This window comes from Phallusia mammillata, chromosome 2, assembly GCF_965637545.1.
Source record: "Phallusia mammillata chromosome 2, kaPhaMamm4.hap1.1, whole genome shotgun sequence".
Taxonomy (NCBI): Eukaryota; Metazoa; Chordata; class Ascidiacea; order Phlebobranchia; family Ascidiidae; genus Phallusia; species Phallusia mammillata.
Window position 1 is genome coordinate 28,485,836 of NC_137253.1, and position 127,660 is coordinate 28,613,495.

Below are 127,660 nucleotides of genomic sequence, written 5' to 3' on the forward strand. Positions count from 1 at the left end.
CAAAGAAAAATTGACGTAGATACCGATAGAAATAACCAATAGGGTTAGGTCTTCACGTGCTTGTTGCCCAAAAATTAGCATTTAATAATACGCCTGTATAGTACCCAAGACCTGTTGAATTTTAAAATGAGTGTGCCGTGATCGCTGAAAACTTGCGTGCTTTCAGTTATAATTTGTGTTTATCTTTACTTTCCAAAAATAGTAACAACCCACCGACGGTTTAAAAGGCCTGCAAACTATTTTTGTATCAACCATTGTAGCGTTATTGAAGTTATAAATGCTTCGTGGATGATTTTGTTAATCACCCTCGAATTTGGCTTAAAAAATCGTGTGTCAATAAAATACAGTATGGAAACGAATCTTTGTTGGTTTACTGTTCTAAAAGTGTTTTTTTTTTACATTTTGCGTGATTAGTGAAAAAAAACAGGTTGTTGTTTGATTCGCGCCTTTTTGCGTACCATTCGCAAATTTTAACATAAAATTAAGTATTTCAGCGTTGTACAGGCGCTCGTGATAGGGACCTTGTCGGTTTTATTGTGCTAAAATATTACTGTTGTTTCCTTGGTGGGTTTCAAGTTTCGACTGACATAAAAACGAGGTGCCGATCACTTTCTGTGACCTTTAACATGTATAGCGTGACAAAGCTGAAACGAACAGGAGAATGAGAAACAAAACGGTTCCGTCTTTTTGTTTAAGTGTGATCTATTGTGTGCATTTTAAATATGTGTGGGAGGTGAAGCACTGACGTCAACTTCATTTGTGTTGTTGTAAGGGGCCCATATTTGGTAAAACTATGCTATGGTGTTCGTTTAGTGTGCGTTGCCCTAAACGGATTGGTAACATAATGATGTAACCTCTTTCGTTGTGTATTCTGTGTCAACATCGACTTATTTACTAGCATAACTTGCTCCGAATAGTAATGATAATTGTTAAATTGATAAAATTTGGTTACACGGACATGTTTAATTGCTTAATTAAAATGAATACATAGACTTGTTTTTTGAAACATCACGCACAACAACCTTTATCAAACTGATGTAACATGGCGGAATTAGCCATGATTGGCCCGAAATCTGAAAATGAGCAGTGACAACTGTACTGTATAGCATTATGAAGTGTACGGGAACTGAAACGTACACAAAGGGAAACAGAATCGCCTGGATTGCGGTCGGTTTGACGCAAAACCCAAAGGAATAAAAGGAAATTAGAAGCCTTTGCACAGGCCACAGAATCAAATCTAACGCCCGAAGGTCTTCGTTTCATTTGGTTCAATTAAGGTGAAGAAGGCATGATATTTTGATAGGTTCATGATAGGTTTACTATTAAAACGGGGGTAGCCCTGCTGGGCGTAAACAGTTTTTAAAATTCTTTTAAAACACACATTTGCAATTAAACACAATCTTGTTTTAGTCCGAGTAATGTCGCGAACGGTAACAGTCACAGTAGACAAAGTGTGTAACATCCAACACTTAATTTTAACGCATGTAGCGTATCAGACGTTCTATATTTTAATTTCGGGCGCGTCGGTATCAATTCTACAACATTTTTGTGTTATATGTACTACACGGTTACGTGAAAGGGGATTCTGCATGTATCGAAATGTACCCGAGCGACAATGTCATCTGTTTGTCCCTTATCCAAGCCTGCACTTCCCACTCAGCGTTGTACATGCGCTCGCAATAGGTAACCTTGTCGATGTTATTCCTTCGCGGATTTCAAGTGTCGACTAACTTACAACATAGGGTGCCGATCACGTTCTAGTTTGTCATCTGAAATGCAACAGGATATATACATCTACACACAATTATAATGCAAATGTTCATCTTTCCTTCTATTCGAGATATGAAAGTAATTTTTAAATTTCCTAATATGTGGAAACTGTTAACAGCTTTTTTATGTCACAAAATTTATTGTTAGGAGTCGATTTTCTCTGTTGCCGTGTTTGTCCGTTATTTGTTCAGCTGTTCGTTGCCACGCACTTTGCGCTGTCAATGGTTATTTGCGCACTCGATCTCGTGTTGTATAATGTTTTTGTTGGCAAAACGAAGTGCCGATCACTTTCTATTTTGTCATCTGAAACTTAGCAACGGGACAAATACATATCATAATCTGTTTAATGCTGCTTTGTCTGTCTTGTAATGTGATATAAGTTTTTGTTGAAAAGATTATGGCAACAATTGTGATGTAGTCAGCCATGTTAACACAAAGGACGAGAACAAAGATTATATCGTTGGCACATCGTTTTGAAAAACATAATTTAGATCTTGCCTGTGGTTTTAGATCTTGCCAAGTGTTTTAACTTTAACAAATTTGTGGGTATACCGAGCTGTATCATCGAAAAAGATTGGAACAAAGTGAAATTTGTTAAATTATGTGTCAACATGACATAGTTACGAATAGAAAAACATGGCTGGTATGTACAGAAATGTAGTTTGCTTAATTTTTTTGTCTTTTTGTTGACCCAATGGCAGTCGCACAAAGAAATACTCCAACTCCAACTGCACCTCCAGTAACTCCAGCCAAAACTACCAATGCCACCATCGTAGCAAGACCAACGCCACCACCGCCGCCGCCGCCATTGTTGTAGTTCATATTTTGAATGTAAATCCTGTTGTCAGCCATTGTCACAGTGTTTCTTCTGGTAAAAAGAAACGAAACCAAATCAATGCATTTTCCGCCAACATTTAGGACCTCACCAGCCTAAGAAACAAACTTATCTTGTCAAATGTAGTGCTGATGAGATCACAATTTCATTTTTTCGTTATTTTTTTAGAACATGGTTCTTTACATACAATAAACAAACGGCTTAATTAAAGCATACTAACATACAAAGTTTCCTGAAAAATATGTGATGAAAACTTTGAGCTGCTACTTGTATAGCACACAATCAAATGTTAATTAATACATAGTTTCATTTTATTGCCTAGAATGCGTTGCTGGCAAACTGGGGTTTTAATGGAGTTTTAATATGAGTACAATTGTCCTGACACCAATAGTTAATCGTTAATGTCATTAGTTCTGCTTATTAAACAATATTGTTTCTTCCTGTTTGCAAATTTTATTAGTATGAATGGAGGAGTTGGTGTGTAAACGTATATTTGAAAAAGAAAAAAAGACTGATAATGGAAGTGAATCCTTATTGGTCAGAGATGCGCAACAATTTAAACAAATTCTTCTACCCCGTGGCAGATCGCAACGATAAATTACCTTCTTTATCAACTAAGTTACTACAGTATATTTACCTGCAAAAACATGCTTTATACTCCCCGGTTGAAAACCATTTTTTAAAAGCTATCAAATGTTAGGTGAGATGGTTTACCCTAGTCCCCAACAGCTGTTTGTGCAGAAACGAAATTCAAAAATTGCAAATTGTAAGATATGTTCGTGTGACTGGTCGTGTAATAAAAAGGTCGTCTGTCGCAATTGCTTCTCTTGGTTAACGTAAAAAAAGTTACGAAATCTGTGAAGATGTTTTTAATCCGGCAAGTTAATTTGAGAACAGACACGTATGTACGTAGAAAATAACGTGTGACATATTGAACGGTTCTGTATCGTTAATTCAACAGTGTTTCGTTTGGGTTTTCTCGCATACATTACTTTTGCTTTTCTTTTTTAAGACTGTTTTGGTGGTGTTGTACGTTTTGACGTGATACATTGCATAAACACAGTCGAACATACTACATGTAAGTACAATTTTGCATTTTTGTGTGTAATATTTTATTTTGTAAATACTGTATTTGCAAGCATGGTTTATAATCAAAGCTTTGATACATGTGATTTTAAAGCGTAGAACAAAACATTGTAAACATGGTATAATATTCCTTTTCCTCACCAACAACAGGAGGGTATATGCAATGTCAGTACCACGAGATGTGACACAAAAAACACATTTTTTGTTAAGTTGTTGTTTCTGTATCTAAAGTCTTTCGAGTTCGATGTTTTTTCTTTGACGGACGAGAGGCCAATTTATCACGGCATAACAAGCATTTGATTAAGTGTTAAGTCACGCACAATTTTGTGCTTCCAAAGTTGAAATTACTGTGAACATGGTGGACCCATGTTTAGTATTTACAAATACAAAGCCTCCAAACTTGTAATGTTGGGAGAACGGTCCGTGTAAACCTAAGCAGTAGCGTGGCTTGTGAGCGTTTAGTCAAATAAGATTGTCCACAAGCTTGTGTTTTTTGGCGAAATATTTTACTAAGAATTGTAATATTTACCAATTTTAAAAATTTTACGTATCCGACTACGAAAAATCGGAATATTAAAATAAACGGCCGCAATGGCACTAACGAAAGTTGTAATCGTACAAAATGAAATAATTTAGTTGTTTATTTTAAACAATCTAAATTTACTTTAACTGCTCATTGACTGCTTAGCGAATCCCATGTTGCGAGGCTTTTACAATCCCCTGACTACTACGAACCACACACGGCGAATACATTCAGAACTCTTTAATTGTTGTTTTAGGTGGGGGGACATGAAATTTTATTCGAGTATGTTTTGTACCTGCGACGAAACCAAACAGCGTTTCCTTTTTAAAAGCTGTCTCTCATACATTGCTCAAGCTTTTAAATTTTATACACTGGATTGGTTGGGTTGTACGCTATGACATGCACAAACACTAAAACAATATGTCATCAAATAAGAAAACTGACACTGAGTTGAAAATTGAGCACCAGTCAAAATAAAAACTTTGATTACATGCGAAAAAATAACAACAAAATTTTAAAGTGGGCTACATTTAATACAATAAATGCTCCTCTATAGTGTATTTACACTTATAAAATGCTTAAAAATATTTAAGCACACAGCACCATTGATTTAAGCAAGCTTTCGGCAGTTCCGTTTTACACTATGCGTTTGTGAAGCTATTGTAAAGCTGGACATAGAAATTCAACACAATTAAACAGTACTAATTGCAACTAAAACATGTCACTGAATTGTGCAATCGTCACGCCTTATTTTCGTACTAAATTCTAACATTGGTTTTTGTCTTCTCTTGATTTCTGCACTCTCGATTTGAAGTTGTTCTCGTCGATGAAGTAACTCGAATTGCTTTTCCTGTGCTGCAGAATGGTCTTGTCTTCTTCTTTCTTCCAAGACTAACTCAGCTTGTTTTATCTCGAATTGTTGTTTTTGCTTCCGTTCCTTGGCTTCCAGCTGATATTTATTTATTTTTAATTTGTTCAATTCCGCCTCTTGTTGTGTTTTTTCTCGCTCCATCATGTAACCAAGGATCATTTTTGCAACTAAATAAATGACCACGGCAGCAAGACACATAAACAAAGCATAGTTACTAATCCCAAGAAATAATGATCCAAATGTAGCAACAAAGGCGTCGCCCATTTGCATGTTGCTTTTCTCCTACTGCCCTTTTGCTTAGATTGTAGCAACAAGAATCGGCAAAGTTTTAACAATATAGTTTTCAGTTTCAGTAGTATTTACAATAAGATGTCTAAGCATTTTCTGCGAAAAGTCAACAGTCACGTGAAGCGGTTTTACACCATGTACCAACAACTGTGTTGTGTTGTATTACAGTTCACATGTAAGCAAACCCAAGTCAGCTTCAATACGACGAGTCATGCGAAACCAAGGTTAAACCTTATGTTGGCCGTTATTGCATTTTTTGCATTTAAAATAGAGGAGACACATTTTTCTGCTCGGCAGTTGAATTAGGACCATAGTGTTCTGTGGTTTAACATTGTTGAGTAAACAACACGCGAAGTGTATGTAAAAAAGGATTCTTGGAAGATTTTTATTTCCATTTCATACCGAGTGTGTGTTTGCGCTCACATTAACATCAAAATCAAGTGGCTGATGTTCAAGCGAGCAGTTTTTCATCATTTTATTAAAATCGTATTACCTACAGTTTCAGTCCGAATACATGGGCAATTTAGATCGTTTAGTCAAGTTCAGTAATGGCAACAACTGTGTTGCAAGTTATGACTAAAGAGAGTGTATAAACATAGTACAACATACTACATTTGAGGAAAATTTTGTATATTTATGTGTAATATCTTATTTGTGTAAATCACGGTTTTTGCAAATGCGGTTGACATTCAATGCCTGATTACATGTGAATCAAAGCGCAGAACAAAACATAGCAATCAAGCTAGTTTTATATATTGATTGGAGTCATGACATTTTGTTAGTCTGTTGTGACTAGAAACACGTAATTTTGCAGTTTGGTGTACCAAACCTTAAATTTGTACATTCCATCCTTAATTGGTACAACGTGTTACTTTAATGAACACGATATGTGGAAAGATTGTCATCTTTGTGGAATCGCTCTGAACCGACTATATCTGTTTGCAAATGTCTGAAATGTTATTTTGCCAGGTACAAGGTCAGTGTTGCACTTGTTTTCTTCTGGGAGCAGTCTGTATAATAAACTTAAGGTTTGCAGAGATGGTTAAATTCCACGTGAACATGTATTGTGTGCAAGTCGCTTTGTGTATGATTTTCCATTGTGTATGTCGTCTTGATTTTCAAGCTGTCAATCAAACTTTCGGGCCTAAACGGGCTTCACAAAAACAACTCCGTTTCAAGGTAACTTGACATCAGCTGGCAACCTTTGTGTATTTGGTTTGAATTATGACAATAGGACTCCTCTGATAAATGGAGCCATAGCAACGTACAACCAAATATAATCAGTTTTACCGTGCTGTACCAAACTTTGTTATAACTTAACACTTAGATGGCTTTGTTTAAGTTTGTTCATTTTCTCTGTTTCTTGTAAAGTAAAGGCTTAGTTCGTTACTAAATCAGCTTATATATCTGGTTAAAAAACGAGGTTTTAACTTCAAGTTGAAAAGAAACTTTACAAAAACTGGCAACCTGATAAACGACATATTGATAGGGATGGTTTAGTAATATGGCTTGTGCATGTCATCTAAGTCCAATTAAATTTCCCCTATGTTATGGTAAAACTTCATGCTTGAGTAACAACACGTGCAAGTACTAAACCACAAACAAATGTAACTAACAATCTGTGTCGCAAAATTTCTGTAAACAAGTAAGGTACTTCATTTTTGGTATTTATTCGACTCTTAAAAACAGGTGAAGCTAGCGATTGATTGAAATTGTGTTAAACTTGTAATCACATCACTGCATCTTGCATTTTGTTTTTCACAACCAATCAGCGTATTTCGACATTATTAGGAAGTCTTATTAGGTTTCTTGTGTATTTGTTTTGAACGGTGGGCGACAGAAAACGGGTAATGAATGAAATCACAGCAAACCACAGGCAAAGTATAAACATTTAGGCGTCGTCGCAACCGAAACAACACGTCTTTTAAATGAGCAACTTTGTATCACATTAGCGTTTCTTTTCACAGCAAAGTTTTCGCAAACATTTAAATTCAAATAAATATTACAATAGATTAAAAGCGACAACATGTTTGACATTTAAAATTTATTTATTTAAACTAGCCTACTTGCTTTCTTGCCTGCTAAAGCATTTTACACTACATGTTTATTTTTAAAGTGCTGTGCGTCCCTTAAAATACTAAGTTCATTCCTTTATCTCACAAACAACAGAAGGGTGGATGTTATATCAGTGGCTCCAGATGGGGTTCGTTTCTTGTTGTGTTCGATAAGCTGATCCCAAGCTAAAACACATTTTGTTAAGTTTTGTTTCGGTGTTTCGAGTGAAATGATTTGCTTAAAAAGCCGAGAGGCTAATTTATTACAGCAATCCAAACAGCTGATTACATCTGATAATAAAATTACTGTGGACCGTTGTTCAGTATTTACCATCTAGAAACGACCACAGATATGTCATAATAATAGTAATCTCTTGTAACGTTAGATGGTCTGTCCCTCAATGCCTTATATGTAACCCTGTAGCTCAGCGCGTGTAAACCTAAGCAGTATCGCCATCTTCTGGGCGCTTTGTAAAATAAGATGGTCCACAAGATTGTGTTTTTAGCGAATAGTTTACTATTTTAAACAAATGATACCAAAGGGGGCAAATAAATAAAACAGTTTGAAAATCATATTAAAGCTTCAGATATTCTTACCTGCAAAATCGCCACATCTGTTTCTCAACGAATAATGTGTCTGAACTCCTCCAACACAATGCATTGATGGATCAGATCCGTCTTTAACTCTAAAGTAAAACATGATTTTTATTTCTGGGAAATTCATTTAGCAGTTTTTAATGCAGATCAAATTGTTTGTAGCATAGGCACAGTATCAATAAACATCTTTGAATTGCAATCTGGTTAGATTAGATTCTTTGCTGTAAATTGATCAAGCCTAAATGCACTAAAATGCCCCTCGAAAGTGAAGCTAAAAGATCTCAGTCGTTCAACTCATTTTACTCAAAACCTTTTAGAGACTAAAAATTTCACCCAAACCCTTTAAGTGATATATTTAGATTCTTTATGACAAAACCATACAGAAGACAATCAGATTTTAACGCTATATATGTCATTTTAACATAATTAATGGACTTTGGGTTACTAAGCTCCCTTACCACACAGAACAGTAACTTTAGTAATGATGGCCTATCTGTTTTTTATAACCGTGCAAAGGTGTGGGACACGAAGTCTACACTTACTTGATGCCAGGACAAAGAGCAAACGGATAACCGAGAGAGTCGTATTTGCGAAGCTCGATAAAGCCCGGTGTAACATTTCTGATGGAGTCCGACATTTCGCCTTTGATGAACTTGGCTGGGGAAGATATACTCGGAAACTTAGACAAGTCGTGAGTCTGGTAATTCCCTGCAAAATGTATCAATCTTGTTAGAACGGGTGTCTAAAATATTTGTAGAGAGAGAAAAAACAAACAGAGAGAGAGAAAGAAAATAAAGTGTGGACTAAGATAGTTGCAGGGCCCTCACATCGTAAAAAACAGCTTGATCATTTTTACAGAAAAATACCTCCCATAAAGAAAACTACAACAAAAAAGAGCAACTGATGAAGCAGTAATTTTCCACAAAGAAAACTTTTTCTTACCGAAACATCCAACCAACTTGGCTAGCATGCTTCGTAACGTGCTGGATGTAGGATTACCACTGCTGCTCCTACAGGCAAACGACAATGAATATGTGCAAAAACGTTTTAGAAATTAAACAGGCAATTTTATTGCAAGAAGAAAAACAAAACTGTTAGTTTGTCCCCCAGGCACATTCAGTCTCTTACTTGGGAAATTCGGTGTAACCGACCATAAACCTTTGCATCTCGCTGGTAAGGTTCAAATATGAGACGAAGGGTTGGGTGTTGTTAAATCGATTCAATGGTGTCCTTGTATCCCACAACTAAAAACAATACCACGAATAGTAGCTTTGAATTCATAGAAGTATTTTTCATCAACAAAAGCACATCGAGATTTGTCAAAATATATTAATTTTTTTACACAGCAATAAAGAAAGAATCCTGCCTCAACCATCTATGACATAAATATGCAAAACCGGGAACGTATTTCAAAGTTATTCAAATACTTTAAGCTTGTAAAGCAACTTTAAGATTTATTTCGATGTTTTTTTCCATTGTTGAAATTGTTGTAACCTTGTTCAAGTGTAAAACTTTACTATGCAATGCAAACCGAAGTGCAAAATACAGACTCCTTTTCTGTGCCGTATTGTTTGGCGGTTTTGAGCAAACACGTTTTGTGATGGTTTCCAGAAACGAAATTGGCTCGTATAAATCTTGAAGTATTTTGTCTGCATTTACTTAACAAACTCGTTCTAACCTTTGAGCTTCCAACGACGAACACCAGACTGCAGTTTGTCGTGCAAGTGTATTGATATTGCATTGAAAAATCGCTATTTGAGAAGTAATATGGATACTTGCTTCTGGACGTTGATGCTGATGTGCGAGTCGTCTGTTTGAAAAGATTAAGTTTTCATGAAATTAAATTTCAGCCTTTGGTGTTAGAAAATTAAATTACGTGATTTAAAAATTGAAAATTAATAATTTTTGGAAACTAACAAGCCCCCAATTATCTTTGACCAATTGAGCGAACAAATTAAATGTTCTTTTTCCAGATAAATGTTAATAATAGCGTTTTTTAACTTGAACTGCTGTAAGAAGATATTCCTACCATATATAGCCCAAATGTTACGTAAAATAGACATTTTCCTCACACAAAACGTAGACAAGCTTTCAAATGTAGATAAATTGTATCCATCAAGTTAATTTGTAATTCATTCTAATTGTTTAGGGATTTTACAATGACTGAACAGCATGTGACATTTGATACACAGCCAAACGATTTTTTTGCGTCCTTCGAATCGCGTCGCGGTGTGACGTTAATCGACGTCATAATGATCACGAGTTTCTACGCCCGAAAACGGCTAGTCTGAATTCGTCGGTTTGTTTTCAGACCATTGTTATAGACCCTTGGTTTCTGGGATAGTAGTTCATCACAAACTTTTCCAGACTGATTAATTATCGCCAAAGGAGTCCATGTCATGTTACATGACAACTCTTTTTTAGGTGGAGCTAAATATAGCGTTTAAAGACAAATGTTTGGGAATTTTTTGATGACTATTCGTTTCCGTTCGAAAAAAACTTGATTTTAAAATTAAAATAGCCGGATATGTTTGGTGATTATTGCCTTATGTGCTTTGACGTCATGTCTTAATGGTTAATTATTTTCCATTAAGTGGCATCACTTTACTGACATCATACTAGAAAAAAAAATCTTTGTGTCACTGTTTCTGTGCGTAAAGTGTTGTATTTTTATCGAATCGTGGACTTTTTTACCTGGAATGACTCTAATAAAGCATTTACTTGGGACCTTACAGCTGCACGTTTAGAGGCAAAATTTGTTTTGATTTTTTGCTACCTACCTTAAACAGAATACTTTTGATAGATTTGTCTTCATTTCCGACCCAAGCCAAGATTGTTCGAGGTCCTGAATCACTCACTGATACATTGATTTGACTTGATACACTGTAACACATAGACAGAGAGATAAGAATGTATCAATCCTAATCGTTATTGCAATTTTAAAGCATTGCTCAACTGCAGGTTATGTTCATTATATTGTGCGACTATTGATCAAACCATCTGCCACGGTTAGTTAATCTAGAGTTTGGAAATGTTTACTTTTTAAAACGATAGAAACGCCTAAGTTCCACAAACAAATTGCCTTGGTGAGATTAAGGGTTTCATGTTGTCAGGCATACTACATTTTACTCATATATTTACGTTATGGTCCGCAATATTGTGTTTAATATTTTACTAATGCATACTTGACATATTTTCCACCTTCGATCTTCACAAACTCTCCCCCATTGACATTGATGAAGAACTGCAAAAGCGGGTATCAATTGACTATTACAGTTTGTGTATTACATAATAACGAATCAGTTAATCGCAATAACATCTCACATAATAACCGGGCAATTACCGGTTTACGCTTGTTAAGGCGGCTTTAGAAGGTCAACATTATGTTTTATATAACTTGAATATTGATTTGTAGCAATTTGACCTGCAATTGTAGCTCGAAAGCTTACGACATAAAACTTTATTTTCGGGTTTATAGAATGCTATGAGGGCACAATTTTTGTTGTTTAAATTTGTCTGTATGTCCGTTATTATTACTTACCTCTTCTTCTGTGGGTCGTTGCAAGTTTGGTTCAGATGTTGTTGTCAAAGGAATATCAGTGGGTCCAGGGCGCCGGATTGGTGGCCTCGGTCTTGATGGTCGTGGTCTTGATGTTGATGATCGATTGTAAAAAGCCCAGTTGGTTTTGAAGCAGGGCAGAAATTGACCTTGGATACCTGGAATAGTAAACCAATGTCATGTTGTGCAAAACAAATACTTTTGTGTATGACAGAAGTTAGAGAAACTAATAATGTTTCTCAATTTGGAGGTCACAAAGATAATGTCTTTAAGAGGAGTTTTTGGATTTTGTTGACGTGAACAAAAAGTGTGATACTTGACATGATTCGAAAATAGCCACGAGTTTAACGGTTATCCGAAATATATGAAAGCTGACTGTCACATTGACATTTGATTTCAACTACTACATATATGCATGAAATAGTTTTGAATACATGGTCACCGTTTTGGAATCGCAAGCAATAAAGTTGATCTAAAGGAAACGTTATTTACCGTTGGGTAGCAATCGTTTCAGGGGAGCATAGTTGGAGTAAAGACTTTGCAAGGTTGACCCATACTTCGCGAGAAAGTTGCTGTCCGTGTAATACTTGAAAAAAGCAGAGTCGCCGATTGTTGATAGCATTGCATCGTTCGGGACATGCCAGATCATCATGTTTGAACCCTGCGTGTAGATAATGGCGTTAAAATATATACAAAGCAGCAGCTTAGTAAAGTTAGAAATCCCACAGGCCTTCTAAGTGGTAAATTCCATATACCACAAAGTCGGTGCTATAACTAAGCATTTCTTAAGATTAGGCCTTTGGTGGAGTTTAAGAGACCTACATCCAGAACAAAGGTTTTTTATCACAAGCTTTTCACTAAACAGTTAAAATATTTGATGATTTGACAAAGCAAATAAAACTTGACTTGATTGACTTGACCATTTATATAAAAAAGTGAAATTTCTCTAATGAAGACTTAAATTTATTCCATGTTTAAAACCAGCATTGAGTGCAAGGAAGGTGCTTACCGGAACAGAGTAGTAGGCTTTGCTTTTGTAATCTGCGCTCGTAGCCGCACTGGGTTCGCCGAACGTCACTAGGTTCTTCCAATGTTGAAAACCTTCAGAAGAATAACTTCCCGAGTTAACTGGGTCCGTTCTTTGCGATCCGTAGTAGTAGTGGCAGTAAACACAAGGCACTGGGAGCAAATGATCCTACGTTGAGACTTGGTCAATCTCTCACTAAATGCCTTGCACGCATGAACCAGTGGAAGGGTAAACTATGTAGCGCCAAGCTGTTTTTTTTTGTAAATTTTAACCTACATTTATGCGATATTGTTTTGTTTGTTGTACAAGTGTCGCAATTAATTTTAGTTGAGATGTATTCTTTTGGGCAAGTTCCAATCAATCAATTGAGTATGATGATGTCTTTGAGGCTTTACAAATAAGTGCCTTTTAAATGTTTTAACCACCAGAATAGGGTCATTGTAAGCGTGTTACAACGTTTTTCACCAACACCACCAACATAAAATTTAAAAGTTGATTTTATATCACAGGGCCGTCAACTCTATGACTTTTTCACGACCGATATGACTTTACTCGTCTTACTCCGAAAATAGTCGCAACAATCAGCTTTCAATCTGATCATTGTCATGTGCTGTTTCCGGTGCCCTTCGTTGACACTTTAGCAAAGACGCCAAAGGCAAGAAAAATCTTTGGAACCAGGTCGTGGTTTACGTCTTAAATGTTAAATGCAAATGTCTAAACTAGCCGCAAATTAATATTTTTGTCTGCATATCATGGAAATATAAACCGTGGCTAACCAACAACAAATAAAACGTCCAATGTGCTACAACTTGAATTTGAAAATCACCCAAGGGTTACTTTATTCACTTCTTCGTGACAAGGAAAGGCATTTAAGTTCAAATAAAGGCTAAAGTTGTTTGCTTCTAAAAATATCTTTCCTCTTGACACTGACCGTTTGACGAACTCCTGGACGAGGAAGACCACATGTCTCCAGATCCACATCTATGTGTTATGTCATCTTCGTGTATGGACGAAATCATGGTCCATCCTCCCCCAGCTGCTGTCATTTCACAATAAACCTGTCAACAAAGAGAAACAATGTTCTGCATTTTCAGAGTTTAAAGAGGAATATTTAAGCTGAAGCAACTACATTAGTTACTGTGTTCAAATTTTCCTGTTACCGCAGCTTACACTGTGCTTTCAAATTGGGTTTACATTTAAATGATAATATGAAAAAGTATTTTTGCGCGGTATTTAACATGTAAGCTTTGTCGTTTTACCATCAATCACTTGAGTTTGTGTCCCAGTGTTAATTTCGAGTTCAGAGGGGAATATTTAGGCTAAAGCAACTTCATACTTTTCAGTTTGTCCAAATTGCTTGTGAAAAAAGGAAACCAATTAACAATGCAATTGCATTAACCACCAGACCAACATGACATATTATTACAGTTTAAATGATGCTGTGAATTTACCCTTTGTAACATTGAAGTCGGTTTGTTACCTGAAAAGGCTTCATGGTCTTGTCGGGCTGTATTGTGACGATTCCTGAACTAGTAATGCCTTGTTTCAAGGCGTCAGCACAAGATTTTGGGTAATTTTCACTCATTCCCCCAGTTTGTGAAGACGAACCACCGGTACTCATGGTTTGTTGCATATTCTGGGACTTTAAATCACATTTGTTATACACATGAACAACAATATTTGGATTTATTTTACAAAAATGCTTAAAACCTCAATGATATAATCTTTTGAAGCTCATTGATTATATGTTATTGAAACGGAAGGTGTAATGGAATTTTAATGCCACTAAAGGTCATGTACCCTAAATATTTACCGAAGCTATGCCGAAAGCCAGGACCAGCACAATGAGGACAAACACAAGTCCGATAAACAACCATTCTTTGAGAGTGCAGGGAGTTCCACCACACTTCTGCTGTGGTCGTTTCATTTCTAATCATGAACGAAACATGAAAGGTTAATTCCAATCTAAATAATTCAACAAAGTCTACTCTTGGTAAATTTGACGTAACTTTAGTATTAATACTGGCACGTTTAAGTTTTGCTCGAAATTACTTGCATATCAACACAATTTTAACATTTGTGCCTACATGTTTGCAAATTTAAAAACTTGCCGCGATTTAATAAACCTTTAATTGTGTAAACATAATTATTAGTAAAACTCGCAAAAAGAGCGTTCGGGACTAATGAAAACTATTAATTTCAAAACAAAAGATCACAAGTTCTTGCATTCTAACCGAAGATAAATGGTTAACTTTCTCTTTAACTCGGTATTTTTAGAAGTACGTTTATATTTATGCTAAAACTATCTTAGATATAAGTTTAAAAAATTAAAAAAAATAAGTTTCCAGTGGTAAAAAAGCCTCAAGTAAAAACCTAACATTTGGTACTCTTGCATAAAGAGTTTATACAAACGAAAAAATGATTCCGGAGTCAAAAACGCAAACCTGTTTGTGGACGTTCGGTGTTTGTTGGTGCGACGTCTTCATCAAGGGTTTTGTATTTCATGGATGAGGGGGTCAAATCGTAATCTCCTGACGAGAAGCCGTTTGAAGTCATTGCGTCCGTTGCTTATAACGTCAACCACTCTCTCGTCGACTAAATCAGAAATAAGCGACAAACATCCAACAGTCGTGCAGAAATACGACGCCTTATGATGTATTTCCGCCAGAAGCGCGAACGCAGCAAATCGTGATGTTTTGTGATGTATTTTCGTGAGCCTTCAAACTCAAAAGAAACTGACGCGCTTTGTCGGCGCTCTAAAAAACTCCCGATTCTTGTTTTAATGACCGCAGTCTGCAGCAATTGTAAACTCCCCTGCGAGGCTGGAACGAATTTTACGACCGTTAGAAAAAGTGCCTTTGAACACGATTTTCAGACAACAACACCACACATGGTTTTCAGCTTATGCTCCGTTTTTTTACTGAAAAAGGTTTACCAACGTATCACTACGTTTCAAACCTCGTCCAAAAATAACGTTGCTTTAATTGATTAAAATTATTCCCATCCATCAAATAGAAAAGAACATTTGAATTAAACATGAAAGCAAATGTTATCATAGAGACAGTTGTGTTTTTACACGGACAGACGCTTTTGTTTGTCCAACTTTTTCTAGTTAAAACGATGTCATCTGCAGACAGCCGTACATGTGGAAATGACGTCAATGGGTAATTAATCATGCCGCGCGTATGATTGCGTAACGCGAAATTTGACAAACAGGGAATATAAAATTAGCAGACCCTTTTTTCCAACGTATTTAGCCACTATGCTCAGTTTCCTACAACAAAGGTTTTTACACCACATCGAAACATTGTTTTAGTGCTTCTTCCGTAGGTTTATTAGTGACACAGTTGAATCAATTTTATGTCCATTTTCAACACCAGTATACTTTTAAAACGAAACAGTTTAGCCATTATTGTAAAGGATTTGCGTTTTTGCCGAATAAGCAAGGGTACAAATAAGTTTATGTTTTTTCATTCAACGTCACTGTACTAGATTAAAGTCCCTTACCTCCTGTTAATGCCTTTACGCTTTTTTTATTGTTTGATGCAAATTTATACAGATTGAGTCCCCTTTCCTAAATCCCGTTGTTCAACCGCAAAAATGTTGCGCCAGTTTAAATTCAATAAAGCTTACAAGCTGAATGTTGTGCGGAAATGCATTTTTTCTTCTCATTTCAATTTAAAACATCATTAGTCCCCGTTTAAAGTCACACCAAGGTTTAGGTGCCAAATGGCCTGGTGTTTTACACTTAAATGGGAAGATAAAAAGCATTTCCGCACAATGTTCAGCTAGTAAGCTTCATTGTTTTGCTTTTGAAATCATTAATTTCTGGGCACAAGATTCTGGTTCTTTTTGGAACCTTCTTTTCATACATGTTGACGGCACAACAAGATACCGATCTCTAGCGCTACCATCAATTAGTGGTTCAGTTGTGATTGTAACTAACAAATACCCCAATGATATTTAAGGGGTTAAAAGTTGTACAGTAAACCATGTGTTTGTTTTGTTTTATTCAGGTATGTTCTTATGTCTATATATGGAGTTAAAGGGTGAACAAGAAGTGCCCTTTCCTGCAAGTTAAATGCAAATCAGGTAAGACAATTCAATAGCAAATAAACTAAAACCGAAAACGCGACTTGGTGATGTCACAATGCCCGGATGCCAAAATGTTACAAATCGTGCTTGTTACTCGAAGGTTTGTGCACAGATGTGACCAAATATGATGCACGTGCAAAGTTGTGGCGTAAAATATGAAGTGCTTGCAATGCTATTTTTTGTCATAATTTCCGTATCTGTGCTGGGGTGAACAAGCTGGTTGTAAAAAGCAAGTTCTGTTATTCTTACTGCATTTGCGCTTTCCGAAAATCATTTTATCATTGTGCTTCAGATTTTGAAAGTAGTACGGTTTTTGTATTGATTTTCAAAATCGTGTGTTTTAAAAATGCCTGCTTATAACCCAGTAACAGATGAAGTATCTGTTGAACCTGTCAGGGCTGTCGAAAATCATCCGAAAGGTTGGTAGCTAAATAATTAGAAACCATTTTCCTTTGAAAAGATTTAAAATTATTTTCAGATTCAAAGTTTCAGAGGAAATGGTGGACTATCAACATTCCCGTCATAGTGATTATTCTTCTTGTCGGTTTGGCAGCTATTACTCTGGCTTTTGGAATATCCATAGTAAGTCAAAAACGTTTTAATTTCATACAATTGCTTGACAGCTCGAAGTTATTCCAGCATGCGTTTGGGATCATTAACAAAATTCTTAGAGAAGAGTCGACTGTTCCAATTGTGTTTGTGTGTGCAGATTTCCAAGAACCCGACAAGCGACACGAAGAGTGCCGCTTTTGCTTCGGCTCCATCAGCACAGGACAGAGGTAAAATGTGTAAACTACCGTACTGTTATAACAGTAAATAACACCAAATGTTCAAACATTACAGTGTACCCTGAGTCTTGTATGGACGCTTTAAAGAAGGGACATACGATGTCCGGAATAGTTATGCTCCAACCATCCCCAACTATAGACCCGTTTGAGGTAAAAAAAATTGGTTTGTATACATTGATACAAAGCACAAAGTGATCCGATCACTAATCACTCGTACCTGGGTCAAACCCGACGCAGAACAATTTCTTGGCGTATATTGGAATGCTTGGGAGACGGACTCGAAGCGTTGGTGTTCTATGTATTTTCTTATCAAGCTCTTTTTAGACCTACTGCGACATGAATTCAGTAGGAGGAGGTTGGACGCTGATTGCATCTATCCATGAAGATGACATTAATGCTGATTGTAACCACAATGACATGTGGTCTTCCCCATCTGGTTACAGTTCACCATCAGGTTAGTTTGCATAACGTTTCAACGTTGCGTGGTTTTAAAATCTGCCCGAAATCCAGAAATGGCATATTTCGCGTTTTTTACATGTTTGCAAAAAATGGTTGTGTAACTCTAGTGCAGAAACTAGCCGCAAAAAATATTTGAAATATATTTTTCCCGCAATTCTAAAAAATGCGTATTTTGTTGTTCCAACAGATTTACACTATGCGAACTGGCTAAATATGAAAACTTTTGGAGATGTAAATGCTGCCACAAATGAAGATTTTAAATGCTCAGCCTACTATAGTGTTAAGGTAAATCTGATTTTTATGTAGGTTTTAATACAATATTTGCTTTGGTTAAACAAACTTTACATTTACAACCGTTTTGGCTTAAGCTTGTGGTGTTAGATAGTCAGAAAGTAGTGTATTTAAACCTTTAAAAGAAAATATATATTTTGTGTTTGGTTGTTATTTTGGGAACTATCTTCTGACATATAAAATAACACTTGGGCCAGAGGGTTTTTTAACGTAATATAATGAACCTAATCAGTTAATCAATATACCTTTTGTACACTGTTTAGTAAAAATCGAGGATTTATTCCTTTGTTAATATACATCAATGTCGTAAAAGAAGACCCTCTGATAAACCCAGTTTTTCTTCTAGGCGTCGGACGTGATGATTTGGCATGTTCCAAACAACATAAGGTTGTCGCACATAAACAAGGAGGCATTTTTTAAGTATTACACAGATTCGCATTTTCTTACCAACTACGGATCAAACCTGCAAGCATTGTACACTCAACATGCGCCGTTGAAAATGGCCTACCCCAAACGTAAGGCGATGTAAAGCAGATACACATAAGATGAAGGACGTATCCTATGAAATCGCTTTCAAAAGTTTATTAAATCTTGTTTCAATAAAACTGAAATTCTTTAACATCTTAAAGGGTTGTGTAGTAACTAAATTAATCTGGAACATTCTAAACATTAAGTATTGCTTGATGCCAGGGTATTTTCAATCTACTTCATTGTAACATATTGCGGTTGGTCATATTAGTACTTCTGACATATCAATACAATTATTCTTCGATTATATGGTCTTGTTGGAACCACTCTTTTAATTCAAATAAAAAATACGTATAATTAAAAATCGAAAGTGTTTTGGTTAAACAATTCTATTACATTTAACGTCGCTTTCAAAATATCAAAACGTAAGATATAAGATAGTTTTGTCCCAATTAATTAAAAAAAATTACATGTTTTATACCTTGTAAGTTTTTAGCTTATTTTCATCTTATAAAACTGATCCTAAGGCAACTCAATAACCTAATTGCGATTTTAAAAATAACGATTTTCGAATAATCAAAGCAACTCTGTAATATTGCCGTATCAGAAGACACAACTAGGAAAATCAGTATTAAAAAAATTGAAAATATATAGTAAAATAAGAAGGAAATCGCACAACGTGAGATGTTTTTATGAACTTACAACCAAATTTGGAAAAAAAATCATCTTGTTTTAGACATGTCCCACGAGTTGAATCAATGTGTGGTAAATACCAACTGGACATATCCGAACTATCCTTCTTACTGTAGCGTATGTTTGTCACCTCCGAATCCAACACCAAATAACCTTGTTTGGACTGACGAGGTAAGTCAACTATTGCTTGCCAGACACGTAGTTTCGTTTTCGATTGGTTTTCCTTATTAGTGTCATGACACCAGTGTGGGGAAAAGGGGTTTTAGTAACCGCTCTAAATAAAGTTAAAACAATGACTACGCGTTTTTAATATAAATGTAGTTAAACAGTTTTAAGTTTTAATAAAAAACAAATTGCCTGCGATGTAGAATAAAACGTATTCATTTTTATAAACAGACGTTTCGACAAAAACACGTGTCACGTCAGTGAAAATATAATGTATTAGCGGAAACAATTGTTGTTTTGTCTAACTTGTTTGTGTCGAATCGTCTGTTTAATAAAATGAATACGTTTTATTCTACATCACTGGCAATTTGGTTATTATTAAAGCTACTATTTCAGCCCGGGTCTTGTGTATCTAAGTATTAAGTTTATTTGACAAAGATAAAACTCATCATAAAACTTAGGTGTTTATTCAAGTAAATGATGACAGCATGATCGCACTTACAAAAAGAACACCAAATAAGTAAGTGTATTTAAAATATATAACTTGGTCAAAAAATACCATTTGCGTATTTTCCTGTTTAATGTGCAGACTATATGAACAAGTTGAAATTGTAACATATCAAGAATCTCTTCCATTTACCACACTGGCTTTCATCGACAACACCGACAAATCCATCGAAAAGTTTACAATGAGGGTTAGTTGCTTATCCTCCGCATGCACACCGGTTATAGTCAGTGGATTTCTTGCTTACGTTTCTTTCAAGAAAAACTTATCATCAATATAATTTAAAACAATTTGCATTCGACCTGTTACTGTTTTTTTAATGAGTGATTAAAGTGTGTGATTGTTAATAGGTTACCCACCTTCATAGCTTATGTTTGTGTAGTGAAAAACATAATTTAGTTAATGCCTCTGAAAGTCTTTGAAATTTGAATGTAGGACAGCTATCAATAACTATTGTGTTAAATCACGATTTTTTTCATATTTTCGCATGTGTGATTTGTGAATAATCAATCAGTTACGCAGAATAAAAAGTAAGAAATCATATTTTTTAGATTTTGCGGAACGATTCCATCGTCGCGACTAACTCTCGTATGGGTATCAATTCCTACGGTGGTTTTGATTTTCGCTTCAAATACATGTGTGACAAAACTGTGTGCAGAATCCTGTTTTTCGTCACCAGTCCCCAGGTAAGGTTGAATACGTATGCATCATCCCTTGTTGTCTTATGTGTCAACCTAAGTCCAATTAAATGTCCTTACTCTATGTCTTTATCGCTTAAACCACAGCAATCTTATACTCGAAAGCCAAAGTAAGCAACCGGATTTTTTAACACCCACTTAATCATGTTCGTGTTTAGATAAATAATTCAAAAAAATACCCTTTACTAATAACTTAAAACGAGAAGTGCCAAAAAAATCGCAGAAGGCGAAGTTCTTCTCTATCTCTCTTTTTATTTTACGGCGATATTTTTCATGTGTACCGATGTTTCATTATTCTTTTCATTAAACCCTATTTTCTGCAGGAGTGGAATTCACTGGCCCCTGCATACAATTTGGACGGATTGACGAGCGGGGTATACAATTTAACCTTAACGGCAAACATAAGACAAGTTTTGATTGGATATCTGGTTATTAGACAGTGAGTATCATGAACGCATCCGCATGTCATTGTTGAAAACTTGTTTAGTTACTTCATTTATATTGCAGTCATTTGGCCGATTAGAATAAATTGTTGCAATTAAAAGTGGAATACAGGGCTTGTTTAATTCAGTGTTCACGATACAAAAACCAAATCGTCAAACTTAGCCTAGTTATGGATAAGCTGTCGATGTTAGACGCGACATACGAGTCATTTCAGATAACGTGCGGAAAACCACAGATGACACGTTTCGGTGCACATGTAAGAACACCACAATTAAAACTCCACAGAACCTCTTCCAGAAGCGGGCTTGTGTTATAATGACCAATGTAGCACCTTATGGAGAGAAACTTCATCAGCCTTTCGCTCCAAAGAACGAAGAACTGTAGGGGTTTCATTGGCCAAAAGTTAATTTACCTCAGAAATGTGTCACGAGATAGGTGTTTAAAAAGAAAGACATAGTGGTGGTTTCGGGGCGGAGCAAGCATGTCATTTCAAATCATTACAGTTCCATAATGGAAGCGTGTTCCAGGGGCGCATTGTACGAGTTAAGCAGCGCTCCGAGCAAATTTGAAGCACGCAAGATTACCACAGCACATTGCTCCTTTAGCCAATTGACAATCAGTCGTGTCTTTATTGGTTAAAACACAAATCAAATATCCTAAAGGAATGTGCAGAGACTGTACTGCACACAACAAATCAAATATCCTAAAGGAATGTGCAGAGACTGTACTGCAAACAATTGAAGCAAGCGTTGTGCGAGCGTTTTGTACCGAACTGTTAAAGGTCAATCAAGTAGAAGGCAGGAGTCGCGTTGCACGTTTTCTGCCGGGAAACAGCCAATGATTAAAGTCGACGTTGTGTGATTGCTTGCTACGTACTCGATGCAGAAACCGTTTTAAGTGACTTAACAGTATTGTTGTCGCTTGTTCCAGTGTGCAAAGCCGACTTGGAAGAACTTGGTTCCATCAATAGTTTTAAAAAATAATTTAAACAGAGCTCTGACTTAAGGCAAAACACCTCGCTATGTCGTTTAATACGTGGAAAGCTATACAAAAATTGACGGTTTGACTAGCCTCGTTTGAAAGCCTTTTATCACCAGTAAAACGGTTGATGCTTCATTGAGCAGAAGCGGCAAAGTCAATTAAGAGAGAGAGAAAAAAGATAGTTGGAGGGAGAGAGAGAGACAATGAGCAACAGAAACCATTGGGCAATGTCTTGAAAAGGAAATAGCAAATGCAGGTACACAAGAGAATTGACCAGCGCTTTATGCAACCAAAGTGTAAAAAGAAAGCAACAATCCCCAAACAAAGAAAATCAAACGTTGAAAAAGCAATTAAACTTTTTAAATTACTGAAGACAGTTTGGTCTACAATATGTTTACAAAACAAAAATAATTTTTTTAACCAATGAAATGTGTTTTTTTCATCAATAAACAAAACAATAAATCAAGGACTTTTTACACGCAGAGCGTTCACGTCAACATATGAGAGTGCTTTAGACTCGGTGTTTCAAACAGTCATGTCCTGCTTTGGTAAGAACATCTTCATGAAACATATTTAAAGTACTTTGACTTTGCTAATTCACTTTCCTTTATTTTTGCAGGAACTAAAGTAAAGCTTGAATTGTCACATTTTCCTGCAATAACCACACCTGCCACGTTTCTAAAGGGCGGCATGACTGGTTTTACCCAAGGTGTAACCCCAGGTCATGTACAGTTTAGACAATACGACGCCCTTGGTTATCCATACGCCCTTTGCCCTGGAATCAGGTTTGGTTTTTGTTGGTGTGTATAGTATACAGTTTATAACAAGCTGACATGTGAAGCATACGAGGCAGGTAACGGTGTTTGTAATTCAACTTTCGGCGGATTATCTGCTGAGCCTGCGTATCTCAGTTGAAAGAGCACGAGTCCTGGAAAGACTCCTGTCGTGGGTTTGAATCCCACCGCTTCTCATATTTTTTTTAGCCTTCGCCTTGCCATATGGTGGTAAACGGTTGGTGACCAGCTGATTCGGTATGGCGCCTTTTAAGTATTCGAATACCCCTTATCTACAATGACAGACAGAATTGATGGCTCTTTTACGTATTCCATGACGTACTTAAAATGTTTTCAGAAATATGCTTTACCACAGAATTTACCTACTTTTTTTCACCGCGGGCCGGATAATGAAGCGCGAGGGCCGCATAGTTTTCAAACGACATTGTTAGATTGTATTGTGTTTCTCATTAACTTTCGTACCACGTCTTAAGGTGACAAAAGAAGGCCATAGTTCGCGCACTATGAAACTGTAGGTTTTGTCTGTGATATAACAAACTATCTTTGGATCCTTTCCGTGAGTTGTAATCCTAATAGACTACGAAAAATTAACCTTACATGTCGTTGCAGAAAAATTTTTGTTATGACAAGTTTAATGTTTAAATGTTGCAATAAAGTTATCAATACGATTTAAAAAAACAAAAAATACGGTCGGGTTCGAATAAAATAACCTCTCGGGCCAGACCCAGACCATAGTTTAGTGACTCTTGTTTACCACATATTAAACGTATTTTTGTACAAACAGGCTCGAACAGTCCTTATTTTGCCACAATATTTTGTAATTTTATCCTTTTACTTTGGTGCCTTCTACCCCCAGGAGGTTATCGTACCCCTGGATGAATTATTGTGTTCTCAAATAGATTATTAGGTCTTTAAGCTATTTGATCCTATATCTCGGGTTAGGTAACCGATGTGCAGCGTCAATTTCCATGCTAAACTATTCTTTCAAATATTTTTTAGAGTGACCAATGCATCTAAAACTGAGCACCATTGTGTCGGTAGAGCCCAAGCCGACTTTAACACAAAGCACAAATGTGGAGACTTTGCAGGTAAAACTGATATATTCTGCATAAATACATGTATGCTTTCACAGTATTATTGTATAGCTTGGGATAATCTCGCCGAGCACTTGGTAAAACGTCCCTCGTCGATCAGTTACAGGATCACCAACGACTTGACTTCAACCTTGCTTATCTTTGTCAGATAAATCTATAGACCTGATTAGAGGGTAATTCTCTAAAGCATGTATGTAAATACCATTTTATATGTTTTATAATTATATTGTCATTTTATATTAGTCCACTATAACCGCATATCTCTATGGTAATAATCGAACACATTTTTGACATTACATATCAATGTTTCGGTAATTCTCCGCCGATACGGCCAACCATTTCGTAAATCGATTAAAAGTATCTAATAAGCATTTCTCTGTCATTCAAATATACTTGCAAGAAAAGATGGACCTTCATCTTTTTTATCATCACTTATGATCTGTAATTTCAAGTCAACTTTTTGCAAAAACCTACTTAACGATACATTTATTTTTAGTTGTGCAAAAATACACAAATATTCACACGTTAAGACCTTTTAAGAAAGATCAGTGTTTTTATCTTCTTCTGAATAAAAGAAAACCGTGAAGACGTAACTTTAGCGCCATCGAGCAGTAGGATTTAATTTGCAAACATGACGTCCCTCATACAATAACAGTAGTTCCCTCAAGTCTTTGCTCGTGCCAAATCAACTTTATAATAGTAATAGAAAACAAAAATAAACAAATAAGGTTTTAAGCAGAATCTACTGTATACCCGCAAATTAAACTCTACGCCAGTAGCTTGCAACATACGGTCCGCGGGCCAGATCACGGCCCGCGTAAGCTATTTACGTGGCCCGTGCTGATTTTTTTCCATTAGTCCATTTCTTTATCCTTTACTGGTAACTTGTAGGATGCTGTTAATTGTGCTGCATCCTTTTAACATTGTATTACAATGTAAAGTTCACCTAAAGGTCTGTGTAGAAACTTGGGGTTATTTTTTTTCTTTACGGACCCCTAGAACCGACCCACTGACCCTTGAATCGCAGGTTGAAAATCACTGCAATAAATGATGTTTTTCATCAAAATGTTTGGCCCCCAGCAGCATCATCATAAATGTAAATTGTGATCCATTGCGATAAACAGTTACACGCCCCTACTCTGCGCAGTCAAACACTGTGTCCTGTGAAAAACAAACTTACGCTTGTAACAATATTTTCTTCATTGTACTCTTAACATGATACACGACCGAAAACTGCACGCATAAAGAAGGTTCGCACAGAGTACTTAATTACTGCGAGCACGTTGTACACATGACGTGTCATAAAGAAGCGTATCTCTGGCGCCACCATTTGTTATTGCTTAATAGCAAACTATACTTTGTGGTTTACGCGAATTTTTATCGTTCTAGGTAACTTTGGTGTATCACTGCGACGAAGAAACAGCTTCACTCAATAAGATTTAAATGCAAATCGTCAACACGCTAAAAATTTCAACAACTCATATTTGTAAGCAAATTTATTAAACAAAGCAGATCAATAAAATCAAGGTACATTACAAGCAAATTCATAAGATCTACTTATGACTACAACCATACAACCTATTGTGTTTGTTCTCGCTATTTCCAAACAGCGAAGTCACGCGATCATTAGTAAAAAATCAAGAACCGCAACGCGACTTTGTGACGTCACAACATCCGGATGCGAAAACGTATCAAATCGTGCTCTTTTTTTTTTCAAAGTTGTGACGAAAGCTTGATGGGTTTCACTGCAGCACGTACAGAGCGAAGTGGTGGAATTTTTTTCAATCAGTTTTTGTTTCAGTAAAGTGATGCAACGTCAAAGGCTGTGGTGCAATGTTAGGAAAGCAGTTGTTTTGAGCACAAAATATTTCCTGCGGTGAAATAGACAGGCCAGATTTGATGCAGAAGTTTTTGGTCCAAGCGAATCAAAAGATTTGGTTCTAGAGAATCAATGCACAGGTTATACAAAAAGAGAAAAAAAAATGTTTTAAAAAAGGGTATTTTAAGACGCAGGTCAAAAAGACTAACATAGTTTGTTTTGTGTTGACCAACGGTTTGTGCAATTTTGTACCTAAAAGTTTTCAACAAAAAAAATGATTTTTTTTTTACTTTAAAAGGTTGGCTAATAAGATTGCCTTGACAAGATAGACACTAACAAATACAGTTAAGCACTGTAGTCAAAATCGGGAGTGTAACCCGTTTCAGGAAATTTATAAAACGATTTTAGAGCGTTTATGGTTCCAGCAGATATTAGATTTTTGTCTTGAATTGCAAAAGTTAGTGAGAAAAAATGCCTTCGTACAATTTGGCGACTGACGAAGTATCTGTTGAACCAGCCGGAACATACAGAAATCTAAAAGAAACAGATGACCACAGATTTCACACAGGTAGGTAAATCTTTTAACTTTATTTGCTTTGTTTAAACACAACATATTTCAGAACCAAAGCCAAAAAGAGGAGGATGGAGTTATAACATTGCCATCATAGTGATTATCCTTCTAATCGGTTTGATAGCTATCACTCTGGCTTTTGGAATATCCATAGTAAGTATACAAGGCTTTTTCAAAGAATACTATTGAAATTAACTTACCATAAAATTACCCCACCAGTATGTTGAGCCGCTGGTTATCAAATTTTTGTATTTGTAGACTTCCAGAGATGCTACAAACAACCAGAAAAGCGCCGCAGTTGTATCGGCTCCAGCTGCACAAACAAATGGTAATTATGGCTATTATTGGAACATGTGACTAGGACATTTTTTATCTGGTTACTTGAGATTGTTGTTAACCGAACCCACTTGGCAAAACTGTTTCTAACTCTAAAGTTTTTGCAAATGATTTTAATGATCAATCCAGGATAATTACCATTAATAGAGTAATATGACATTTTGCACCTATCATTTATTTCGCTACATTAGGTCATAGATTCTAGTTTTAAAGAAAAGGTACATAAAGCTTATCTAGTTGTTCCTAATGGGCGTAAAATTCATAAAAAGTTTATGAACCAGTTTTATAGTAGATTTAAACTTCATTGGTTCTAGTATGAAGTAATAGATATTTTTTTCAAATTTATACATTTTGTAATCGATATCTGTCAGCAGTGCCGAGAACTTGAACAGACTTGCTATAAAACCAAAAATTGCACGTTCTGACATAGTGTATGATAATACTTTTTTTAGATTATTCGTATCTCAATATAACGTTGTACCCTGTTTCTTGTTTGGATGCTTTCAACAAGGGCCATACCATGTCAGGACTTGTTACGCTTCAACCTTCCTTCATGACAAATCCGTTTGAGGTAAAAATTTAAATTTAAGGAGACCTTTCAAAAAGTAGCTTACTCATTTATTTGTTGATGACAACTTAAAAAGCGTACCGAAAGTCGGAAATGATAAGAAGTCTGACTAACATATTTGAAGTTACAAAACGCCCACTGCAACAATAACTGTGGGACGAGTATATGTTGTAATATTTAAAGAATGGTTACAACATCTGAATATTTTGAACTGTAAGTGTGAAACTGCGCTACTTTCACATCAAAGTTTTCAGTGGGAATTTTCCGAACTTCTCGCTGCAGGGGAGGCAGAATCCTACTAATTTCCCTCCCTTCTCACTTGGTTTCTTTATTATAAGATCGGCGCTTTGTGTTTTTTTTTCAAGTCACGTCTGGTATGACGTATTGTTTCGGTTCTCGACGTAGATTTTTTCAGTGAGCACAATAATTTGTTTCCGTTGCTCCATGCACTCTTCTTTTGTCTAATATTGACAGATAAACGCAAAACACACACTTTGCAAATATGAAAGAGAATGCACCAATAAAACGAACGTAATAAAATGCATTTACTATATGCGCAAGCCAAACTTAACCACATTTTTATATTAAACAAAAATTCACAAATAAAGTCTTTAAACTTATTTCCACAAAAGCTGATGATTCTACCTTGCTTATTTTTACAATTTCAACAATAATGTCAATCACACAACTTTATTTAAAATCAGACTTTTAGGTAGATAGCATTCTGTTTTGCCTTTTTCCTAACCACACAATAGAACGATGCTACCGTAAAGCCTAAAAAAATGTTCCCTAAGACTTTGATTTCTGCCTTTTTAGACTTACTGTGACATGAATTCAGCTGGAGGGGGTTGGACTCTGATAGCATCTATTCATGAAGATGACATTGATAGTGATTGTAACCTCAACGACATGTGGTCAGCCACTTCCGTTTACGGCTCTTCAAGTAAATATTGAAGCATGTTTTCACTTGTTGTGACATAACAAAATTTAATAATTTAAGGGTAATAAGCTTTGTTTGTCATACGTTAACTTTAGGTCTAACCCAAAAATTGCATTACTTTTCCTAACAGGTTTAAACTACGCAAACTGGCTCAATATGAAAACATTTGGAGATGTGAATGCTGCCACAAGTGAGGATTTCAAATGCCCAGCTTACTACAGTGTAAAAGTAAGTGCAACTGTTTTTGCACATTTATGAAACATTATTCTGTCTTTTATTAAACCAACACCTGAAACAATCACCTGTCTTAATCACCTGAAATAGCAAATATTTGTATTGTTAATTTTATTGGACAGAAAATGTTTTTTAATATCTCGTTCGAAGGTTTTTTGGGCAAAACAACTATTCAATTTAGTAATACATCATTGAGGGCAATTTGCGGCGTAAAATGTGCGAAACAAAGGCAAAAAATCGGATTCATATTGATGATATAGGTCCTTTTCACAATTACACCACTAATGTACATGTTCACTAGTTTAAATAAGACGGCTCATACAATCTGCTGGCAATGTTTTTACTTCCAGGCGTCAGACATGATGATTTGGCATGTTCCAAATAACGTAAGATTGTCGGAAATTGACAAGGAGGCATTTTTCAAGTATTACACAGACTCGCATTTTCTTACCAACTACGGATCAAACCTGCAAGCATTGTACACTCAACATGTGCCATTCCAAAAAGCTTACCCTAAAGGTACAAATCAAAAAGATACAAACCAGAATACCAATGATACAAAAAAACTGCTTTGAACAACTGCAGTGCCACAGTTTGACGATTTTAAAGAAAATATCGTAATGCACCAAGACAGAGTAATGGAAAATGTTTGATACCCAAACTCGCAAAACGTTAAATATTAAAACATCTGTTGCTGTCAGACCTAATGTTTAGGAAAATATACTAACTCAAGAACTCACAGACAGGTCTTCTAATTTTCAAAAGGTGGCGCAACGGAGCATAAGCTTTTACTATTGCAATATTGCACAGCAATTTCAGCAAGTTTTTGCCATAAGTCGGCAATTATTGAAATAGTTAAAGCATATGCTCCGTTGCGCCACCTTTTGGAAATTAGCAGGCCTGTATGTGAGTTCTTGTGTTAGTAGCTCTACCTTATGTGTAAACGAGCATTGCTCTTCCAACAGTTTTATAATAAACAGGCAACGTTTAGACTTCCCATACAAGACACCTTCATCAGGATTATAGCTTATCATCTCGTGGAGTACGGTAGACATAGCAAAAATACGTCGAAACGTCGGTTGTTTACAATTAAACTGCTGGAAGAGTAATATTTGTTTTTAAATACCCCTTATTTGTGTTTACTGTAACGCACACTCAAAGCATGCCACAGCGCTACTAACAAGATGGTAACTTTAACATTGTGTTAACTGGCAAATTTCGTAAAGAGTGTTAAGGGATCACATTTGACATTTATTAATAAATACCATAGCCGATGTTAATGCAAACTTAGAAGCCACCAATTTTGCTTGGGTAATGAATTGGTACCAAAACCTCCTGTGTTTTTTTAGACATGACTGGTGACCTGAATCAATGCATTGTAACTACAAACTGGACTTACATAGACCGAAACTATTACTGGAGTAGTTATTCGTCATCACCAGTGACAACACCAGATGATCTTTACTGGGCGGACAAGGTAAATCCCAAAGTAGATCTTGTGTACAAAAAGCGCACTTTAACACAGTATTAGCGTTAGACTTTGAGCTGTGCAACTCACAGCAATAATCTCAGCCCTGAAATATAACTTTCAAATAACGTCTCCAACCACTAAAAAGTTTTTAACTTTTGGCAAATAATATTTCAACAAAAAATAAAACTTGTTATGAAAGTATGTTTTGCATATGACTTTTGATTATTTATTTTTCTTAGTGTCGCATATTCCATTTTTTATCATGACACTCAAGGGGGGTTATAAATTTTATCTGGCAATGCAAACTGACATTTCTTTGTGTCTCAATTTTGATTATTTGTAATGACACTCAAAGGTTTTGTACAGTTTATCTGACAATGCGTATTGACATATTATACTTTTTAGGTTTCTATTCAAGTAGATGACGAAAGCATGATTGCACTAACAAATAGAACACCAAACAAGTAAGTGTATCTAGTATGGCTGACAAAAAAAACTATTTTTTCTCATATAACTTCCAGCTAAAAGTAACAATGACTTTAATGTATTTTACTTTTTATTTTGCAGACCTCATGATCAAGTTCAAGTAGTAACAAATTATGAATCTCTTCCTTTCACGGCTTTGGCTTTTATCGATAACACCGATAAATCTATAAACACGTTTACTATGAGAGTAAGTAACTGGTTTCTAATTTACTGTCACTAACAAGGAATTGTTATGACAACAAAATAAATTTTTGTACGTTTCTTTTGCAAAATAAACAAGTATGAGCACCAAAGTAATCGGTCTTTTGTTCGCAACATACATAGAAAATGAACGTTTTTAATAATAAGACACTGTGTATTTGCAGGTCGAAAGAAATGATTCTCTCTATACATATGATTCCTATATGAGTTACAATTCTTACTCTGGATTTGTATTTCGATTCAAATATTCTTGCAGCGATTATTTGTGCAACATTATTTTTTACGCAACCAGCACCCAGGTAAGGTCGTACACCAAAATACGTTATTGTTATGATAGTAAAAGGCTAGTTGGTTTTTGGCCTATGTCATGTTAATTTCTATATGGTTTTCAGCATTGCAATCTTATTCATTTGCCTTTTTAACAGTTTGAAATTTATGACTTTCTGACAAAACTTCTTGTTGGTTGTAGAACTGGAATTCACTGAGTCCAACATATAATTTTGAAGGATCCAGTAATGGAGTTTTTCACTTGAATTTCACTGGAAATATGAGACAATTTTTGGTGGGCTACATGGTTATTAGAAGGTGAGCAGATGGTATTTGATGTCATCTTCGTAGCGTTGCTTCCAGAAACGTCCAGTTAGCGGCCGTTACAACCTTAGGATTAACGACTCAGCCTATACTGGTAAATTAGTTATGATGCTTAAAGGTTATAATACAAACAGTAAATTAACTTGCTGAGGAGAGTTATTTGCAAACTTGGTCTTTTTTCTCAATGGCTAGCCTACAAAAGACTTTGAATGTGACTTATAAAGCAATACCCAAAACAAACCATTAAAAGAAACATTGAAAACAAAATCTTGTAACGTTGCCTTATTTGGGTTTATAAATTGTAAATACAACATTGTCATAATTCAACCGTTTTACGTTTGATTGAAAGTAAACGTTACTTGTTTTAAACAAATGGCAGACTCTACGTCACAACGTATGAAAATGCTTTGGAATCGGTTCTGGATGATGTCATGGCATGCTTTGGTAAGAATTTATACAACAGTTTTAGTTTAGCTTACTTTCCTCAATCAGTTTAAATTTCAAAATTGGTTGTTTGTGATTACAGGCACCCAAGTGAAGATTGAGTTGTCCCATTTTCCTGCCATAACCACACCAACGAAGTTTCTAAAGGGTGACATGTCTGGTTTTACTCAAGGTGTCACACCAGGTCATATACAATTCAGACAATACGACACCCTTGGCTTTCCGTATGCCCTTTGTCCAGGAATAAGGTTTAAACTATTGCTTATTGTTAGTTTTATCAAAGGATTGAATCGTAAACAACTGCTTAACTATTTACTAAACATAGTTTTGTTGATTTGTCATTGGTTTCTGTTTTAACTTCCTGTGGTGAGAAAATTAAAATTAAAATTAGGTGTTGAATCTAGATTTACTGATAACTGGTTCTTATAAACCTATACCGCTCTTGAGTAACATTCTTGAGTATTAAATGTTTTTTACAAGCAGTTTGTACAATCTAAGGCTCTTTTGTTTGTTGACAGAAGTTTGTAATTTTAGTTGTGTCCTTAATTTTAGTTTTGTTAATATTTTTGATTTTTAGAGTGAACAATGCATCTACAACAGAGCACCATTGTGTCGGTAGCGCTCAAACAGACTATAGTACGCGGAAAAAGTGTGGGGACTTTGCAGGTAAAAAAAACTTCTTTTTTCACAAAACCATACATTTATAGCGTAAGCTTATTTGTAATCCAATTTGTCACTCAGCTTGGGACAAACTCGCTGAACATCTGGTAAAACGCCCAGCATCAGCCAAACACACAGTTACCAATGATTTGTCATCAACCTTGCTGGTCTTTGTAAGATAAATTTATGGAGTCAATGGAGAATTTGATTTAAGAATCTACATAGTTTCCACAATGGTCGATATGATGTTCCTTTGACCCCTTTTATATATGTTCAACGATCCTCTACATTTCTAACCAACAGTATCTCGTAAACAAAAGTACATTTAATTCAATGTTTCCTTGTATTAACGCATCTCCTTTGGTATCACCCTTCTGTTTTTCTTGTCTATTATATCATAAGCATTTTTTACATAACAGTCATCACCACAATATGTTATTTTTACATCCTTTACTCAAAAACCTGTATTATTATCCAAAACTAGTTATATATAGCTAGTTTATGTACAAGGTTTTCGTGGTGTATCCTTACATGTCTGTCAAAATTCTGCTTTGTGGCATACACATTCTGTACTAAACAAACTGCATTTTATCTTGTACAGCAAAGATAAAATAAAACTGACCAGCAGAAGTTGTTTCTATGATTTTTCATTTCTGGGCAATTAAACTTAAAAACCTATACTTGATTTTGATTTAATTTGTGACTGACCACAAGTCACTAAAAACGCAAACAGAGGAAATCAGCATAGAGTGAAAACACATACAAAAAATAGGGATAATCACGTAACACAATAAAAATGAAAGTAAAATATAAATTTAAAACACAAAGTTGTTTTGTGCATTTTTAATCGATCACAAAAAAGTAGAAACATCTGCAATCTTGTGCAAAATCAAAGTTTCCATAACCCATGGAACCAAAAATCAAAAGACCGAGCTTATTAAGCAATAAAGATAACCCGTGCGACAAAAACTCTTTTTAATGGGTAACTTCACTCGTTTTGCTCCTATTCGAAGACTTGCCAGTCGAATTTGCAGAGTTTTCTTGGCTTTGATATCCTTAACGTCGCTAATATCACGTGCTGTGACTTGAATTGTTCATCAACTTAGCGTCCATCAATTTCCTGTCTCTACGCGGAGACGCATATATTCGTTGCCTTTGACTTCAGCCACTATTAGTCACGTTAACGACTTTCCAATTAAAAATCCAAGTAGGACAATCATTAAAGAAGCGTCCAGAGAAAGCCTTGTAGCGCCACCACGAAACGAATTATGTTTGCCTTTATTGCCACCAGGTAGCGTGCTGGCTCCAGGAGGGCCTGCTGTCGTCGGGTCTAAAAACAAAACAAAATTTGTTGGTTAGTTTTTACTGCAACCTAAAAAAATAAATGGGACGTATATAAGTTTGTTCACTGTTTTTGGGGGACGTCTATGTAACATGGTTTTATAATTTAGGGTAAGTAGGATGGGGTGTTGGGTAATAGAGATTTTTGTTAAAGGAAAACAACATTAGGATTAGTAAATTGGAAGTTTACCTGCACTATGTAGTTGCAGGGTCAGTTTGGTAGTTTTCTGACTAGTGGCTGTAATAGGTATGCTGCTTACCTCGGCTATAAAAACATATTTGTATCTTAACTTGTTGTCTTTTGCATAGGCGTTCCCCACTTACTAAATTTATGACGCCAAATTTATGACATTGATGAGGCCAAATTTATGACATTGAAATTTTGGAATAAATATTAACGTGTTTGTTTATAAAGTTGTGACACGGCAAAGTGTTTAAATGCTTAAGTAGTGAGTCGGTTACTATCTAAAATTATTTCGATTGAAAATGCAATTGAAACAAAACGATAATTGTGTCAGCTGCGCACTTTAGCGTTTACCTGGATAGGCGTCCACAAAGATAGAAGGACAGCGTTTCTCTCCAGCGCTGTTAAAAGCTGAGCATGTGTAGGTCCCTTCATCAGCATGCATAAATTTCTGCAAAAAAACACCAATATTTTTTTGATTTGGCTTATGTGTACTAAACCCTATGGGATAAAGTTGTGTACGAAATATGTTACATTAACTAGCCAATATCAAAACTTAATAACTTTGACTCTACTTTTAATGTTACTACGGTTGTATTATAGCTCCAATACGATAAATTTATGTTTAAGCAGCGATAGAAAACCCCTTACCTTGAAGAAAATTGTTCCCGTTGTTTCATTGAAGGTGAAACTTGTCGTTTTGAATCTCGATGGCACTGGCAATTTTTTCGAGTCTTTATACCACGCGTATTTCGGGGTTGGAACACCTGATAATGTCAAGGTGTAGATTTTGGAAAATAAGCTAATATGTGGATAATAGATATGAAATCCAAAAAACGCTTAAATTAAAATTCCAATCATGTCCTTGTACTTCTGCCCGCTCATTGTTTGCATACAGAAAAATACAGAAAAAAAGAACTACAATGAACCTTAAGTTTATTAATTAAAGTCATAAACGTCTTTACGATTCTGAGATACGTCTATATTTCGCCTTTCAGCTTTCTGTATTTGTAAGCAAGCACAGCACATCGCATCGATTAAACTGAACCCATGAAACATCGAATTGTGAAAAATACATAAAAAAGTTAAAATCGTAAGGACGAATGACAATGTTTTTCATAAAGTTATATCAAACAGCCAATAGGATGTATTCGCTATATACAAGCTCTCCTTAACATGCCCGTTCAGTGAAAACTCTTACCTCCTTGCGAGTTGCATGTAAATCTAGCAGACTGTCCAACCTTTACACGAATGCTGGAAAAGCGGCAAGTCGGTTTAGCTGGCATCACTGTATAACACAAGTTTAAATTACCAAATGTCTACGGGACTGGAAGTAGGCTACACCCTTCGGATAAAAACGTTACCTGTAACGGAAATTGTGTAGACGCCTTGACCGTGGCTTGGTACCTCATGTGGTGAACTGACTTCGCAGGTGTAAATACCTGCGTGCAACACAACATGTTAATTTATGTGTTTTGATACGTATTATAGGACCGTAAAGATACAAGCTACTTTAGGTCAAAATAAATGTAACTCTACCCGTTTGCGGCAAGTGTCTATGTTATTGAATGATTAAGAGTCTAAACAAAAACAAACAGTTGGAAAGTTTTTCTATCACTTTGCTAAAGCAAGTTTTGCTGCAATGTGGGAACAACGTGACTCGAAAACGTTTTACTGTTACGCGGGGGCGTGCTGGGCGCACATTACTCTTCTGCGGGGTCAGTCGTTCGTGTTTTGCATCATAACATATGATGGTTTGTTGCGTAACCTTCTATGAAACAAATTTGCCTGTTGTCTCCAACCATCAAAAACATGTTAGTGATTTATGCGTTTACGTTACCCCATATTGGGTGCGATAACCGAATAGCCACCAAACCGAACAACGAGTTCTTATTAAGATAGTTGCAAATATTGCGGAATATCCATCTTAAGTTTATAAGTTACTCATTCGCTTATTTTTTGTATTCGTTTACCAAGTTGCCAAATGCAATCAAACGGCAGCACCAGTAAATCTGCAGCGAGTATTATATCCACCATATGTGCCAGTCCATTTGCTTTTTTTAATGTCCATCGTTCGTACTATTTCCTGTTTGGTGAACATGTTAGGGTAATTACTAATTACACTATGATTTCTTCACTCGAGCGTAAAAGTAAACTCAATTTAAATAAGAAACAGACTAACCGCCCTTTTCAAGGCAATAAAACGCAAACTTGCAGTGGGACTGTTACTAAAATCTTACCTGCGTGATTTCTTGTTACGTTAAGAATTCGTAGGTTTGCACCAGCTTCAGTGAGAGCAAACTGGTCCGTAAAACGATCCAGAACTTTCTTCCACACGATGAAGGTAATGTTTTTGGGCTGGTGAATTGGATTGTATTTCCAAGTGATTCTGCAAATACAAAAACAATTGAAGTTTGATGGTTGGTTGTACGGGTAAAACATTGATTAGTTGTTGTTTATGCGGGCACTCTGTAATGACATTGGTGATTTCATGTAGGATTTTCGTAGAATGACTGAGGCGATTAGGTAAGCAATGCGTGCAAAAAAGTAAACATTTGCGGCTAATATTATGGTACTTGCCCACATAAATCACATATATTATTTGGTATATTATTTTAAATGTGCACGCAAGTAAGGGATGCTTCGTGGGTACATTTAACTTTTTGAACAGGCCAACAATCGGTGACGTCAGTAAAGGTGGTGAACTATAGTTTATAAGCGTCACGTTTTTATCACATGACCAGCCACTGTTCATCCCGTCAAAGGAGACAACAGCAGCAGGCGAAATCAAAACATGTACGCGCGTATAAAATTAACAACAGGATGATGGCTAATAACGTCAATGATCGGTAGTTCCCCTTAAAAGTGCACCGTCATTTTTCTAGATATTTCCGCTATTGTCGAGCAATTTCGTGTAACGGTTCGGTCGAAACGATTGTATACAACCGAGGTAAATTTAAATATGTTTTTAGCGGTTTAGATTTTATTGATATACTATTAGGGTTTAAAATTAACCTTCAATTTGCATTAAATGATTTAACACAAAATTACTTAATGTCCTGTTTTTTGGGTCTGGCATTTTTTTTTTTTTTGATTTTACAAATAAAAGTTAGGAAGAAAACCTTTCCACTTAAATACAGAACAGTCTTTGCAAAACATATTTTAAAAACGTATGTGATTATGAAACGTGTCAAACCTTTTTTCTGCTGTTGGTTTGCTCGTTGTGTAATGACATCGCAGAACCGGGCTGGTGCCTTTCACTATTTCCTTTGCGTAGTTGCTTCGTCCGCCTTCTATTGTGACTCTTAAAGTTCGGCCACCTTCAACTGAAAAAAAAACAGACGTGAAAAAACTTAATTGCCGAAAACGATGTTTAACATAAAAAAGTGTTGAAACTAGCTAGAGTTGTAAGTCGGACTGGGATTTTTGCTCGGGTTCGATTTCGGTTTTTGGTTCGTTTTCGGGGTCGGGTTCAGGTTCGGGATTAAGTTTAAATAAAACGGGCTTGATTCAGGCCTGGCATTCCATTCAACCTTATTTGTGACGCTATTTCCAACTTTCGTGTTCGAGCCTCAATTCGGTCCCGGTTAGAACTCTAACGAGCAAATTGGTTCGTGATTTGGGGCAAACTCACCTGCATGTATAACATTGTTTTCCTGGGGTGGTTGACTGGTGGACGTGGTTGGTCGAATGGTTGTTGCGGTGTTTGATGTTCCTGATGAATCTGTAGTGTTTACTGTCAAACAAACATGAACATTTTATGTCGTGTGTTTTTAACATACTGCATATATTTTTGTACAGTTCTTTTTTTTGAAAAATATTAGCCAATGCAGAAATCGGTTAATTACCTGCGTTAGTCTGGTTCTTCTCATATGCAACTAGCAATGCCTCCTCGTTGTTTTTGGTGGGACGTGTTTGGACTGAAAACGCAATTGCAACTTTAAATCATCAGCTAACAAAAGCTAACAACCACTAACGCTTCAAATTACTAATTCCAATAACCCAATGCAGTGTTCTTATCAATCTATAAGCGGAGATCAAATCCTTTGTACGAAGTCTTACCTGTTATAGATGTTTGTGTGCTCGCTGTGGTGGTACTTTCCTGTATTGTATTAGGTTCGTTTGCTTCTGAAAGTATAAAAACAGTTTAATGCACGCCATTGCACAAATTAATACTTTGTAGCTTACATACATGCTTGCATATTTACAATCTGTAACACTATTAAAACTGAAGAAGTAACGATTTCCAACACAAAAAAGCGGAATCTGGTCAATGGTGAATAATTGTCGTTGTGCAACACTAGTGTACACGTTTGAAATTTTCCTAAAATGCCTGAAATTGGATCTAATTATAACTTATTTAGTACTCACCAGAATATGCCTCAACGTGAAAAGAGGCACAACTTTCTTCGCCGGCCCGATTAAAAGCGGAGCATGAGTAATTCCCAGCATCACGTTCACTAAACTTCTGTAAAAAAACGAAAATTTTCCGATACTGTGTTTATAGCAAAAAACGAGTTTTACCACAAGCTGTGTTGTAATAACTAGAGAAAAGGTATTTTACTTGTTCTGTTTAAATTTATTTCTTGGAATTAAGTCACATGCACAACTTAACGTGAATCACTGCCCACCAAGGGTACGGTTTTTCTATTTTTAGAGCTAAAATACTCGTTGAATATGAAGACATGTTACAACCATAATGAAATTAATATGTAGTACCAACCGAGAATAATAACGTTCCAGTCGTTTCGTCGTAAGTGTAACTCATGCCGGCAAATCTGCGGTCTGCAGATCTGTCTTGCGGAAGGCGTACTGAATCTTTGTACCACGCGTACTTGGGTTGTGGTATTCCTGAAAGAATCAAACCTGTTTATAACCGTTTCAGCATGTTTTTGAGAAAATGTCTGTCACAAACAACCTGTTTTTGAACGTTTAACACCCGTGATGTAGCTTATGGCATTAGTATACTTAGTAAATTTCATATCTGATTTATGCGACAAAGCATGTTTTCAACGTACAGTTGCCGACAGTGCAATGAGGTATATTTAACATTACTTCGAGTTCAAGAGACCAGTGAAAGAACACATTGCTGCACAGCGAAATACAAAACTATTACCATCATCAGAGGTGCAATTAAATCTTGCTGTCTCCCCAACTTTTACTCGATGACTTGAGAACTGGCAAACCGGTTTTTCGGGCTTCACTGCAATAAAGACGTATATGTTAATTTAAGCTCATTGAAACATAAAATTTGTGTGCATACCTAGCTACATACCTGCTACAGTGAGTTCGTATGATCCTTTTCCGTGACTGGGTACCTCGTTTGGTGCGCTAACTTCACAGGTGTATGTACCTAAAAAGAAACATATAGTTAATCTATGCATTTCAGTCGTTAATTAGTTTAGGTGCGACCCTATTACATCTGCCGTGACATGCGCTTCCCTCTCAATAAATCTTAGATACTTTTTTACGTTAAATAGGTGTAGGGTAACCCCTACATTACGACACAGCTTTTTTAATAAAAGTAATTCAGTACCATTATGGTTTCAAGATGTTTTAGCAATAGCTATCATTGAAAATTTTATCTGTAACATACTTACATAGTAATAACAAAGCTAAATTGTAAGCGTGTCCATGTCACGTTTAAAAATGCAAACCACGGGAAAGAGTTTATTTCTGTGAACCGACGGGGAAAACGTTTTACTACTAAACATGAGCAGTAGTCTTCTAAAATGGAACTGTCCAAACTTAAATGAAGCGTCCACGCCCCCTTTTCAGATCGAAAGAAGCTGACTTTTAAGTATAGATCATCGTGCTCAACATCATATTTGTTTACGAGTGTGATGGCACGTTACGTCAGCCTGCCAGGCTTAACCAGCTTTTGCAATTGCTTGACTATGGAGGCAATAATTAACGTTCCACAAGCGTTAATTAATAGCCTTTTGGCCGAAAGGCATATGGTCGTTATTCAAGAGGGTACAAGTGATTTCTATGGGCTAAATGTCTCAGCAGTCTTGTTCATGTCATGTCACATAAGGAAATGAAACCCCAAAATAGCAGATGCCAAGACTTTGTAACGCCATCCTCTGCTAAATTTACATACAGATAATTTCACTAAAAAAATTTGCTGCCTTAACAGATCAACTAGGGAAAGTATCCAAAGAATAATCCCTATTCTAATTCTGGAAATATATGCAAAAAATCATCTCAATACACTGTCAAGTATGTTAGATATAGTTTCGGAGTTTCTATATAGGTTCTGGCGAAATGTACCATTGGTCTCACGGCACCCTAGAGCGACCGATATTATGTTACAAAAGCGTTTATTTATCCTTCTTACCAGCTTGTGTCCTTGAAATATTAAAAATCTTCAGATGTGCTTGGTATCCAGTTAGCGTATATTTGTCGTCGTTTAAAACTTTTTCATAAACAAGAAACGAAATATTTTTAGGTTGTGAAGAGGGGTTGTACTTCCATATGATTCTGTCGACAAATATAAAAATGCAGTGTACGACTACTATATAAGCTATTGCTGCCAGGCATAATATCAAGTTTGTAGAGCTCTTCTGGCAAATGTAATTTTATTCTGACGTTTCGACGTCCTATACAGGTCGTCTTCATCAGGGTAAATAACACCTGATGTAGACCACCTGTGTAGGACGTCGAAACGTCGGAATAAAATTGCATTTGCCAGAAGAGCTCTACAAACTTGCTACGTCCACTATGTTGACGTTTGGACTACATATCTAAACGATTATTAATTAAGCTTTTTTAAAGCCATAATCACAAATGTTGAGTCACAATGTTTACCTCCAAGGTGGTAAGCTTCTGTCAAAAACTACCACAATGAGCTTGGGAAGGAAATATCAATCAATACAGTAACTCGAGTTTAATAGTCGATGGGGAAAATTGGTGGTTTCCCTAATTACAGGACTTTAGATCCAATTGAGTAATAACCTTTTGTCAGTCAAAATAAAAAAATCGTGCCATCTACTAAACTCGGTCGTAAAGGAGGTGTCACTGCGGTTTACAATATATGCAAATATTTCGGTTTATAAATTACAACGTACAACAGGCATTTAGGACAACCTTTTAGCCCTAAGATCAGTCCCAACCTGTGTAGGTTATAGGGCATTCGTGACTTGCAAACAAACAGCTAGAAACTACTGTTAAAACTAATAGAAAGTATATGTTTTTGTCTATCCAGCCATAAAATCCACCAGCTCACACAGTACTCTGTTTTTGTGACAAGATTGTGTTTTGTTTCGGGCAATTGACTTGTAACGAAACTTGAAATTCTGCTTGTTGTACTGTTTTTGTGAAAGTCTTTTATGATACTTGTTTGTTTGTTAGTTTAATATAACAGTGGAACAGCGAAACCCAAAACCAACTTTTACCGATCTGCTTGACAGTTTACCACTTTAAAATTAAAACGCCATAAAAAACGAACATTACCTTTTAATTCCGGAAGGATTGTCAAGTTTGTAGTTGCAAGTTAATACAGGACTCGTACCCTCCACTACTTCTTTGGCATGCGCAGTCCGTCCGCCCTCAATGCTCACAGTCAAAGGTTTGCCGAATTCAACTGTAAAAAACGCACTCTATACTATTTTACCATTTTGAAGTAGGTTTTTATTACATTTGCTAGCCAACGTTTTAAAAACAAAATACCGCAACCAAATGTTTTGGCTTATGTGATGTCAAACCTATCACTTTACTTTTGCTATTTTAGGACTCTAACAAACTTATTTATTTTATAAATATTGTCCATTACACGATAGCATGCAACACTTACCAAACAGAAATAAATAGAAAACAAAAAGACAAAAACGTTGGTTCAGATGCATATAATCCATTTTACACGTGCACGATGTTTGCAAGATTTTAAAATACCCATTTATTTACGCTGAAAAAAAATATTCGGTTAAAACATCTGCTCATATGTTTAGTCTGCCTACGAAACCATTGCAGTAACGACTGTGAAACTAAAACATGTCCTAATCCTAATAAAAACTATGAATATATAAGTTCAAAAGGAGAATTTATCTGATGAATTAAAAATATACCGACTACAATGAGTAAGCAATGCATACACGGTTCATCATATAACAGGGCGTCAACGCCAAAACTAAACTGTTTGGTCACGAGTAAAACTCCCTTCCTTATATATATGCGGTTGAACGATGACGTAGGATAATTTGAGTTGGTCTAAATTGAAGCAACACTTACGTCAGCTAACACGCATGTTGTGGCTGATAGTTTATGAGTTTCTCGAATCTCATGAAATAACATCATTCTGTCTAGTCCAGTTACGCTTAAACAAACTTCCAAGAATAACATTTATAAAAAATAACAACACTGCGTTTACAATATAAATAAGTTAACAAATGTGTGTCATTATAATAGGAGCCAAGTAAAAATAAACTAAACTGCCTAAAATTTTTTGGTATCCATACCAGCATTACAAAATAAAAGAAGACAAAATGACGCTGTTCTTTCCAAATACAAATATGCCCATTTTACCAGTCCAACTTTCGCTAAAAACACTGCCTTTTTCAGCCTAAATCACTTCCACAAAACCACGTATTCAGCCGACTTTTGTTCTCATGCTCAGCAGACCTGTTGCCGTCAACAACAACTGCGTTTCCTCACTAAATCCGACAATTATAGACTACAGACATCGACAGGACATTGTCTTGACCTGCGAGGCGTGAGATTACCTCGTTATGCTCATCAAGTGGATCTGTAAACCTCCGCACGAACCGCGAAAAAGTGTCACAACCTCTTCGTTTTCGATCGCCAACGCAGCTGAATCATATCAGGATTATGTATTTTACTTGTGCTGGAAGATTTGCGCCTGGGGCAGTGAGTTCTAAAGACAGTGACCCGCGAAAAAAACACTGACCGATCATGCTCCCTCGTGCATGTGATGACGTAAAGATGTGATGTCACACTTGCGTAACGTCGCTGCCATGTTAGGTTTAAATGTAAAAGCACGATAGCAGTAGTTCCCTGCGGAACGTTGTGAATCAAAACACGTTTTCGGTCGGAAGCTTCTAGTCTTAAAGTTATGCTAATGGGTGTTTAACTGTGTACTGTGGAATACGAAATAAAAAGTTGAACGATTACTTATGCTACCATTAAGGAAAACGTATATATAAATCCACAATAGAACTTACGCAAACAATCTGTTTACTATTTGTGTACCTTAAACACAAATTCTTAAAAACTTCAGCTGCACCAAAACTATTCAATGTAAACAAATATTCAAAAACTACAGCCCTGTAGTTTTGAATAGTTTCTTTTTTTAGGCTTGGACTTTATTTTACTTTCAACCCTCTCAAACATACTCGGTCTTGGACCACTTTTATCAGTTGGCAGGTCAATTGAAACAACACGACAAAAAGCAACAAAATTATGACTTGCGAACTGGTTTGGCCTGATCCTACAGCATTGCTTCGCTGGTTGGTGACAACATATTTATTTCCGTCTATGTGTCAATGCAATATGATTTACAGTATACACGCCTACGGTTTGGGAGACATTATCACCTCATTGAGTGCATTAAACTATTTAAAATAACTGTGTATATGTGGGGGAAAGTTCCTTGAATTTGTGCCTTATAACGGGTTATAAACCAATTTCTTTTGAATTTTGCATCGTTTCGATTGTTCTGTTTATACAGCTTTGTAATACACACCACAACACAAGTTAATCTGTTGCGCATACACAACGCAAATAAGCATACGAACACACCCATATTTAAAAGCTAAAAACCACCTAATTGTTGCCTGACACAGTCTTAGCCAGTGCAGCGACCGCCAAATGTACCACAGCCTTCACGACGCCTTGTGTATCTTTCTAGAACCGAAAATCGGACGTGCTTTGTATTAGGCCTTTTCAGACTGCCAACTCATTTTTCTGCGTGTCCCCCTAGGCAAATCGATTGTAGAGTCGACTGTTTGTTGTGGCCAAACACGATTATAGACTTACCGCTGTGTTATCATTTAACCTACTGAACTATTATCAAGTGCAATGTAGATTAGACGAAAATACATAATTAAAGTGTTGGCTGTCCTTCAAATTATGACTTACAGAATATTTTTAAAGAACCTGTTTAGCCTAACCTCAAGAATAACGCCAGACATTGATGATCTCAACCTGCCCCCGAGGTGTTGTAATTTTCCTTGCTGTTCAACACGTTACAGGCTTAGGTACATCATGTTTTAAAAAATCAAAAAATGGGGCATTTTCAATTTCTGGTTGAAGTTTTGTTGTTTGCGCACATTACATATAGCTTTCTTCATCTGGTGATAATTACAGCGAAATACAATTGTTCTTTTAAAATCATTTAACATTAGTTTAGTAATACAACGTAATCGATAAAGATTCTAAAGATCCCTTTTATTATTTTTGTCTAAAAACATCCGAAACATCGTAAAGAGGCAAATACATCGATTAGATTATCTAATCCTTCCGGAAATCTTACAGACTCAGACGCCCATACACTGTCACGTGATGGGACACTTCACGCCTGAATGCCCATATACGTGTGACAGAAATACGAGATTGCAAACAGTCATGAGCTTTGCTAAATGCACAAGATGCAGTATAAATGCATTTTGGGTAATTTAAAAATAAACAAATTTGAATTAATTTAAATATACAATGCACTGCCCTGATGCAAACACGAAATGAACAAAGATGTTATCAGTTAAATTTTGACCTGCAGTGGTTGATAATTATTCTATGATTCAAGTGTTGTTAAAAGCATGAATTGGAATACAACACACAGCTGCCCAAATCATATTCTGTCGTTACATAATGATAGAACCAGTGCTACGCCTTTTCTCCTTTTTTGTGCGTTCAATGCTGACGTTTTCCGTTTTTAATTTGCGTTAGATTCACTGCATTTCACAATAGGTTTCGGTTTTTGACAAACAATTCAACAACGGCAGCAACAACTTTCGACCGTCAGAACATAAACTCAACCAGCCTGGCCTCATATAAACCTTTTTCACATCGATAAAACAACAAATGAACTTTGCAGTCTTGCGATTGTTCACGCTAGACAAGTAGGCTTGGGGCAAAACATGATGTTTTTGCCGCTGCGGTGAGAAACTCAGTGTTTCATCGCAAGTTCATAATCTCATGGCTGGTAACGAAAAATTGAATCAGTGCTGTGAATTCCGATGTTGTTAAAGTTTTGTTGGAAAAAAGTTTATAGCCACGTAGGCTACACAAGACATACGGACCTATTAGCCTACTTTATGCTAAATCATGCGACGTCGAAACATAAACACGGAAATAGTGAGTTGCGTACGTTGTATGCTATAATGTAAATTTAAATGCGATTGATTCCTAGTATCAGTAAAATGATGTTGATTTGACATGCTTTTGTTGTCAAGCTATTTAATAGCGAAACAATTGGTTCTGTGTAATGAGCACCATTTTCACTGTCAATTTTTTTGATCAATACAAGTTCGTTTTTTATGTGACTTTTGTGCAAAAAGTTTGCCGACTACTGCTCCTAATAAACAGCAGATTACTGACGACACCTAGCGTAAATTTGTGAAAAGTAAAATCTGTAAGTGCGCGAAATCATGTTTCAAACTTTAAAAATAATATAGCTGTTTTGGAATATTCCACTAATAGTACGTTGTGGTATATCAATCTAAAACGAGAGCCAACTTTAAAAAAATATGTTCAATTATCTCTGTTTCCCTTTCAAATATGTTAACTGCCCACAATTTTGAAACTACTAATGTAGAGCATTTGGGATTTGAGAAACTGGAAAAAGTCACAGAGAGTATATTGGCATTTCAGTATTGTTTCATTTAAGTTGCTTCACATCTCAAATTTGTAGCAGTTAGTTTGACTTTGCCAATGAACCATGTCCATGTTGATGTGTGCAATTGCCAACGGGCTTGTTTAGTTTAGTTTATCCTCAGAGGCCAGGCATATGCTGGATTTACATTTTACTCAGGAGGTAGATGACTTTAATTTAACCCATCAGTTTCCTGTGGATTGGTGCAATGGTACTCAAGTTTCTTGATCAAGGCAAGATTAGAGCTGACAACCATGTGAACATGAATCTGCAAATCACTCTTTGCGCCAGACCATCTTGGCCAAATGTCTCTTCAATGGGATTTTGATGGCTGTAAGTGTGGTCCATTAAATATTTAAAGATATAAACAGTATGCCCAATGTTGTTTGTATGTCAGACAAAAAAAATGGCCTATTTATTTTGGTACACTTGGCCTTTCATCAACGTCATGACAGAGAATTGGTGAGGTAAAACACATACCAATTGTATTGGTAGTAGCTTTTTGATTGTGAAACATTGTCTGGGGTTAAATGTATGCAATGTATTTTTCGGAACTTGCAATGGAACATGGTAAAAGAGGCCTATTAAAAAGGTATGTTGTGTTTTGGTTTATCTCTAATTGATAGTTTTATCATTTACCTTGTTGTTATTATTTTTAGTTTTTTGACACATGACATTTTTTATGGACACTGAGTAATGTATACTATACAATCCTTAAATTACTTTTAACTCTTTGTTTGAGGAATCATCTGACTGCATTACCTGGTTTTGTGTCGTACATTGCAAGTCTTGTTTTATCTTAATGGCTTTATTTTACTATGTGATATCAAATCACATTTTACTAAACCTGTTAAATTTTACAATGTCACAGTTTTTACAATAACACATGACCAATTAAGCTTCCTTGACATGAGCTATTGTTTTGTTGGTCATAAATATAGAAGATGATTGGTTTTCAACAAGTGCATTAAAAGTTTGATGTACAACAACGAACAATCTCATTATCTCAGTACCATCTCATTTGCAACAGCACCCAGGCTAAATTGGCAAGTATTTTCTTTATTTTATGAATTGAATATGTTGTAGCTCCAGTTTGATCCAATTCGGAATTTTCCCCAATTAGCCGGATTTTGATCAACATTGAAATTTAGCTCAAAAATCAAAATGACGTTGTCATCTACTGACAAATGGCTAATTGCTCCCTGGTTTTTACTTCTACATAGGTATGTATAATTGTATTACTCCAAAATAATCCTTTGCAATCTGGCATGGTAATAAGTTATTAGTGTGTATTTTTTTAAATATCTTGGACAATTTATGTTGTTAAAATGTTCATTTCCAACCACATCTGTTTTACACTTCTGTAGAGTGTTATTAGTATGTTTAAATTGTTCAATATATAAGTGTTTTTGATATAAATTGGTTAACACAGTATTTTCATTTAAAGAGTATATATTTATCCGTTTTGTGATGGTAAAAATATCTACCCACAAAAAATAGATTTCGAAATATAGCAATGGCTATTTTGATGTATTTTATGAACATTGTGATTTGCAACCATACATATGTTGTCCTTAAATTAATAAGTACTTTTGTTCTGTTGTGTGTTTTGTAAACAAATAAGTGGTAAATATGATATACATGTTTTTTTTAAATGTGACTGTGAATTTAATGACTCTATTGTAGACTGTATTTGTTGGTGTGGCATATGATACATGACTATACATCTCATATTTTCAACAAGAGGCATTACCCTTCGAGACATTAGTTACGAATCATTTCTTGAGGCAATAAAAGTAACATTATTTGCTGATTGCTGAAACAACATTGGAAGTTTGATTGGGCAAAGAGATTGTTGTCACCAATCACTATGACAACCATACCTATCTCTTGTTATGTTGTCAACTTTTCAAATTGCAAAAATACCAAATCAGCTTTGGCTGTAGAGTTGGCCTTGTCAGCTTGATGTGGAAAACATTTTGATTCAGTTTCTTGGCATTTCTACAAAGAATGGCTTGAATATTACATTTTTAACCAGGTATGTTATTTCCCTTGTGGTTTTGCAATTTTATAATTGTGGGTAAGTCAACTATAACTATGTCGACAAATCAAGAGCTTGTTTTATTCAATTTTGAAATTTTTTAGCTGTACATATTGGTTGGTGTATTAATGACATTGCAAAAGATATTTTTTGTATCAAGGTAAGATGAAGTGTGCCACTTGACCTCATGTCAAAATGAAATTTGCAAGTTGTAATGTGAGATGGCTGACCTACCTTTTAGTGGTTATGCAGATACGTAAATGGTCCATGGAATCGTACACTGTGTTTATTACGGCGAAAAGTCAATGAAGAAAATGTTTTTCGAATAAAGTGTGACGCCAGGACGATCAGTTACCACCAGGGCTGCCAATGAGAATTTCAACAAAACCCAAGACTCACAGCAAAATAACCCAAGAAATTACATGAAAACCCAAGATTGCAAAATGTGGTTAGAAATGCAATTAATTAGGAAATTTTCTCGGTTCATTGACAAATGTTTGACAATTTACAGTCCGGAAATGCAACTTTACAAACTGGTAGGCAATGGTCAATGCAAGCAAAGGGAATATTATGTTCAATAAAATATGCAGCAATCGCCAGTTCACTCTAGCTGTTTGATGATCATCGTCTGTTATCTTTTTTATAAAATTAGTAATGTCTACAGTATATTTAGAAGCATTAAAACTTCTTTGATGGTTAGCAGTTTTTATGTTTAACGAGCATTGATTTATTTGCATTTTTAAGTGTAACGATTGCTTTTCCTGTATACTTATCTAGAAAGAATAAAGGTCTAGAAAAGAGAGAAAATAAAAGTGAGGCCTAAACAGTGCAGCTACCCGAAACACTTTTTTGTTAATATAGTTCTTATATTTATTTCATCAATAAGACTCAAAACCCAAGAATTGCTATAATTTTCAAAATAAAACCCAAGACGTCAAGTAAAAACCCAAGCTTTGGCAGCCCTGGTTACCACCAGTCAGCGTGCACGGTCTTTGTTTGTGTATTATAAGTTGACGGTAGTAGGTTAGTCAAAGTATTTGGGGAAACAAATGCAAATAAGGATATTTTGGAACGTATGAAAATGTCTATGCGAGCCTCGGGAAATCAGGTGAAAATTATGGAAAGTAAGTAACAATACTAAAATAAATAGAATAATGAACTTTATTTATTAGACGGAAAAAATATCTGGTTCTCAATGCATATCTGAGCCAGAGTTGTACGGAGTCTGTTTTTTTTTTCAGAATCCGGGTCCGAAAAAATTTACTCCTGCTCCTGATTACTAGCGCAAAATCAGGCTCCAACTCCTGATAATAATCCGTTGTAACAAACAATCGTTGCTTTAACGAAGCAATAACGAAAGCAAATTGAACTTCGGCCCTTGCTCCGACAGTTCTGATAAAACGTAAACTACGGCACATATTGGTAAAATCCGAATCCGGTACTCCCGGCTCGTGCACACCTCTGCTCCGAGCTGACTTAAAAAAATAACTCGTTCTCTATGGACCATCATATTATATGTGCTATAAAGACAATACTAGTTGGTGACGCAGATCTTAGATCAAGTTTTACAAGCAAAGTTTCGTGGTTTGCGCTCGATCACCAAAGAAGGGCGACTTTCATAACAATTAGCCTACTTCCTCTTTTAACGCTTCACCGTCCCATTTCGGGTCCTTTTTCATAAGGAGGCAAATCTTTTTCGATTCCCCTTTTTCGTAACATTTCTCTCACTTTCTTGATCGCCTTTTTGACAGCTAACTTAAATTCGGGTGGAAAAAAGTCAGAAGAATGTTTTCGTGGTGGGCGCCTCGCAAGACCAGACATCTCTTGACTCAAGCAAGCAAGTCTCTCCTCAAGGTCACTCGGGTGGAGTGCAGGGTTTGGAAGGAACTCCACCATCTTCCTCACACTTGAGATCGGATCAGCCACTATGTCTTCGTAGTACATGACTAATACTGGTCTCTTCTGGGATAAAACTTTTTCATGGAATCTTATCCAATAGTCAACTTTTGTTTTCGTCGATAGTTTGATTTCTACCATAAAAATGCAGTGAAAATTAAAGAGGTGGTGGATTTACACAACGCCCTATATATCTCTTTTTTTTACTGGCTGAAAAAAACACGTTAGTAACAGATATAAGGTGTTCCAAAAACAGTATTGTTCAGTTAATCCTAGGTTTGATCTAATTTATTAAAAGCTAACTACGGCTTGTTCGAGAGGACTAAAAAATATACATCCAGTAAAGTAAATTTTTGAAGCCTTTAGTGTAGCTTACACAGAAACGAGTCCGTGACTTTAAGTCATATGATATCAATTCTATTGTACAAAAGTGGTTATAAAACTGATTATAAAACTGATATTATTTACAATACATTGCAACACGAAAAACACAGATTGATTTAGGTGTACTGAAAGCTTCAGTTTACTAAGTATAAAAGTGGTGTTTAGCTTAGTAAAATGCAGTGGTGGGATTCAGCCGGTTCTATAGAACCGTCTCACGAAATGTCATGAGATTAGCGAACCGGTTAGCATTACTGGTTACTGTCAATGGATTTTTTGTAACAGAACCGGCTAAAAAATATGACTTTTGTGATGGAACCGACTGACAAAAAAAATTGAATCCCACCACTGGTAAAATGCAATAGTATGCTACAATCTGCTTTTAACGCCGGTTATCTTCCCCAAAGGTAAGGGTTTTGTCCATTCAGATATGGTTGAAATACTTTTGCCGGAAGTAATAAAAAGTTTAAAGCTCTTCGGCAACCAAATCGACAAAAAATCTCGGTACGTGTATTAAGCCTATGTCATTCACGCTAAGATATTATCGACCGAGTTTAACGAATGTACCACAATGAGAGTCAAAAAGGACATATAACTTTTGCCTACTTTGCTTTAAAACATCATCAGGTGCAGAGTTTACATGCATTTTTGAAAAGTTAGTTTTTGAAGAGACCATCAGGTTCAGCCATGCTACAATGCACTTGTAAGGATTTCTGATTATTAAAATAAACGCTGCAGAGTAATTTGGCACTGGTTTGTTGTGCAAATGCTCTTTAATAATGTTCGTCCTGTTTTCTTCTACTTCAATTTCTTCTCCCAAGTATCCTGAATAAAAATGAAACATATTATGAAAAGATCTGGCCACTTGTGGTGAAGGTTTTTAAAAGGTTGCTGTGGTCTGTAACTGGCGTCGTCGTTTCATTGTTTTAAGATATATTGTCGATATACTGTTTTGAGATATACAGTATAAAAACTGGAAACATGGGGGCTACATTAGGGTTTAGTAAACACTTTGCAAAAGAATAAAATCTTTTGTCTTGAAGAACCGAATTTGCCGTTTGATCCAGTGGTCGGCAACCGCCGGTACCGGTCCGCAACAAGTTACAGGGCCGTATAATTTTTCACGCTTAGTGCTTTAAAACTTTTTGCCCATAAACTAATTTATGCGTTTTTAATGCTTAATATTTGTCGTTTTTAGAAGGCCGGTCTGCAATAAAATTTCAGTTTCAAAAACGGTCTGCAGTCGAAAAAAGGGTGCCGACCCCTGTTTTAAACGAAATCATAATTTAAAACCCGAATGTTATTACAAAGCGTGACTTGTCGCCTTTCAAGAGACACATTGTTACCTTTAATTGATGAAGTCAGAAATGAACCAACCCTGTGTTTTAAGTAAACAAAAGTCCGAACCAGAACCAAAAAGCCCGGACCCCGCCGACCCTAAACTCGATATGACTCAAATAGTCACTGTACCTATTTCACTGAGACTTCGGTCGGTCTGAACACTTCCAGTGTAATAACCAGTGGCTTTCTCCAGCAAATACCGAGTCCAGGTGTTTCCTGATCCCGGATATGTGGTCAGGAAAGTCCTTTTGTACATTCCTGGTGGGAGAAGACGGACGTTGCCACATCTTCTGTCCTCCACAAACGTCCGGAATACTTCAATGGTGTCCGAGGTGTTGCAAGAATCGACTTTTCGTGTTAAGTCAATGCTGGAGAAAATTGCACAATTCAGGATTTTAAAAATTCTAACAAGCATTTGTTACAAGAAATAGACATGCTTTTATCACCAATTCTGTGATTTGTCTGTTTCTTGTTAAAAAAGCTATAATTCTTGATTACAGTGGTGCCGTAAGAGTATGAGATTTTAAAGTTTTATTAACACTTTTACAGTCCGCGCTTCGGCAGTTGTGCACGTAACGCTTTTAATTGAAATGTTTGTAATAAGTACTATAACCTTTTGCCTGCTCTGCCGCACCAGCAATTCTTTCTGTCATACAATGCGAGCGGATGTTCTTCGCTTTGACAAACAGTCAAACAATTATGAGATGATGTTATACTGTGGTGATTACTGGAAAGCAATATCTTAGGAGTTTTAATGCATCCAATGTATCGAGAAGCCGCCTGGTCCGCAGTATAAGACCCTGCTGAAAGCAAGTTAGTTAATCTCGATGTTTATTTCCGCATGTGCTGGGGATTGGTTTAGACTTTCTGATTATCGGTATTGGATCTTGCAAAACACACACATATAACAAATTGGGAACTTGAAACTAAACCGATTGCAAACAAAAGCTAATCCACCTTTAATACATTCTCCTTTAAGAAAATAAACTTCAACACTCTTTTCTCCTCCACAAGTCCCGGGATCTTCTTCTATAATACTCCCTCCGCCACAAACGATGTTGCATTGGTCAGACGAATTTCTGATATCGGCCACCGCTTGAAATTGTTTTGCACAAAAGCATGTGATGTCTTTTACAGCCGCGAAATTAAAATCCCTGAACATAACTGACAGCTTTCAACAATGTATTTTGAATTCTGATATTGTGCAAACCTATGTTTGGAGTTTTGGAGGAGGTGTTTAAGCAAAAATTTGTCAAACAATTTCGAGCAGCAAATTTATTTTCATTTGTTCAATATCCAAATGGTAGATTTATGTCTAAATTATGCCCAGAAGTTTGGTCATCAGTAACCTTTGGATTAATTTTGCGCACTTTGTGTTTTGGTTAATTACGCAAATTTTGCTCTAAAATAGTTCATGGAAATGGATCCTTGTCTTTTGATTGCACAATGCGGCAACGTTTGTGCTGGCAAGAGCCAGTTTGATGCTTTACTTTTATCTCTTGGAGACCTTGTATCCAGTCTATGCGACAAATTGTAAATAGCTCTAATCACAATAGACTAATGAAACGGTTAAGGCTTCTTACCTTTTGAATTAATTTTTCATTTTTTTGCCGTTTAAAATGACTGACAGAAGTAAAAAAAAAAAAACAATTGTCGTTACTTTACAGTAAAACCCACCGCCTTTTGTTACAAAATGTTATTCGAGAAATATTCCTGATCACACAGATACTATACTTTACAGATATGTTAAAACAACTCTCATTTCAAAAATGTATCTCAAATCCCCTGCCTGGTGATGCTGTCCTATGGGTGTACACAAGAAACACAGTGCTGGATTAACCATTAGGCAAAGTAGGCACGTGCCTACAGGCCAGTCAAGAGTACAGGCCACTTTATCTTTGTGACGATGATTTGGCAACACTGATAATTCTAATTTTTTAGATGGCAATCCCGATTTTCGGGCCACTTATAAAATGTGCCTACAGGCCAGCAGACCCTTAACCTGGCACTGGAGAAACACTTGTTTAGCGAGGGGGCGTGGTCAACAAAAGTTTGTCACTTACTTTGTTTCACAGTACGAAACGCACCATCCAGTCGTCATGAATTTGTATTTTATAGACGTAGCTGATTGATCAATTTCCTTTATTCGGTAGTAGCATCCGATATAAGACGCTGGGTAGTAAACCAAGATTAGAGGCTAAGTTCCGAAATATTTAAGGTTCGTACATGTAAAGCTTACCTTCGCAAACGACTTTAATTTCGTTTTTCAACACAAATGGTAACGTAAATTGTGTCTCAGTTGTCACCCTGGTACAAAAAAGATGAAGAAACGTCAGCAAAAGTGGTTTGAACTTATATGTATAGCTAACTAGATTAAATTTAAAGTACAGTACATCTACAGAACACTTCAAAAGACAAGATGACAGTAGTATTGTGTAGCAGGTGCGTCGGTCATTACACAGTCCAATTAGGGGAACAATGGGTTATGTTTCGTAGTTATGTAGTCCCATGCTTTCTTATGTTCGAGGTACTGCTGGTATTTCTGTTACTGCGACTCATGTGACTTTACGTTTGTTGAAAATCGCTGCTGTTAATCTGTCACACATTTAAAACAATGCACAGTTGTTTTATAACAATGAATTTGATCAGCTATTTGCCAATCGAACAGGATGTATATGTCAGTCAATTTGGTGATTGTCGTGTCAAAGCTATGAAATACTACATTAAACACCAAATCGGGCCTAATGCTATCTACCCCTGTCTGGCGATCTTACATACTCTTGTTAAATGCTTCTTTATTTAAAGTCAAGGCTTAAAGTTTCCTAAAGGCTTAATAAAACAACTTGTTCACTATATTTTTCCACTGCAGAAAAACGAACCAGTCTGTCGTCAGAAAAATATTTACGTTGCACTAATACAAAAAGAGGCGTGCTCCGGTGGTCTTAAACTAGTTTACATGCATCAACATCAGTAACATTTCAAAGCATTAAATAAGACAGGTTCTTCAGACTCGGTTTAAATTTACAAATTTGTTTTTGACATTTGACAAGCCACCGTTTTTCAGAGAACTATAACGTCAGGCTACCGACATACTGTGCTGATGGTTTACATGTTTACCTACAGCACAAACTCAAGACATATATATATATATATATATATATATATATGAGAAATGTCATTCAAAGCACTTTTTAGATTCATCCGCAGAAGTTGATCCCATAACCACGGTTGAGTATATGGTGTCATAAGTTTGTTTGTGAATGAAAAGCATTGTCAGAGCAACCAGGAAAAACCTTTTTCCTCATGGTATTACAAGCAACGCTCCTACACCCTCTGTTTTCTGATGCAGACTGACAAACACACAATAGTCAAGATTGATCTGGTTGTGACACAACACGCAAGTAGGACAGACTGACAAGAGATCGTGTTACACATTTATTACGTAACGTATACTCTGTTGCGCCCCCAGTGTTCTTTTTGTAAGCGGCGATACTCGACGTGGCAGATGTATGTATATAGTCGTGGTTGGTGCTTATGGAAACAGATGTGGTTTACCTGTTGAATTTTATATGCCGCTTTGCTACAACTGACAACTACTGGTCTACATCGAAAGTTGGAGCATTAATGCGAGCCAGTGCGCGTAAACGAAGCAATACTACAATTGCATTATAATCAAGTGGTATAAAGTTGTAGCGATTTATACTTCTGTGTTGCCTGTATGGACGTTAGCACAAAATGGCAAGGGACACATCGAAAAAATGCACTCTACTGACTATATGGATTCAAAACATTATTCAAAGGGTTGCCTCCATGAAAGTTTTCTGTCTGCGCCCAAGATTGCCCCCTAACTTAAATTCCGAAAAAAAAACACTTTTTACTTCCAAAGCAGGTTATCGAAATTTATTACAGTATCAGGCTGGTAAGATAATTTTACAACATGCTTTTACATGCAAACTTGTATGTTTAAAAACTTAAAACATCGAGCCAATGAATGATAAGCTGGAGACATTGCGCACTGTTTTAACATGTAAGGTTTCATCAGTGCCGCTGGTGACAAGAGATCGGCCGTATTGGCTGATGTAGCAGTTTGTTGGGAGTAATAGGGTAAAAACCCATGCCTCACAACAGGGTCAAAACCCGTGCCACACCTGGTTTTTACCCTATTACCTCCAACAGACCGGAATGCCGTTGGATGGCTACATCATTTAATAGGGCCGATCTCTCGTCACCAGCTGCGCTGATGCGACTTTATATGTTGAAACAGTGTGCACTGTCTGCAGCTTATCATTTATTGGTTCGATGCTTTTCCATTGATACTGTAACACTGAACCGACTTTTGTTCCCAAGCGGCCATTGTGAGCAAGTTTCCTTTGTGGTGTATGCCCAGTTGAGGCATCTTTTTGGGTTGACCAACGAAGTCAGGCAAGATGTGTTCATGTTCGTATTCAACGTTTACCATTCCATTTCGGGTCCTCTTTCATAAGGCGGCAAATCTTTCTCAATTCCCCTTTTTCGTAACATTTCTCTCACTTTCTCGATCGCCTTATTTACATCTAATCTAACTTTGGGTGGAAAAAAGTAGGAGTGTTTTCGTGGTGGTCGCCTCGCAAGGCCCGTGATCTCTTGACTTAAACAAGCGAGTCTCTCCTCAAGGTCACTCGGGTGGAGTGCAGGGTTGGGAAGGAACTCGACCATCTTCCTTACACTTGAGATCGGATCAGCCACTATGTCTTCGTAGTACATCACTAATACTGGTCTCTTCTGGGATAAAATTTTCTCGTGAAGTTTCGCCCATGACAAAACCTCCTCTTTCATTGTTTGGTTGATTTCTGCCACAAACAAAACAAAAGTGGAAAAATCAAAAAACGACGTCGATCAATTGTAATCACAGAGTTGTAAGTGGGTAAAAGAACTTGGCCAATAATCCTAAAGTACAAGGCCAAAACCCGACCTGAACGCGCAATCTTATTGAAAACAGGATTGAATTATCCCTGATAGTTAGAATTGACCTGGTGCAACTACGACAAAAATATAACCAAGCGTAAGGTTAGACTCGAATGAAGCCAATTTGCTCAAGCTTAAGCCCGGTCCGACTTACAGTTCTGATATACGAACATGTATTTATTGCTAGTGTCAATTTTACGAGTGAAACTATCTGCAAACTTTTTTTTATTTTGTGATCATTATGTGCCATGAAAGGTGTTTTGCAGTGTTTTAAACGACCTTTTGAGATCGGTTTATTGCATGACTAATCCATACGTGTGCCTAAATCAGTAGGATATAAACACGTGCGCAATGGTAACAAAATGAACTCATCATTCTGGCATGCGCAATACACATACAATACAAAGAAATGGTAGAATTGCATGCATAAATTTTACCAAGCTATAAAAGAGCATTTAAAAATCAATATAAATATTGCGTACTTTGCTGTATCACTTCGTCTGGTGCAGACTTGACATGGCTCCCAGACTTTAAGGCCCAGTTGAAAAATGAAATGATGCATTTGTAGGGATTTCTGATGACCAAAATGAACGCTGCAGAGAAATCTGAAATCGGCTTGTTGTTCACAAAATGATCTTTGATAATGTCCGTCCTTTTTTCTTTCACTTCAATACTTTCTCCCAGGTAACCTAAATAATAGAAAAGCGACGGCCATCCTGAAACTATTCAAACCGGTAAATACAGCCTGGCCCGAGAAAGTACTTTTTTTGCAGGTAAATAAAGATTGATTTAGGTCCAAAAGCTTAACATTTTAGCTTAAAATTCGGCACAAATGTGGCTGAGTGTAAAGTCAGACCCGAACCAATCCCGTTCAAATTGAACAAAAATCCGAATTTGAAACGATACGTCCGGACCCTTCCGACCTTCAACTCTGACTCAAAGGTCACTGTACCTATTTCACTGAGGCTTCGGTCGTTGTAAACACTTCCAGTGTAATAACCAGTGGCTTTCTCCAGCAAATACCGAGTCCAGGTGTTTCCTGATCCCGGATATGTAGCCAATAAAGTCCTGTTGTACATTCCTGGTGGAAGAAGACGGACGTTGCCACATCTTATGTCCTCCACAAACGTCCGGAATACTTGTGTCCGAAGTGTTGTAACGGTGTCCGAAGTGTTGCAAGAATCGACTTTTCGTGTTAAGTCAATGCTTAAAAAATTTTCGTTGAAAATCATTTGACCAATAATAGTTATACATCAAATTTTCAAACACTCAAAGTGTACATAATGATATGCATTCGTACTGTTATGTTAATCATCAATGAATCGTAAGTTTGAAAAGAACTTCTCAGATTTGACTATGAGATAGGTTTGAACAGATGGGTTGTTTCTATCACATCAGTCAACCAATTGTATAAAGGAAAATTCAATATATATATCGATGGAAATTTTGTTACCAACATTTATAAAAGTAATTGGGTTTTGTCGCATGAGTTACAAAATTAGGGTTACAAAACAAAATTATTTTATCTTTGAAAGCGACCATGGGTCAAGAAAAAGAAACCTAATGAATAACACTACCTGTTGCGTGCTCTTCCGCACCAGCAATTCTTTCTGTCATAAAATGCGAGCGGATGTTCTTCACTTTGACAAACGGTCATGCAATTATGTGATGAGGTCACAATGTGGAGATTACTCGAAGGTAATGTTTTTGGCTTTTTGATGCAACCAGCGTATCGCGAAGCTGCATGGTCCGCAGTAAACGACCCTGTTAAAAGCAATGGTAATGTAAGCGAAAGCGGCGTACCGGTAAAAGTTTTACCGCTAATAATTGTAGCATATGTATGCAACATCCTAAATCTATCCTAAAATTAACAAATAATTCTCTTAATAGTCTCTACAATATTTTCTCTTATTATATTTCTATGTCTATCTTACAGTTGGCTATGTTATAGTTAAAGGCTAAAAGTATGCGAAATTTTTGACAAATACTTTGATCCGGCAAGATAACCTTTATAATATATCACTGGCCATAAAAGCATCAAGGATTTTTGAAATGTTGGCAAAGCATGACAAACCTTTAACACAATCTCCTTTAAGAAAATACACTTCAACACTTTTTGCTCCTCCACAAGTCATTGGAACGCCATTTTTGTCATCACTTCCTCCACCACAAGTAATGTTGCACTGATCAGAGGAAGTTCTAATATCGGCTAAATACTGAAAATGTTTTGCACACAAGCATTGAATGTCCTGCACAGCTGCAAATTTAAATTCTCTGAAATAAATTGGACAGTAATTAATAAAAAATTGATTCTCTGATTGCAGTTGTAAATTTTGCAAAACTATTGTGGATTTAAAATAGTTGCATTTAGAAACCAAATCGATTCCATTGGTTTGGTATGGTTTCAATTTAAAAGAGCTGTTTATGTGAAAAGAGTAAGGCAAGCTTGGCTAATTATATAATACCCCAGACCCAGAAACAATCATTACATAAACAAACTGACAGCCTAACATTCAGATATAATGTTCAAAATATGTGTCAACATTTAAGGACGAAGTTTTGTAACCTTAAAAACAATTCCTTATACCGAACTTTTGATCTATTGGACGTAGAAGTGATATTGTCAATAGTTTCTATTTTGTAAAACATTAGCTCGCTTTTCCCATTTCTTTCACTATGATATCTTTTTACGGCCTTGAAAGTTGTTTGTTTTTCCTGGCTTACCACACTGCAAACTTGCAGGTTATATCGACAGGATTGATGTGTGTACTCAAGAGCATCGATAACAGGTTGTAGGCAGACTTGTTTGTACTTGGACTTAATTATACTTGCTTAGTGACCCAGACCGCCGCTTACTACATTGTTTCGAAGCAACCAAATCCAGCAATCTTTTTAGGCTTTGACCCCATAAAGCGTAAGACTTGATCCGTTAAAAAGAGGCATTTAGCAAATAAAAACATATTAAAACATGCAAAATGTGGAACCTATAACTTATAAGGTTTATGAAAAGAGGTTGCTTATTGCGTTAAATATTAACATTTTGCTTACTGTGTTCCACAATACGAAATGCACCACTCATGGGTCATAAACTTGTATTTTGCAACCTGAATTTCTTTGCCAATTTTCTTTAATCCATAGTAACATCCAACATAAGATGCTAAAACAGACGTTTCAGGATTAGCACATCTGTCCAGCGTGATTGAAATCAAACCATTGCCGCACTTTCACAAACGACTGTAATTCGTTCCTTGAACCGGGGTATTAACGTCGATTGGATCCCAATTATCTTTCTAGAAAGTTAAAACAAATGTATCAAACACAACCAGTAAAGAATAAGCCCTGTATATTCAACCAACGTTAGTTTTTTGACCTTATCCACACGCAGTTACTCATTAACTATCATACTGCGTTGTACAACAAAATGATTTTGGAAAGAAATATTGCATGACTGTTTACATAAAACTACTCATTCAACAATCAAGAAAATCTGTCACGTAGGCCAGTGGTTCTCAAACTGTGCGTCGCGACGCCCTGGTGCGTCGTTTCAATTTTCGAAGGGCGTCGCAAAAAAGTTTTGTTTCGTGGCTTTTTGTTGTTGTATCAATAAACCCAACTTTAATAATAAGTTTCCTCATTAACTTTTATTTGCTGGTGCGTCGCAAGTTCAGAAAAACTTGTCCAGGGGCGTCGCAACAAAAAAAGTTTGAGAACCACTGACGTAGGCTATACCAAGCTAATCAGATATGCTTTGCAACCTTTTCTTATTTAAACCACACCTACGTTATTTTCAAAACTTAACAATAAACTAAAACGTAAGTAACAACATTAGGCCGCTATAAATTTTGTGGGGTTTTTAGATTATTTTGGACAAGACATTTGTTCATGTTTTAACGTTTGTCATGTTTTTACAGTCGTTATCCAAACATAAGAGCCACAACTTATAATTACCATCTATGCTTCTAGGATACTTGGACGTTTGGTGTACTGAATAAGAGAAATCATTTGAGTTGAGATAAGAGTTTATTTCGCCTGGAGAACATAGCGACACCATAGCACTAAAACAATAACCAAGCCGGAAAAAGCTGCCCTAAGTAAAACGTTATTGAACTCATTTGGTGGATAATGCTTGAACGCGCAGCAGCTACACCGTACAAACACATTGTGCTGCAAGGCTACCTAAAATGACACAAACTTACTGATATACTGCAAAAAATGGCTACATACAACAAACGACATACCTTTTAGATTCCACTTGAGAAGGTGCACCCCAAATGACAGTTTGCGATTCGTGATGATAACTTACATTGTAGAACAAGAACGTACCCACAGCAACCAAAACAACCCCTGCCAAAACCTTCCATTTGCTCAACAACAAAGACTGTGCTGAAGTCATTGTCTTAGAAACTAAACTAAACCGCAGCTCTGCCGGAGGCACCTATACTTAAGCGTACAGCTAAATGCTTTAACAGGTCAAGAGTGCTCAAAAGCGCCCTCTTTCGGGAATGTTTTTGTTCGGATATTTGTTTGTTTTGGGGAAGTCCAGATCCATTGAAGGTGTTTGTACACCATACAAATAAATTACTACTTGCAGACTACAATTACCTATGTGTTACCTGTTTAACGATACATACTAATGGCTTTTTAATTTGAAAAGTGCAGCTATTTAAGCGATGGCAGCTAAGACTTACACACGTTGTGTAGCAAAACATCGTACTTGAATAATATACCCAAATTTGTAACTTTGTATGCCTTGAGACATGAACAACTATTTATGTCACAAGAACCCTCGCAGTTTGGCGCCAGTAAGCTTGATTGAAAAAAGTAAATTTGACCATAAAGATTTGATGCTAACACTAAAGGTCAAAACTTTGAACTGTATTAGCTGTTGGGACAATATCTGATGGTGTCGGATATGTAATTCAAACAGTTCAGTGAACAAAGTTGCAACCAGCAAGTAATTTTACCAGTCAGGGTTGATTGCATTTTCACAAGGTGGTCATTTCTTGGTTATGATATTTTTCCGTAAGATTGTTTTTCACTTTTCCCACTGCTTTGTTGACTGATTCTCCGTTAAAGGTTCGCCCTTTTAGTTCGGCCCGTCTTGCGTAAGGCGGCAAATCTTATTTGATTTTCTCTTTTCGTCACATCTCTCTCACTTTCTCGACCGCCTTATTGACCTCTAACCTACTTTAGGGTTGAACAAAAATGGCGGTTTATTTTCGTGGCTTTCGCCTAGACCAGGCGTGTCCAACACGTGGCACGCGTGCCAAAAGTGGCACGCAGAGCATTTAAAAATGGCACGCAAGCTTTTGCACATTCAGATAGTAAACATTTGTCACTCAATTAAATTTGTTTCTATTGATTCTTCTTGGCCTTTATTCCAACCTCTGTAAAGATTACCAGTGGTAAAGTTACACAACCCACTAATTAAATTGTTCGTTTTTGACAAAATTTAAAGCCTCCTTAGTCCTTACCATAGGCGTAGAGCTTCAAAAAATGCCAGGGGTGCGACTTTTGATCAATAGCACCGATATCTAAAAGCGGCTATAAACCCCTTGCATTGTTTAATGTTGGCCCATGAAATTTATTAACAAAAAAATTATAATTATTTTTATTTCAGAAAGTTATTGCGCCACATAATACTAAAACGGTAGTGAACGTGCCATGTTTATGTCGCAATAAAATGCCGGTTTATTTCGAAACGATTGTAATTGTTGCGTTTCAACCGATGTCTGTTCAACTAATTACGTGACTACAAACGCATTTGTGTTTAGTTGGAAAAACATTTCAAACCGACGTAACTTGAACAAAGATAAGTTTTTGACGCACACAAAGTACTCCAGTGCCCCATTTTTTTCTAACCGTTAAGTAGGGTTCTACATACTGGCCAAATATTCGGATTGAGCCCGTGCCGTTAAGACGTTTAAGACATGGTTTGGAAAAAGTAAAAGGCTGGCACGCGAGTATATTTTGAAACCAAAATTGGCACGGCGGTGTGTTCGAGTTGGACACCCCTGGCCTAGACCTAGTCATACAACGTTTGTGAGCAAGTTTAAAAAGGGCAGTCAACATGTTTGGTGTTTACCAAGCGACATCCTATTGATATAATCATTTACCTCACACAACCTGCCAAGTCGTAACGTACGTATATATAAATGCGCTCGGTTAAACCTGCATATGAATTGTTGCCTGTATGGACGCTAGCACGAAATGGGAAGTTGGGCCACGTCTGAAAATTGCAATATATCGACTATAAGCGGTTGAAAAATTCTTCAAATTCTTTCCCCGTAACTTTAGTTTAGAAATAACTTTTTGCTTCCAAAAGCAGTTTATAAAAATTCCTCCGGCATTTGCCTATAAAAGATTTTCATTTGGTTAGATATGAGAACATAAATAAGGAAGGATGTGTAAGAAATAAACATTTTGTAGAATCGATTTTTCTATCACAGTATCAGAGTGGTAAGATAATTCTACAACATACTGGTGTATGCCCAGTTGTGGCATCGCAGGTAGGAAATGGGATTTTACTTTTCTCCTAACAAACGAGTGCCGTTGCATGGCTACATCAGGCAATACGTCCGATCTCTCGTCACCAGCACTGATGAGAGCTTATAGGTCGTCAAAGTGTGCACTGTCTTTACATTATCATTTTACAACGCATATTGTAGATTTAGCGTTCAGGTTTGACCAACAAAGTCAGTCAAGATGTGTACATTTCGTGTACACTATACAGCATTTACCATTTCATTTCGGGTCCTCTTTCATAAGGCGGCAAATCTTTCTCAATTCCCCTATTTCGTAACATTTCTCTCACTTTCTCGATCGCCTTATTTACATTTAACCGAACTTTGGGTGGAAAAAAGTAGGAGTGTTTTCGTGGTGGTCGCCTCGCAAGGCCCGTGTTCTCTTGACTCAAACAAGCAAGTCTCTCCTCAAGGTCACTCGGGTGGAGTGCAGGGTTGGGAAGGAACTCCACCATCTTCCTTACACTTGAGATCGGATCAGCCACTATGTCTTCGTAGTACATGACTAATACTGGTCTCTTCTAAGATAAAATTTTCTCGTGAAGTTTCGCCCATGACAAAACCTTCGCTTTCATTGTTTGGTTGATTTCTGCCACAAACAAAACAAAAGTTGAAAAATCAAAAACAACGTCGATCAATTGTAACCACAGAGTTGTAAGTGGGTAAAAGAACTTGGCCAATAATCCCAAAGTACAAGGCCAAAACCCGACCTGAACACGCAATCTTATTGAAATCAGGATTGAATTATCCCTGATAGTTAGAATTGACCTGGTGCAACTACGACGAAAATATAACCAAGTGTAAGGTTAGACTCGAATGAAGCCAATTTGCTCAAGCTTAAGCCCGGTCCGACTTACAGTTCGGATATACGAACATGTATTTATTGCTAGTGTCAATTTTACGAGTGAAACTATCTGCAAACTTTTTTTATTTTGTGATCATTATGTGCCATGAAAGGTGTTTTGCAGTGTTTTAAACGATCTTTTGAGATCGGTTTATTGCATGACTTATCCATACGTGTGCTTAAATCAGTAGGATACAAACACGTGCGCAATGGTAACAAAATGAACTCATCTTTCTGGCATGCGCAATACGCATACAATACAAAGGAATGGTAGAATTGCTTGCATAAATTTTACCAAGCTGTAAAAGAGGATTCAAAAATCAGTTAAAATATTGCGTACTTTGCTGTATCACTTCGTCTGGTGCAGACTTGACATGGCTCCCAGACTTTAAGGTCCAGTTGAAAAATGAAATAATGCATTTGTAGGGATTTCTGATGACCAAAATGAACGCTGCAGAGAAATCTGAAATCGGCTTGTTGTTCACAAAATGACCTTTGATAATGTCCGTCCTGTTCTCTTTTACTTTAATACTTTCTCCCAGGTAACCTAAATAATAAAAAAGCGACGACCATCCTGAAACTATTCAAACCGGTAAATACAGCCTGGCCCGAGAAAGTTCTTTTTTTGCAGGTAAATAAAGATTGATTTAGGTGCAAAAATTAGATATTTTAGCTTAAAATTCGGCACAAATGTGGCTGAGTGTAAAGTCAGACCCGAACCAATCCCGTTCAAATTGAACAAAAATCCGAATTTGAAACGAAACGTACGGACCCTTCCGACCTTCAACTCTGACTCAAAGGTCACTGTACCTATTCCACTGAGGCTTCGGTCGTTGTAAACACTTCCAGTGTAATAACCAGTGGCTTTCTCCAGCAAATACCGAGTCCAGGTGTTTCCTGATCCCGGATATGTAGTCAGTAAAGTCCCGTTGTACATTCCTGCTGGGAGAAGACGAACGTTGCCACATCTTCTGTCTTCCACAAACATCTGGAATACTCCAACGGTGTCTACATTTTTTGTGTTAAGTCAATGCTGGAAAAACACTTGATTACAATGGTGCCGTAAGAGTATGAGATTTCGAAAGTTTTGAAACCTTTACAACCCGCTTTAGCTGTTGGATGCCCAAACAGTCAAACAATTATGAGATGATGTTATAATGTGGTGATTACTGGAAGGCAATATCTTAGGAGTTTTAATGCATCCAATGTATCGAGAAGCCGCCTGGTCCGCAGTAAAAGACCCTGCTGAAAGCAAGTTAGTTAACCTCGATGTTTATTTCTGCATGTGCTGGGGATTGGTTTAGAGTCTAAAGTTCCCAACCTTTTTGTGGTCGAGTACCACTTGAAGGCAACGCATTGTTGCCGCGTACCACTTGTTTTTAGAAACGTATTTTCGAGAAGATAACTTTTTTATTTCCCGAATCGACTAATGCAAATGTAACGAAGAAGTAAAAATGAAGAAAAGATAAATTTAATGAGCAATCTGTATTTGTTTGCCTTCTACAAGTCGATCGATGCGGGGCACAACTTTGCTTACTGCACATAGGAAATCATGGCCGGGGGAAGTAAGGCGGTTACGACTCTTTGGCTTGATATTCATCATTAAAGAGAATCCCTACCCAAGATTTTCGCCGCTGGCATAATTAGAGACTCAGCAATTGTATGCGCCTTCATGTTTTGGGCAACCAGGAGGGAAACTTCAAATGAAGCTTTTACATTCCCAGAGCTGGTAGACGGCGCCTGTTTTATCAATGCGTTGTTGTTTAGCTTTTTCTCCAAGGCGCTGAAAGTAGCTAAGATCTTGGTCCTTTTTTGTAGGATGGTTTGTTTCAAGATGCCGCTTGAGCAGACTTGGTTTCATGGCACTATTCGAGAGCGTCTTCATGCAAACCACGCACTGCGGGAGAACCTCGCCTCTGTGTCCAATTTCTACGAATCCATATTTTAGATAACCTGTGTCATACTTTCGCTTCGACATTTTTCGAAATCAAATTGGTAAAACGTTTGTAACGCACTTTCTGCAGTAGACTCTCAAAGCACACTAATTCAACTACAGGCGCATTATCTCTACGCTTGTTATTGTTACAACGAAATAATTAGAACAAAGACATATTATTTTCTAACAATGCCTGCCTTACTGGTGGCACCTTAAATGGGTTAGTTCAGTGGTTCCCAAACTATGCGCCGCGGCACACTTGTGCCGCGAGATGTCATTAGGTGTGCCGCCAAAAATGTTGAAATTAAAATCAATCAAGTAGAGCAGTAGTACCTGGTGCTTAGACCACTAGGCCAACATGCACCACGTCTATGAGATGTTCAACTAGGCTATTTAACTATGAGAGTGCGCCAAATAATTTTTGTTTTTTCTAAAATGCGCCTTAAAAGAAAAAAGTTTGGGAACCACTGGGTTAGTTGGAGCAAACATAGACGTAACCCGTTGGATTCAGTAACAGACATTTTGTTATCACTTGTGATTTGTGTGCAAAAATACGGAAATCGCAAAAAAACAAAAGGTGTTCGCGTACCACCTGGAGTGCCGTCGCGTACCACTAGTGGTACACGTACCACCGGTTGGGAAACCCTGGTTTAGACTTTTTGATTATCGGTATTGGATCTTGCAAACAAGTTGGGAACTTAATACCAGGGAGTCGAACCGCTTGTCATATGGGTTCAGGTTCGGTTCGGGTTCACTTGGTTTTGTTTTTAAGGGTTCGAATTCGGTTCAGGTTTTAAAATATATATATTTTCGGGTTCGTGTTTTGTTCCGGTTTGGACAAATTATCCGGTCCGAACCGGTTTGCGGTTTCTAAACCGGTTTAAATTTTTATTCGTTTTAATTTAATTCTACCCATCATCTACCTGGCCTTATCAAACTCCAAAAGAATTTTGCCCGTGCACTGTTAGTTTTGACACGCCCTATAGTGTTATGTCGCGTATTCTTTAGTGCGCTGTTTGGAAAAAATCACAAAATATAAAACAGACTGCATTTTTTACTGGTTCGGTTCCGGTTCGGGTCCAACGCCAAACAAAATATGGGGTTCAACTCCGGTTTGGGTTTTTAGAAAATCGTAATTAGCGGTTCGGGTTCGGTTCGGGTTTAATGAAATTAACCGCTCAAACCGGTTCGCGGGTTCGGGTTCAGTTCCGGTTCGACTCCCTTCTTTAAACTAAACCGATTGCAAACAAAAGCTAATCCACCTTTAATACATTCTCCTTTAAGAAAATAAACTTCAACACTCTTTTCTCCTCCACAAGTCCCGGGATCTTCTTCTATAATACTCCCTCCGCCGCAAACTATGTTGCATTGGTCAGACGAATTTCTGATATCGGCCACAGCTTGAAATTGTTTTGCACAAACGCATGTGATGTCTTTTACAGCCGCGTAATTAAAATCCCTGAACATAACTGACAGCTTTCAACAATGTATTTTGAATTCTGATATTGTGCAAACCTATGTTGAAATACAGTGCTGGATTAACCATTAGGCAAAGTAGGCACGTGCGTACAGGCCAGTCAAAAATCCAGGTCACTTTATCTTTGTGACGATGGTTTGGCAGCACTGATAAATCTAATTTTTTAGTTGGCAACCCTGATTTTCGGGCCACTTATAAAATGTGCCTCCAGGCCAGCAGACCCTTAATCCAGCACTGACTATATACATACATCTGCCACGTCGAGTATCGCCGCTTACAAAATGAACACTGGGGGCGCAACAGAGTATACGTTACGTAATAAATGTGTAACACGATCTCTTGTCAGTCTGTCCTACTTGCGTGTTGTGTCACAACCAGATCAATCTTGACTACTGTGTGTTTGTCAGTCTGCATCAGAAAACAGAGGGTATAGGAGCGTTGCTTGTAATACCATGAGGGAAAAGTTAGTATGTTTTTTTCTGGTTGCTCTGACAATGTTTTTCATTCACAAACAAACTTATGACACCATATACTCAACCGTGGTTATGGGATCAACTTCTGCGGATGAATCTAAAAGGTGCTTTGAATGACATTTCTCTCGAAAGATATATATACATATGTCTTGAGTTTCGGCTGTAGTTAAACATGTAAACCATCAGCACAGTATGTCGGTAGCCTGACGTTACAGTTCTCTGGATAATGGTGGCTTGTCAAATGTCAAAAACAATTTGTAAATTCAAACCGAGTCTGAAGAACCTGTCTTATTTAATGCTTTGAAATGTTGTTGATGTTGTTGCATGCAAACTAGTTTAAGACCACCGGAGCACGCCTCTTTTTGTATTAGTGCAACGTAAATATTTTTCTGACGACAGACTGGTTCGTTTTTCTGCAGTGGAAAAATATAGTGAACAAGTTGTTTTATTAAGCCTTTAGGAAACTTTAAGCCTTGACTTTAACTAAAGAAGCATCTAACAAGAGTATGTAAGATCAACAGGGGTAGATAGCATTTAGGCACAATTTGGTGTTTAATGTAGTATTTCACAGCTTTAACACGACTGACATATACATCCTGTTCGATTGGCAAATAGCCCATTCATCGTTATGAAACAATGCGCATTGTTTTAAATGTGTGACAGAATAAAAGCAGCGATTTTCAACAAACGTAAAGTCACATGAGTCGCAGTAACAGCAATATCAGCAGTACCTCGAACATACTAAAGCATGGGACTACATAACTACGAAATATAACCTATTGTTCCCCTAATTGGACTGCATAATGACCTGCGCACCTGCTACACAATACTACTGTCATCTTGTCTTTTGAAGTGCTCTGTGGATGTATTGTACTTTAAATTTAATCTAGTTAGCTATACATATAAGTTCAAAGCACTTTTACTGACGTTTCTTTATCTTTTTTGTACCAGGGTGACAACTGAGACACAATTTACGTTACCATTTGTGTTCAAAAACGAAATTAAAGTTGTTTGCGAAGGTAAGCTTTACATGTACGAACCTTAAATAATTCGAAACTTAGCCTCTAATCTTGGTTTATTACCCAGCGTCTTATATCGGATGCTACTACCGAATAAAGAAAATAGATCAATCAGTTACGTCTGTAAAATACAAATCCATGACGACTGGATGGTGCGTTTCGTACTGTGAAACAAAGTAAGTGACAAATTTTTGTTGACCACGCCCCCTCGTAAAACAAGTGTTTCTCCAGTGCCGGAATAAGGGCCTGCTGGCCTGTAGGCACATTTTATAAGTGGCCCGAAAATCAGGGTTGCCAACTAAAAAATTAGAATTATCAGTGTTGCCAAATCATCGTCACAAAGATAAAGTGGCCTGGATTTTTAACTGGCCTGTAGACACGTCTAATGGTTGATCCAGCACTGTGTTTCTTGTGTACACCCATGGGACAGCATCACCAGGCAGGGGGTTCGAGATACATTTTTGAAATGAGAGTTGTTTTGACATATTTTTAAAGTATAGTTTCAGTGTAATCAGGAATATTTCTCGAATAACATTTTTTGCAGCAAAAGGCTTTGAGTTTTACTATAAGTTACGACAATTGTTTGTTTTTTTATTTCTGTCAGTCTTTTTAGACAACGGCTGTGAAAAAATTTTAATTCAAAAGGTAAGATGCCTTAGCCATTTCATTAGTCTATTGTGTTTAGAGCTATTTACAATATGACGCATAGACTGGATACAAGGTCTCCAAGAGATAAAAGTAAAGCATTAAACTGGCTCTTGCCAGCACAAACGTTGCCGCATTGTGCAATCAAAAGACAAGGATCCATTTCCATGAACTATTTTAGAGCAAAATTTGCTTAATTAACCAAATCACAAAGTGAGCAAAATTAATCCAAAGGTTACTGATGACCAAACTTCTGGGTATAATTTAGACATAAATCTACTATTTGGATATTGAACAAATGAAAATAAATTTGCTGCTCGAAATTGTTTGACAAATTTTTGCTTAAACACCTCCTCCAAAACTCCAAACATAGGTTTGCACAATATCAGAATTCAAAATACATTGTTGAAAGCTGTCAGTTATGTTCAGGGATTTTAATTTCGCGGCTGTAAAAGACATCACATGCTTTTGTGCAAAACAATTTCAAGCTGTGGCCGATATCAGAAATTCGTCTGACCAATGCAACATCGTTTGTGGCGGAGGGAGTATTATAGAAGAAGATCCCGGGACTTGTGGAGGAGAAAAGAGTGTTGAAGTTTATTTTCTTAAAGGAGAATGTATTAAAGGTGGATTAGCTTTTGTTTGCAATCTGTTTAGTTTCAAGTTCCCAATTTGTTATATGTGTGTGTTTTGCAAGATCCAATACCGATAATCAAAAATTGTAAACTATTCCCCAGCACAAGCAGAAATAAACATCGAGATTAACTAACCTGCTTTCACCAGGGTCTTTTACTGCGGACCAGGCGGCTTCTCGATATATTGGATGCATTAAAACTCCTAAGATATTGCTTTCCAGTAATCATCACATTGTGACCTCATCACATAATTGCATGACCGTTTGTCAAAGCGAAGAACATCCGCTCGCATTTTATGACAGAAAGAATTGCTGGTGCGGAAGAGCAGGCAAAAGGTTGTGTTATTCATTAGGTTTTCTTTTTCTTGACCCATGGTCGCTTTCAAAGGTAAATTAATTTTGTTTTGTAACCCCAATTTTGTAACTCATGCGACAAAACCCAATTGCTTTTATAAATGTCGGTAACAAACTTTCCGTCGATATATATTGAATTTTCCTTTGTACAATTGGTTGACTGATGTAATAGAAACAACCCATCTGTTCAAAACTATCTCATAGTCAAATCTGAGAAGTTCTTTTTAAACTTATGATTCATTGATGATTAACATAACAGTACAAATGCATATCATTATGTACACTTTAAGTGTTTGAAAATTTGATGTATAAGTATTATTGGTCAAATGATTTTCAACGAAAATTTTTTAAGCATTGACTTAACACGAAAAGTCGGTTCTTGCAACACTACGGACACCGTTAAAGTATTCCGGACGTTTGTGGAAGACATAAGATGTGGCAACGTCCGTCTTCTTCCACCAGGAATGTACAACAGGACTTTACTGACTACATATCCGGGATCAGGAAACACCTGGACTCGGTATTTGCTGGAGAAAGCCACTGGTTATTACACTGGAAGTGTTTACAACGACCGAAGCCTCAGTGGAATAGGTACAGTGACCTTTGAGTCAGAGTTGAAGGTCGGAAGGGTCCGTACGTTTCGTTTCAAATTCGGATTTTTGTTCAATTTGAACGGGATTGGTTCGGGTCTGACTTTACACTCAGCCACATTTGTGCCGAATTTTAAGCTAAAATATCTAACTTTTGCACCTAAATCAATCTTAATTTACCTGCAAAAAAAGAACTTTCTCGGGCCAGGCTGTATTTACCGGTTTGAATAGTTTCAGGATGGTCGTCGCTTTTTTATTATTTAGGTTACCTGGGAGAAAGTATTAAAGTAAAAGAGAACAGGACGGACATTATCAAAGATCATTTTCTGAACAACAAGCCGATTTCAGATTTCTCTGCAGCGATTATTTTGGTCATCAGAAATCCCTACAAATGCATCATTTCATTATTCAACTTGGCCTTAAAGTCTGGGAGCCATGTCAAGTCTGCACCAGACGAAGTGATACAGCAAAGTACGCAATATTTATATTGATTTTTGATCCTCTTTTATAGCCTGGGAAAATGTATGGATGCAGTTCTACCATTCCTTTATATTGTATGCGTATTGCGCATGCCAGAATGATGAGTTGATTTTGTTACAATTGCGCACATGTTTATATCCTACTGATTTAAGCACACGTAGGGATAAGTTATGCAACAAACCGATCTCAAAAGGATAGGCCGAAACCGAGCAGGTGTAATCAAAGTTTGTTTGGTGCCAATATATACAAACTCGTTTAAAACACTGCAAAACCCCTTTCATGGCACATAATGATCACAAAATAAAAATAAATGCGGATAGTTTCACTCGTAAAATTGACATTAGCAATAAATACATGAGGTACCTGCAGGTAACAAGCCCCCTTAAAAAACTATTGCGCATAACTAAAAAAACATTCAATAGTTTCCGCCCAAATTTGGCATGGTGGTTGTAGCGGTCAATTGTAATCATCCATCAGACTTTGAAGGCGTTTGCAAGATTAGTTTTTGAATGATGACAGTTTAAAAAAATTAAAAACTTGGGCCTTAATACATACCTATGCTGTTAATTAGGCCCAACATTTTTATGTATTTTTTTAAGGTCGAGATATCAATCAGACTACTTTATACTTTGCGTAGGTCCAAAACAAGTTTAACCAAGCAACGTTATTAACTTTAAGACATATAACTGTTAATCTGAAGGTACTAACAACAACGAATAAACAACCACTTGACAGTTGATCGCCAATAAAGCGAAATGAAAGATCTCACTCCAAAAACTTTAAAAAATACTTATTATTTGAACTTTCATCTCTAATAAAGCAAATAAGCAATTTTTTGCGTACCAGTCGCCTTTGCTATAAAAAACAATATCGAAAATGACAAAAATTTGTTGGGCCTTATTGCCAGCAATGGCTGACAAACGAAACCCTAATAAAATTCATTTGAGGTAATTCTTTTTTTCAGATGGGATAACGCTCCAATTGAGCTAAAATGACCCGTTTCTGATATATCCTAATAAGATTTTATTTCGACAACAAAACCTTTTTATTATTGTAACAAAATTTTTTAAACAAAGAAAAAAAACTGTAAAAAAACACTTTTGAATTTGGGTTGGTCGTAGAAACTAATACACAGAACTTACAGGTCCAAAACTTTCCAAATCATTGTAAGTTTGAATAAATCTAAAAATTATATCGAAACGGAAACATTTTTACATGTATACCAAAAAATATGAGTAGTGGGCCTTATTACCTTCCGGGCCTATATACCTTCAGGTACCTTGTTCGTATATCAGAACTGTAAGTCGGACCGGGCTTAAGCTTGAGCAAATTGGCTTCATTCGAGTCTAACATTACACTTGGTTATATTTTTGTCGTAGTTGCACCTGGTTAATTCTAACTATTAGGGATAATTCAATCCTAATTTTAATAAGATTGCGTGTTCAGGTTGGGTTTTGGCCTTGTACTTTAGGATTATTGGCTCAATTCTTTTACCCACTTACAACTCTGTGGTTACAAATGGCCGACGTTGTTTTTGATTTTTCCACTTTTGTTTTGTTTGTGGCAGAAATCAACCAAACAATGAAAAAGAAGGTTGTGTCATGGGCGAAACTTCACGAGAAAATTTTATCTCAGAAGAGACCAGTATTAGTCATGTACTACGAAGACATAGTGGCTGATCCGATCTCAAGTGTGAGGAAGATGGTGGAGTTCCTTCCCAACCCTGCACTCCACCCGAGTGACCTTGAGGAGAGACTCGCTTGCTTGAGTCAAGAGATCACGGGCCTTGCGAGGCGACCACCACGAAAACACTCCTACTTTTTTCCACCCAAAGTTAGATTAGATGTAAATAAGGCGGTCGAGAAAGTGAGAGAAATGTTACGAAAAAGGGGAATCGAAAAAGATTTGCCTCCTTATGAAAGAGGACCCGAAATGGAATGGTAAACATTGAATACGAACATGTACACATCTTGCCTGACTTCGTTGGTCAAACCTAAACGATGCCTCAACTGGGCATACACCACAGAGGAAACTTGCTCACAATGGCCGCTCGGGAACAAAAGTCGGTTCAGTGTTACAGTATCAATGGAAAATCATCGAACCAATAAATGATAAGCTGCAGACAGTGCACACTGTTTTAACATACAACGTCTCATCAGCGCAGCTGGTGACAAGAGATCGGCCCTATTAAATGAGTCCTGTCTTATTTAATGCTTTGAAATATTGTTGATGTAGATGCATGTAAACTAGTTTAAGACCATCGGAGCATGCCTTTTTGTATTAGTGCAACGTAAATATTTTGCTGACGACAGACTGGTTCCTTTTTCTGCAGTGGAAAAATGTAGTGAACAAGTTGTTTTATTAAGCCTTTAGGAAACTTTAAGCCTTGCCTTTAAATAAAGAAGCATTTAACAAGACTATGTAAGATCGCCAGACAGGGGTAGATAGCATTAGGCACGATTTGGTGTTTAATGTAGTATTTCACTGCTTGAACACGGCAATCACCAAATTGACTGACATATACATCCTGTTCGATTGGCAAATAGCCCATTCAACGTTATGAAACAATGCGCATTGTTTCAAATGTGTGACAGCTTAACAGCAGTTTTCAACAAACGTAAAGTCACGTGAGTCGCAGTAACATCAATATCAGCAGTACCTCGAACATACTAAAGCATGGGACTACATAACTACGAAATATAACCTATTGTTCCCCTAATTGGACTGTATAATGACCTGCGCACCTGCTACATAATCCTACTGTCATCTTGTCTTTTGAAGTGTTCTGTAAATGTATTGCACTTTAAATGTATTCTAGTTAGCTATTCATATAAGTTCAAACCACTTTTACTGACGTTTCTTTATCTTTTTGTACCAGGGTAACAACTGAGACACAATTTACGTTTGAAAACGAAATTAAAGTCGTTTGCGAAGGTAAGCTTTACATGTACGAACCTTAAATAATTCGAAACTTAGCCTCTAATCTTGGTTTATTACCCAGCGTCTTATATCGGATGCTACTACCGAATAAAGGAAATTGATCAATCAGTTACGTCTGTAAAATACAAATCCATGACGACTGGATGGTACGTTTCGTACTGTGAAACAAAGTAAGTGACAAACTTTTGTTGACCACGTCCCCTCGCTATACAAGTGTTTCTCCAGTGCCGGATTAAGGGTCTGCTGGCCTGTAGGCACATTTTATAAGTGGCCCGAAAATCAGGATTGCCAACTAAAAAATTAGAATTATCAGTGTTGCCAAATCATCGTCACAAAGATAAAGTGGCCTGGATTTTTGACTGGCGTGTAGGCACGTGCCTACTTTGCCTAATGGTTAATCCAGCACTGTATATAGTCGTGGTTTGTGCTTATGGAAACAGATGTGTTTTACCTGTCGAATTTTATATGCCGCTTTTTATACTTTGAATAAATAGTGCTACAACTGACAACTACAGGTCTACATCGAAAATTGAAGCATTACTGCGAGCCAGCGCGCGTAAACGAAGCAATACTACAATGGGGCAGTTAATGGTCGAAATTTCCGCATGGTGTCGCCACGCAACAGTGATAGTTGTCATAACGGCACAAACGCGCGCAAATTTAGAAGCCTAAATTTCGCATTACTTCATCAACACAACTCCACTCCGTCATATTTTTACCATAAAACACTGTTATTTGCCAACATAAATCAATTAAAAATGGATTATTCTAAATAGACAACATACAGATTAAAATCTGAGTTAAATAAAAGATGTGCCAAAACAACTGGCAAGAAAGGGGGGTTTAATTTTATAATGCGTTGTTTTTCTGTGTTGTTTTTGCAGTTTCTTCTTGTTGATGGTTGCTACATGCAAACATCTAGCAGCCATAGCTCTTATGGTTTCCAAATTTCACATCACAGAAGAGCTACCAGGTAAGAAAAGTTGTACAGATCAGCTTCAAACGTTATACCACCCTGCGAAACATTTGAAAAGTAATTACTCACTTTATTTATTACATGTACTGTATAGTGGTGACTTGTAAACCTTGTTTTCTGCAAATTAAAACATTGAATGAAACACAACTGAACAAAGTAAGTGCAAGGAATGTTACCCAATGAAAGTTTCGCTTAACAGCACCAAATTAGGGATATTATTTTGGCAACTGAAAGAAGAAATATGCAAAACTATGTGACTCTATTAAGTTTGCACTGTCCATAGAAGCAATATGTCATGGCAAAATGTATGAAAAAAGGGCACTTACCGTACTTTGTTGTAAGAAATGTAAGAAACTTTGATGTAAGAGACAACCCACAAAAAAGTATTTACAGACCAAGTTTTTTGGTAATCATAATTACTGTCAAAAATACACACACCTAAGTAAAATAAAAACATGGATGTTTTAATGCAACAGCCAGATAGTCCTGTAGACAACCCACAAACAAAACACATTGTCCTGGACAAAACTGCCATAACCTAACTGACATACACAAAAAAATAACACTTATCTCTAACAACACATTTGTCCACATAAAACAAACAAAAATAAGTTTATTTGACAGGCGCAGCATAATGAGGCATGGATTGCTTTAATATCTTGTATATTTTAGCTATATATTATTTTATATTTAATGTCCTCTGACTCTCTCAACATGGATCCTTTCTGATGCAGTATGCCTATCCTTTAGTTACTACTGAAATATTTTCAAGCTGGCTTTTTCCTTTTACTATTGTAAGGGATGTTAACAAATACAGAAATCTTGCACTTTGATTCCTCTATCTGCCATAATGCCGTCTTTGGGTTAAGAAAACTCTGAGGCATTTAGTATAGTACAGAATCTTCTATTACTTGCAAATCCTTCATGAAATTTACTTAGAAAAGTGACTAGCCCTTTTTATAAAATTCCAACCAGAATCTTTATGGTTTAGTTACATGTTGAAAATGTGGAATTTTGAGCTTTAACATTTGTTTTTGTTTTTTAATTTTTGTGGCATCCAAAATAACTCTGGTAGCAGGAAACGGCTGTTTAAATTTGGCGATCATTGATTGATCAACAACTTCTCGTGCTGGCCATGTATTAATTTTTTTCATCTGATAGAATAGATAAATTATCGGTTTTCACCGGTCACGTCTAAAACTGCGGGCCCACTTGGAGCACTTGGCCCGCCCCATGCAATTGAAAAACTGCGGCCCCGCTTCTGGCAAGTAAAACTGCGGGCCCACTATATATCCATTGCTTGGCCCGTCTCTCGCAAGTAAAAACTCCGGACCCATTATATCCATTGCTTGCCGTTCAGATCTTGTCGAAATCAAAATTTAATGACATGTGACAGGCGTGCCCTCGACGTTATCAAGCTGGCCTGCAGTATTTTTACTTGCATGAGATGTGCCAAGTGCTGGGACTAGCGGGCCAAGTGGGCCAAGTGGGCCAAGTGGGCCCGCAGTTTTAGACGTGACCCGGTTTTCACAACTTTTCAGTTTAAGGGTCATCACGCTTGATAGCCACCTTCCTTTTCTCATACAGTTGACTATTAAGTGGAAATTTATGGCCACCTTTACTTTCCAGGCAATTTGGCACACAACAGTATTGTGACATTGTATCAGCAATATGATTAATTTCTTAAACTTTTCTTTCAAACGTTCGACTTCATCAGACAACAGTAGCCCCGCAATACAAATCCGCTGCTGACAATAACCGTTGCGTGGCGACATCGTGTGGTCATTTAATATTTTAATTAACTGCCCCATTGCATTAGTCAAGTGGTATAAAGAAAATCGTTGTAGCGATTTATACTTCTGTGTTGCCTGTATTGATGTTAGCACGAAATGACATGGGTCACATCGAAAAAATGCACTCCTCTGACTATATGGGTTAAAAACATTATTCAAAGGGTTGCTTCCATGAAAGTTTTCTGTCTGCGCCCAAGATTGCCCCCTAATTTAAGTTCCGTAAAAAAACTTTTTGCTTCCAAAGCAGGTTATCGAAATTTTCCAAGAATTTATGATTTTTGACTATAAAAGGTTTTCAATGGGATACGAGAACACAAATAAGCAAGGGCGTGTACAAATTAAGCATTTTAAAGCAACGAAGTTTTTCTATTACAGTATCAGGATGGTAACATAATATTACAACATGCTTTCACATACAAACTTGTATGTTTAAAAACGTAAAACATCGAGCCAAAGCTGGATACATTGCACACTGTTTTAACAAATAAGGTTTCATCAGTGCCGCTGGTGACAAGAGATCGGCCGTATTGGCTGATGTAGCAGTTTGTTGGGAGTAACAGGGTAAAAACCCATGCCTCACAACAGGGTCAAACCCATGGCACACCTGGTTTTTACCCTATTACTTCCAACAGACCGGAATGTCGTCGGATGGCTACATCATTCAATAGGGCCGATCTCTCGTCACCAGCTGCGCTGATCAGACTTTATATGTTGAAACAGTGTGCACTGTATGCAGCTTATCATTTATTGGTTCGATGCTTTTCCATTGATACTGTAGCACTGAACCGACTTCACTTTTGTTCCCATGCGGCCATTGTGAGCAAGTTTCCTTTGAGGTGTATGCCCAGTTGAGGCATCGTTTAGGTTTGACCAACGAAGTCAGGCAAGATGTGTACATGTTCGTATTCAACGTTTACCATTCCATTTCGGGTCCTCTTTCATAAGGCGGCAAATCTTTCTCGATTCCCCTTTTTCGCAACATTTCTCTCACTTTCTCGATCGCCTTATTAACATCTAATCTAACTTTGGGTGGAAAAAAGTAGGAGTGTTTTCGTGGTGGACGCCTCGCAAGACCGGTGGTTTCTTGACTCAAGCAAGCGAGTCTCTCCTCAAGGTCACTCGGGTGGAGTGCAGGGTTGGGTAGGAACTCCACCATCTTCCTCACACTTGAGATCGGATCAGCCACTATGTCTTCGTAGTACATGACTGATACTGGTCTCTTCTGGGATAAAATTTTCTCGTGAAATTTCGCCCATGACAAAACCCTCCCTTTCATTGTTTGGTTGATTTCTGGCACAAACAAGCAAAAGTTTAAAAAAATAAAGACGCTGTCACCAATTGTTACCACAGAGTAGTATGTGGTCTACAAAATTGGCCCTTAACCCTAAAGTACAACGCGCAATATAAATGAAGTTAAGATCGAATTATCCCCGATAGTTAGAATTAACAAGGTTCAACTACGTCAAAAAAGTAGCAAGTGTATAGTCAAACCCGAATGAAGCCCGTTTGTTCAAATTTAACCCCGCCCCGACATAGAATCTTAATATGCAACCATGAATTTATTGCTGGTGTCAATTATACGAGTGAAACTATGTGCAAACTTTTTTTCTTTCATTCTGTGATAATTATATGCCACGAAAGATGTTTTTTTAGTGTTTCAAACGAGTTTGTATATATTGACAGTAAATAAACGATATTTTAGTGTTTTGTAAGACTTGATTCAATTTCCTCGGTTTCGGCCTAAGCCGTTTGAGAATAACTTAGTATGAATTTATCAGTATTTGGGCTATATCAACAGAATATATATAAAAAGTGTACTATGGTAACTAAATGCACACATCATTCTGGCGGGCGCAGGATACAACACGATACAAGAGTATGGTATAATTACATGCATATATCTACCAAGCTATAAAAGAGAATCTAAAAAACAATATGAATATTGCGTACTTTGCTGTATTAGTTCGTCCGGTCCAGACTTGATGTGACTCCCAAAGTTCGAAGAGTACAAGTTGAACAATGAAATGATGCATTTGTAGGGATTTCTGATGACCAAAATGAATGCTGCAGAGAAATTTGAAACCGGCTTGTTGCTCAGAAAATGATCTTTGATAATATCCGTCCTGTTTTCATTTACTTCAATACTTTCTCCCAGGTAACCTAATTAACAAAAAAGCGAGTCAAATCGTAGCACGTTTACACAGAATTGTAAACGCGTCTAAAATTGGAGACCGAACCCGGCCCGAACCTGAAAGTACAAGCCCCAAACTCGAAGGTGCAAGCCCGAACCCGAATCGTTTTTGAGAAGCCTGTTTAGGCCCGGAAGTTTGATTGACAGGCCTATACATTAAATCAGTGTTTCAACTTCAAACTCGGTTTTCGGGGCCGCATGCGGCTCCCAACTACTTGTTTTGCGGCTCGCACCAGACCTCAGAAAACCACCAAACATTGCTATTTTAGCTTTGAATGTCATAATTTTTAGTGATTTTCTTAAGGTTTCGTTTTTTTGCGGCTCCCTGCACACTTAAAAAATACCATTTGGCCCCGACAATAAAAAAGTTTGAGAACCACTGCATTAAATCCTCAGGAAAGACAAAGACAACCAACACAATAGACAATTGGTTTTGAACAGGGCATTTTGGGGTTATTTGACTATAGGCCAGATCCAGCAACTAGCTGCTTATCTAGTTAAATTTATACAAAAAAATACTGACACAGAGTGTCTGAAAATATGATGATATTTATGTAGACCTAAGAGCTTTTAGCACAAATTTTATAGCTCATATGACCTATCCTACAAACTGCACAGTAAGTGCGCAGTCCTGCCGAAACCACAAAACAAATTGACTTTGCGAATTTTGTTTGGCATGGCCATGCCGAAACCGCAATAACTTTTGGATTTACCAATTTCCTACAGCACAGACATGGCAAAACATACTGGGCATATCACCACAGTTTTAATGAAACAACGTATATGTTGAATCAGTTTCAGAGTTTTCAGAGTTGTAAGCAATCCCGAAACCCATGCCTAAACCCTCAAGTTTTTTTTAAACCTGAATAAGTTACGAAAGGTAGATTTATCAAGGTAAATAAAGCTTGAGTTTGGTAAATATGGTAAATAAAGCATGGGTTACGTGCAAAAGTTTGTGGCCGTGTGTACAAAAGTCCGAACCCAAACCAAACGCCGGGGCCCGGCCGACCTCCAACTTTGACAGATATAGTCACTGCGTACCTATTCCACTGAGGCTTCGGTCGTTGTAAACACTTCCAGTGTAATAACCAGTGGCTTTCTCCAGCAAATACCGAGTCCAGGTGTTTCCTGATCCCGGATATGTAGTCAATAAAGTTCTGTTGTACATTCCTGGTGGAAGAAGACGGATGTTGCCGCATCTTCTGTCCTCCACAAACGTCCGGAATACTTCAACGGTGTCCGAGGTGTTGCAAGAATCGACTTTTCGTGTTAAGTCAATGCTAAAAGAATATACCTTAAAAATCATTTAGCTAATACAACTAATGCACTAAGTTTACAAACGCTTCAAGTTTTCCCATTGACATGTATTTGTCTTGTTATGTTAATCATCAATGAATTTTAAGTTTGAAAGAAATCCTACCGCATAGATTTGCGATAGGTTTTGAACAGATGGGTTGTTTCTATCACATCAGTCAACCAGTTGTATAAAGGAAAATTCAATACGTCATCTAAAGAATTTTTGTAACCAACAGTTGTCGTAGTAATTGGGTTTTGTCGCATTGGTTACAAAATTTGGCGGTAAATTTTCGAAATTGAAGTAGGTTAAAGACAAAATAAAAAACAAACGGCCAACACAACCTTTTGCCTGCTCTGCCGCACCAGCATCTCTTTCCGTCATACAATGCTAGCGGATGTTCTTCGCTTTGACAAACGGTCATGCAATTATGAGATGAGGTCACAATGTGGTGATTACTGGAAGGTAATGTCTTTGGTATTTTTATGCAACCAGCGTATCCCGAAGCTGCATGGTCCGCAGTAAACGACCCTGTTAAAAGCAGTGGTAATGTAAGCGAAAACGGCGTTCCGAAAACGGTTTCAACGCAAATAAAGGTAGAATATGTATGCAATATCACAAATCTATTATAAAAACATAATTCTCTCAATAATCACTTTAATATTTTCTTATATTTTTATTTCTGTGGCTTTGTTACAGTTCACAGGCTAAAAGTATACGTAAATGTTGACAAATACCTGGTCGACCAGGTAAGAAAAACTTTTTAATTTTATTACTTGTCATAAAATCATAAAGTTTATCACTGGTCATAAAAACATAAAGCACTTGAAATGTTGGCAAAGCATAACAAACTTTTAACACAATCTCCTTTAAGAAAATAGACTTCAACACTTTTTGCTCCTCCACAAGTCATCGGAACATCATCTTTGTCACTTCCTCCACCGCAAGTGATGTTGCACTGATCAGATAAAGTTCTAATATCGGCCAAATAGTGAAAATGTTTTGCACACAAACATTGAATGTCCTTTACAGCCGCAAATTTAAATCCTCTGAAATAAATTGGACAGTAAGTAAAATCAAATTGCATCTGACTGCAGTTGTAAGTTTTGAATCCCATTGTGAATTTGAAACAGTTACATATATAAACCAAATTAATGTCATTACTTCATTGGTTCTCACACACATAAGGTGTTTATGTGTAAAAAGTGTCTAAAAAGGTAAGGCAAGCTTGTTTAATTACAAAATACACCCGCTTGGATCCAGAAAACAATCATTACACGAAAACTGAAAGTATAAATGTTCAAAATATATGTCAGCAATTAAGGACGAATTTTTGTGACCTTAAAAACCATTTCTCCTACCAACAGCAAACCGTATGATCCTCATCAGTTCGACTTTATTGTCGAACACCTCGGTTTACCCACATTTAGGTAGGTTTTGTACCACTAGTACATTTTCACGGGCTTGAAGGTTATTTGTTTTTCCTGGCGTACCACACTTCAAACATGCGGGATATATTGGAAGCGTCCCTTTCGTTTTTGTATGAACAATGGGGCATCGATGGCACATTCTGGTTGAGACTTGTTTGTACAAGGACTTTATTATACTTGCTTAGTGACCGTCGCACACTATGGCGTTTCGAAGCAACCAAATCTAGAAATCCTTTTTAGGCGTTAACTCGATAAAGCGTAAGACTTGATCCGACGAAACAAGGCATTTAACAAATAAAAATATATATTAAAACATAATAGTTGAGGAACCTATATAAACTAGGGTTATACGAAAAGAGGTTGCCTATTGCGTTAAATATTAATCATTTCACTTACTGTGTTCCACAATACGAAATGCACCACTCATGGGTCATAAACTTGTATTTTGCAACCTGAATTTCTTTGCCAATTTTCTTTAATCCATAGTAACATCCAACATAAGATGCTAAAAAGACGTTTCAGAATTAGCACATCTGTCCAGCGTCATTAAAATCAAACCATTAACGCACTTTCACAAACGACTGTAATTCGTTCCTTGAACCGAGGTATTAACGTCGATTGGATCCCAATTATCTTTCTAGAAAGTAAAAACAAATGTATCAAAACACAACCAGTAAAGAATAAGCCCTGTATATTTAAGCTAGGTTAGTTTTTTTTTTACCGTATCTACACGCAGTTACTCATTAACCATTTTAACGCGTTGTAGAACAAATTGGTTTTGGAACGAATTCTTGTGTGGCTTGTTCACATAAAAAAAACTCATCCAACAATGAAGAAAATGTGTCATTTATACAAAGATAAAAATCGTTTAACCACCAGTATCAAACTTATTTTGTTACGCATTCCACTCGCTTGACGAAGCGTGTCAAACAAAAACGTCACAGCATGATATTCTCCACTGCTTGTCTCGACCCATGTCATTACGGATATTTTCAACGGAAAACTAAAATTACTGCCTTCTGTTGTAAACCGTTGTCATTCAGCTACACTTTCAACACACAAGCTTTTGAATGGGTGAATGTCTTTTGTGCCATAGAAATGTGATATAGCACTCAATATTAACAATATAGCTTCAAACACAATGGCAATCGTCAAGGCTTGGCAGTTTTAGGCATGAAAAAGTATACATAATTTGGTCAAGTACAATTTCTGTGGAGTAAATTATATGATAACCAGTCATTAGAGACACTTTAAAAGTGATGAAGACAATAGGCGCGTAACAACAGACTGTAATCCTTTAAAATTTCTGTGTTCTACACCGTATTTGAAACGTTTATAAACACCCTATTTCACGTAAGTATCAAGCATATTCAGTTAAAATCTTAATCAACTTTGAGGGTCAATGACTCAGCTCTAAAGGAAATTGCAAACGTGCACTTATACCGAATGTTGAACCTCAAGAGAATCCATTCGCTTTTATCAGGACGCGGCTCTGCCACAGACAAAAGATTCAGACAGAATTACGTTTGTTGAGGCGTCAGGTATGGTTACAACCTTTTCTTATCTTCGCCACACTTCTGTTATTTTCAAAACTTAGCGACAAACCAAAACGTAATGACAACATTGTGCCGCAAAAATGTTTTATAATTTATGTAGATTATTTCGGACAAGATATTTGTCCCTGTTTTAACGTTTGTAACGTTGTTACAATCGTTATCCAAACACAAGAGCCACAACTTTTAATCACCATCTATTTCGCTTGGAGAACATACCGACAATACAGCACTAAAACAATCACCAAGACAGAAATAGCTGCGCAAATTTAAACGTTATAGCAGTATTAGCAGTAAAAAGCACAATTGGTGGGAAATGGTTGAACGCGTTGTAGCTGTACCGCATTGTAAAGCCTTGAGTTGCTAGACTATCTAAACTTTTTTCGGACTAAACCTACAGCTTTACAGCCAACACAATTTTACTAATATAAACTGCCAAAAATGGGTACATACAAGAAAAGACAACGACATACCTTTTAGATTCCACTTGAGAAGGTGCACCCCAAATGACGGTTTGTGATTCGTGATGATAACTTACATTGTAGAACAAGAACGTAGCCACAGCAACCAAAACAACCCCTGACAAAACCTTCCATTTGCTCAGTAACAAAGACTGTGAAGTCATTGTGTCACAAACTAAACTAAACCGCAGCTCTGTCGCAGACACCTATACTTAAGCGTTCAGCTAAACGCTTTATCAGGCCAAGAGTGCTCAAATGCGCCCTCTTCCGGATTTGGTTTTTGTTCGGGTGTTTTTGGGGGGGGTCCAGATCCAATGAAGGTGTTTGCCATACAAATAATGGACTGCATGTAGATAATAATCAACTATGATGCACCTATTTTTCGCTACAAACCAAATGGTTTTTATTTGAACAAGGTCAAAACTTTTAGTATAGTATGATGGGACGATATATGTCATGTCGGATATGTACTTCAAACAGTTGAACACAGTTGAAACCAGCAAGAAATTTTACCAGTCAGAGTTGAGTGCATTTTCACAAGGTGGTCATTTCTCGGTTATGATATTTTTCCGAAAGATTGTTTTTCACTTTTCCCACTGCTTTGTTGACTGATTCTCGGTTTAACGGTTCGCCATTTTATTTCGGCCCCTTTTCCGTAAGGCGGCAAATCTTATTTGATTTTCTCTTTTCGTAACGTCTTTCTCACTTTCTCGACCGCCTTATTGACCTCTAACCTAATTTAGGGTTGAACAAAAATGGCGGTTTATTTTCGTGGCTTTCGCCTAGGCCTAGCCATACAACGTTTGGGAGCAAGTTTAAAAAGGGCAGTCAACATGTTTGGTGTTTACCACGCGACTTCCTATTGATATAATCATTTACCTCACACAACCTGCCAAGTCGTAACGTACGTATATATAAATGCGCTCGGTTAAACCTGCATATGAATTGTTGCCTGTATGGACGCTAGCACGAAATGGGAAGTTGGGCCACGTCTGAAAATTGCAATATATCGACTATAAGCGTTTGAAAAATTCTTCAAATTCTTTCCCCGTAACTTTAGTTTAGAAATAACTTTTTGTTTCCAAAAGCAGTTAATAAAAAATCCTCCAGTATTTGCCTATAAAAGATTTTCATTTGGTTAGATACGAGAACATACATGAGGAAGGGTGTGTAATAAATAAACATTTTGTAGAATCGATTTTTCTATCACAGTATCAGAGTGGTAAGATAATTCTACAACATACTGGTGTATGCCCAGTTGTGGCATCGCACGGACCAGGTAGGAAATGGGTTTTTACTTTACTCACAAAAAACTGGAGTGCCGTTGGATGGCTACATTAGGCAAAACGTCCAATATCTCGTCACCAGCACCGATGAGACCTTGTAGGTCGTCAAAGTGTGCACTGTCTGCACATTATTATTTTACAACGCATATTGTGGATTTAGCGTTCAGGTTTGACCAACAAAGTCAGTCAAGGTGTGTACATGTCGTGTACACTATTCAGCGTTCACCATTCCATTTCGGGTCCTCTTTCATAAGGCGGCAAATCTTTCTCAATTCCCCTTTTTCGTAACATTTCTCTCACTTTCTCGATCGCCTTATTTACATCTAATCTAACTTTGGGTGGAAAAAAGTAGGAGTGTTTTCGTGGTGGTCGCCTCGCAAGGCCCGTGATCTCTTGACTTAAACAAGCGAGTCTCTCCTCAAGGTCACTCGGGTGGAGTGCAGGGTTGGGAAGGAACTCGACCATCTTCCTCACACTTGAGATCGGATCGGCCACTATGTCTTCGTAGTACATCACTAATACTGGTCTCTTCTGGGATAAAATTTTCTCGTGAAGTTTCGCCCATGACAAAACCTCCTCTTTCATTGTTTGGTTGATTTCTGCCACAAACAAAACAAAAGTTGAAAAATCAAAAAACAACGTCGATCAATTGTAATCACAGAGTTGTAAGTGGGTAAAAGAATTTGGCCAATAATCCTAAAGTACAAGGCCAAAACCCGACCTGAACACGCAATCTTATTGAAATCAGGATTGAATTATCCCTGATAGTTAGAATTGACCTGGTGCAACTACGACAAAAATATAACCAAGTGTAAGGTTAGACTCGAATGAAGCCAATTTGCTCAAGCTTAAGCCCGGTCCGACTTACAGTTCTGATATACGAACATGTATTTATTGCTAGTGTCAATTTTACGAGTGAAACTATCTGCAAACTTTTTTTTATTTTGTGATCATTATGTGCCATGAAAGGTGTTTTGCAGTGTTTTAAACGACCTTTTGAGATCGGTTTATTGCATGACTAATCCATACGTGTGCTTAAATCAGTAGGATATAAACACGTGCGCAATGGTAACAAAATGAACTCATCATTCTGGCATGCGCAATACACATACAATACAAAGAAATGGTAGAATTGCATGCATAAATTTTACCAAGCTACAAAAGAGCATTCAAAAATCAATACAAATATTGCGTACTTTGCTGTATCACTTCGTCTGGTGCAGACTTGACATGGCTCCCAGACATTAAGGCCCAGTTGAAAAGTGAAATGATGCATTTGAAGGGATTTCTGATGACCAAAATGAACGCTGAAGAGAAATCAGAAATCGGCTTGTTGTTCACAAAATGATTTTTGATAATGTCTGTCCTGTTCTCTTTAACTTTAATACTTTCTCCCAGGTAACCTAAATAATAAAAAAGCGACGACCATCCTGAAACTATTCAAACCGGTAAATACAGCCTGGCCCGAGAAATTATGTTTTTGCAGGTAAATTGAGATTGATTTAGGTGCAAAAGTTAGATATTTTAGCTTAAAATTCGGCACAAATGTGGCTGAGTGTAAAGTCAGACCCGAACCAACCCCGTTCAAATTGAACACAAATCTGAATTTGAAACGAAACATACGGACCCTTCCGACCTTCAACTCTGACTCAAAGGTCACTGTACCTATTCCACTGAGGCTTCGGTCGTTGTAAACACTTCCAGTGTAATAACCAGTGGCTTTCTCCAGCAAATACCGAGTCCAGGTGTTTCCTGATCCCGGATATGTAGTCAGTAAAGTCCTTTTGTAAATTCCTGGTGGAAGAAGACGGACGTTGCCACATCTTATGTCTTCCACAAACGTCCGGAATACTTTAACGGTGTCCGTAGTGTTGCAAGAATCGACTTTTCGTGTTAAGTCAATGCTTAAAAAATTTTCGTTGAAACTCATGTAACCAATAATACTTATACATCAAATTTTCAAACACTTAAAGTGCACATAATTATATGCATTTGTACTGTTATGTTAATCATCAATGAATCACAAGTTTAAAAAGAACTTCGTAGATTTGACTATGAGATAAGTTTTGAACAGGTGGGTTGTTTCTATTACATCAGTCAACCAATTGTATAAAGGAAAATTCAATATATATCGATGGAAATTTTGTCACCGACATTTATAAAAGCAATTGGGTTTTGTCGCATGAGTTACAAAATTGGGGTTACAAAACAAAATTAATTTACCTTTCAAAGCGACCATGGGTCAAGAAAAAGAAAACCTAATGAATAACACAACCTGTTGCTTGCTCTTCCGCACCAGCAATTCTTTCTGTCATAAAATGCGAGCGGATGTTCTTCGCTTTGACAAACGGTCATGCAATTATGTGATGAGGTCACAATGTGATGATTACTGGAAAGCAATATCTTAGGAGTTTTAATGCATCCAATATATCGAGAAGCCGCCTGGTCCGCAGTAAAAGACCCTGCTGAAAGCAAGTTAGTTAATCTCGATGTTTATTTCCGCATGTGCTGGGGATTGGTTTAGACTTTCTGATTATCGGTATTGGATCTTGCAAAACACACACATATAACAAATTGGGAACTTGAAACTAAACCGATTTCAAACAAAAGCTAATCCACCTTTAATACATTCTCCTTTAAGAAAATAAACTTCAACACTCGTTTCTCCTCCACAAGTCCCGGGATCTTCTTCTATAACACTCCCTCCGCCGCAAACGATGTTGCATTGGTCAGACGAATTTCTGATATCGGCCACAGCTTGAAATTGTTTTGCACAAAAGCATGTGATGTCTTTTACAGCCGCGAAATTAAAATCCCTGAACATAACTGACAGCTTTCAACAATGTATTTTGAATTCTGATATTGTGCAAACCTATGTTTGGAGTTTTGGAGGAGGTTTTTAAGCAAAACTTTGTTAAACAATTTCGAGCAGCAAATTTATTTTCATTTGTTCAATATCCAAATAGTAGATTTATGTCTAAATTATACCCAGAAGTTTGGTCATCAGTAACCTTTGGATTAATTTTGCGCACTTTGTGTTTTGGTTAATTAAGCAAATTTTGCTCTAAAATAGTTCTTGGAAATGGATCCTTGTCTTTTGATTGCACAATGCGGCAACGTTTGTGCTGGCAAGAGCCAGTTTAATGCTTTACTTTTATCTCTTGGAGGCCTTGTATCCAGTCTATGCGACAATTTGTAAATAGCTCTAATCACAATAGACTAATGAAACGGTTAAGGCCTCTTACCTTTTGAATTAATTTTTCATTTTTTTGCCGTTTAAAATGACTGACAAAAGTAAAAAAAAAACAATTGTCGTTACTTTACAGTAAAACCTACCGCCTTTTGTTACAAAATGTTATTCGAGAAATATTCCTGATCACACTGATACTATACTTTACAGATATGTTAAAACAACTCTCATTTCAAAAATGTATCTCAAACCCCCTGCCTGGTGATGCTGTCCTATGGGTGTACACAAGAAACACAGTGCTGGATTAACCATTAGGCAAAGTAGGCACGTGCCTACAGGCCAGTCAAGAATACAGGCCACTTTATCTTTGTGACGATGATTTGGCAACACTGATAATTCTAATTTTTTAGATGGCAATCCCGATTTTCGGGCCACTTATAAAATGTGCCTACAGGCCAGCAGACCCTTAACCTGGCACTGGAGAAACACTTGTTTAGCGAGGGGGCGTGGTCAACAAAAGTTTGTCACTTACTTTGTTTCACAGTACGAAACGCACCATCCAGTCGTCATGAATTTGTGTTTTACAGACGTAACTGATTGATCAATTTCCTTTATTCGGTAGTAGCATCCGATATAAGACGCTGGGTAGTAAACCAAGATTAGAGGCTAAGTTCCGAAATATTTAAGGTTCGTACATGTAAAGCTTACCTTCGCAAACAACTTTAATTTCGTTTTTCAACACAAATGGTAACGTAAATTGTGTCTCAGTTGTCACCCTGGTACAAAAAGATAAAGAAACGTCAGCAAAAGTGGTTTGAACTTGTATGTATAGCTAACTAGATTAAATTTAAACATCTACAGAACACTTCAAAAGACAAGATGACAGTAGTATTGTGAAGCAGGTGCGCCGGTCATTACACAGTCCAATTAGGGGAACAATGGGTTATGTTTCGTAGTTATGTAGTCCCATGCTTTCTTATGTTCGAGATACTCCTGGTATTTCTGTTACTGCGACTCATGTGACTTTACGTTTGTTGAAAATCGCTGCTGTTAATCTGTCACACATTTAAAACAATGCACAGTTGTTTTATAACAATGAATTTGATCAGCTATTTGCCAATCGAACAGGATGTATATGTCAGTCAATTTGGTGATTGTCGTGTCAAAGCTATGAAATACTACATTAAACACCAAATTGTGCCTAATGCTATCTACCCCTGTCTGGCGATCTTACATACTCTTGTTAAATGCTCCTTTATTCAAAGTCAAGGCTTAAAGTTTCCTAAAGGCTTAATAAAACAACTTGTTCACTATATTTGTCCACTGCAGAAAAACGAACCAGTCTGTCGTCAGAAAAATATTTACGTTGCACTAATACAAAAAGAGGCGTGCTCCGGTGGTCTTAAACTAGTTTACATGCATCAACATCAGCAACATTTCAAAGCATTAAATAAGACAGGTTCTTCAGACTCGGTTTAAATTTACAAATTTGTTTTTGACATTTGACAAGCCACCATTATCCAGAGAACTATAACGTCAGGCTACCGACATACTGTGCTGATGGTTTACATATTTACCTACAGCACAAACTCAAGACATATATATATATATATGAGAAATGTCATTCAAAGCACCTTTTAGATTCATCCGCAGAAGTTGATCCCATAACCTCAGTTGAGTATACGGTGTCATAAGTTTGTTTGTGAATGAAAAGCATTGTCAGAGCAACCAGAAAAAAACATACTAACTTTTCCCTCATGGTATTACAAGCAACGCTCCTACACCTTCTGTTTTCTGATGCAGACTGACAAACATACAATAGTCAAGATTGATCTGGTTGTGACACAACACGCAAGTAGGACAGACTGACAAGAGATCGTGTTACACATTTATTACGTAACGTATACTCTGTTGCGCCCCCAGTATTCATTTTGTAAGCGGCGATACTCGACGTGGCAGATGTATCTATATAGTCGTGGTTGGTGCTTATGGAAACAGATGTGGTTTACCTGTTGAATTTTATATGCCGCTTTGCTACAACTGACAACTACTGGTCTACATCGAAAGTTGGAGCATTAATGCGAGCCAGTGCGCGTAAACGAAGCAATACTACAATTGCATTATAATCAAGTGGTATAAAGTTGTAGCGATTTATACTTCTGTGTTGCCTGTATGGACGTTAGCACAAAATGGCAAGGGACACATCGAAAAAATGCACTCTACTGACTATATGGATTCAAAACATTATTCAAAGGGTTGCCTCCATGAAAGTTTTCTGTCTGCGCCCAAGATTGCCCCCTAACTTAAATTCCGAAAAAAAAAACACTTTTTACTTCCAAACCAGGTTATCGAAATTTATTACAGTATCAGGCTGGTAAGATAATTTTACAACATGCTTTTACATGCAAACTTGTATGTTTAAAAACTTAAAACATCGAGCCAATGAATGATAAGCTGGAGACATTGCGCACTATTTTAACATGTAAGGTTTCATCAGTGCCGCTGGTGACAAGAGATCGGCCGTATTGGCTGATGTAACAGTTTGTTGGGAGTAATAGGGTAAAAACCCATGCCTCACAACAGGGTAAAAACCCGTGCCACACCTGGTTTTTACCCTATTACCTCCAACAGACCGGAATGCCGTTGGATGGCTACATCATTTAATAGGGCCGATCTCTCGTCACCAGCTGCGCTAATGCGACTTTATATGTTGAAACAGTGTGCACTGTCTGCAGCTTATCATTTATTGGTTCGATGCTTTTCCATTGATACTGTAACACTGAACCGACGTTTGTTCCCGAGCGGCCATTGTGAGCAAGTTTCCTTTGTGGTGTATGCCCAGTTGAGGCATCGTTTTAGGTTGACCAACGAAGTCAGGCAAGATGTGTTCATGTTCGTATTCAACGTTTACCATTTCATTTCGGGTCCTCTTTCATAAGGCGGTAAATCTTTCTCGATTTCCCTTTTTCGCAACATTTCTCTCACTTTCTCGATCGCCTTATTAACATCTAATCTAACTTTGGGTGGAAAAAAGTAGGAGTGTTTTCGTGGTGGTCGCTTCGCAAGACCAGTGGTTTCTTGACTCAAGCAAGCGAGTCTCTCCTCAAGGTCACTCGGGTGGAGTGCAGGGTTGGGTAGGAACTCGACCATCTTCCTCACACTTGAGATCGGATCAGCCACTATGTCTTCGTAGTACATGACTAATACTGGTCTCTTCTGGGATAAAATTTTCTCGTGAAATTTCGCCCATGACAAAACCCTCCCTTTCATTGTTTGGTTGATTTCTGCCACAAACAAGCAACAGTTAAAAAAAATTGAAGACGCTGTCTACCAATTTTTACCACAGAGTGGTATGGTCTACAAAATTGGCCCTTCACCCTAAAGTACAACGTGCAATATAAATGAAGTTAAGATCGAATTAGCCCCGATAGTTAGAATTAACAAGGTTCAACTACGTCAAAAAAGTAGCAAGCGTATAGTCAAATCCGAATGAAGCCCGTTTGTTCAAATTTAACCCCGGACCGACATAGAATCTTAATATGCAACCATGAATTTATTGCTGGTGTCAATTATACGAGTGAAACTATGTGCAAACTTTTTTTTTATTCTGTGATAATTATATGCCACGAAAGATGTTTTTTTAGTGTTTCAAACGAGTTTGTATATATTGAAAGTAAATAAACGATATTTTAGTGTTTTGTAAGACTTGATTCAATTTCCTCGGTTTCGGCCTAAGCCGTTTGAGAATAGTATGAATTTATCACTATTTGGGCTATATCAACAGAATATATATAAAAAGTGTACTATGGTAACTAAATGCACACATCATTCTGGCGGGCGCAGGATACAACACGATACAAGAGAATGGTATAATTACATGCATATATCTACCAAGCTATAAAAGAGAATCTAAAAAACAATATGAATATTGCGTACTTTGCTGTATTAGTTCGTCCGGTCCAGACTTGATGTGGCTCCCAAAGTTCGAAGAGTACAAGTTGAACAATGAAATGATGCATTTGTAGGGATTTCTGATGACCAAAATGAATGCTGCAGAGAAATTTGAAACCGGCTTGTTGCTCAGAAAATGATCTTTGATAATGTCCGTCCTGTTTTCATTTACTTCAATACTTTCTCCCAGGTAACCTAATTAACAAAAAAGCGAGTCAAATCGTAGCACGTTTACACAGAATTGTAAACGCGTCTAAAATTGGAGACCGAACCCGGCCCGAACCTGAAAGTACAAGCCCCAAACTCGAAGGTACAAGCCCGAACCCGAATCGTTTTTGAGAAGCCTGTTTAGACCCGGAAGTTTGATTGACAGGCCTATACATTAAATCAGTGGTTCAAACTCGGTTTTCGGGGCGGCATGCGGCTCCCAACTACTTATTTTGCGGCTCGCACCAGACCTCAGAAAACCACCAAACATTGCTATTTTAGCTTTGAAAGTCATAATTTTTAGTGATTTTTTTAAGGTTTCGTTTTTTTGCGGCTCCCTGCACACTTAAAAAATACCATTTGGCCCCGACAATAAAAAGTTTGAGAACCACTGCATTAAATCCTCAGGAAAGACAAAGACAACCAACACAATAGACAATTGGTTTTGAACAGGGCATTTTGGGGTTATTTGACTATAGGCCAGATCCAGCAACTAGCTGCTTATCTAGTTAAATTTATACAAAAAAATACTGACACAGAGTGTCTGAAAATATGATGATATTTATGTAGACCTAAGAGCTTTTTGCACAAATTTTATAGCTCATATGACCTATCCTACAAACTGCACAGTAAGTGCGCAGTCCTGCCGAAACCACAAAACAAATTGACTTTGCGAATTTTGTTTGGCATGGCCATGCCGAAACCGCAATAACTTTTGGATTTACCAATTTCCTACAGCACAGACATGGCAAAACATACTGGGCATATCACCACAGTTTTAATGAAACAACGTATATGTTGAATCAGTTTCAGAGTTTTCAGAGTTGTAAGCAATCCCGAAACCCATGCCTAAACCCGCAAGTTTTTTTTAAACCTGAATAAGTTACGAAAGGTAGATTTATCAAGGTAAATAAAGCTTGAGTTTGGCAAATATGGTAAATAAAGCATGGGTTACGTGCAAAAGTTTGTGGCCGTGTGTATAAAAGTCCGAACCCAAACCAAACGCCGGGGCCCGGCCGACCTCCAACTTTGACAGATATAGTCACTGCGTACCTATTCCACTGAGGCTTCGGTCGTTGTAAACACTTCCAGTGTAATAACCAGTGGCTTTCTCCAGCAAATACCGAGTCCAGGTGTTTCCTGATCCCGGATATGTAGTCAATAAAGTTCTGTTGTACATTCCTGGTGGAAGAAGACGGATGTTGCCGCATCTTCTGTCCTCCACAAACGTCCGGAATACTTCAACGGTGTCCGAGGTGTTGCAAGAATCGACTTTTCGTGTTAAGTCAATGCTAAAAGAATATACCTTCAAAAATCATTTAGCTAATACAACTAATGCACTAAGTTTACAAACGCTTCAAGTTTTCCCATTGACATGTATTTGTCTTGTTATGTTAATCATCAATGAATTTTAAGTTTGAAAGAAATCCTACCGCATAGATTTGCGATAGGTTTTGAACAGATGGGTTGTTTCTATCATATCAGTCAACCAGTTGTATAAAGGAAAATTCAATACGTCATCTAAAGAATTTTTGTAACCAACAGTTGTCGTAGTAATTGGGTTTTGTCGCATTGGTTACAAAATTTGGCGGTAAATTTTCGAAATTGAAGTAGGTTAAAGACAAAATAAAAAACAAACGGCCAACACAACCTTTTGCCTGCTCTGCCGCACCAGCATCTCTTTCCGTCATACAATGCTAGCGGATGTTCTTCGCTTTGACAAACGGTCATGCAATTATGAGATGAGGTCACAATGTGGTGATTACTGGAAGGTAATGTCTTTGGTATTTTTATGCAACCAGCGTATCCCGAAGCTGCATGGTCCGCAGTAAACGACCCTGTTAAAAGCAGTGGTAATGTAAGCGAAAACGGCGTTCCGAAAACCGTTTCAACGCAAATAAAGGTAGAATATGTATGCAATATCACAAATCTATTATAAAAACATAATTCTCTCAATAATCTCTTCAATATTTTCTTTTATTTTTATTTCTGTGGCTTTGTTACAGTTCACAGGCTAAAAGTATACGTAAATGTTGACAAATACCTGGTCGACCAGGCAAGAAAAACTTTTTAATTTTATTACTTGTCATAAAATCATAAAGTTTATCACTGGTCATAAAAACATAAAGCACTTGAAATGTTGGCAAAGCATAACAAACTTTTAACACAATCTCCTTTAAGAAAATAGACTTCAACACTTTTTGCTCCTCCACAAGTCATCGGAACATCATCTTTGTCACTTCCTCCACCGCAAGTGATGTTGCACTGATCAGATAAAGTTCTAATATCGGCCAAATAGTGAAAATGTTTTGCACACAAACATTGAATGTCCTTTACAGCCGCAAATTTAAATCCTCTGAAATAAATTGGACAGTAAGTAAAATCAAATTGCATCTGACTGCAGTTGTAAGTTTTGAATCCCATTGTGAATTTGAAACAATTGCACATATAAACCAAATTAATGTCATTACTTCATTAGTTCTCACACGCATAAGGTGTTTATGTGTAAAAAGTGTCTAAAAAGGTAAGGTAAGCTTGTTTAATTACAAAATACACCCGCTTGGATCCAGAAAACAATCATTACACGAAAACTGAAAGTATAAATGTTCAAAATATATGTCAGCAATTAGGGACGAATTTTTGTGACCTTAAAAACCATTTCTCCTACCAACAGCAAACCGTATGATCCTCATCAGTTCGACTTTATTGTCGAACACCTCGATTTACCCACATTTAGGTAGGTTTTGTACCACTAGTACATTTTCACGGGCTTGAAGGTTATTTGTTTTTCCTGACTTACCACACTACAACTATGCGGGATTTATTGGAAGCGTCCCTTTCCTTTTTGTGTGTACAAAAGGACATCGATGGCACATTGTAGTTGAGACTTGTTTGTACTAGGACTTTATTATACTTGTTTAGTGACCCAGATCGCTAGCTATGGCGTTTCGAAGCAACCAAATCTAGCAATCCTTTTTAGGCGTTAACTCCATAAAGCGCAATACTTGATCCGACGAAACAAGGCATTTAACAAATAAAAATATATATTCAAACATAATAGTTGAGGAACCTATAAACTAGGGTTATACGAAAAGAGGTTGCTTACTGCATTAAGTATTAACATTTCACTTACTGTGTTCCACAATACGAAATGCACCACTCATGGGTCATAAACTTGTATTTTGCAACCTGAATTTCTTTGCCAATTTTCTTTAATCCATAGTAACATCCAACATAAGATGCTAAAAAAGACGTTTCAGAATTAGCACATCTGTCCAGCGTCATTAAAATCAAACCATTGCCGCACTTTCACAAACGACTGTAATTCGTTCCTTGAACCGAGGTATTAACGTCGATTGGATCCCAATTATCTTTCTAGAAAGTAAAAATAAATGTATCAAAACACAACCAGTAAAGAATAAACCCTGCATATTTAACCTACGTTAGTTTTTTAACCTTATCCACACGCAGTTACTCATTAACTATCTTAGTGCGTTGTAGGACAAATTGGTTTTGGAACGAATTCTTGTGTGGCTTGTTAACATAAAACTACTCATTCAACAATCAAAAAAATCTGTCACGTAGGCTATACCAAGCTAATCAGATATGCTTTGCTACCTTTTCTTATTTAAACCACACTTACGTTATGTTTAAAACTTAGCAATAAACTAAAACGTAAGTAACAACATTAGGCCCAAAAAAATTTGTGGGTTTTTTATTTTGGACAAGACATTTGTCCATGTTTTGACGTTGTCCAAACACAAGCGCCACAACTTTTTATCACCACCTATGCTTCTAGGGCAGTGCTTGTCAACCTTTTTTGAAACGGTACAACCTTTTAACGTTTACACAAAATTTGTACACCCCAGTAAAAAATTTATTCAACCCTGTAACACACTGAATCTGTGGTCCTAACAGAGATGATGATGAGCGCAATAACAACAAGCCATAATCCATAATTCATTTTCTACATCTGAAAGAACCACCATTAACAACGATTATCAAGCAAAATATTAAATTATGATGTCACAAATAGAGTTTTGTAACTGAAAAAAATAACACTTGAGATGCATGTTGTGCCATGTATTGTACATTCCAGTCAGTCTGTTCTAAAACTGAAAACTGCCTATTGTGATACCTGGTCATAGCTATGTTATGTTTTGTATCTGGTACACCCCAGTACACCCCCATCACAGTGGTACACTCTTTAAAAATTATGGTACACCCTGGGGTGTACAATACACCCGGTTGAAAAGCACTGTTCTAGGGTACTTGAACGTTTGGTGTACTGAATAAGAAAAATCATTTAAGTTGAGATAAGAGTTTATTTCGCCTGGAGAACATAGCGACACCATAGCACCTAAACAATAACCAAGCCGGAAACAGCTGCCCAAAGTAAAACGTTATGGAGCACATTTGGTGGATAATGCTTGAACGCGCAGCAGCTACACCGTTCAAACACATTGTGCTGCAAGGCTGCCTTAACTGGTTCGAACTGAACCTACAAACACAAACTTACTAATATACTGCAAAATATGGTCACATACAACAAACGACAACGACATACCTTTTAGATTCCACTTGAGAAGGTGCACCCCAAATGACAGTTTGCGATTCGTGATGATAACTTACATTGTAGAACAAGAACGTAGCCAGAGCAACCAAAACAATCCCTCCAAAAATCTTCCATTTGCTCAACAACAAAGACGGTGAAGTCATTGTCTTAGAAACTAAACTAAACCGCAGCTGGGGCGTAGGCACCCATACTTAAGCGTACAGCTAAATGCTTTAACAGGTCATAAGTGCTCAAAAGCGCCCTCTTCGGGAATGCTTTTGTTCGGATATTTGTTTGTTTTGGGGTAGTCCAGATCCAGTGAAGGTGTTTGTAGACCATACAAATAAACTACTACTTGGAGATAACAATTACCTATGTGCAGGGTTGGGTAACGAGTCCTATCAGTCGAGTCTCAAGTCAAGTCAAGTCTTTTTACAGATGGGATTCAAGTCAAGTCAAGTCTTTGAAAAAGGTGACTCGAGTCTCCCCATCACTGCCTATTTGTTACCCGATTAACGATTCAAACCAAACGCATTTTATGGCAGCTAAGACATCCACACGTTGTGTAGCAAAACATCGTATAAAACTTGAATAACGTACCCAAGTTATAATTTGTTTTTGTGCCTTGAGAGTCATGTATAACTATTTATGTCACAAGATCTCTCGAATTTTGGCCAGTAAGCTTGATTGAAAAATTTAAGTTTGCACATAAAAATGTAATGCTGACACTAAAGGTCAAAACTTTGAACTGTGTTAGCTGCTGGGACAATATCCGATGATGTCGGATATGTACTTCAAACAGTTCGGTGAACAAAGATAAAAGCGGCAAGAAATTTTACCAGTCAGGGTTGAGTGCATTTTCACAAGGTGATCATTTCTTGGTTATGATATTTTTCCGTAAGATTGTTTTTCACTTTTCCCACTGCTTTGTTGACTGATTTTCCGTTTCTAACGGTTCGCCATTTCATTTCTGCCCTTTTTGCGTAAGGCGGCAAATCTTATTTGATTTTCTCTTTTCGTAACATCTCTCTCACTTTCTCGACCGCCTTATTGACCTCTCACCCAATTTTGAGTTGAACAAAAATGGCGATTTATTTTCGTGGCTTTCGCCTAGACCAGGGGTGGGCAAACTTTTCAGTGCAAGGGCCGCATTCAAAAGTTTATAATCTTATCGGGCCGCATGGTATTTCACCAACGGCCGCCAATTGCTTGCTTGTTGTTTTGTTTTAAAACAACTGATGTAAAGAATAAGGTTTGTATCATATATATACCATTTGAAGTCGCCTAAGATGCTCTGATTAACAATTTCTAACTTGTGCACAAGTTTAGCTGAACAGAGCTAATTGTTTATGACGTCATAAACTGTATTGTGACGATTGCAGTGCCCGTTTTTTCGCATTGTTTGCACATAATAGGCGGATAAAAAGCCTGGCTCATATGGTTACTAGACTGGTAATCTTTTTTCCAGTCCCACGAAATCTGTTTTAGCAGTTTGAAAATCAAAATATTTAGCAAAATAGATTGCGGCCGCAGGTTGTGCACCCCTGCGCAAAATTATTACATAGTATATTTTCAGCTTTATGCAAATACGTTTGTTCATGATTGCACAACGTTTGTTCATGATTGCACAAACAGTGGTTGAAACGCTACAATTGTAATTGTTTTTTTAAAAAAAGAAGCGTTTGTTGCAACAAAGGCTGAACCACGGTTTTTGTTAATGAAGTCCTTGTGTCAAAGTTTGGGCGTCAACAGTGCAAAGTGGGCTGTATTTGAAAACGTGAATCGCTTTTACTTTTATCGAACGAAGAAATTGTGTCAAGTGACGATTTGCATGATAACGTGGCAGGCTAAAGCACGTGAAAAGTATCTGTGTTTAGTTCCAAAGTATCGTGCAGCAGTGTTTTTTTAAGGTGTTTTGGGGGACCGAAACGATCCCCCAAATTTCTCCAGCGGTTTCCCAAAATTTGGAAATGGCTATTTTTTGGTATTTAAATGAAACACTTGCGGTCTCTTAAAACTACTTAGCGGTCACCCAAACCAAACCTTAAAAAAACCTGATCGTGCGGGTACAGATACTGCACATGGTATTGGTATCGGCAAGTCACACCCCCGGTATTTTTAAAACTCTGCGCCTGTGCTCATAGTACTATTCAGCGTTACTCGGAAACATTTGGCGGGCCGCATGAACTCCTTTGCCCCGCGGGCCGTAGTTTGCCCACCCCTGGCCTAGACCTAGCCATACAACGTTTGGGAGCAAGTTTAAAAAGGGCAGTCAACATGTTTGGTGTTTACCAAGCGACATCCTATTGATATAATAATTTACCTCACACAACCTGCCAAGTCGTAACGTACGTATATAAAAATGCGCTCGGTTAAACCTGCATATGAATTGTTGCCTGTATGGACGCTAGCACGAAATGGGAAGTTGGGCCACGTCTGAAAATTGCAATATATCGACTATAAGCGGTTGAAAAATTCTTCAAATTCTTGCCCCGTAACTTTAGTTTAGAAATAACTTTTTGTTTCCAAAAGCAGTTAATAAAAAATCCTCCAGTATTTGCCTATAAAAGATTTTCATTTGGTTAGATACGAGAACATACATGAGGAAGGGTGTGTAATCAATAAACATTTTATAGAATCGATTTTTCTATCACAGTATCAGAGTGGTAAGATAATTCTACAACATATTGGTGTATGCCCAGTTGTGGCATCGCACGGACCAGGTAGGAAATGGTTTTTACTTTACTCACAACAAACTGGAGTGCCGTTGGATGGCTACATTAGGCAAAACGTCCGATATCTCGTCACCAGCACCGATGAGACCTTGTAGGTCGTCAAAGTGTGCACTATCTGCACATTATTATTTTACAACGCATATTGTGGATTTAGCGTTCAGGTTTGACCAACAAAGTCAGTCAAGGTGTGTACATGTCGTGTACACTATACAGCGTTCACCATTCCATTTCGGGTCCTCTTTCATAAGGCGGCAAATCTTTCTCAATTCCCCTTTTTCGTAACATTTCTCTCACTTTCTCGATCGCCTTATTTACATCTAATCTAACTTTGGGTGGAAAAAAGTAGGAGTGTTTTCGTGGTGGTCGCCTCGCAAGGCCCGTGATCTCTTGACTTAAACAAGCGAGTCTCTCCTCAAGGTCACTCGGGTGGAGTGCAGGGTTGGGAAGGAACTCGACCATCTTCCTTACACTTGAGATCGGATCGGCCACTATGTCTTCGTAGTACATCACTAATACTGGTCTCTTCTGGGATAAAACTTTCTCGTGAAGTTTCGCCCATGACAAAACCTCATCTTTAATTGTTTGGTTGATTTCTGCCACAAACAAAACAAAAGTGGAAAAATCAAAAAACAACGTCGATCAATTGTAATCACAGAGTTGTAAGTGGGTAAAAGAATTTGGCCAATAATCCTAAAGTACAAGGCCAAAACCCGACCTGAACACGCAATCTTATTGAAATCAGGATTGAATTATCCCTGATAGTTAGAATTGACCTGGTGCAACTACGACAAAAATATAACCAAGTGTAAGGTTAGACTCAAATGAAGCCAATTTGCTCAAGCTTAAGCCCGGTCCGACTTACAGTTCTGATATACGAACATGTATTTATTGCTAGTGTCAATTTTACAAGTGAAACTATCTGCAAACTTTTTTTATTTTGTGATCATTATGTGCCATGAAAGGTGTTTTGCAGTGTTTTAAACGACCTTTTGAGATCGGTTTATTGCATGACTTATCCATACGTGTGCTTAAATCAGTAGGATATAAACACGTGCGCAATGGTAACAAAATGAACTCATCATTCTGGCATGTGCAATACACATACAATACAAAGAAATGGTAGAATTGCATGCATAAATTTTACCAAGCTATAAAAGAGCATTCAAAAATCAATATAAATATTGCGTACTTTGCTGTATCACTTCGTCTGGTGCAGACTTGACATGGCTCCCAGACTTTAAGGCCCAGTTGAAAAATGAAATGATGCATTTGAAGGGATTTCTGATGACCAAAATGAACGCTGCAGAGAAATCTGAAATCGGCTTGTTGTTCACAAAATGATCTTTGATAATGTCCGTCCTTTTCTCTTTCACTTCAATACTTTCTCCCAGGTAAACCTAAATAATAGAAAAGCGACGGCCATCCTGAAACTATTCAAACCGGTAAATACAGCCTGGCCCGAGAAAGTTCTTTTTTTGCAGGTAAATAAAGATTGATTTAGGTCCAAAAGCTTAAAATTTTAGCTTAAAATTCGGCACAAATGTGGCTGAGTGTGAAGTCAGACCCGAACCAATCCCGTTCAAATTGAACCAAAATCTGAATTTGAAACGACCCGACCGACCTTCAACTCTGACTCAAAGGTCACTGTACCTATTCCACTGAGGCTTCGGTCGTTGTAAACACTTCCAGTGTAATAACCAGTGGCTTTCTCCAGCAAATACCGAGTCCAGGTGTTTCCTGATCCCGGATATGTAGCCAATAAAGTCCTGTTGTACATTCCTGGTGGAAGAAGACGGACGTTGCCACATCTTATGTCCTCCACAAACGTCCGGAATACTTGTGTCCGAAGTGTTGTAACGGTGTCCGAAGTGTTGCAAGAATCGACTTTTCGTGTTAAGTCAATGCTTAAAAAATTTTCGTTGAAAATCATTTGACCAATAATAGTTATACATCAAATTTTCAAACACTCAAAGTGTACATAATGATATGCATTTGTACTGTTATGTTAATCATCAATGAATCGTAAGTTTGAAAAGAACTTCTCAGATTTGACTATGAGATAGGTTTGAACAGATGGGTTGTTTCTATCACATCAGTCAACCAATTGTATAAAGGAAAATTCAATATATATATCGATGGAAATTTTGTTACCAACATTTATAAAAGTAATTGGGTTTTGTCGCATGAGTTACAAAATTAGGGTTACAAAACAAAATTATTTTATCTTTGAAAGCGACCATGGGTCAAGAAAAAGAAACCTAATGAATAACACAACCTGTTGCTTGCTCTTCCGCACCAGCAATTCTTTCTGTCATAAAATGCGAGCGGATGTTCTTCACTTTGACAAACGGTCATGCAATTATGTGATGCGGTCACAATGTAGTGATTACTCGAAGGTAATGCTTTGGCTTTTTGATGCAACCAGCGTATCGCGAAGCTGCATGGTCCGCAGTAAACGACCCTGTTAAAAGCAATGGTAATGTAAGCGAAAGCGGCGTACCGATAAAAGCTTTACCGCTAATAATTGTAGCATATGTATGCAACATCCTAAATCTATCCTAAAATTGACAAATAATTATCTTAATAGTCTCTACAATATTTTCTCTTATTATATTTCTATGGCTATGATACAGTTAGCTGTGTTATAGTTAAAGGCTGAAAGTATGCGAAATTGTTGACAAATACTTCGATCCGGCAAGAAAACCTTTATAATATATCACTGGCCATAAAAGCATCAAGGATTTTTGAAATGTTGGCAAAGCATGACAAACCTTTAACACAATCTCCTTTAAGAAAATAGACTTCAACACTTTTTGCTCCTCCACAAGTCATCGGAACATCATCTTTGTCACTTCCTCCACCGCAAGTGAGGTTGCACTGATCAGAGGAAGTTCTAATATCGGCTAAATACTGAAAATGTTTTGCACACAAGCATTGAATGTCCTTCACAGCTGCAAATTTAAATTATCTGAAATAAATTGGACAGTAATTAATAACAAATTGATTCTCTGATTGCAGTTGTAAATTTTGCAAAACTATTGTGGATTTAAAATAGTTGCATTTAGAAACCGAATCGATGCCATTGCTTTGGTATGGTTCCAATTTAAAAGAGCTGTGTTGTGTAAAGAGTAAGGCAAACTTGCCTAATAATATAATACCCCAGATCCAGAAACCAATCATTACACGATAAACTGACAGCCTCCCATTTAGATATAAATGTTCAAAATATGTGTCAACATTTAAGGACGAACTTTTGTAACCTTAAAAACAATTCCTTATACCAAGAGCGAACTTTTGATCTATTGAAAGTAGAAGTGATATTGTCAATATAGTTTGTATTTTGTAAAACATTAGCTCGCTTTTCCCGTTTCTGTCACTATAATAACTTTTTACGGGCTTGAAAGCTGTTTGTTTTTCCTGGCTTACCACACTGCAAACTTGCAGGTTATATCGACAGGATTGATGTGTGTACTCAAGAGCATCGATAACAGGTTGTAGGCAGACTTGTTTGTACTTGGACTTAATTATACTTGCTTAGTGACCCAGACCGCCGCTTACTACATTGTTTCGAAGCAACCAAATCCAGCAATCTTTTTTAGGCTTTGACCCCATAAAGCGTAAGACTTGATCCGTTAAAAAGAGGCATTTAGCAAATAAAAACATATTAAAACATGCGAAATGTGGAACCTATAACTTATAAGGTTTATGAAAAGAGGTTGCTTATTGCGTTAAATATTAACATTTTACTTACTGTGTTCCACAATACGAAATGCACCACTCATGGGTCATAAACTTGTATTTTGCAACCTGAATTTCTTTGCCAATTTTCTTTAATCCATAGTAACATCCAACATAAGATGCTAAAAAAGACGTTTCAGAATTAGCACATCTGTCCAGCGTGATTAAAATCAAACCATTAACGTACTTTCACAAACGACTGTAATTCGTTCCTTGAACCGGGGTATTAACGTCGATTGGATTCCAATTATCTTTCTAGAAAGTAAAAACAAATGTATCAAAACACAACCAGTAAAGATTAAACCCTGTATATATAGCCTACGTTAGTTTTTTACCCTTATCCTAACGCAGTTACTCATTAACTATCTTGCTGCGTTGTACAACAAAATAATTTTGGAAAGAAATATTGCATGGCTGTTTACATAAAACTACTCATTCAATAATCAAGAAAATCTGTCACGTAGGCTATACCAAGCTAATCAGATATGCTTTGCAACCTTTTCTTATTTAAACCACACTTACGTTATTTTTAAAACTTAGCAATAAACTAAAACGTAAGTAACAACATTAGACCAATTTTGTGGGGTGTTTAGATTATTTTGGACAAGACATTTGTTGATTTTTAACGTTTGTAATGTTGTTGAAGTCGTTATCCAAACACAATAGCCACAACTTATGATCACCATATATGCTTCTAGGATACTTGGACGTTTGGTGTACTGAATAAGAGAAATCATTTGAGTTGAGATAAGAGTTTATTTCGCCTGGAGAACATAGCGACACCATAGCACTAAAACAATAACCAAGCCGGAAAAAGCTGCCCAAAGTAAAACGGTATAGAGCACATTTGGTAGATAATGCTTGAACGTGGCGCCGTTACACCGTACAAACACATTGTGTTGCAAGGCTACCTACACTGGTTCGAACTGAACCTACAAACACAAACTTACTGATATACTGCAAAAAATGGCTACATACAACAAACGGCATACCTTTTAGATTCCACTTGAGAAGGTGCACCCCAAATGACAGTTTGCGGTTCGCGATGATAACTTTCATTGTAGAACAAGAACGTACCCACAGCAACTAAAACAACCCCTGCCAAAATCTTCCATTTGCTCAACAACAAAGACTGTGAAGTCATTGTCTTAGAAACTAAACTAAACCGCAGCTCTGTCGTAGGCACCCATACTTAGGCGTACAGCTAAATGCTTGAACAGGTCAAGAGTGCGCAAACGCGCCCTCCTTCGGGTATGTTTGTGTTCGGGTATTTTTTTGTTTTGGGGTAGTCCAGATCCATTGAATGTGTTTGTACACCGTGCAAATAATGGACTGCTTGTAGATTACAATCACCTATGTTTTGCCTGTTTAACGCTACATACTAGAGCAGTGGTTCTCACACTTTTTCCCCATTTGTTTAAAACGGTCCCTTGGCTATTATTTCGAGGGTTCGCGGTCCTTTAGCTGGAATGTGTACTTCAGAAAAAAGTTGATTGCAGGATTTTAGCTAGTTATGCAAAATTACGCATAACAATGATCCAAACATAGCTTGTGACATCACAGACAAGACAAAAGCATTACGACTGTGCGCGAACAATTGCATTTTTGATAGTTGTCATTCAATAGAGGCTATTGTTTAGTAATTGAGACAGTCGATTCTCTATTCTAATTTGATTTAAACTTATTCAGTGGCACAAACTGACGCCAAACAAGATTATAGAATTACTTTAACCATTTCGAGGTCCCCCCAAAATTGCCTCACGGACCCCTGAAGGACCGCGGACCCCAGTTTGAGAACCGCTGTACTAAAGGCTTTTTAATTTAAACAATCCAGCTATTTAAGCGATGGCAGCTAAGACATCCACACGTTGTGTAGTAAAACATCATACTTGAATATTATACCCAAATTTGTAACTTTTCATGCCTTGAGACATGTACAACTATCACAAGAACCCTCTAATTTTGGCGCTAGTAATCTTTATTGAAAAATTTAAATTTGCACACGACGATTTAATGCTGACACCAAAGGTCGAAACTTTGAACTGTAGTAGCTGGGACAATATCTGATGTTGGATATGTACTTCAAACCGTTTGGTGAGCGGTTAATATTTTTTTCCACTTTTTCACTGCTTTGTTAACTGATTCTCCATTAAACGGTTCGCCATATCATTTGGCCTTTTTTGTGTAAGGCGGCAAATCCTTTGCGATTTTCTCTAACTTTCACCTCTCTGGGTGGAAAAATGGAGGTATATTTTCGTGGCTTTCGCCCACACCTAGTCATACAACGTACGTTTGGAAGCATGTTGAAAAACGGCGGTCTACAAGTTTGGTGTTTACCAAGCGATTTCCTACTGATATAATAAATCACCTCACACAACTTGCCAAGTAGCAACGTACGTATATCTAAATGCGATCAGTTAACCATGCATATGACTTGTAAACGCAGAATTAAGCAAACATCAGACAGAAAATGTGTTCATTTTTGAATTCCAAAGGTCTTTGTTTTCATAAACTTTAAAAATTAGACATTGGCATACGTGGACGTCATACAGACTCAACGCACCACCATAATGGCCAATACAACACTTCAAACGCTGTTTGAAAAATAACACAAAATTGTGTTAAGATTCTATGTATTATTCGGAATAGATCTCGTTCCCCCCTCACTTGCTAGGTATGTGTGTTGACATATTCCATGGCAGTTATGTGGCACCAGTCATACATAAACCGTTCTCAAGGCATTGAAACAGACACTTTCGTTTTACAATATGTTTGCTTTAGTCCAAGAAATTATATTTAGCACGTTTAAACGCTGAAACAACACGCGTTTAATGCGATGCATAATCCGTGACTACACACTTAAGCAGAAAACAAACATTTCAAATAAACTTTTTATCTCAGTATCATGACCGGAAAACCTTAGGATGATTCAGAAATAGTCCTGGAATGTTTAAATTTAGTTTACAATACCCAACCTTGTTCACAGCAAAATATCTACCAACTGACCAATCTTAATGTTTCTATAATTTGTGGACCAAGATAACACCAGCAACGACCAATAATACCAGAAACAGAACTTTCGTTTTACAAATTATCATTTTTGTAATACGTTTGAATCTAATTACATTGTACTTAATTTGTACTATTATTCTATGATGTGTAAACGTAACAGTTATACAGATACATGTTGCTTTCATAAAGTTCAGAATACAGTAACAGTCATAGCCATCTAAACATTTTATCAGTCAAGGTCGGGTCCTTTCTCATAAGGAGGCATTTTTTTCGTGATGCCTTTTTTCCTCAACATCTCTTTTACTTCTTCCACTGCCTTGTCGACTGATTTTCTGATTTCGGATGGAAAGAAATCAGAGGAATATTTTCGTGGTGGTCGCCTCGCAAGGCCCCTGGTCTCTTGACTTAAACAAGCGAGTCTCTCCTCAAGGTCACTCGGGTGGAGTGCAGGGTTGGGAAGGAACTCCACCATCTTCCTCACACTTGAGATTGGATCAGTTACCATGTCTTCGTAGTACAATATCAGCATTGGTTTGTTTTGAAACAGGACCTTTCTGTGAAACTTGATCCAATGTTCAATTTGTTTGGGCCATAGTTGAACGATTTCTAAAAAGTGCAACATCGTTTACAGAGAAAAAAAATATAAAAATCTTATGTTTTTCTTGGGGAGTAACAAAAAGTTTCTGAATACGTTACATGTTTTTTTGTTTTTTTTAACAAGTTATTCCAAAAAAACGTTTAGACCATGCTATATACCAGATAGTAGATTGGTTCTGTCTAATATTTAACTTACTTTCTTTTAAAACTTTATCCGCTGCAAAATTCACATGAATATCAGTTTTTGCATTTAGCAAGTTGATTAGAGAAATGATGGCCTTGTATGGATTTCTGATTATTACGATGAACGCCGAAGGAAATTCAGGAACCTTGTTGTCGTTAAGGTAATGGTCTTTTATCATGTCTGTGCGAGTTTCTTCCACCTTGAAGCTTTCTCCTAAATAACCTGTGATAAGAAATGGACTCTATTTAATTCTATTTGAATAAGACACTGAAGATGCTTTTTAGCGAAATTAATTTGTTTTTACAACAGTGTCAACACTGATTTTAGCTTGGAAATAAATATTTCCTGAACTTGTGATCTATTAAACAGAGTGTCGAAAATTCTACAGCCTTGATTTGTTTTTGCTATCTACGTTTTTACGAATACGCTGTGTCACTTTACTTAATATATTGCAATGAAGCACAGTGTAAAGCAAGGGTGGGCAATCATCGACCAACATCGTTTTCACGCAGTGTTTTCATTGCGTTTTGACGTGCTTGCGTTTTTTTTTTCTTTGTTAATCGTGCACTGTACTACGCGCATTCAGTGTTATTTACCCTGATGAAGGCGACCTGTATAAGACGTCGAAACGTCGGAGTGAAACGAAAATTGCCAGAAGAGCTCTATAAATATGATATTATGCGTGGCAGCAACGGCATATATATGGCGACCAACTATGGCCACGGCTCTTACAATTAAATTAACTGCCCTACACTGGCTTGGAGAGTACATTGGTGAAAGTTTTAGTCCCTTCTTGGTCACTTGTGTTTCCTAATAACAGAAACTTGTCCCGCAATTAGGCAAATAAAACCCATGTAGAAACTATAGTAATAAAGAGTAATTTAATCCAAAAACTCAGTGTAGATAGACCAAACAGAATCAACCGGTACTCAACATATGATACTGTTTGGCCTAAGGTTTTATACACTCTTAGGTGCTGAGATTATGTTAAACAGTAGAGAACAGTAATCGACGGAAAACGGGGACGGTAGAGGTGAATTTTACTTTAAATTACTTTACCCAAAAAAGTATACGTCAATACCTATACCACTCAGTGCCACATCATTGTACACGCTTCCTGTGTAATATCCAGTTGCCTTCTCTAGTAGATATCGAGTCCAGGTGTTTCCCGATCCAGGGTACGAAGCCAGCTCGGTCCTTTCGTATTTTCCGGGTGAAAGGAATGAGATGTTTCCGCATCTGGCGTCTTCAGCCGACGTCCGAAAGACATCGACGGCCCCCGATGCATTACAAGATACGACGTTTTGAGTCAGGTCAAAACTGGGACGTAAAAGTATGAATTAGCATTTTATCCTCGCTTATTATTTGTTTTATGGGTTGGTTTGGGATTATATCATGCAGTGACAACTCTACCAGATTTTGCTCCAGGGTCAGTAACCAAACTATAATTTATCAGTTTACTGTCAAAAGACTGTTGAATGACTTGACTGCGTTGCAGGCTACAGAAATTAATTTTGTTCCTAGTTAGGTTATACTCTTTAATTTCGTGTCATTTTGATAAGAATTAAATGGAAACATTTGCAGTTATGTATATGCATAGTTTTGCTTTATTTGTGTTTGATTCAAAGTAGAATCAGCAAGACTTTTTACGTTTCAGAGTGGATTGCAAACACTCACTATTTTCTCCAGGCTCCAGTGTGCATATAGAAATCAAACAAAAACTATCTTACTTTTTGCCCGCTTTTCCACACCAGCATTGTTTCTTCTGATCGTAGGTAGCAAGGGGGCTTCCCAGTGTATCGCACACCGTCAGACAGTCCTCTGGCGATTGTACAGTGACATACTTACCGGGAATTCCATCCCCAGGCGTTTCGAAGCATCCCATGTGCCTTGATGACGCATACAGCCGGCTAAAGGGTGCTGTGTAGTCAATAAAAACAATTAAAGTCAGGTGCGAAGATTTAATTGATGTTTCGTTTTCTTTCATCTGTTTGTAAACTACTAAAACAATCTTTAAACGGTTATAGTTTGTCCAATATTTTTTCTAGGATTTGCTTGATGGATGAAGACTATAATGAACCTTATGCTTATTGATTCAGAATTATGAACACATTTAGCCATTCATTCATTAATTCTATTGGAAAAACATAACGGTGATGCTGTAAAATTGAATTATCTCTATCTTGTGTTGATAAATCTGCACTTTGCGAATTTGATAGTTGTATACATTTAACAAAATCAAATGCATTGTACCTTGGACACATTTTCCTTTGATGAAATATACTTCGACGCTCTTTTCCCCTCCGCAGGTTTTTCGATCCTTATCATTAGCAGCAGATCCACCACAAATAATGTTACATTGCTTAGATGAACTTCTGATATTGGCCACATGATGAAATTGTTTCGAACATAAGCAGCTGGTCCCTTTTACTGCTGCAAACTTGTGATTGCTGAGTAAAAAAGTAAATCAAAATAAACAACGTTTTCTGTTTTGGTATACAGAGTGGTTGAATTTATTTAAGAGCTGAGAAACAATCTCAAAACTAAACCTTTGTGTCACCATTTAATCGCTCTAGCGGCTAGAGTCTAGCCGACACGGGTAAGGGTTTTGTCAAATAACTGCGGTTTTGGTTTGGTGTATTATATTTCAGTTAGGCCAGTTTGGCCTTACTCCAACTCAATGGAGTAAATCTTCGAAACAATAAAATCCATTCTCAAGTCAGCAGAGCGTTTCTCGAGTCAGCAGACTGTCTGTGTGATATCTAAAATGTTACGGTGTAGCTGCAGAGCGTTTAGTCATGATAACGTTTCAACGCTGTGCAGCTATTTCCGGCTTGGTCATTGTTCAGTGCCCTTGCGACGCTTTATGTGCTTTTACCGAGCGAAACAAACTTAGCTCATTCACTCGATGTATTTATTTTTCTGTGAATATATAAAGGTAAATGTCAGTAGGACTAAACATAATTTGTCACCCTTGGGTTATATTTGAAAGCAATAAATTCAATGATCAACATATCATAGGGCATTTAGTATACGCTAAGAGTAACAGTTCCAATAGTTGTGTGAAAACTTTTAAAAACTAAATATAAAAGGCATACAAATCCAAACATTAACTGACAAATTGGAAACGTTCTGCGACATTGGTTACAAAAACTCTTTATTTTACAATATCTGTAACTTTACATGATAAAACGAAGCTCAGTTTAACAACCCCCGTAGACTTTCAAAAAAACTCGCTTTTGCCGTGGATATTTAATTGTGTTGAAAGAATCTTGACGTGACCTGCAGCAAGAATGTACGAGGTAGAGTTGCTTCTCGAGAAATTTTTCTTTATTTTACGTCACGTATCTTAAACAAAACGTAAATGCGACACCTCTTATTACGTGTATTTTTCGTTTTAACTCGCCTCTAGATCGGACTGTGCACATAACTTTCTTATTTTGCTTCCCAGACAGCGATTTATAACGTGCGTTGCCGGTAAACTTTCACCTTCGCCCAGCAGTAGTCACGCCTGGTTGCGTAAGATCTATAACAGTCGCTTTGTTTTTTGCTGGTTTGCGAGCAAGTCACTACCTGCGATCGCCACTAGAAGCTACAAAAAACGTACAATCGGAAATTTTTTGTTTGGTTTTGTTAGAAAATCGGCCTAAATACAAATTTCGAGACTCTCGAGATTCTCGAGAAATGGATTTTTACTTTCTCGTTTTTCGAGAAATAGAGGAACCCTAGTACGAGGCACAGAAGTCTTTCCGTTTGATTGATTTCGAAATGTTTTTCCATGTACCAGTTGTTCTGAACGCGATGTGTTACGCAAACATAAACTAGGGAGACAACTGATTGGGACCAGCAAAGTGGATAATCCTCTGAACATTATGTGTATTTTACTTTTTACATGGATCCAATGGTGGGATTTAGTCGGTTCGCATCGGTTCAAAGGAAGCGTCTCACGAAATTTGATGAGATCAGCGAACCGGCTAGCATTACTGGTTACTGTCAATGGACTTTTTGTAACAAAATCGACTGAAAAATATGAGTTTTGTAATAGAACCGACTTACAAAAAATCTGAATCCCACCACTGCATGGATCACATGTACCAAAATTGTTAAAACGCCAGTTTTTTTATTACAATTGTTTGACTTACTGATGAAAAGAAAGCATTAAAACTTTAGAGTTGAAATAGTTTTAAATAAATGCTTTCAATAGAACAGACAGGTTTATTTTTTTCACTTTTGTACCACGAAATCATGTGTTAGAACATATCCATACAAGTCAACCACTCACTCAATTTCACCAGACAATTTAGATTTTAAGATACAATATATCAAATAGCCTTCAGAGCAAATAAAAAAGTAACCATCGCGAAATAAACTTTTATGTGAAAATTATTAAATAGTGTGCAATAATATACAAAATATACTAAAAAAGCGGCAAACGATCAGTGTCATTGTAATCTTTTTTAATTAATTTCTACGCATTAACTTATTTTTCCCACCAACCAATTAACGGAAAATTGACTTGAATTATTATTTATCTGAGTTAATTAATTAAAGAAAAAGCATAAAAACTATTCAAACTATCCAATTAATATCTTTCAATCATTTAAACCAGGGGTGTGCAACCTGCGGCCCGCGGGCCAAATGCGGCCCTTAAAAAAAGGTTGTGCGGCCCGCGGAGACGCTTGAATTTCAAATTGACTGACAAACGAGTCCAACTATTATATATTTTTGAGCAAATTAATGCGCCCGATACTATTTTTCTGCGACCAGGCAATATGTGACTAGATTCAAATGCGAATTTTAGTTGTAGTTAAGAATATTTGGTTAGCAACAAAGTAAAATCACCTTGTGTTATACATAGGTGCGGCCCGCGATCTAATTTTGGCTATTGTATTTGGCCCGACAGTAACAAAGGTTGCACACCCCTGATTTAAACTAACTTATTATTGCTTGAAATGTCAAAATTTTACAGATCGTTAAGCTATGTTTACCTATTTTTCTAAGAATGTTTTTCGCATTGTGGGCTTAGTGTGTTATTTTATTTTATTTTTTTTGCTCATTTTCCCGTTCAGTGAATAGTAAAGTTTATTGAAATTAAGGATAGAAAATATACTGCAGTGAACATATTCTATTCCGTGAACCGACACTGGGCAAACTTGCAACTATTTATTCGGCTCCATTGGACCATAAAAGTATTATCACGGCGTTTTGTGTGCAAAACACGAACTGGGGAATTTTGGAACAAGTTTACTGGTTTACTCTGAATTTACTTTGAACTTTGCTTTAAACGTATATCATCGCCAAGCCTCTTTCCCCGTCACGGGTTTAGCTGCACAGAGTGTGTTCGGGCTCTTGCGACATTAACATAATACGCCGCGTCAATAAAATTATTCTCGAGCAATAGACTTTGAATTATGGACTTAGGCTAAACGCCTCGACAGCAAATTAAAAATATAGTTCACTTTTTCATAAAGTTGTCTTCGCACATGAACTAACAGACGCTTGTATGTGGACATGACCTGCAGATTGGTCAATTGGATTGCTAAAGAAGCTAAACAGTGCAGATTGGTTGTCGTGGAAACTCAATTTTCGCAAAAAGGCTAAAGGGGTTTGGGTTTTTCATTTTGGACCTGCATTTCGGTTTCTCTGCTAATTACTCGGATCCTTATATTACGTGACCCCTGTGAACGGCCTGCCTGCGGGAGTGTTTAGGAAATCAGTCACGCATGCTAATTGGAGTGGTTTGTCCGACGAATTTTCGTTCTTATATTACTGCTACATATATTTTTCATTGAATAAACGAGTATTTCCTATCCAGCAGTTTAATCGGACGTTATAAATAATCGACTGGATAACAATTTGTTGGCCGCTTTTGCACCATATTTTATCACTCCGTCAAAGTCGCACGATCTTGTTATTGCTGTTTCTTTGTTGCAATTTTTGCTTTTTAAGAAATTTGTCTTGCAAGATATGCCATTAACCTGGTGGAGGTGTCTTGTATGGGAGTTTAAAACGTCGAGTATTTATTATAAAACTGCTGGAAGACTGGAAGACTCGTTTATACATAATGCTTGGCAGCAAAAGCTCATTTATTTTTCTGTGAGGTTTATCCGAATATTTTCCTATTTGGCCGCAAGAAATCTGTCCAACGCAATTGGGTTACGCTAGAAAGCAAGAGTTTTCAATCATCGTTACAGTAATCAGTCTTCGGAACCAAGGTGGACTTGAACCGATGACTATCTTTACGCTTTGTGAACAACTGAAATGTTGTAGTCAAACACCCCGCTGTTCTCACATAATTCCTAGGTGAATCTACACATTTTAGACGTGTACACTGCTCCAGTTTATCACATATTTAACATTTGATGCCTTCCTGTGTCGTTCATTTAGTGCAGAGTTAGTATGCGGTTTCACTACCATTTGACTTCCATCGATTACAACACGACCATATACACATAATCCAAAATCCCATTTACACCTTTTCAATTCGTATTAAACGCTGTACAATTAAATCGATATAAATTTGGCACGTTTAATTCTAGTTTTAATGATAATGGCAAACACCATTGTGGTAACGTTTAATAAAACATGTCGCAACAACCTTGTAGGATAAAATACTTACAAAAGCTCAGTGGCGTAGGCAGCCAAAAATTTTGGGATTTGGCCAAATAATTTGTTGTCTAATACAACTTTGTGCTAACGCTCGGCGTGCTGTTACCAAAAACGTGACTTGCCAAACTGTAGTTCGACGGGACAGCCAAACGCTTTATTGATTTATTCCATGTCTGCATAAATCAAAAAATTATACATTTCGGCTTACAACTTGGTGACAAAAGTCATTTTTGGTAATTCATATATTCCTTTGATAGTTGAGAGACGAAACCACAAAGATGAGGGACTAAACTACACTAAATTAAAGTTTATCAATGCACAACTTTGAAAATTTGGGAGGGGCCAATTTAACGACGATTAGTTGTGCATTGTCGTTCATTTAGGCACTAAAACAAATTTAATCGTACAAATCGTAGTTTTTACTGTGATATGGGTTTAGCTCACGCACTATGTAATAAATACCGGGTAAATAGAAACAAAAACTGACAAAAAATAGTTTTAAAAATGTTAATACGTCACTTACTTTGATTGGCAAAATGAAATACACCAGTTTGGGGTCATAAACTGGAACATCACTCTTTGCGTTTGAATTGCTTTTTCCAACTCTGCATAACATCCGATGTATGATGCTGTAGAAAATAAACTTCGATTTAACAAAGCAGTCACCTGATTTCAGAAAATGCCAATTTTATGCAGTGAAACTAAACTCTAATCTTGAAATTACACTCACTTTCGCAAAAGACCTTGGATCGATTCAATAATCCCTGGTTCGGTTGTATCCATTTCCTATGATATGGAAAAATTACCAAGCGTGTATCAAAATTAGATTCATGCTAAAGTATAAATATGTCACGTGCTTTTTACAGAGGGCCCTGTTATTTGTATCTAAAGAGACTATAAATTGCAGAGGTTCCCAACTTTTTTTGGAAACGGAATATTTCAAACATTTATCAAGTAATCAGAATCTATGCTTAAATTTATCTAAAAATTGTTTTACACATGGAGTTGCAATAATGAGGGAAAAACGTCTATAAGACCCAGTTTATCGTGTGGATGCACTGAAGAAAATAGCAAATGTGCAGACAGCTGCAATTGCATGTATTTAATATACACAAGTTTTCTGTCAATTTTGTTCTGGACGTCCTTGGCTGGTGATTTTAAAGACCTTGTGGTAGACTGGCATAATTGCTTTGTTGTAACAATCTTTTAAAAAAGGCATTTTACAACTTGTATAGAGCTCTAACGTTTTGCATAAAAGCATGGACCCATTACATGAAATAAGCTGCAGATAATGCACACTGTTGCGACCTCTTTTATTAGTGCAGCTGATGGTGACAAGACATAGACCGTATATGGCAGTGGGGTACCGCGGAACTCTCGAGTAGTTACCCGAGGTTTGTTGTAACAATTCAAACCTATGTAGAAACGACCGATCCAAGCAACACGTTTCGGTAAATCATTTTATTGCAGTTACTTTTATAATATATGTGCTTGGGGCATGTTAGGTAAAAATGCATGTTTTTTTATAATTATGTAGCCTACTTTTATTTCATGTGTTAAGATGATTTTTGGGTAGGGTTTCGCAAGTTTTACAAATACCTAAAGGGTTCCGTCCCGCTGAAATGGTTAAAGAGCACCGGTATAGGGCTAGCCGCTAGTGTAACTCCTCACTGTGATTATAACTCATACAGCAAATGTGTTTCAATGCAATGATAAAACCCAATAGGTCGAAACAGTGTGCACAGTCTGCAGCTTATTTAACATTTTAGTTCCGGCAACAAACACACACCTCGTTGCATCTTTGCTCCGCGGTAACTCCTCGCCTTCACACATATTTTGAAGCATCATGCTTGCTTCATGAATCGACAAATAAGCTGCACCGGCCAGAAATATGCCGAAAAAGATTTTTGTCCGGCCAAAACCACCGTTGCGAAAGAAAGCGAACATAATGCAAAAATATGATCAGTGGTTTTGAACTAGACGCAGCTGCAAATAACCAAAAATTGACAAAGCATAAATTCACTATTTCTTTGTCCGTTTAGTACAAATAACAAACTGGGCGAGTGGCTAGTGGTAAGCAAAACATCCTTTGTAGACAAAGAAGTCGGTCAACACCGTTATTTTTCTCAGTATAGGGATCAAATCATCTTAATAACTGCGGCTGTTATCTGACCAGCAACTCGATTGCCTGCATTAAAGCAGTGCAGACAGAAATTCTTGAATTCGTAAACAAATGCATCTAATAACACAGCAAATCAATACTTTAGCATGCTAATATATTCTGTGAAAACGTCTTTTAATACTTTATGTACCTCGACACATTTTGGGGCATTTTTTCGACAGCATTTGAATCGCAGCAGTAAACGTAGCCACATACATTTTTCGACGAAACTAAAGATCCATGAAACACTGGTTCTAGGATTTCGTTTTTCTCCGCTTTTCTTTTTTTTCTCTGTTTGGAAATTAGCGTTTAGTTGTGTGCAAGCTAAATTTCATTATTAAGTAATAGAACAACATCGAATTCAGGCGGCACACCAGCATGCGTTGGGTCTTGAGGGTCCCCGGTCAAACAACTAACTTTGATTTAAAATGCATTTTAGTCGCGTAATTACTTTCGCCAATCATCTTTCTCTTGCTTGATTGAAACACCAAACCGTACTCTCGTCTCGTATGACAGTTGAATTCATTACAAAATTTGCTTTTTTTTCTGTTTGACATTTGATTAATTCTATGCGTGAACTATCAAGAACTATGTTAGCCTTGATATTAGAATTTTTCTCGTTACCTGACAAAATACCATGCGCTGGAAAAAATAGGCTTCGGCGCATATAGTTTTGTTTCATCCGAGTTGTTTCGGCGAACGGCTGAAAGCAGAAAAACATACACTTCAAATGATCCTTCCCTGGCATTACCGACTGTTACCAGTTTGGCTAACGATTTTAAGCAATTCAGAACGTTCTATGTAATCTGGATATTTGCGTTTTGTAAGTTGGCTAGCAGTTCGCACCCTAAATACGAAGTTTACATGTCAATTTTATACTCACTTCAAATCAAAATTATACTATACATATGCTTGGTAAAGCTACAAACTCTTTTGTGTAGGCGCTAAACCTTGCTCTGGTGCTCCAGTTTTTATTTATTACTCGGACCCAAATCCACTTGTGTACCTTCAGCTTGCATTGTTGTTAAACCTATTTCATTTACAGTGGTTGATTAAATGGTTATTTCGAAGCAGTGGCCACCCACATTTAAATCGCGAGATAATATTAAGTGGGCCGCGCAACATTTTCCTATTTGGCCGCATTGTATGCTCTGACGTAAGGTAGATTTGCGACAGCATGGCGTTTAGTAACTTAGTCATTTAAAACCGTAAGCAACTGTATCGTAACTAGTGTGTGCATTACATTTGGTGCGTGTTGTTTAGAACGGTGGTTCTCAACCGGGGGTCTGCGGACCCCTAGGGATCCGCAAAACTTTTCCAGGCGGTCCGCGACAACTTCTTAATTCCGCATAACGAGATTGATAAATCACGATATAAAAACTTGTTTAAAAAAAACGCTTCGGGGTTTTAAAATACCATGAAACTTGATTCAAATCGTTTTGCATTGTATGCATATATGCCGCATACCAAAAATCGGACAAATGTAGTTGTGTTCTACGCTTTTTAACAATGGTTCTACCCAATACTACTCCGTAACAAACAAAATTAATTTCAATGGCGGTTAATGCGAACAACAAATGAATTGATAAAAAATTCTCCCCTTCGAGAAGCGTTGAAATTAAAACATTAAAGGGTAGTAAACAGTACAACAATGTGGTTGTTAAAAGAGGTACAGGAACTGTCGCCCGCTTACGAGAGGAGTGGACTCGCTACCCTTGGTATTACCTCCCCAACCACATTATAAACAAGTTTAACGTTAGTTCTATCCTTGCGGTTTTTGGGTTTTCTTAAAATAAAAAAACACGAAATAGTGAAATGGTTAGAAAACGTTAGATTGCAAATGTGTGATGAGCACAATCAACACATTCTGGTAGTTAAACTTCTTACGTGCGTGTGTAAAGGGGTCGCGTGGTGTTAGAAAATATCTAAATGGGGTCACATAGTAAAAAGGTTGAGAACCAGTGGTCAAGGCCAAATGCCTGTGCGCTTTGTTGCGGGAAAAAGTTTTTTGTTTAGATGGCTACTAAATGAACACACGGTAAAGCATGTAATTTGCGTTAGTGACGACCGGGCTGAACCTTATTTTTTTACTTTTCCGCCACCCCGCCGATTTAGGCAATTCGAACGCATTTTTGTCATGTGCAATGTGGTGTTACCATGCACAAACAGCCGCAGAAAAACCTAGCTTAATTACGTTGTGTAAATCTCATACTGCAAGCTTAACGTAGTCTCGCCGTATGTAACCGCAAGAAATATATTTGGTATTTTATGACGTCATATAACATGGCATACCCGGAAAAAATTCAAAATCGACCCATGTGATTGTAAACAGCTCATTGTGATGCAACAGACGTAAATTGTCAGGGGAAACAACGTCACATTACAATGCAATATGTCTTTCTTGTTGATTCCCGACGTCGCAACCCAAACGTTTCTAACAATATACACCCAGTGAAACGTACAGAAGGGTCAGTTAAGTTTACTGACTACCGCGTATTTGCACGTTATAAACCTATTAAATAAAAATAACTAATGTCTCCATGTGTTAACCAAACTTACATGTACTTTAACAACAGTAGTACAATAGCCAACTGATCATAAAGTTGGCTTCGTTAAGTTTTTTGACAGCCTAATGATCTGTACCTGCGTTGTGTGTTTCATCATCCCTTTTTTTCAGTTTTATTGTCAAATAAATAACTGCTTTCTAATAGTTTGGTCGCTGAATAACTTAAATATGGTACTTTCAACCTACGCCATAGGATAACTAAAATAGTAAGTGTGACGTGGCCTATCAACATTACGCGGCCCACCAACATTACGCGGCCCACCAACATAACTAAATTAGTAAGTGTGGCGCGGCCCACCAACATTATGATGTTCAGTTGGCCACGGCCTCGAGTTTTAAGACCACTGCATTAGATGGAGCAAATTCATTACACTTTCTGTCTAGGGCTACCATATTTCTATCCCCAAAAAGGAGGCCACATTGTTGAATAGAACATGAAAAAAAATTAAGCCCCCCCCCCCAAAAAAAAATAAAAGCCTTAGAAATTAGACGGTATTGAATTATAATTCGGATAAAGTTTAACGTTTATCACATCACCACACTAAACTACCAAAATAAAATTCACCTGTATTCTTTAAAAAATAAGCTGAAGATTAATATTTGGCTGTTTTCAAAGGCGTAATTGTCACTTATGTAGTTGGTGAATCAGAAATTCTTTGAAAAGGAGGACATTTGGGTACTTTTTTAGTCCTCGGAGGACAACCTGTTTTTTTTAAAAAGGAGGACATGTCCTCCAAAAAGAGGACATATGGTAGGCCTATTTCTGTCTAATCTAAGTGCTTTATTTTAACATCGAGTAAAATAACTTCTACAGCTTTTCGTTTTTTCATCGTACAATAAAGTCCTAATTCGGCCTGTTGCTGTCCCCTTATAAACCTATTTAGTTTTATTTAGGACGACACACTTTAATCAAGGTTTCCCATTCTCATTTCAATCCTAACTATTCAATATAAAATCAATTTGGCCCAAAATTGTGTGAACTATACAAAGACCAATCCTTTGGTAACCACGTTGCTTGGATACGGCCAATTGGTTGTCAGTACGTATAAACTGGCTGATGGTCGATGAACAAAATTGCGGTTAATCGCAGTAAACAAACATTAGAGCCTCAATCCTGCCCAATCTAGGGATTTGAAATTTGAAATAAAAACAAAACAACTTAGGCTTAAACGTTACAATTGGCAACGTTAGGTTATATCTAGATCAGCATATATTTTAGAGATGTCCAAACTTTTTTTAATGGGGGCATATTTTATCATTTGCAGACGCCCGCGGACCAACGTTTGTTTGCAAAATTTTTAACCGGACAATTATAACATCAAATATACGGCATTTAAGGAAAAATGTGGTATTTGTTGTGTCAGCACCATAAATTCTTTCTTTTTACCGGGTAATAAACTACAATGGGAAAGCTTTTGCGTTAAGTCGCAAGACGCCAAAACCCAAAACCTTATACTTCCAATTATGGCGGGCCATACGCTGCGAAATTTGAAACAACAACTGCGGACTGCACCCCTGCCATATTTGTACAAAAAATGCTATACACAGCGATCAGCACCAATATTTTAATTAGATTTACTCCAACAAAAATAGACTCAAACAAAATTGCTCATCTCAATTTGAATTTTCAACTTTAATATTCATGGTCCCCTCTACTCTAATGGGCCCCGGTATGGTGCATTGGTTACACCGCCCTCTTGTGGAAACTCCAGGTATTGGTAGAAAGTACACCTAGATTTGATGAAGAAAACCATTTAATCCAAGTGTCTTTAGGTGAATCGAAAATTTGAGTAAATGTCATTTCTATATTTTTAGGTTCTTGCCTAAGTGAACGATACTTATGACTTTGAATTGCAGACTAAGGCTATATCCTTCCAACCTTTTTTTAACATGCTCCTCACCACCAGTTTTTAAATAGGAAGCCTTTTTGCCTACTAACGTAATTTTATGTACTTCAATGCTCAGGTAGCGTCAAGCAAAGTAACACTCTTTACAAGATCACTCTTTATTTGCTTTCACAATCAGTTGTTTAAAACGGTAAAAGTAAAAAAAATAATTTCTAACCTCACATGGCGCAAATAACAACCAATAAAAATTGCGGTTATTATCTGTCCAGCAAATCAATTGGCTGCATTAATGGTGCTTGCAGAAATTCTTGAATTCGTAAAAAATACATCTAATTACACTGCAAATTCATACTTAAACTTTTAGCATGCTAATATATCCTGTGAAAACGTCTTTTAATACTTTGTGTATACCTCGATACATTTTGGGGCATTTTTTCGACAGCCTTTGAACCGCATCAGTAAATGCAATCACATATACATGTATTTTTCGACGAAACTAAAGTTTCATGAAAAACTGGTTCTAGGATTTTTTTTCTTTTTTCTCTGCTTTTTTTCTCTGTTTGGAAATTAGCGTTTGCTAGTTGTGTACAATGGAAATTTCATCACTAAATAACCGAACAACGTCGAATTTAAAACGCTCTGTGCTTTTCGTCTTTTTTGCGTTTTGCGTTTTGGGCTAGCATACGCACCAAGGTTGACATGTCAATTTTATGCACATTTCAAATCAAAACTATACTATACATATGGTAATGCTACAACCTTATTGTGTAAGCGCTAAACCTTGCTCTGGTGCTGATGTGTTCTTGTTTGTTGTACTCGAACTTTAAACCACATGTGTACCTTAAGCTACACCTTAAGCAAATTTTAGTCACAAATTAACTTTTGGGAAATAAATGATTGGCCGAAAACTTGTTTTTGCGTATACTTGTTGTTAAATGCTTAACGCTGTTTTAGCCTCTATTAGGTACGACTAAAAACATGTAGGCTAGGGTAGGGTTGCCATATTTGATGATACACAATCCCTGACAAAATTTATCTCAGTTGCGTTAACCCAGTAGTTCTCAAACTTTTTCGATATTTTCTCTAAACGGTCTCTTTGCCATTATTTCGAGGGCTTGTGGTCCTTAAGCCTGAATGTGTTTTTCAGAAAAAGGAAAATTGATTGCAGGATTTTAGCTAGTTACGTAAAATTCTGCGTAACAAGGATCCAAATCTGACTTTACAGACAAGACAAAAACATTACCATTGTGCGCGAACAATTGCATTTTTGTCAGTTGGCATGCAATGAAGGAGACGGTCGATTCTCAATATCACTTTGATTTAAACCAGGGGTGTCCAACTCGAACACACCGCCGTGCCAAATTTTGTTTTAGAATATACTCGCGTGCCACTGTTTGGTACTTTTTCCATACCATTTCTTAAACGTCCTAACGCGGCGGGCTCAATTTATGATAATCCAAAAACCTTTTATTACGTTTATGCGACACAAGATACAAATAGTTTGCCACGGGGGTTTTGTCAAAAAACGAACAATTTAATTAGTGGGTTGTGTAACTTTACTGATTTTTTCTGAAGTGAGAATATAATCATCTGAATTTGCAAAAGCTTGTGTGCCATTTTCAAATCCCCTGCGTGCCACTTTTGGCACGCGTGCCACGTGTTGGACACCCCTGTTTTTTAAACATATTTAGTTGCACAAACTGACGCTAAATTAGAACATAGAATTACTTCCAGCTTTTTGCGGTCCCCGCAAAATTGCCTCACGGAGCCCTAAAGGACCACGGACCCCAGTTTGAGAACCGTTGGGTTAACCTTTTTTGCGATCCAAACACTTCTATTGCGGAATAAATTTAGAATATTCGGAAGTAACACGGACAGCGACACGAGAAAACATTAGATACGATACTATGATCCTTGTTAATTAACTTTCTGTGTAGGCTTCTGTTAAGTTTATTATAGGCTAAGCTTACTACTCTCACTATCCTTGAAACAATAAGCACATATATCACGGGTCGCCAACCTTTGTCACTCTAAAAACTATTTGGACCAATTTCAAATTGTCACAAAAAAAAAACACTGGGAGCCGCCCTTTTAAAGACCTTTTTTTGAATTTGAAAATAAAATGCCACTGTAAAAACGTTTTTATATCTCACGACATCCGACTTTTTGTTGTTGGTTAATTCCTTCCCTATTAGGTACACAGTTAAAGCAAATGAAACTTCCCACGCGCCCACGTAGCATCGAACGCTGTGTTTTCTTGAGAGAGACGCGAATTTTTATTTCTGTATTTAACGCGTATTGTTAGACAACTGGTAACAAACAGGTATTGTTACGCGCGCACACACACACACTGCAAAACGAAACAGTAACCTTGTGCTTTAAGCTGCCCGCCGCCAGTTTACCTCTTTACGTTTCATGGTATAGACGCGGTTGTAGGTAACTGCTAGAAATTGTCTCCGTTGGTACATCAGTTTCATAGTATATCTATATTATTTCCTAAATTCCTGACTTTTAAGTACATTTTAACATTTCTCCCTGACGCAGATTTAAACACTAAATTCCCTGACATGTCAGGGAAAATCCTGACGTATGGCAACCCTAGGCTAGGGTATCAAAAATTCGCTGAAAACTGTTCAAACCGCAACCCACAATCTTTTTGTACATATCTGAAAGCCAACGCAGCGTTAAACATTCAACAACAAGTTTACAAGAAAATAACCAATGAAAGTTTTTTTTTTTTTTTCAAAAAGATGACAATATATTAATAATTTAGCTAATTTATTTGTTCACTTCTTGTTTCTATTCATCATGAACATTATTTGTTTAGATGCTACTTTCCTAACATTATGCGTATCCAGTAAACCAAACCTATATTAAATTCAACAACAGTAGTTACAATATCAGTTGTTTAAACAATTTATTTAATTAACCTGGTTTGACGTATCGTATTTTTTCTTGTCTAATTTAATTTCGTCATATAGGCTAAATCATCCACAAGTCGACTTTTACCAGCTCTATTCAAGCGTTAAGACACATTTGTTGGTTGTTAAAATGTTTCTTTTATCAGATTTACTGTGTTTTAATGGTTTGGAATACGACCCTCACTTAAATTTAGTACTTTTGACCTATTATATCAACGGATACCTAAATATGTGGGTGTGGCGCGGCCCACCAGAATTGTGTCGATGTTTTCAACGGAAACAACTTAATACCACTTTCTGTCTAGTAGGTGCTTTATATAAGTTACATTATTCCAACAAAGAGAAAATACCTTTTACAGTTTTACACCGTGCGTTGAAGCCCTAATTCGACCTGTTGCTGTCCCCTTATAATGCTATTTAGTATTATTTAGGACGACACACTTCAATTAGGCTTTCCTATTCTCATGTCAATTCTAACTATTCAATATAGAATCAATTTGGCTAAAAATTGTGTGAACTATAAAAGACCAATCCTTTTGGTAACCACGTTGCTTGGATACGGCCAATTGGTTGTCAGTGTATAAAAATTGGGTTTCTGAACAAACGTCGCAGTAAACAAACATTAGAGTCTCAATCCTACTCAAGCCCTAATTTGAAAAAACTAATGTATACAAGTTACAATTACTGCGGTAAATTACCATACAAATGTGACCAAGTGTTAAGCGCGCCGAAAATACACCTGTTCCATTCAAACCTTAGTCTAAACCCGACTTGAAAAGCGCTAAACTTGCACTCAAAACCGTCTTTTAAATTTCGACACGAACGTTTTATTCTTAAGGAGCAACTAATTTTTGACAGAAAACCCGGGAAATTCTCTCATGACATTGTTTGATTACTGCGATTTCGAAGTTACGTCGATTACTACACCTAAAACAGTGGTTCCCAACCTGGGGTTCGCGGACCCTCCGAGGGGTCCGTGAGATGGTTTTAGGGGGTCCGTGGAGGCAAACAGTTTTAGTACCATGAGCCAACTGTAAAACATTTGTAAGATTTCGAATCGTTTTTACAATCTTGCATACATTGTTTATCAAACCTTCGGGTCAGAAAATATTACTTTTTTGTGATTGTTATCTCCATTGTGACATCACAACACACATGAACATGGAATTTATAGTGCTTTGTTTCAACCTTTGTGCACTAGAAAACTTATTTCTTTGTTGCTACAGTACAGAACTTCATTAAGATTTGAGGACTGTGAAGGTTGATTAAAATGCGCCCCCAAAAGTATTATAACCTATAATGCAAGAAACAAAAGACATGGATAGACTTGCGGAAAATTATGTGGGGGGTCCGCTGGCCAGTGCCGGATTAACCATTAGGCAAAGTAGGCACGTGCCTACAGGTCAGTCAAAAATCCAGGCCACTTTGAAATCAGTAGAAATTTAGTTATGTTTTCAAAATAATTATTTTCTAAACTAGTAAGTATTTATCTTAATAGCTCTGTTTGATTGACCTCCAAAAACTAGTTAACGTCTTTTCAATAGCAATAACGCGCAAAGTTGTCATTTAGTTAGGCATATGACCAAGTTTTTGCACGGTACCCTATGTTATAGTTGCAACAACGATCTTTGTGACAACGATTTGGCAACACTGATAATTCTATTTTTTTAGTTGGCAACCCTGATTTTCGGGCCACTTATAAAATGTGCCTACAGGCCAGCAGACCCTTAATCCAGCACTGCCGCTGGCGCACAAAATTTGTAAAAGGGGTCCGTAACTCCAAAAAGGTTGGGAACTACTGACCTCAAGCAACTAATGCAGCATACACTGCAGAAGAGTGTAGTATCTTAGAATATGTTACAGAAGACGGTAGTAGGAAAAGGTGCATGCTACAAGTAAAAAAAATCTAATTTCTAACCCCACATGGCGCAAAATCGAAACTATTAAAAATTGCGTCTATTATTTGACAAGCAACTCGATTGCGTCGCATTAACGGTGCTGCTGGCAGAAATTCTTGAACTCGTAAACAACCGCATCTAATAACACAGCAAATTCATACTTAAACATTTAGCATGCTAATATATTCTGTGAAAACGTTTTTATAATACTTTATGTACCTTGTCACATTTTGGGGCATTTTTTCGACAGCCTTTGTACCGCATCAGTAAATGTAACCACATACATTTTTCGACAAAACTAAAGTTCCATGAAAAATCGGTTCTAGGATTCCTTTTTCTCTGTTTGGAAATTAGCGTTTGCTAGTTGTGAACAATGTAAATTTCATCACTAAATAACAGAACAACGTCGAATTTAAAACGTTCTATGCACTTCGTCTTTTTTGCGTTTTGCGTTTTGGGCTAGCATACGCACCAAGGTTCACATGTCAATTTTATGCACATTTCAAATCAAAACTATACTATACATTAGGAAAAGCTGCAACCTTAAACCTTGCTCTGGTGCTGCTGTGTTCTTGTTTGTTGTACTCCAACCACATGTGTACCTAAGTTACCGTAAGTAAATTTTAGTCACAAATTAACTTTTGGGAAATAAATGATTGGCCGAAAACTTGTTTTCGCGTATGCTTGTTACTGAATGCTTAACGCTGTTTTAGCTTCTATTAGGTACGACTAAAAACATGTAGGCTACGGCAGTGGTCGGCAACCGCCGGTCCGTGGCCCGGTACCGGTCCGCGAGGAGTTCGTTACCGGGCCGTATAATTTTTCAGGTTTAATGCTATAAAACGTTTGGCCCATATATCCCGGAGATAATGAACTAAATTAAGCGTTTTTATTGCCAAATATTTGTAATTTTTTTTAAGACCAGTCCGCGATAAAATTTTAGTTTCAAAAACGAGCCGCAGTGCAAAAAAAGGTTGCCGACCCCGGGGCTACGGTATCAAAAATTCGCTGAAAACTGTTCAAACCGCAACCCACAATCGTTTTGTACATATCTAAAAGTCCACGCAGCGTTAAACATTCAACAACAAGTTTACAAGAAAATAACCAATGAAAGTTTTTTTTTCTTTTTTCAAAAAGATAACAATATATTAATAATTTAGCTAATTTATTTGTTCACTTCTTGTTTGTATTCATCAGGAACATTATTTGTTTAGATGCTACTTTCCTAACATTATGCGTATCCAGTAAACCAAACCTATATTAAATTCAACAACAGTAGTTACAATATCAGTTGTTTGAAAAAATTATTTAATTAACCTGGTTTGACGTATCGTATTTTTTCTTGTCTAATTTAATTTCGTCATATTATAAATCATCCACAAGTCGACTTTTACCAGCTCTATTCAAGCGTTAAGACACATTTGTTTCATCTCATTTGGTTGTTAAAATTTTTCTTTTATTAGACTTAGTGTGTTTTAATGGTTTGGAATACGACCCTCACTTAAATTTAGTACTTTTGACCTATTATATCAACGGACACCTAAATATGTAGGTGTGGCGCGGCCCACCAGAATTGCATCGATGTTTACAACGGAAACAACTTAATTACACTTTCTGTCTAGTAGGTGCTTTATATAAGTTACATTATTCCAACATAGAGAAAATAACTTTTACAGTTTTACACCGTGCGTTGAAGTCCTAATTCGACCTGTTGCTGACCCCTTATAATGCTATTTAGTATTATTTAGGACGACACACTTCAATTAGGCTTTCCTATTCTCATGTCAATCCTAACTATTCAATATAGAATCAATTTGGCTAAAAATTGTGTGAACTGTACAAAGACCAATCCTTTTGGTAACCACGTTGCTTGGATACGGCCAATTGGAAGTCAGTGTATAAAAATTGTCTACAGAACAAACGTCGCAGTAAACAAACATTAGAGCCTCAATCCTACTCAAGCCCTAATTTGAACAAAAAACTATGGTCTAAAACAATTATACCAACGGGAAATTACAAAACAAATTTAGCCAAGTGTTAACCCATTCCATTCAAACGTTAGTCTTGACCCCATTTGAAAAGCAGTTAAACTGGAACTCAAAAACCGTCTTTCAATTTTCGACACAAACCTTCTATTCTTATTGGGCAACCAATTTCTCACAGAAAGCCTTGCAAATTTTTTTTTTGAGATTGTATTCTCTTATATCGTTTGATTACTGCCTCTTCCA

At 37.1% G+C, this 127,660-nt stretch overlaps 12 protein-coding genes, 1 long non-coding RNA gene and 1 pseudogene across 19 annotated transcripts; 5 read left to right on the forward strand and 9 right to left on the reverse strand.

Annotated features, from left to right (window-relative positions):
* Nucleotides 1-7,168: 7,168 nt before the first annotated feature.
* LOC145215392 (uncharacterized) lies at nt 7,169-15,424 on the reverse strand. The gene is made up of 15 exons (XM_080084087.1): nt 15,055-15,424; nt 14,424-14,539; nt 14,091-14,252; nt 13,542-13,668; nt 12,593-12,684; nt 12,076-12,244; nt 11,566-11,741; nt 11,210-11,268; nt 10,805-10,907; nt 9,703-9,834; nt 9,153-9,268; nt 8,967-9,034; nt 8,567-8,732; nt 8,025-8,113; nt 7,169-7,613 (listed from the first exon to the last, which is right to left on the reverse strand). The coding sequence occupies exons 1-15, from the start codon at nt 15,164-15,166 to the stop codon at nt 7,525-7,527; spliced, it is 1,776 nt and encodes a 591-aa protein (XP_079940213.1). The 5' UTR covers nt 15,167-15,424; the 3' UTR covers nt 7,169-7,524.
* A 6,714-nt stretch (nt 15,425-22,138) lies between these two features.
* On the forward strand, nt 22,139-25,613 carry LOC145214046 (intelectin-2-like). 3 transcript variants are annotated; one of them, XM_080082475.1, is made up of 6 exons: nt 22,139-22,453; nt 22,681-22,745; nt 22,817-22,982; nt 23,991-24,079; nt 24,137-24,275; nt 25,475-25,613. In XM_080082475.1, the coding sequence occupies exons 2-5, from the start codon at nt 22,733-22,735 to the stop codon at nt 24,235-24,237; spliced, it is 369 nt and encodes a 122-aa protein (XP_079938601.1). In that variant the 5' UTR covers nt 22,139-22,453; nt 22,681-22,732; the 3' UTR covers nt 24,238-24,275; nt 25,475-25,613. The 3 variants fall into 3 exon arrangements, with proteins under 3 accessions (XP_079938601.1, XP_079938602.1, XP_079938600.1); XM_080082476.1 differs by having other exon boundaries at nt 24,137-24,258; nt 25,475-25,612; XM_080082474.1 differs by lacking the exon at nt 25,475-25,613 and having other exon boundaries at nt 24,137-24,671.
* Nucleotides 25,614-26,317: 704 nt separating this feature from the next.
* On the forward strand, nt 26,318-30,889 carry LOC145213251 (uncharacterized). Its single transcript, XM_080081484.1, has 11 exons — nt 26,318-26,472; nt 26,525-26,628; nt 26,734-26,803; nt 27,264-27,382; nt 28,196-28,322; nt 28,450-28,547; nt 28,904-29,072; nt 29,903-30,030; nt 30,430-30,488; nt 30,592-30,701; nt 30,876-30,889. The coding sequence occupies exons 1-11, from the start codon at nt 26,376-26,378 to the stop codon at nt 30,887-30,889; spliced, it is 1,095 nt and encodes a 364-aa protein (XP_079937610.1). The 5' UTR covers nt 26,318-26,375.
* On the forward strand, nt 30,885-33,036 carry LOC145214968 (uncharacterized). The gene is made up of 6 exons (XM_080083616.1): nt 30,885-31,010; nt 31,181-31,296; nt 31,682-31,746; nt 31,829-31,994; nt 32,324-32,412; nt 32,488-33,036. Exons 1-6 carry the CDS (start codon nt 30,915-30,917, stop codon nt 32,586-32,588), a joined length of 633 nt encoding a protein of 210 aa, XP_079939742.1. The 5' UTR covers nt 30,885-30,914; the 3' UTR covers nt 32,589-33,036.
* Nucleotides 33,037-33,082: 46 nt separating this feature from the next.
* On the reverse strand, nt 33,083-41,839 carry LOC145214967 (titin-like). Of its 3 annotated transcripts, none has more exons than XM_080083614.1 (18): nt 41,727-41,833; nt 41,387-41,516; nt 40,272-40,414; nt 39,207-39,284; nt 39,048-39,134; nt 38,655-38,782; nt 38,303-38,399; nt 37,994-38,056; nt 37,780-37,851; nt 37,566-37,667; nt 37,128-37,257; nt 36,172-36,320; nt 35,296-35,373; nt 35,133-35,219; nt 34,583-34,698; nt 34,286-34,382; nt 33,938-34,012; nt 33,083-33,736 (listed from the first exon to the last, which is right to left on the reverse strand). In XM_080083614.1, exons 1-18 carry the CDS (start codon nt 41,785-41,787, stop codon nt 33,582-33,584), a joined length of 1,848 nt encoding a protein of 615 aa, XP_079939740.1. In that variant the 5' UTR covers nt 41,788-41,833; the 3' UTR covers nt 33,083-33,581. The 3 variants fall into 3 exon arrangements, with proteins under 3 accessions (XP_079939740.1, XP_079939738.1, XP_079939741.1); XM_080083612.1 differs by having other exon boundaries at nt 37,994-38,059; XM_080083615.1 differs by lacking the exon at nt 33,938-34,012 and having other exon boundaries at nt 37,994-38,059; nt 41,727-41,839.
* Nucleotides 41,840-45,422: 3,583 nt separating this feature from the next.
* LOC145215015 (uncharacterized) lies at nt 45,423-49,877 on the forward strand. Of its 2 annotated transcripts, none has more exons than XR_013857176.1 (3): nt 45,423-46,350; nt 46,700-47,796; nt 47,960-49,877. It is a non-coding gene; the product is annotated as an uncharacterized LOC145215015 (long non-coding RNA). The 2 variants fall into 2 exon arrangements; XR_013857177.1 differs by having other exon boundaries at nt 46,700-46,981; nt 47,445-49,877.
* Nucleotides 49,878-55,323: 5,446 nt separating this feature from the next.
* LOC145213252 (sialate:O-sulfotransferase 1-like) lies at nt 55,324-59,010 on the reverse strand. Its single transcript, XM_080081486.1, has 6 exons — nt 58,949-59,010; nt 58,436-58,635; nt 57,939-58,125; nt 57,314-57,567; nt 56,844-57,050; nt 55,324-56,246 (listed from the first exon to the last, which is right to left on the reverse strand). The coding sequence occupies exons 1-6, from the start codon at nt 59,008-59,010 to the stop codon at nt 55,870-55,872; spliced, it is 1,287 nt and encodes a 428-aa protein (XP_079937612.1). The 3' UTR covers nt 55,324-55,869.
* Nucleotides 59,011-63,061: 4,051 nt separating this feature from the next.
* Nucleotides 63,062-64,717, reverse strand: LOC145213253 (sialate:O-sulfotransferase 1-like; annotated as a pseudogene). Its single transcript, XR_013856815.1, has 3 exons — nt 64,540-64,717; nt 64,070-64,276; nt 63,062-63,474 (listed from the first exon to the last, which is right to left on the reverse strand). The product of XR_013856815.1 is annotated as a sialate:O-sulfotransferase 1-like (transcript).
* A 2,786-nt stretch (nt 64,718-67,503) lies between these two features.
* LOC145215332 (sialate:O-sulfotransferase 2-like) lies at nt 67,504-73,754 on the forward strand. The gene is made up of 8 exons (XM_080084022.1): nt 67,504-67,719; nt 68,567-68,634; nt 68,702-68,810; nt 69,709-69,905; nt 70,063-70,249; nt 70,620-70,858; nt 71,122-71,328; nt 72,905-73,754. The coding sequence occupies exons 1-8, from the start codon at nt 67,595-67,597 to the stop codon at nt 73,279-73,281; spliced, it is 1,509 nt and encodes a 502-aa protein (XP_079940148.1). The 5' UTR covers nt 67,504-67,594; the 3' UTR covers nt 73,282-73,754.
* Nucleotides 73,755-77,496: 3,742 nt separating this feature from the next.
* Nucleotides 77,497-84,139, reverse strand: LOC145213254 (sialate:O-sulfotransferase 2-like). Its single transcript, XM_080081487.1, has 8 exons — nt 83,988-84,139; nt 82,531-82,598; nt 82,358-82,466; nt 81,384-81,580; nt 80,876-81,062; nt 80,279-80,517; nt 78,997-79,206; nt 77,497-78,336 (listed from the first exon to the last, which is right to left on the reverse strand). The coding sequence occupies exons 1-8, from the start codon at nt 84,137-84,139 to the stop codon at nt 77,960-77,962; spliced, it is 1,539 nt and encodes a 512-aa protein (XP_079937613.1). The 3' UTR covers nt 77,497-77,959.
* Nucleotides 84,140-85,268: 1,129 nt separating this feature from the next.
* Nucleotides 85,269-89,021, reverse strand: LOC145213255 (sialate:O-sulfotransferase 1-like). Its single transcript, XM_080081488.1, has 6 exons — nt 88,984-89,021; nt 87,881-88,077; nt 87,537-87,723; nt 86,927-87,165; nt 86,458-86,664; nt 85,269-85,860 (listed from the first exon to the last, which is right to left on the reverse strand). The coding sequence occupies exons 1-6, from the start codon at nt 89,019-89,021 to the stop codon at nt 85,484-85,486; spliced, it is 1,245 nt and encodes a 414-aa protein (XP_079937614.1). The 3' UTR covers nt 85,269-85,483.
* A 2,103-nt stretch (nt 89,022-91,124) lies between these two features.
* On the reverse strand, nt 91,125-97,328 carry LOC145213256 (sialate:O-sulfotransferase 2-like). The gene is made up of 8 exons (XM_080081489.1): nt 97,177-97,328; nt 95,917-95,984; nt 95,743-95,851; nt 94,769-94,965; nt 94,261-94,447; nt 93,663-93,901; nt 92,388-92,597; nt 91,125-91,735 (listed from the first exon to the last, which is right to left on the reverse strand). Exons 1-8 carry the CDS (start codon nt 97,326-97,328, stop codon nt 91,359-91,361), a joined length of 1,539 nt encoding a protein of 512 aa, XP_079937615.1. The 3' UTR covers nt 91,125-91,358.
* A 3,102-nt stretch (nt 97,329-100,430) lies between these two features.
* On the reverse strand, nt 100,431-102,317 carry LOC145214604 (sialate:O-sulfotransferase 1-like). The gene is made up of 3 exons (XM_080083165.1): nt 102,175-102,317; nt 101,089-101,803; nt 100,431-100,492 (listed from the first exon to the last, which is right to left on the reverse strand). The coding sequence occupies exons 1-2, from the start codon at nt 102,252-102,254 to the stop codon at nt 101,479-101,481; spliced, it is 405 nt and encodes a 134-aa protein (XP_079939291.1). The 5' UTR covers nt 102,255-102,317; the 3' UTR covers nt 100,431-100,492; nt 101,089-101,478.
* A 4,561-nt stretch (nt 102,318-106,878) lies between these two features.
* On the reverse strand, nt 106,879-114,822 carry LOC145213257 (sialate:O-sulfotransferase 2-like). The gene is made up of 6 exons (XM_080081490.1): nt 114,770-114,822; nt 109,684-109,880; nt 109,161-109,350; nt 108,512-108,750; nt 107,443-107,652; nt 106,879-107,255 (listed from the first exon to the last, which is right to left on the reverse strand). The coding sequence occupies exons 1-6, from the start codon at nt 114,820-114,822 to the stop codon at nt 106,879-106,881; spliced, it is 1,266 nt and encodes a 421-aa protein (XP_079937616.1).
* Nucleotides 114,823-127,660: the final 12,838 nt, after the last annotated feature.

Excerpts from the sequence above, each read along its gene's own strand:
- LOC145215392 (XM_080084087.1), bottom strand. The coding sequence starts at position 15,166 with ATGACTTCAAACGGCTTCTCGTCAGGAGATTACGATTTGACCCCCTCA. Across the intron at positions 9,269-9,702 it reads TCGTCGTTGGAAGCTCAAAG|TTGTGGGATACAAGGACACC; the intron begins GTTAGAACGAGT and ends TATTGTTTTTAG. Across the intron at positions 8,733-8,966 it reads CAAGTTGGTTGGATGTTTCG|GGAATTACCAGACTCACGAC; the intron begins GTAAGAAAAAGT and ends TACATTTTGCAG.
- LOC145214046 (XM_080082475.1), top strand. Across the intron at positions 22,983-23,990 it reads GCCCTTTGCCCTGGAATCAG|AGTGACCAATGCATCTAAAA; the intron begins GTTTGGTTTTTG and ends AATATTTTTTAG. Across the intron at positions 24,080-24,136 it reads CAAATGTGGAGACTTTGCAG|CTTGGGATAATCTCGCCGAG; the intron begins GTAAAACTGATA and ends ATTATTGTATAG.
- LOC145213251 (XM_080081484.1), top strand. The coding sequence starts at position 26,376 with ATGCCTTCGTACAATTTGGCGACTGACGAAGTATCTGTTGAACCAGCC. Across the intron at positions 26,629-26,733 it reads TGGCTTTTGGAATATCCATA|ACTTCCAGAGATGCTACAAA; the intron begins GTAAGTATACAA and ends TTGTATTTGTAG. Across the intron at positions 30,031-30,429 it reads ATCTTTACTGGGCGGACAAG|GTTTCTATTCAAGTAGATGA; the intron begins GTAAATCCCAAA and ends TATACTTTTTAG.
- LOC145214968 (XM_080083616.1), top strand. The coding sequence starts at position 30,915 with ATGAGTTACAATTCTTACTCTGGATTTGTATTTCGATTCAAATATTCT. Across the intron at positions 31,297-31,681 it reads GGCTACATGGTTATTAGAAG|ACTCTACGTCACAACGTATG; the intron begins GTGAGCAGATGG and ends AACAAATGGCAG. Across the intron at positions 31,747-31,828 it reads TGATGTCATGGCATGCTTTG|GCACCCAAGTGAAGATTGAG; the intron begins GTAAGAATTTAT and ends TTGTGATTACAG.
- LOC145214967 (XM_080083612.1), bottom strand. The coding sequence starts at position 41,787 with ATGGATTATATGCATCTGAACCAACGTTTTTGTCTTTTTGTTTTCTAT. Across the intron at positions 34,383-34,582 it reads CGGGAACAATTTTCTTCAAG|AAATTTATGCATGCTGATGA; the intron begins GTAAGGGGTTTT and ends GTTTTTTTGCAG. Across the intron at positions 34,013-34,285 it reads CTTTGTGGACGCCTATCCAG|CCGAGGTAAGCAGCATACCT; the intron begins GTAAACGCTAAA and ends ATGTTTTTATAG.
- LOC145213252 (XM_080081486.1), bottom strand. The coding sequence starts at position 59,010 with ATGTTTTACAAAATAGAAACTATTGACAATATCACTTCTACGTCCAAT. Across the intron at positions 58,636-58,948 it reads TCCAATAGATCAAAAGTTCG|AGAATTTAAATTTGCAGCTG; the intron begins GTATAAGGAATT and ends AATTTATTTCAG. Across the intron at positions 58,126-58,435 it reads TAAAGGAGATTGTGTTAAAG|GGTCGTTTACTGCGGACCAT; the intron begins GTTTGTCATGCT and ends TGCTTTTAACAG.
- LOC145215332 (XM_080084022.1), top strand. The coding sequence starts at position 67,595 with ATGAGGGAAAAGTTAGTATGTTTTTTTCTGGTTGCTCTGACAATGTTT. Across the intron at positions 68,635-68,701 it reads AATTAAAGTTGTTTGCGAAG|CGTCTTATATCGGATGCTAC; the intron begins GTAAGCTTTACA and ends TTTATTACCCAG. Across the intron at positions 70,250-70,619 it reads TGCGGAAGAGCAGGCAAAAG|CATTGACTTAACACGAAAAG; the intron begins GTTGTGTTATTC and ends AAATTTTTTAAG.
- LOC145213254 (XM_080081487.1), bottom strand. The coding sequence starts at position 84,139 with ATGACTTCACAGTCTTTGTTACTGAGCAAATGGAAGGTTTTGTCAGGG. Across the intron at positions 82,467-82,530 it reads AATTACAGTCGTTTGTGAAA|CATCTTATGTTGGATGTTAC; the intron begins GTGCGTTAATGG and ends ACGTCTTTTTAG. Across the intron at positions 80,518-80,875 it reads TGCGGCAGAGCAGGCAAAAG|CATTGACTTAACACGAAAAG; the intron begins GTTGTGTTGGCC and ends ATATTCTTTTAG.
- LOC145213255 (XM_080081488.1), bottom strand. The coding sequence starts at position 89,021 with ATGACGACTGGATGGTGCGTTTCGTACTGTGAAACAAA. Across the intron at positions 87,724-87,880 it reads TAAAGGAGAATGTATTAAAG|GGTCTTTTACTGCGGACCAG; the intron begins GTGGATTAGCTT and ends TGCTTTCAGCAG. Across the intron at positions 87,166-87,536 it reads TGCGGAAGAGCAAGCAACAG|CATTGACTTAACACGAAAAG; the intron begins GTTGTGTTATTC and ends AAATTTTTTAAG.
- LOC145213256 (XM_080081489.1), bottom strand. The coding sequence starts at position 97,328 with ATGACTTCACCGTCTTTGTTGTTGAGCAAATGGAAGATTTTTGGAGGG. Across the intron at positions 95,852-95,916 it reads AATTACAGTCGTTTGTGAAA|CATCTTATGTTGGATGTTAC; the intron begins GTGCGGCAATGG and ends CGTCTTTTTTAG. Across the intron at positions 92,598-93,662 it reads CCGAAGCCTCAGTGGAATAG|GTTACCTGGGAGAAAGTATT; the intron begins GTACGCAGTGAC and ends TTTGTTAATTAG.
- LOC145214604 (XM_080083165.1), bottom strand. The coding sequence starts at position 102,254 with ATGACCGTTTGTCAAAGTGAAGAACATCCGCTCGCATTTTATGACAGA. Across the intron at positions 101,804-102,174 it reads TGCGGAAGAGCAAGCAACAG|CATTGACTTAACACGAAAAG; the intron begins GTTGTGTTATTC and ends AAATTTTTTAAG.
- LOC145213257 (XM_080081490.1), bottom strand. The coding sequence starts at position 114,822 with ATGGATACAACCGAACCAGGGATTATTGAATCGATCCAAGGTCTTTTG. Across the intron at positions 109,881-114,769 it reads ATCCAAGGTCTTTTGCGAAA|CAATCACAAGTTTGCAGCAG; the intron begins GTGAGTGTAATT and ends TTTTTTACTCAG. Across the intron at positions 108,751-109,160 it reads TGTGGAAAAGCGGGCAAAAA|TTTTGACCTGACTCAAAACG; the intron begins GTAAGATAGTTT and ends TTTACGTCCCAG.